At 42.9% G+C, this 117327-nt stretch overlaps 2 protein-coding genes across 3 annotated transcripts; one reads left to right on the top strand and one right to left on the bottom strand.

Annotated features, from left to right (window-relative positions):
* The first annotated feature begins 848 nt into the window (after nucleotides 1–848).
* rassf10a (Ras association domain family member 10a) lies at nucleotides 849–3956 on the top strand. The gene has a single exon (XM_017721052.2). The coding sequence runs from the start codon at nucleotides 1067–1069 to the stop codon at nucleotides 2453–2455; it is 1389 nt and encodes a 462-aa protein (XP_017576541.1). The 5' UTR covers nucleotides 849–1066; the 3' UTR covers nucleotides 2456–3956.
* A 27343-nt stretch (nucleotides 3957–31299) lies between these two features.
* si:ch211-266k8.4 (carabin) lies at nucleotides 31300–111293 on the bottom strand. 2 transcript variants are annotated; one of them, XM_037540392.1, is made up of 16 exons: nucleotides 111012–111293; nucleotides 110051–110138; nucleotides 109772–109879; nucleotides 107144–107330; nucleotides 105521–105646; nucleotides 104518–104641; nucleotides 103015–103084; nucleotides 99785–99899; nucleotides 98060–98177; nucleotides 92431–92543; nucleotides 57866–57988; nucleotides 56440–56537; nucleotides 55881–55967; nucleotides 53489–53592; nucleotides 46676–46894; nucleotides 31300–31864 (listed from the first exon to the last, which is right to left on the bottom strand). In XM_037540392.1, the coding sequence occupies exons 1-16, from the start codon at nucleotides 111155–111157 to the stop codon at nucleotides 31774–31776; spliced, it is 1917 nt and encodes a 638-aa protein (XP_037396289.1). In that variant the 5' UTR covers nucleotides 111158–111293; the 3' UTR covers nucleotides 31300–31773. The 2 variants fall into 2 exon arrangements, with proteins under 2 accessions (XP_037396289.1, XP_037396290.1); XM_037540393.1 differs by having other exon boundaries at nucleotides 57887–57988.
* Nucleotides 111294–117327: the final 6034 nt, after the last annotated feature.

Genomic DNA, 117327 nt, shown 5'->3' with positions numbered 1-117327 from the left:
TGCGCTGACGTTGAACCGCGTGCTGCACTGGGTCGGTATGACCAACAGGTCAAAACCAGCTCTAAACAAAGTGACCGCTGGGCCCTGATTGGTGCTCTGGCTTTGCGCTTCTTTCGTTTTGACATGTGACGTTTTTATACACACAGAAACCAAAAGGAACGACAGATTTCTCAAAATGTAGGAGGAAAAAGTCGGATATTAGACTCTGAAATGTAGTGGAGTGAAAGGAAAAAGCCCAGAACGGAGAAACTTCAGTACAGATACACCAAAAATACTAAAGTACAGAAACTAATTACATTTACTCAGTTACTCAGTTACTCAGTTACTGTGTATCACTGTGTGAAATGGTTCTTTGAAGATAAACAACTGATCAAAAGTGTTGTTTTTATATGTAGTGTTGACGATGGTAAAATAGTGCTAAGTTGTATTTGAGGACCACGTTTTACATTTTAAGCCAAAAACAAAATCCTTTTCAAAAACGTTGTACAGCAATAAGCTGGACATCAGGCAGCTCATTCATGACCATGTGATGTAATAACTTTGAGTGGCAGCTTTGAGAGGTGGACGTCTGGGTCACACGTCTGGGGGAGCATTTGACACCAAACCACTCTGAATGACTGTTTACATCTAAACCATTTAAACGTGCAGGATTTTTGAAAATTCAGTGGACTTCCCCTTTAATCCTGAAACGCTGTGCTTTAATCAGGGCATCATTTTTTTTTACACACCCGTATTCCGACAGATCCCGCCTCTGCTGGCCGATATGATTTAAGCAGCACGGCTTGTCGGAATACGGGTGGGCAGTGCGAAGGGTCACGTGGCGCAGATGTGGAAGGGGCGTGGCTTGCGCTCAGTTGAAAGTCAGAGGAGCAGGAGCCGCGAGCGGAGGAGAGAGACGGAGCCGCCGCTGCTCCGGCGCGAGACCTTCACCGGGAATGAACTTCATGGAATTTCATTTCTTTATTATTGTTTTTGGCCAAAACTGTAACTGAATGTAAACTAAGCGCGCGAGGAACGGATTCAGGATGCGAGCGGGGTCGTCGCGTGCTCGGTGCGCTCGGGGCTGATGGAGCGCGAGGCCAGTCCGATGGAGCACGAGGACTGTAAGGTGTCGGTGTGGGTGTGCCGCGAGGAGAAGCTCGTGTCCGGCCTGTCGAGGCGCACGACATGCGGCGACGTGGTGCGCGCGCTGCTGGAGGACCAGCGCTCCGCAGTCTCCGCGCGCTCCTACTGCATCGTGGAGAAGTGGCGCGGCTACGAGCGCGCGCTGCCCGCGCGCACCCGCCTGCTGCGCCTGTGGAGCGCATGGGGCCGCGAGCGCGAGAACGTACGCTTCGTGCTGGTCAGGAGCGACGCGTCCGTGCCGAGCGGGGGCGCGCGCAGCGCCGAGGCGCGCGTCGTGTCCAGCGCGGAGAGCCGAGAACGTGCGCCGGAACGCGAGAGCGCGCCCGCGGTGACATGCTCGCGGGAGAGGCAGCGGCGCGTGGTGCGCAAAGCCTTCAGGAAGCTGGAGAGGATGAAGCAGAGCAGAGGAGGGGGAGGTGAGGAGGAGGAGGAGGAGGAGGAGGGGAAGCGACATGCGTCCCGGGACAGAACCTCAATGTCGGTGTCTGCGGAGAGGATGGAGACCCTCGTGCATCTGGTGGTGTCCCAGGACCACACCATCCGGCAGCAGCTGGAGCGCCTCAGCGAGCTGGACGGCGAGATCGAGAGATACGAGGCCAAGGTCCACCTGGACCGCATCCGGATACACGGGGTCAACTACGTGCAGGACACGTACTTGGCTGAGAGCAGCCCAGAGCGGGACGAGGAGGAGGCGGCGGCGGCGGAGGAGGAGCGTGTGGAGCGATTTGAGGAGTATGCAGCAAGATGGGACGAGGTCATCAGGCTCCAGGAGGAGCTGGTCGAGCGCGAGGCCCTGCTGGAGCAGCTCACCGGCGAAATCGAGGAAGAGCTCAACCACAGGTGGATGCGGAGGCGGCGAGAGGAGCTGAAAGAGCCGAAGGACAAAGACGCGGGGATTGTAACCGAGGAGGCGCCGGCGTCTCCAGCAAGCGTTCCTCAGGCGGAGACTCTCTCAGACAACGAGCTGCAGCTGGAAGAAGAAAGGATCAAAACTCAGTTGGACACAAGCCTGTACATCGGGCTCCGCTTGAACACGGATTTAGAGGCGGTCAGGAGCGACCTGGACATGAGCCGGGAGCTGTGGGAGGCCAAAGACAAAGAGCTGAGGGACCTGCTGGAGAAAGTGCACTCTCTGAACGAGGGCGCAGAGGAAGAGGTGGACGCTCCTGTCGTCCAGTCTGCTGCTGAGAAGAGCAGCGGCTGGGTCGAGGAAGCGAGGGGACTTTCGAAAAGCTGCGGAGGCGGAAATGACGACGACTCGGACACGGGGCTGAGCTCCATGCACAGCCAGGATTCGGATAACCCGCCTGTGTGCGAGTCACTGGTGTGACCCGTAGGTGAAGGGAGCAGCAGCTGGGACCAGGGCTCAACGATATGGACACAAATATTGTACTGCTACATATCACCGACACACCTTTTAATCCAGTGCTGAACCCTTGATGGGACAGGGTTAAAGATCAGCCTGCAGTACAGTGACCACAGTTACTATAACAACATCTGAGATTGGTCAGGACATTCTGAGATTGGGTAGATCATTCATCTGCATATTGCAGCTATCAGTATCAGTAGAGTAAAAGCTAATAAACGATATATTGTGCAGCCCTAGTAGGAACTCAGGGAATATTATGCCTCAAACGACTCCACGCACTGCGCATCACCACCGTAAGAGAGAATCACTTGTGAAATGTATGTATAGTTAAATCGAACTTGCCTCCACACAAGCCACTGGAATCTGCTTGTAACGTGCTACTCACCAAATAGTTACTGATTATCCGATGTGTGTGAGCGTGGGCTGCATTCCTAGACTTGGAGGGGAAAGCAGATCTCTGCATAAATAAAGAGTTGAGACATAAACAAAGTCATTCTGAGCGGTTTGGTGTGAAACGCTCCGTTCTAGAGAAACGTGCCGAGTCAGATCTGTTCACAGTGGTGGTGATGGGACCCAGACGTCCCCCTCTAAAAGCTCCTCACAGAAAGTTCCTACACACACACACACACACAGTTGTACGATGTAAATGTGTTCATGGTGAAGAGGTACATGCAGGGCACTGGAAGGTAAAATAGTTCCCAGATTTACCGTCATTAACACGATATATTAGACCTCGAGACTCGTGTAGGCTCACTGCTGGTTTTGGAGAGTAAACAAAATAGCTGTATTTGTGTTGTAGACATGGTGACCCCTGGTTCCCATCACCACCACTGTAAACAAATCCGAGTCTAAGTTTTTCTACAATGAACCATTTCACATCAAACTACCCCGAATGACTTTGTTCACATCTCACTGATGTAATTAAGCAGAAATTTGGAGAAAGCTGAGGATTTCCCCTTTAATAGACTGTTTAATGTATAGCCTATGTAAAGAGACTACACTGCAAAAACGATATTTTGGCAAGTAAAACATCTTGAATCTAGCCAATATATCTTACATTTCATAAGATTGTATGAATATTATAGTCAACTCATTTAAGTGTTTAAAACAAACATGATTATCTGTCTGTGAAACTGCACAATAACACACTTAAAGCCAGTAAAAAAGAAGCTGAAATATCTTCTAATACTCTCAAAATGAGAAATATTACATACATCAAGTAGATTTAAGATGATTTCACTTGCCAGGTCATAATTGTTTGCAGTGTATTAAGCCTGTCGGTCTGTGAATCGTGTCTCATGTTGCTGCACCACTGAATTGGGCTTATTTATTGTAGGAAAACAACAACACACAGAAAACATCGGCTGCACCGTTTATCAGAAATTCAACAATCGCAACAACTTTTATGTTAGATGTATCATCTTGCCATGTTGTTGAAATAAATGACATTCATTTAACTGAATTCCTGTGTGGCCCGGAGTGTCCGGAGTTTGTCTGAGGGTGTTTGGGTTCAGTGCTCTTGGCAGCTGCAGAAGAACACAGAACATTTACATCCAAACTGCTGAGAGTTTAAAAGCGGCTCCTGACAGCGTCGTGTTCAGCCATAACTCGGAGGCAGCGGCGCGTGAAGCCGTGCGGAATGAAGAGCCGGGGTAAAAGCGCACCTTCAGAGGACGTTTCGGCGCAGGTTTGAGGAAAGACTAGTCCGGTGAACCGCAGACGCGCAGGAATGTGCCACTCAGTCATTTCTTTTATCCTCGTAATGCCCTCTCATTTTCTTGTCATGGGCTTTGACAAACCACCCCGAGATCAACTCGGTTTGTCGTTCATTGGAAAAAACACAGCTTGAAGGTTTTTCAAGTCACGGAGTTAATCTCACGATGAGGTCTGGAAGGTGAATATTAGTTATGAAGCTACCAGAGCGCACGGCTACTGCTCTGCATGCCAGGAGAACACGAAGAGCTTAAAATAAGGAGGTCATGTTTGTTGCTCCCAAAAGGCGAGAAGACCTGAGAAGGCTGGGTTCTGTAGCCGTACTGACATCCATCATACCGCATCGTGAGAATAGCTGCCCGTCCACTGACACGGAGAATAGCTATAAACCCCTGACTGAGTGTCCAGGAATTTTACAGAGCTGACCTGGCAGCCCTTTCTATTTTATGTCCCAGAAACGGAGAGTCCTCCATGCCCTGTGTTGGATGGCACTGCCAGTAGGGCTGGGTGGTATTACGATATATATCACTATTGTGATAAATGATGTCATGATACAATACAGAGTGCTTTTCTGGGCGAATCGTGGCAAAACTAGTCTCGTTTAACTGAATTTAGTGCAACATAGTGTTTGACAAATGTTGAATAAAAATCGAAGTGTTCACACGCACTGAATAATCCAATAACTGCAGAAAATCGGATTTTGTCAGTAATCCGATCAACGCATTCATGTGCACTTGAGTGATCTGATAATGAGAAGCTCCAGGTCTACGTGAGTCAGACAGTAATCAGATTTCTGCTTTGCTACCGGCCAATAAACTCACAGAGGAACACGTGATGTAAACGTCATGAAACACTCAAACTGTATGCTTTGCTCAGACTGAGAAATCTGAGAGTTTACATGCACTCAGAAATCCGATCACTGAGCTAAAATCTCTTTTTTCTCATTTCCAACTGAAAAGATGTCTGAAAAAATATTGTTTATCCTGAACATTTCTGGGAATATTGCAATATTTTTGCCAAATTGCCCAACTCTAATGGCCAAGTTCACCAATGAAAGCGTTAACAAACGCAAACCTGCGACACGACAGGAACATTTCTGTACTAGAAGAAACATTCTGTCAAAGTGAGGACTCCCTGGTGTGCGTCAAACGGCTGGGATGGCAGGAATTTTCCCCAAGGGAACGCCACCAACGTCACAAAGTAAAGTAAATGAGTGCAGCAGCGCAAAACAATCTGCTGGTTCCACACACGCACACATGCTGGGCTGTGCATGTACAACAGGGAATGAGAAGACCCTAAAGCTGGACCTTTGGGTTGCCGATTATTCCTGCATAATTAAATTGTAGAAGTGTAAACAAAGCCATTCAGAGCAGGTTGGTGTGAAATGCTCCGTTATAACGATTCTCAGGGTCAGAATTGTTCAGTGGTGGTGATGACCAGGCGTCTGAAGGCTTTAATGCCTCGAAAAGCTCCATCACAAAATGTTCGTTACATGAAATACACAAATTGTGGTTCCGAGCTAAGATAACACTTATTTTGTCAGCTTCAAGTCAAATTTTGTGGTTACACAGTCACATTTACAGCAAGCCAGACGCTTTTATTCACCTTGAATCTACAGATAAGGTGAAGTTCAGGTGTTTCCACAGACTGGAAATGTGCGCATGGCCGGCGACCCTGGCCTATTTTCATAAAGCTCTGCGGCTCTGAGGGAGATTATGAAGACGGCACCAGCTGGCGGCAGTGGGTGATAATCCAGTATTAAAATAAACAATATGCAAACCACACCTAATGAGCTGCTCCAGTGCTAAGTACAGTAACACACACCAGCTATCGCAGCTGCTAATGTGACGAAAAGAAAGGATTTAGCCGTTGGTAGCAGCGGTGTAAGTGTGGTGAGGGTCTAAAAGCGAGCGAGGGGGGACTGGATGTCAGATTACTGACACTCCGGCTGACAGTCTGCGGTGGAGGTGTCAGACAGCGGGGCGAAGCAGCAGGGGAAAACTTAGCCATTCGTTTTTAATACAAAGAGCGGGCAGCTACACTACTGTTTATATACACTCACTGACCACTCTATTAGGTACAGTACCTAGTATCTTTACATTCATGGCATTTGGCTGACGCTCTGATCCAGAGAGACTTACAATTTGATCATTTTACACAGGGAGGTGAAGGTGGGAGTCTTGCCCAAGGACTCTTATTAGTATAGTGTAGGGTGTTTTACCCAGGTGGGGACTGAACCCCAGTCTACAGAGTAGAAAGCAAAGGTCTTACCCACTACACTAACCAACCACCTCACTAACCAACCATTTTCTAAGCTTAGTGTGCATTTAGTCATGTCCACTTACCATATAGGTCCACTAAGCAGCTCTTACAGACCTGCAGTTCATCGGTTTCTCTGTATTTGTTCAGCTTTCTTTACCCTGTTTATCAGCGGTCAGGACACCCACAGGACCACCACTAAGCAGGCATTATTTGGGTGATGGGTGTGGCAGTGTGTGTCTGCTGCACAGAGTGGACTGCAGTGTTTCTGGAGTTTTTAAAAAGCTTAGTGTCACTGCTGGACAGTCCACCAGCCAGAAACATCCAACTAAAAGTGTCCTGTGGCCAGAAAGTGACCAGTGATGAAGAACTAGAGGACGACTAACAGAAACTGTCTATCATCAAGAGATGAGCTGCCGTCTCTAACTTCACATCTACAAGGTGGAGCAACAGATTAAAGTACTGTGCAAAAGTCAGAGACCACCTTTCATTGATGTAATTTCAAGTTACTGATTTTTCTGATTCAGGGAAAAAGCAGAAAACACATTTACCAGAAAATCACACCAAACAACTAAAACCACCTTTTCTAGATATTAGTGTGTCCACACTTGGCCTTTATTAAAGCTTCCATTCTTTTCAGGAGACGTCTTCAAACAAAGTTGCAGGAATACTTTTCCACACCTCCAAAGTTCAGTCTATGAAGTTGGTTGCATTTTCTACTTCTCACCATCACAAATTTAGACTTAGCAGTTCATAGAACCTTCCTTCACATCTCAGGTCCAGTTCTGTTGTGTTTTAGTGCATATGTTCATCATTTCTCAGCAAGAGCTTCTTTTGACAGCTACACATCCTTTCAGATCCATAGTGTAGAAATCTGAAGCCAGAGTGGAGCTTGATTTTAGCCTCTAACATCAAGGTGGGCAATATGACGATCTTTCGTTTTTATCATGATACATTTTATTATCATGATGCGCAATAAACTTTTCTGAGCACATCATGGAAACTTCTTCTTTCGGCTGCTCGCCACAGCGGATCATCTGCCTCCATCTTGCCCTATCCACTGCCTCCTCTACTTTCACACCAACCATCTCCATGTCCACCTTCACTACATCCATAAACCTTCTCTGAGGTCTACCTCTTCTCCTTCTACCCGGCAGCTCCATCTCCAACATTCTTTGCCCAATATATCCACTATTCCTCCTCAACACATGTCCAAACCATCTCAACCTGGCCTCTCTGGCTTTATCTCCAAACTGCTCCACCTTCACCGTCCCTCTGATCTGCTCATTTCTAATCTTGTCCATCCTGGTCACTCCCAACGAAAATCTCAGCATCTTCATCTCCACCACCTCCAGCTCAGCCTCCTGTCTTTTAGACAGAGCCACAGTCTCCAAACCGTCCATCACAGCAGGACACACTGCTGTCCTGTAAACCTTCCCTTTCACTCTTGCTGCTATCCTTCTGTCACACATCAGCCCTGACACCCGTCTCCACCCACTCCATCCTGCCTGCACCCACTTCCTCACCTCTTTCATGGAATCTATCATCATGGAAACTAACAATGTTTTATTAAATATAGAATATAATCTGGCTTAATTGGCGTTAGTGCAGTACAATGCGTGAAATGCTGAGTAATAAACACTCTGCCCAGCAATTTTTGATGACTATTTAAAACTAGTGCACTGTGTCTGCGTCAACATATTGAGATACTGGTTGTGTATCATGAAAACGTCTTGATCTATTTTTGCCATTCTGCTCAGTCATAGTCTCAAACAGGAAAGCTTTAAAGTAATGTTTATCTAGCTGTGATAAACTGATAAACTCTGCCTTCCTACAGTTTTGGAAAATTCAGCTTTTTCAACTAGTTTTGCTTTGATTTTCTTCTTCCTTATGCAAATGAATTATCTTCTATCTAATGTCCTCAGAAATATATGAATAAAGACGAAGGGTGGTCTTTGAATTCGGGACAGTATTGTAGATGTGTAACAGAGTGGACAGTGAGTGTTTGAAAATTCCAGGAACACGTCAGTGTCACTGCAGTGCTGAGACCACCACCTAAATAATGCCTTGCCAGTGGTGGTCCTTTGGGGGTCCTGACCACCGATGAGCAGATAAAAAACAAAAAAAAAAGATGTTGATAAACAAATGGACCACAGTCTGTAACCACAGAACTACAAAGTGCTTTTATACAGTAAGTGGTGCTGATAAAATGTGTTGATACAAGTTAGGCGCACCTAATAACGTGGATAATTTATTGGCTAAACTTGCTCACGAGTGATGGTACAAGGGAGCGGGAGATTGACAGGCGGATTGGTGCTGGGTCAGCAGTGATGCGGGCTCTTTACCGGTCTGTTGTGGTAAAGAAAGAGCTGAGCCATAAGGCAAGGCTCTCGATTTACCGGTCGATCTACGTTCCCACCCTCACCTATGGTCATGAGCTTTGGGTAATGACCGAAAGAACGAGATCGCGAATACAAGCGGCTGAAATGAGTTTCCTCCGCAGGGTGGCTGGACTCTCCCTTAGAGATAGGGTGAGAAGTTCGGTCATCCGGGAGGGACTCAGAGTGGAGCCGCTGCCTCTTCACGTCGAGAGGAGCCAGTTGAGGTGGTTCGGGCATCTGGTTAGGATGCCTCCTGGATGCCTCCCTCGGGAGGTGTCACAGGCAAGTCCACCCGGGAGGAGACCCCGGGGAAGACCCAGGACACGCTGGCGTGACTATATCGCCCAGCTGGCCTGGGAGCGCCTCGGAATTCCCCCCGGGGAGCTAGTGGAAGTGGCTGGGGAAAGGGAGGTCTGGGCCCCATTGCTTAGGATGCTGCCCCCGCGACCCGAACCCCGGACAAGCGGAAGATAATGGATGGATGGATGGATGGATGGATGGATGGATGGATGGATGGATGAATGGATGGATGGAACTCGTTCACTATAGATCCAACAACCAAACAGGTGCATTTTGTAAGTTCACACTTCAAATCAATGGAAAGGGACCACCACACATTCTTAATATTAACATAATTAACAGAGTCTCTATGAAATTATACAGTAAAGAGTAAACATGCCGCTCATTTGGCAACAAGACTGTGAATACGTTTGAGGGGTTAAACAGATGGCTCTTATATAAACTGTGAGTCAAGCCTTCAGAGGAAACTGGGTAATTCCTTTTACCATCTTCAATCAGCACAGCTTCATTACACAAGAATAACAGTCTTACTATACGTTTCTGGCAGCTACGATCAAAGACACATCACTCAAAAAGCCTTTTTAAGTGCTTAAATGATGCTGCATAACGAGACGGCGCTAACGGCAGACAAGCTCATTTTGAAGGAGCTCGCTGAATTACACACAGTGATTCATTACAGTAAGTGATGCATGTACAAGTGACTCCCACATGAAAGCTGAGCCATGGGAAACACACAGGCCAAAACAACAGCAGAGCTTTCAACGGACCAGCGCTACTCTGGTTCTAAACTGGCTCTTTCAAAACTTCATTATTATTTTTTTTAAAGTCAGCACTTAAAAACACAGCGATAGCACAGCTTGTTCAAGGTGAGCAGAGATTAGATAAGAGAAAATAAAGAAACAGGCAGGTTTATGGTTTAGTAGACACATGAATAGCCGTGCAGTTTTACAGCACGACCTGACAAATTTATCACCAAACACCAAAATCAGTGCAGTTACAATGTAGATAAACCCTCCATACAAGACTCGGACTGGCTTTAATACAGCTCAGCCATCTCCATTTACTCTACGCTGGACATCACTTTCCTACAGTCCAGATTTCATGGATTCTGTTTTGGGACAAATGATGAACTAACCTAACTTTGTGTAAATAGAGCTCAATATAGAAATATGTCCACATATGCAGTCGAGACTGACGCGGCTTTTTTCTGAATTTCTACAAACACCATTTCATTTTATAGTAAATGAGTTTGGGCTGGTTTATGTTTATGAACAGACGCCTACAGATCAACATAGTAAAGGAGCTCATCTGTGATCCTGAGTTTAAAGCCAGTTTTTATTCAACTTAAACTTGGAACTAAGTTGTAAATAAATCTGAAACTGAAACTTTGCTTGTGTGTAAAAAGTGATTTCAGAGCCACTCGGTTCTCCCTGATGGAAACTGTTTACCTTCAGTGTTTTGTGCTTCTGATCATTTTAATAGACGTCAGCGTCGCTAATTAATGACGTTCTATTAAAAGACTGGTTTACCAAGAGAGACGCTGGAGGACTTTCACCTGAAATGAGTTCATGAAGCCAGTCTGGTTATAAAAATGATAACAGGACATCAGAGCCAGAATTCCTCTTTTAGTACTTTTACTTTATACTTAAGTACATTTGAAGGGAAATACTTTAGTACTTTTACTCCAGTGGAGGTCTAAAGGGAGGAACTTCTACTGTTACTGGAGGAATATTTTACCTTGGGGGTCTCGACTGTAACTCAGGTACAGGGTTTGTGTACTTCGTCCACCTCTGTTGAAGTGTTTGAATCTATAACCCAACCCTTACCACAAATCTACTGCGGCAGCCAAGACATGTTTAGTGGACGTTTGCTTCTTTAGTTTCAGACGGGAGCTACAAGGCTAACAAAGTTAACGGAAGACAATCTGCACTGCGCCGAGTCGATAAGTAAACCCATCGTGTTTCGCCCATGTTAGGATCTCCGAGTCTAAGCAGATTTTCTGTAAGAGAAAAATGAGCGGTGTTTAAAAAACTGCAGCTGTGGTGATGTGACGGGAACAAAAAGGTTTCAAAGCCAATTTGTCCTGCTGTACATACATTTTCCTCCGAATGTCACCGGATCCCTCGAGTCCAGAGGCCATTAAGGAAAACAGCTACGCGTTGAAGTGACGTCTTAACACTGGCAAGCTCACTTTAAAACGCCAGACAAACCAGCAAGGCTTTTTAAATGTGCTAGTTAAGAGGCTCTGGTAGTTTTAGCAGCTGGAGATGATTTAAAATAGAGTTTTAGTTCAACTAGACGGAGTTTGATGTGAAGACATTTCAGCGTCGCAGCAAACCGACTAAAATTCAAATAATCCGGGACACTCGGGGTTCAAATCATCAGATTCTGTTTATCACAAGACAGGGACAGTGGCTGTTTCTGACATTCATAGAGGAAACCGGCTTGGACCCGGAGTTCCTAATGGGTGCGGCTCCAGAACGAGGCAGTGCTATCCCGGCTTTTTAAAGTACAAAATCAGCTTTATGGACCGTTTTGAGATAAAAACACTTCATAATATTACCAAGATTTCTCTCACCAGCACTCGGCTGTGAAAGCTGAGACCGGAGTGTGTAGCAGGACTGAGAAACAATCCGCCACACACTCCATCACTTCTCTCAGAATTCCAAAAACGAAGAGGCGAATGGGGAAAGGGGAACTACGCATTCAGTTAGAGAGTAAAAACAGCAAAGGTGACAAACTTCACATTGTCTTCTTGCCATGAGCAGATGGAACTTTCTCCAAAGGCTGCTTGCTAGGTAGCACCACAGCACCATCAATACACCAATATTTCAGCCTTCAAGCACTTTGATTGATTGTTTGCATTCCTTACTAAGATTAGGTTGCAGCATCTTCTCAAAAAAAAAGGATATTAAAAACAGAAGTTTGCTGATTGTGGGTGAAGCAGCTGCAGTTTGAACAATGACTTTTCCCTGGATTTGGAATTGAGTATCTAGTTTTCCATAATGTACAGTAACATCGTAGTAAGTTTATTTTCAGGGACCCTACAGAATTTTAATTGCGAGACATTCAGGCAGTCCAAGAGATTAATTAGGGGATCCCAGACTCCCCATGACCCCCTGTACTTCATAACTTGGTCTACGCTCCGTAGGTATATGCTCTGCCCACAAACCGCTTGTGTAGACAAGCTTAGAAAGTCATCCAAATGAGAAGCTAGTGCATAACGTCGTCACAACACCTAAAGTTTTCAGGATTCGGAGACTCTTTGGTGGAAATGTGTAACTGAATGCAAAACAGCAGCTTGTACAGTGGGTTGGCTGAATCTGATGACTGCGAGTTTATCGAAAGATTATTCAAAGAGAAGTCAGTCAAAACTGGTGGGTCGTGTCTTCAGAGGATGTGAGGGAATAATCTACTACTGTCTTTTCTTCATCAGTATAACGTCTGTTTGAGCCTGTGCCTGACGTCAACACAAAAAGACGTCCAAAAAACTCCGGCAAAATCCAACGCGATTCAGGCCTGACAGGGAGGCTCGCTGCAGCGTACACACACTGTATTTTAGCATATTTCTTATTAGATTAAGATTAAGTGACCCTTATTAGACCCACAACGGGGAAATTTCAACACACACACACTAGGGGGCAGTGAGCACACTTGCCCGGAGCGGTGGGCAGCCCAATCCACAGCATTGCCCAGGGAGCAGTTGGGGGTTAGGCGTCTTGCTCAAGGGCACCTCAGTCATGTGCTGTCGGCTGTGGGGATCGAACCGGCGACCTTCCGGTCATGAGGCTGGATCCCTAACCTCCAGCCCACGACTGCCCTTTATTCCTCCTGGCTCAGTAATGCTACTTCAATTTTAACAGGAGCTACAAAAGAATGCCTCTGTGGTCGGACTAGGAATTAAGAGGTCAATTCCATTCGTAATCTAACAAACCAGACCTAGACAATCAAGGCTATCAGGAACTCTTGAACACTAGAGGAAGGTGTGTTAGATAAGGGCTGGAATGAAACTGCAGTAGTGGAGATACTTGTTCTTTTTTTGGACACACGTCTGTCACAGCTTCCATCTTCCCCTCCCAGTGTCTCAGAGATTAAAAACTATTAACACAAGGACTGAGCCTGAGCCTCACTCCCTCTCTTTTCAGCGTTCCCTTTAAAGGTGAGCTCTAAGGGCCATTTTCACGGGTACGTATTAAGACCAGTCTAGTAAAAATCTCATTTAGTCAACCATTTAGACTTCTGGGCGTTAAAAACCGGACACAAGCGTCCGGAGTCTCAGAATCACATAACATACATATAAGTCGACGAATAACTGATGGTAGTTACTGATTAGTGAGCCTCAATATTGAAGGGGAATTCCACAGAGTTTACAAAATCTCGGTGCAATTAAACGATTAAGATGCCAAAAATATTCCAGACGTCTGAAGTGTTTAATGACTCAAAAGGTTCCCTCGCAGAAAATTATAAACAACGAGGCTCTGAATATGTGGCCTGATGCCCGAGACACTGTTTTACAATAGATTTAAGAGCCGGTTTTAGCCTAAAACATTTTAAACCCATTCATGGTGAAGATGTATAAGAAGGGCACTGTAAGGCAAAACAGTCCCCACAGAAAAAATAAAACGCAACCCTCAGATTTACCACTTACTGTTTAACAGTTATTAACATTCCATACGAAAGGATGACACACATAGGTTATCTGGTTAATTTGGATTTTAAATAAAAGGCCTGTATTTGTGTTATAGACACTCCTGGTTCCCACCACTGTATCAGAAATCTGAGCAGCTATGATTCTCTACAGTGAACCATTTTACATCAGACCACTCTGAGTGACTGTTTACATCTCAGTCATTGAATTCCATTTTACAGCTACAGGTCAAGCGGGATGTGTCGTGTTATAAGCGTCTTATGTAACTCATATTATAAGCCATATTACGCAGTCATGCGCAGGACCACCCAGGACAACATCCTCAGTTCAGTGCTCATTACTCTCATATCACACTCACAGCTCAGTTAAAGGGTCTGGGTTGGGGGGATTCACACGCTGACCCGCTAATTCAAAAGTGACCCATCTGTGGCTTTCTGCCTATATATATCCTGTTATAACCAGCCTCTGGTAGGGATACATTACTGAGTATCAAAAGTCATGAGACAGCGACTGCCTGAGACACACACATCACATTAACGCATGGACTCTCCCTCACACACCCTCTTAGCAAAGCATTAACGCATGCATTCACACACACACACACACACACACACACACACACACACACACACACACACACACACACACACACTTAACACAAGGCTCAAACACGCTTAATGGATCATGACTGTTGTGAAGGGCCTGAAACAAATTAATACAGACATGCAGCTCAAACAACAGGCAGAGGTTACATAACACTGCACGTGTTAAATGTTGGGCTCTTTATATGCTTTAAAATATATAGTATAAATATTATAGTATCAGCATAAAATATGCAGTGTGCTTTCTGCACAGGTCACATTCCATGTTTTAGCCCCCTGCTGCAGTACGTTCAATTCAGCAAACAGTTACTGTACACATTAACGTGCAGAAGTGATCTCTGTAGAAGGCGCATTACCGTATTTTCAATAAAACATTAATTTATGACTGCATGACTGTGTTTACGTCTTTACGTACAATACACTACACGGTGTAAAGTAGGTAGACACCCTGTCTAATTAGTGGGTTTGGCTATTTTAGCCACACCCATCATTACAGGTGCATAAAAAAAACAAGCAGACAGCAAAACAATCTCCAGACAATGGCAGTGGAATGTAGAGCAGTGCTTCACCTTCCAACTGTCGACTAATCTGTGTTTGGCAGATGACGAGAGAAACGCTACTTGCCCAAATGCCTATAGTGCCTACTGTAAAGTTTGGTGGAGGAGGAATAATGATCTAATAGCCATGATTTGGTGTGACTGGCCTGCACAGAGCCCCGATTTAAGCTTGGGTATATTTCATTACAAATTGTAAGGCGAATTAAAAATAGGCAATAAAAAAATACAGAGTTCATCACTGAAGAGACGCCATCCGAGATCCAGTTTATAGCTCAGGTTCGTGGAAAAACGGGTCGACTTTCAGTAGGAAAAAAAAACTCAGTTCGGCTTCTTTTATTATCAAGTTTTAAAATATTAAACCATTTTAAAACTGTGACTAAAGAAGACAGTTACAGCTCTCATTTGACACCCACCTTTTGAATGAAGCTTACGAAATATGAAAGCTATGAAGTAAAGAATATCACGAAGTGCGTTTTGGAACCACCGGTGGTACCAAGGAGTTAAAAAAGGTTAACGAACACCTTAAGGATGAACTACAACACCACCTGGGAGCCAGGCAATCATCACCTAACATCTGTGCCAACCTCACTAAGGCTCTTGTGGCTGAATGGAAGGGATCCCTGCAGCCAAGTTCCAAAGCCTAGTGGAAAGCTTTCTAAGAACAGCTGGAGGCTGCAACTGCACCAAATAGGGGACCAGCTTCACATTAATGCTTGTGGTTTGGGTGTCCACATGCTTTTGAAGTGCACATGTCCTGGACTGTAAAACAGAGAGAGAGACAAACTTAGTAACAGAGATAAAGTGCAGATCCAGTAAGTGAATCTAATCTCGGCAGAACAAGCGTAAACAGCCCTGGCGTATTTTTGAGAACGAGAGGATAACGGAGTTTACATTTTCAATTATGAGCTCTATTATCCATCAACACCCAGATAAACGCAGCATTACGAGCCAGTAAAGTGTGAAGAACTGGCAAAGAAGGGAATCAAGTTAGAACAGAGTTCTTTTCTTATCCCAAACGTCCTTCACGCCAACATATCAGTGCTTCATCAGTGTGCCGAGTGTTTTATTTTGGGGTGGGAGTGGCCCTGTATGTGACGGGCACCAGATCCACCGCTCCAGTGTTTCAGGCTGGCTGTGCTGGGGTGTTTCTCAGTGCAGTGATTTGTAAGAAGCAGTCGGAGTCTAAAACAGCGCAGGTTACATATTCACCAGAGCAAATACATCCGGCCCGCTGCCTTGACCTTTCCTGCTCGGGCAAAGACAAAGAGGCGCAGTGAGGCGGTGTGTTTTTAGCTGGCCTGGACCCAGCGTTCCTCTACAGCGTTCCCTGCTGATGGTCTTTACTGATACAGGACCTCCAACTCCCTGACAAGGCTAATGCAAACAACAAAGCTGAACTCACTGTGAACAGGCTGTGTTCATTTGCCAATCCACCCCCAACTACAGTCAAACCTTACAGCATACATTGCACTGACATTTTATTAGGCACCTCTAGGTACCTAGAGTCATAGAAAGACCGATCACACAGGGGCACTTCGTAGGTTCAGAAGCGCATCTGATGTAGCAGCCAACCTCTATACCATCCATTAATGCCTAAAGGCCATCACAGGACCTCCTCAGACCAGATAATATTTGGGTGGTGGACCATTCTCAGCACAGCAATGATGCTGAGCTGGTAGTGTGCATGGTGCTGGTACAAGTGTACAATGGTCTACAATACAATACAAACCAGGGCGCCCTCAGCGTGCAGGTGATCAGTCCAGCCCTCCCGCACACTCCAACCTGATTTCATTAGTTCTCATCATAAAGGAATATTAACACTGAATTTGGCTGTTCAGGAACGGCATGGGTGAACCGCGTGAATGCTGGAGAACCGTTTAGAACAATAGGCTACATTAAACTACAGGGTGAGTCAAAAGTCACGGGACACCGTTTTATTTTATTTTTGATGCTGTCACGAGCCTCCAGGACGCGGTGCTGAAGGTGGTGGATTTTCTCAGCATACACAATTTGTTTGAGATGATCTCAGAGATAAAAGTCGATTTTATTTTTTCTTTTCCCACTTTACTATAAAACTTCATACTAATAATGTTTGCTGTCCGGTGTCGACCAGAGGAGGACGGGTTCCCCTTCTGAGTCTTGGTTCCTCTCAAGGTTTCTTCCTCTTTAGGGAGTTTTTCCTTGCCACCGTTGCCGCTGGCGACGCTCATGGGGGCTCGGACCCGGATTTTCTTTCTTCTTTCTCTTCTCTCTGTAATACTGATTGTTCTGTAAAGCTGCTTTGTGACAACACCAATTGACAACAATTTTACTTGCTTGCTAATAAAAAATAAAAAAATAAAACCTGTCCTGTTACTTTTGACTCACCCTGTGCATTACTCGCATTACACCATGTGCGTATTAGTGCATTGTGAAATGGGCGAGTATCACTGCTTAATATTAAATCTAAATAATTCACAGGCCAGACAGGCTTCTGCTGCGGGCCTGATCTGGTCCTCAGGCCTTGCGTTTAACATGTAGGTTCCAGAGCAGCGTGAAGGGGAAAATATTTAGGAATGGTGTTAACTGGGATGAACGTTCTAAAACGGTGTAAATGGAGAGAACATACTAGAACGGCTGAAAACCGTAAGAATGGGGAGAACATGCAAGAACAGCCTGAATCGGAAAACGCAGGACACTGCAAGTGGGGGAAACACTGCAGAACAGTGAAAGGTGACACAGTGTGGAAAAGAATTTCCAGAATGCAGAGAGTGGAGAACATTCAAGTGTCAATGAGGGAGAACACTGCAGAAAACATCTTAGGATTGTGTGAAAGCAGATGAACATTACAGAACAGCGTGAAGGAGGGAGAACGTTGTGGAACAGTACAAACAGAGAACAACATCACAGAGTCTCCCTGCAATCACAAGGTTTCAGCACACCTGCCAAATGACTATGTTGGGTCGGTGTGCTGTGGCCTTTATGACTCAGAATTAGAACCAACTCCTGCAGTTCTGCACAGAGAACTGGAACTGAGGGAAACCTCAAAACTGGCACTGAGCTCCTTACATAATAACAGCATATACCAAAAACAGAATGGGTGTGTGTGTGTGTGTGTGTGTGTGTGTGTGTGTGTGTGTGTGTGTGTGTGTGTGTAATAAACAGGTGAAACAGACAGCCATCCAACAGGTTCTGGTGGAACACCAGTCAGGACACACAGAGAACAGTATGTTCAACCGTATACATTAAACATGCAAGCCTGCAGCACAAGACTACAAACAGCACAGGCTCCACAGGCTCCACACCTCCACCACATACGTTAGCAATGTTCCTCACACTGTTACTTCACTCTCAGCTACTCCAGGGGCAGCCGTGCCATCATTCCTGCCATCTCTGTGACTACAGAAGTGCCCATTCTACCCCCTCCTTAACATTCGTCATTGCCAGTTGCCACCTGCTCGTCTATCTAGGGGTACTTCTCAGCGTGTGCTCCTGGGTGTTCCTGTGGCAAAGATGAGCTACAGTTTCATGTTAAAAACAGGTGTTTCTGATAAAGTGGCCAGTAGTGGTATAACAGCGTGGGTGCACAGGCAAGACGCACACTGCACAACTCGTCTCAATCTCTCTTCTGGCTGCTTGCCTGCATTTCTACACCGTTATGGAAATGAAGTTATGGAAATATCGCTCAGACTGCATCCGTCGCCCAACCGTGCTACAAAGTTAGTTCACTCAACCTCCCTGGCAGGCTAGAAACCTTAGTGAGTAACACGCTAACTTTGCGTCTGCTTTTCGGCTTGAACCTTGTAAACCGTAAAATAAAGCTCTGCTGACCGTTCTACCACAGTTTGAACAATAAGTGGTCTTAAACGCTGGAGTTCACTGCTAATTCACCCTTTAACCCTGAGGGTTGGTGCGCAGATGCGCTGGTCACCATAGCAACACAGACAATCTTGCCTAGTTAGCAGCTAACGAAAAGGAAAAGAGAAAGATTTAAGACAGACGTTGGTCATTTGGAGACAAATGGACTTTTTTTGCATTTATAATCACCCCAGATGGTTTCCTGATGCGTTTAACTGCGCTGCAACAAGAAACTGTCAAACACTAAAAAGTCGCAAAACGTAAGTCAGCTTCTTGCTCACCAGCCTCGTTTGAATTTTCCTGTTCCACCTTAAATGGCGCAGCAGATGCATTCCGACACCTCTGGTGCCAATTAAGGTGGAACGGGATAAATCAAATATGAAGCTGAGGAATGACGAGCTAACAGCGGACAAGTTTCCTGCTAGAGATGTGAGAAAAGCGGCTGTAGCTGAGCCTAAAGTAAGTCTGTGTTTTCGTTTAAATTCTGTAGTCTAAGCTAGAACATCAGCTAGAACATATTAAGACATTTTAAGAGAAGATACTTCAATAAAATAGACATAAAATGTTGTGGCTCCAAACGTGGATTGATTTTCGTTGAAGGGACAAATAGGCGCTTCCTAAACGTGATGTGGGGGTCAAACTTATTCGCACTAACTTGGAATTAGCTCTGTGTTTTAGCAGAGCTCTGCACTGAAATGAACAGGATGACCTGAGGAAGCACAGAGCCCTGTTTGTTTCTGACACTGTCCAGTAATAAGTTAATATAAAATTTATTTATTCCATTTACAATAAAAAAAAAAATGATATAGATAAAACGGGTGCGTTTTGATTGGCTGATTCTTTAGTCATTTCACTCAGCAGTCCAACAGACTCTAGAACCTCCTTGAACTTTGCAGATGTTCTTATCCAGAGCGACTCGCTATTTAGGCGTGTTTTATAGAGACAGGTGAGTAAACAGCTTCACCAAGACTGACATGGTCGGTGTAAAAGGCCACATTAATTAACACAGGAGCAAACCGTGGGCAGCTCGGCACGGTGTGAAACAGGAACGTTGGATAAATCCTGTTTAAAATAATATTCAGGACAATATTGAGGCCTAACTGATATTTTTAATATTTCAGTGGAAACTTCTCGAAAACTCTCTTAATAATACACATTTATCCAGGTGGAACTGCTGATATCACAGCCACTAAACAGCCACGCTGTACTTTTTATCTCAGGAAACATGTGCGCGTGTGTGTGTGTGTGTGTGTGTGTGTGCAGCGGATGTTCATTTTCACAACACTCTGCTGTCACACATCCCAGTGTCTGAATCTCAGGAAGCAGACGGCTCCTCTGCACCTTCCTGAACACCAATCCCACGAAAACTGAACAGGAGAAAGAGAGAGAGGGAAGGAGAGACAGAGACAGAAACCTCTGTTCCTCAACACGGCTCAGTGCTGTCCTAGTGTATCAGAGCAGCCAAGAACGCCCAGCTCGTCTGTCGGCATCAGAAGACGCTTCTTAAATACTCAAACCTTCCGCGCTCTGAGAGAGCTGGAGATCGCGCCGTGCTCAGACGGGAAGCCGGCAAAAAAGGAAGCTGTCAATTATTAAGAGCTCTCTCTCTCTCTCTCTCTCTGTCTGACTCTCTCTCTATCTCTCTCTCCCTCTCCCTCTGTGTGTCTCTCTCTCTCTATCTCTCTCCCTCTGTGTGTCTCTCTCTCTCTCTCTGACTCTCTCTCTCTCTCTGTGTCTCTCTCTCTCTCTCTCTCTCTCTCTCTCTCTCTCTCTGTGTCTCTCTGACTCTCTCTCTCTCTCTCTGACTCTCTCTCTGTGTGTGTGTCTCTCTCTCACTCTCTCTGTGTCTCTCTCTCTCTCTCTCTCTCTGTGTGTCTCTCTCTCACACACTCTCTCTCTCTCTGTGTCTGACTCTCTCTCTCTCTCTCTCTCTCTCTCTCTGTGTCTCTCTGACTCTCTCTCTCTCACACACTCTCTCTCTCTGTGTCTGACTCTCTCTCTCTGTCTCTCTCTCTCTCACTGTGTGTCTCTCTCTCTCTCTCTCTGTGTCTGACTCTCTCTCTCTGTGTGTCTCTCTCTCACACTCTCTCTCTCTGTGTCTGACTCTCTCTCTCTGTCTCTCTCTCTCTCTCTCACACTCTCTCTCTCTCTCTCTCTCTCTCTCTCTCCAGTTCCTGCAGAATCCACAGAGACCAGCAGTTAAGGATGTAAATCCTGACCATTTCCTTCTGATACTTTAGGAAATTATTCAATGTGTCATAAAACTCTTGACCCCTATACACATTTAATAAATTGTTCCACAGCTTTGTGCAAAATTTCATTCAAACCAGGCATTAAATACATGATATTTACTATTCAGTGCCACAAAACATTTAACAAATTATGCTAAATTAAACCACATATAAAATCCCTTTTTTCAGTATTAAGTGTGTCCACTTCTTGCCTTTATTACAGCTTCCATATCTGTGGGACGTGCTTTTAAGAAATCTGCAGGAATATTTTTGCCACACCTCCAAAGTCCTTCCAGTCTTGGAAGTTGGTTTAGCATTTTCTGCTTCTCACAACCCAAAAAAACCCCAAACACATTTGTACTCATCAGTCCATAAAACCTTACTTCACATGACTGATGTCCAGTTTTACTGATCTAACATGAAAGTTCTCGCTTTTGCCTGTTTTCTCAGTAAGTGCATCTCGACAGCTACACATCCTCCTTTCAGACCCAGAGCGCCGAGCTGTCTTCTCACAGTGGAAGGACGGACAGAAACAGCGTGATCTCTCAAAGATGAGCTTTAAATTCTGTTTATCAGATGGGGACAGTTTTGGTCTAGTAAAGTTGTTATGAGCAGTTATTCTCAGGTTTTTATTTTTTTTTTTACTTACTTTCTTTGGACTTTCTCCTTCCCTGTGCAAGTGTTGTACAGAGCGTAGAGACAACGTTAGCCGTTTTATTCAGACTCTAGCACTAATGTAGCTCCAAACTGCTATCCAATCTTAACGGACTTGCTCTTGCATCTAATCTCCTCACAAATACCTCCTGAAAAATGAATAACTTGTACTTAATGGCCATTTTGACTGGAAAGCAAAAAATGAAGGGTGGTTCCCGACTTTTGCACAGTACTACACGAGGTCAGCCCTGTGATTATATACTATACCAATCCTTGGGCAAGACTCCTAATACTGGCCCTGTGACCGGAAGGTCGCCGGTTTGATCCCCAGAGCCGACAGTCCATGACTGAGGTGTCCTTGAGCAAGACACCTAACCCCCAACTGCTCCCCGGGTGCCGTGGATAGGGCTGCCCACCGCTCCAGGCAAGTGTGCTCACTGCCCCCTAGTGTGTGTGTTCACTAGTGTGTATGTGGTGTTTCACTGCACTGATGGGTTAAACGCAGAGGTCTAGTCTTGTCTGTGTGCAGACACAGTGACCAGTGGTTCTCAGTTCAATTCTATTCTGTATAAATGACCTGAACAGGAAATTTCACCATGGTTCACTTTCCTTCAACTGTTTTTGTACAATTCAGATTTATTTTTAAATAGATACTGAACACATAAACATGTCTGAAGAAACTATTTACACACTAGTGTAATGTAGACCATACACATAATGTACAACCTTTAAAAACAACATGTAGAAGCTGCTCCAGCTTAGCCCTCAGTCCAGCATGTGTTACTTAAAGTAAATGACCATTAGGAAACCAGACAAGCTGATCTCAGAACAGTGTGAACGAGCTACTCCCAGCAAGGTACACTGGCCTAAAGCCGTGCACTACAGACACGCACACAAAGGTTAATGTGCCCTGCTACGTTACGCATTCAAGCCAAACATCAACAAAGTGTAACTTGGCATTGCTGGGAAACCATGACACATTTGGGAATTCAGGGACACGGAATAATGCAGGGTGCTAATGTTTTACCACCACTTTCAGTTTGAGGAGGACAAAAGCTTGTGAAACACTGCGCTTCATGCTAGAAGTGAGGTTATGCCTCAACATATTTGCTGAGTGTCATGATAAGAGACGCATGTCGCAATGCTGTTTACTTCTGAGCACGAACAAGTTCCAACCTGCATGACCTGCAGTCCCAGACTACACTACACTACGACACTCAAAACTCCCGACAGCGGCTGGATTACTAGAGACGAGTGAAACGAACCTCCAGCCAATTCACTGACGCTTCCATTCAGATTTCAATTGTGAAAAATGAATGAATAAGTGATTATTTCTGCATCTTAATCTTTTATTTTTACTTTTTATTTCATCTTCAATTAGCTTCAGCTTAGTATAATTTACACGTAGCCGAAACAAAAACGATTCAGCCTTTTTGTTCTTTATGCCACGTTGTATTTAATATTCAGTGGAGAACACGGACTGAGGTGGTCAAGGTGGGACAGAAAAAGTGGGGTGATCACAGCACAGCGAACGCCAGGTGATCAAAAACTTGGAAATGCAACAGTTGGACGGATTTCATTATAAAAGGCCAAATTAATTTATTAGTCCATTTATACTTCTCAGCAAATCAGATCTGGGTTGGCCAATCAAATTTCACAGCAGTCATTCCTCGTATCTGTCCCTGACACTACACCCTGTGGTGGTACACAAATTATACATAAGCCTACTTAACAGTCAGATTGTGATATTTTGTGCATCAACAGAAAATCCTGATCCTGATGAACTTCACAGCCAATTCTTTTAACTTCCCCTAGTAAAAATACACCGTGATGCTGCATAGATGTTAGGATGCTATAACTGACTAACATTCAATGAAATATGGCAATTTTTTTGGCGTATAGTTTAAGTGACACTTTTTAATCCCACAAACGGGGAAATTCCACCTCCGCATTTATCCCATCCGTGAAGTGAAACACCACATACACACTAGTGAATACACACACACTAGGGGGCAGTGAGCACACTTGCCCGCAGCAGTGGGCAGCCCTATCCACGGCGCCCGGGGAGCAGTTGGGGGTTAGGTGTCTTGCTCAAGGGCACCTCAGTCATGGACTGTCGGCACTGGGGACCGAACCGGCGACCTCCCGGTCACAGGGCCAGATCCCTGACCTCCAGCCCACGACTGCCCCGAATAAAAACCCTTAATGGTGTAAACATAAAAACTGTATTGTGTTTATTATCTGTATTACTCAAGAGTGTAAACAATGCCTTCAGTCACATCTGTGCATTTATTATATTTTAAAAAATAGTTTGTACCAAAGTGAATGAGCTGAATCACTGGAATCCCAATATTTCACAACACTTTCACTCACAACTTCAACACGTTAACGATTAGTTGGAGAACAGGAGGAGGAGGAGGGGTGGGGTGGGGGGGCTTCTGAAAACTTTTAAAGCTAAACCAAGACACTGACGTCAGTGACCCTCCGTTTCTGAGCTGATATCCTGCTGTCCTTCATAACCAGGAAGCTTCTGCCACCCACTCAAGTGGCTTTGATCGTGAACTAGAGGCTCTGAACCATTACAAGGTCAGACGGGTTCACTTTAAACATTCCTGAGCTTAACAGGTCACTGCACTAATGGCTGATGCAGAGAGAGGGGGACACTATCCCCACACACACACACACACACACACACACACACACACACACACACACACAGCAGGATCACAGAGACCACTGCTGAAAATAAAAAGACAGTTTTAATATTATTTTGAGTTTTAATTCTTATTTATTTTTGTATTAAGTGTAAGGTCAAAACACCAAGCCCACCAAAAAGATTTTGAACTGCAATTTTGAACTTATTCACTGGAACGATCCAAATAAATGCAGCCGAGTCAGAAATGTATGGCTATTTACTGTATTAATGCCAGTTTTCTTGAAACAGTGGTCAGTTTCTGACCACAGGACCACTGTTGGTTTAGTTTTTCCCTTTACCTTTAACGTGAGAGTTTTTGAAAGCTGCAAAAAAAACTGTGTCCCTTAAGCATTTAACTTGAGATAAATGCTTAAGACAGTTCATGCCAGTGAACTGCTGGTCTTTGTCACATCTAAGAATTTAAAACCAGCCGCCGCAGGAAATGAGAATTAATAAAGCACCATGGGCTGGAGGTCAGGGAACTGGCCCTGTGACCGGAAGGTCACCGGGTTTGAACCCCAGAGCCGACAGTCCATGACTGAGGTGTCCTTGAGCAAGACACTTAACCCCAAACTGCTCCCCGGGCGCCGTGGATAGGGCTGCCCACCGCTCCGGGCAAGTGTGCTCACTGCCCCCTAGTGTGTGTGTGTATTCACTAGTATGTGGTGTTTCACTTCACGGATGGGGTAAATGCGGAGGCGGAATTTCCCCGTTTGTGGGATTTAAAAAGTGTCACTTAACAGTAACAAAAATATCATCATTCCAACCTCTGTCCTAATACAGAGGGCCCACTATGTTTATGTCACCTACGACTCCATGTAAACAAGCTTCATACATTGCGCCAGTGGAGGAATTACTGCCACCACCACACTGAACGCACCATATACAGCAGCGTGTCGACAGACATTCCTGCACCGCCAGGAAGCTGTTTGGAAAACAAAACCAGACAGTTCAGTTATACTACATTACAATACTTACTGTCTCATACTTGTAGCTAAAGTAATTAACCCCTCAAACCCTGTGGGTCTGCATACCTGACTTTAACGCCTCTCTCTCATAACTACAAAACAACGTAGGAGTTAATACTGGGATTAATGACTGAATGAGGACTGGGCTTTAAGGGCTTAAGAGCTGGGTGTGTTTTATACGGTTGCTAAAAGTGCTGCGTGCATAATGAGAAGGGTCTGACTGCAGATTCACAGATTTTCCCCACGGTTTCACTCCAGAGGTTTCAGCTCAGCTGGAGAGACAGCAGGACAGCAAGACTGGGCCACATAAACAAAGCCCTTATAGGAAAGTTGAGCATTACAAGCGCCTCCGCTAATATTTCAACCAGTGGCCGGCCTCCTCATCAGCGACTGTTTGTGCGTGTCGCCATGCAGATTACCATTGAGGAAGGGATGCCGTTCCCAACATATGGACCAACCACTGGTATCCGGTTAATCCATACATTACAAAACCACAAAAAACAAAAAGAAACACAAACGCGTTCTGTGGATGTTTTCAGCAGGGATACATTTAAAAGCTAAAGCTGGTTTTATTGGCTTAATATTAACATTATGCTCAGTTTAAACCTGTTTAAGGTGAAGTTATTCCTGTATGTGTAATGTAAGTGTACACACAAAGCCCCCGTGTTAAGGTTAAGCTAATTTAGCTTAATGTCTACATAACCCATTAGTTCACCCAGGACACATAAGCTGTAGTTTGTGTAATATTTATTTACCCTGCTACCTCAAAAAACTTCGGTCCGAACACATTTTGCTTTGAACTCAGAGTTTCGAGCCTAAAGCTTAAAATATAACATTAGCCCAATGCAAATTAATCACAAATTTATGGACTGAAATACTGAAACGTCGATTATTCTGGCTAAGAAAAACGTTTCGGAGCTCGTGTTGAATCACACCTGCTTAAACTTGGAGGGAAACTGTGGCTCTGCGGCTCGGCAGACCGATATTACTGTACAGAATAACGGCGAACATCAATATACAACTAAAATTTGTTTCAACACACACACAAAAAAAGAGACAGACCAAGTTTTCAACCACAGAATCAATGTTAAATTGCCCAGTCAGGACATGTAGTTATAATTCAAAAAAATATATTGTGGCTGTTGCATCAAAACTCCTTTTCCTGTAAACACTTCATGATGAATGAGCCAATAAAAGTAACACAAAATGACGTGTATTAACATACATTAAAGGGCGTATATTCTACATTTTTCTTGCATTTAATTCTGCTTCCATATGGTCCACTTATAACTTCTGAGTTATCTCTTTATCACTTATATGAAACAGGTTTTTGTTGCTGTGCCTTTAAGACTGATATATGCAGATGTAACTCTGTTCTGCTGGTCAGATCTGTGTGTTGTGTCTAAGTTTAGAAGCAGTCCAGTCTGAAACATTCCTTCTTCACTGTGAATCTGCTGGATTTTATGACAAACGGGCTGTTTTTGCAGCTTTTTGACTGCGGAGTGAACAATTCATTTGAACATTTTAAGTGTTTAATTAATACTCAAATCAAACCACCTTCACAACATTTGTCCATTTTACCATCTTGGCTGTAAATATGTCTCACTATGCGCTAATGCACTAGTATAGACTCACAAACATAAACGAAAACGCAGACTTGCTTTGCTCTGCTTTAAGCTTTAGCTCAGCTATGGCAGCATTTCTCGCATCTCCAGCAGGAAACTTTTCTGCAAATGTAGAAGTTTCTTGTAAAATGTCACTTAACATTCAAGTTTTTAAGAGGTTCGAAAGTGAAAGTCGATTCTCAATTGCCAGCGTCTTACTCGAATTTTCTCAGCCCAGGTTAAATGGTCCCTGAGGTGCCAGAATGTAACTGCTGGACTATTCGAATGGAAGGATTTGGTGGAATGGGAAAATTTGTCAGAGAAGTCGACTACAAATCTGACTTTTTAGTGTCGGACAGTTTCTCGTTGCAGATTAAACGCATCAGGAAACCAGCTGGAGTGATTATAAATGCAAATAAGTCAATTTGTCTCTAAATGATCGATGTCCGTCTTAAATCTCTCTCTTTGCCCTTTTTGTTATAGGGACCAGCCGTCTGCGCTGACCTTCAGGGTTAAAGGGTGAATCAGCAGGTCTACATTAACTCCAGCGTTTAAGACCATTTATTGATAAAACTGCCACAACAGGACAGTCAAAGAGATGCATGCAGGTTACCGATCCCTGCACAAACATCTATCACAAACTCTTATTTGAGTGAGGAAAAGTCCGTTTTCCAGGAGATTCAGAGATACAAGATTTGCTGGTGAGGGTGAGAGGGAGTTTGAGGAATTCTCGGAGCGTCAGTCAGGGCAGAGGGACTCCTGGGGTGGTTTGGCTCCTCAGCGAGCAAACAGGTTGGGGGAGGTACTAATTACCAACTCAACCATCACTGTCACGCTATCACTGTCAGAGAGGAAGCAACGACACGAGACAACGAGTAGGTGGATGAAAGATCAGGGGGGGAAAAAAAAAGAGACAACAGGCTAAAACAGATAAGTGTCTCCAGCAGGGGAAAAGTTGCTGGAAGACAAACAGAAACCGGCTCCTCCACACATGCAAACTAACAAAAAAAAAAAAACACACACTCGTGTGTGTGTGTGTGTGTGGTGCTGTTTGTGTGAAACCTACACCTCAGATAATTACAGGGCCTCCACTCTCACAACACTCGATCACACGCCCGCCCTCTCCTACACTCAGAGCACATGTCTCGGCTTTGTTTGAGCTGCTGTCCTCCTCTTCACTCTAAAAGTGACCTACTGTGTACACAGACACGTTACTCAGAAACATCCTCATATCTGCCTCCAGCAGAATCCAGTTAAACTGCTGTGTGACGCCGGTTTGGAAAAGAACTGCTGCTCAGAACAAAATCATGTTTCCACCCCTTTTGCTCAAATTAACAACAAAATCTCTATTTATTTGCTTAAATAAACATATTGAAAAAATGCAAAATACCATAACCTTCGCACAGGCCACATCTAATCAGCAAATAACCAGTGACCGTGCAGCAAGACGTGCAGGGGTGCTCTCTGTTCGCTTATTTTTACTCAGAAAACCAACAGAACTTGGAATTTGACTGAAACTTCTGCTCCTCACTGTCGTCTAAAGTCACGCCTGGTGTCTGAGGTTCGCTGCACTAGCTGTGCACTGCAGCTACAGAGCGAAGGCGGTTAAATAGCTTATGGAAGCTGAAACACACCAACGAGCATCACATAATTCATGTTTTGTTATTTTATGCTCATAAAACGTACAGAACGCATATTTAAATACTCAGCAGTGGCTGATGGGAAAAGCAGGCCTTTGATTTAATTTGGCCCACAGAACGTCATCGTAGCCTCACCCCCTCACCAAATGAGAACAAACATATGTCGACTTTATGCATAAATTATTAGATTCTTATTTTCCTTTTAAAGTGGATTTTGAAGTATTTTGGTAACACAGTGTCTGAAACACATCGCTGAAAACTCTGATCTGAATCCAGCCGTCTTCATTTGTACATCGTTTTATCTTTTTGGGCACCGTTACTCTAACTAGACCATAAGACTGTCAGACGTTTCGTTAAATATTTCCAGTATTTTGGCAACAACAATAAAACAATATAGATGTTTTGTGAAGTTATCGGCCTCGAGACGGTCACTTTTGAAATATAAGACATTTCAGAATCATTCACTGCTTTCAACTTTCCCTTATTTGTTTTAAAGCTTCCTACTAATGATCTATAACTCTTTATACAACAGTTAGTTCCAGCCGAGCGAGCTGATTGGTTGAGAGGCGTTCTGTGCTGATAATTCGCCACAACATCACAGGTTTCTCACAAGACTATCACGTTGCTAAGCAACGACTTTGATGGGAGACGTTCAAGCTATATTTCTGTTTACGCACAGACAGAAAACGGTCCGGCTCTGAAGGTGACACTACACTAAATTCCCAAACGGTCAGTCGGTCTGTGTGGAGCTGGAGAACGAACTGCCGGCTGAGCGGCGAGTGGGCGGAGCTCGTTACTCTGACGTAGCAACGAGCTGCTCGTTAAGGAGCTCTAATTATGAGGAAGGAGCTGAACATTAAAACATATTAAAGCCGCGTTCACGGCCAGTTTATTCATTTCTTACTGTATTTATTTAACTGCTGTATTAAAGCAGTAGAGACACTCGAGGAGGGAGTTACCACCAATAACATCACGGCTGGGATGATCTACGGACACCAGATCACAGCCGGGATGGTATTTCATCCAAACACCCTCCCTCTGTGTTCTTCTGCTTAAATAAACCTGAAGCTGCACAGGGCCACTATATAAACCTCGGTTTATACAGCTGCATGCCCACGTTTGAACATCTTTTGGAAAACTGTATATTTTATTGATGTTCTAAATGAGAATAACATCCTCCACAATATTAAATACGGCATTTTCTTCTGCAAATTATGAACACAATTTCTATTTATTACATAAAAATAAAACAAACTAAAATGTGCCACATGTAGACAGGCCACATTTTATGTTTTACTTACTATTTAGAAAATAAACAGCAAATGTGCAATAAAATATTTACAACAAAGTGTGTTCTCCGTATTAATTTCACTCAGAAAATCAACAAAACGTGTGTAATTTGATCAGGGGTGCCAAAACTTTTGCTACACTGTTTAACTGCTTGTTACCACATGAAGTATTTTCTTAGGTTGTAGTGACAAACACTTCATAGTGAACTGCTGTACATTTATCCACCACCTGCCTGCATTAAAAGGCTGACTTAAAATAAATAAATAAATAAAATAATAATCCTAACTTCTGTACAATAACTCCAAACTTTTCAAACGTGAACATGGATTAAAAATGGACAGAATTCATGTTTCCATATGGCTTCTAGAACCGTTTTCACCCTGAAACACGCTTGTCCATATTTATAGATAACTGTGTTATATAGCGTCAGAAATCAAATTGGTAATCAAGTCAAATAATCAAAGTTATTAGAGATCACTTAACTAGTTTAAAGCATGTGATCAGTCAGGCTTGTGATTGGCAGGACGCTAATTGACGGGATAGGAGCTGGTGCGGTTTAAGCCCCTGATAAATTTTAGCCTGCAGTCCGACAAGACATAAAAGCCCAGAGTAAGAATGGAGCCAATACACCAGCTTGAATTAATGATTAGAGTCCACTGACTGACTCGTTCATCTTTTATTATCCTAAACGATTACAAAATTCGCATAAAAACAGGGATACAATTCCAAAAATAACAGATACTAGAAATAGGAAGTCCATCAAAGGATCCTTCAATAAGTAGCAAAGTGGTAAACATATGTAGTGCATATAATTGTGTAGTGTTTATAATCAGTGGGAGTAAATGTCATATATAAAGAATAACATGAGACACTGTAACTGATCATCTGCTTTTTAAGGGGTCCCAGATAAAGATTATGTTTCATATTCATTTCACAACATCATAAACTGCTTCTCTCACTGCAGCCATTACCACCCTGGACAGAAAGGCTTGGTATTTATTGATTTATTGACCCTGGTTGTTGTTATTGTTAAGACCAGTTGAGAACAACAGAACATGGTTCTGAAAAACACTGCAAAAAAAAACTATTTTGGCAAGTGAAGCCATGTTAAATATATGCAATATTAATCATATGAGGTGAAATTAAGTTATTATATTATAAATACAAGCTAAATTATCTGCTAGTGCACCCTAAAATAATTTTAGCTCATAAAAAGGCTACACAGCATTATTTGTGGAAGAGATAATCTGCACAATTCACTGGTTGAGAAAAACTTACCAGCTCAGATTTGTTTACAGTGGCGGTGATCAGAACCAGGGACGTTAACAAAGTCCAAAACCATCAGTGAACCCACAGGATTTTTTAATGAATAAAGAAATACACACACACACACACACACACACACACACACACACACACACACACACATATATATGTGTGTGTGTGTGTGTGTGTGTGTGTAATGTTCTGCAAGGGATGTTCGGTTCCTATCAGCACCACTGAACCACTCTGATTTGGCAAGCTTCTCTAGTATTGCACATTTCACATCAAACCACTGTGAATCCCTTTGTTCACAATTAGAAGATTTAATTGTGACGAAATTTGAACTAAATGTTGAAATATTAGATATATTGGCTATATTTAGAATGCTTTCACTTGCCTGATCCCCTCTAATACAACTATGCAGCTACAAGCCTTTTTCTGAACTGAATCAGGGCTGGAAATCACTAAGATAACCCAGTCCACTAAGCCTACACTCTGACCAGTGGTCAGTACATTATGTAGTAGTCAGCACTTGAGTGGTGAGTAAGGATGGGAAGGTGCACGTGTAGCTGGCCTTGTTCAGGCTGGAGTTGATCTGTGAGGACTGAAGCTCGGGGTCAGGCCTCCTCCACCTGTGTCAGATAAGCTGGGATTCCCGTACCTCACTGCCTGAATAGGGACTGAGGACACTCCTCTCAGCCAAAGGTGGGCGGCCTGGAGACGGGTTCCTTGGAAAACAGAGAAAGTGAACGTGAATAAGAAAACAGAAAGGAAATCAGCTGATTTTCATTTAAAATGACTATGACCAGGCTATAATTTGTCAGGTCTTAAAAGTAGCAAAATATATAAGCTCCATTTCTGACATTTACCCTCTATATGTACACTCACTATTCAATTGCTCGTTAACACAAATAGCCAATCAGCCAATCACACGGCCGCAGCTCACTGCATTCAGGCCTGTAGAGGTGGTCAAGACAACTTGCTGAAGTGCAGACCGAGCATCAGAACGGGGAAGAAAGGGGATTTAAGGGACTTTGAACGTGGCGTGGTTGTTGGTGCCAGACGGGCTGGTCTGAGTATTTCAGAAACTGCTGATCTGCTGGGATTTTCACACACAACCATCTCTAGGGTTTACAGAGAACGGTCCGAAAAAGAGGAAACATCCAGTGAGCGGTCAGTTGTGTGGACGAAAATGCCTTGTTGATGTGAGAGGTCAGAGGAGAATGGGCAGACTGGTTCCAGATGATAGAAAGACAACAGGAACTCAAATAACCACTTGTTACAACCAAGGAATGCAGAATACCACCTCACATCGAACCTTGAAGAAGATGAGCTACAGCAGCAGAAGACCTCACCGGGTGCCACTCCTGTCACGGGCTCACTGAAATTGGACAATAGAAGGCTGGAAAAACGCTGCCTGGTCTGACGAGTCTTCACGAGTCGATTTCAGCTGCGACATTCAGATGGTCGGGTCAGAATTTGGCATAAACAGCACGAAAGCATCCATCCTGCGTTGCATCAGCAGTTCAGGCTGGTGGTGGTGGTGGTGGTGGTGGGGGGGGGGGGATACTTTCTTGGCACACTTTGGGCCCCTTAGTACCAATTGAGCATCGTTTAAATGCTGCAGCCTCCCTGAGTATTGCTGCTGACCATGTCCATCCCTGTATGACCACAGTGTACCCATCTTCTGATGGCTACTTCCAGCAGGATAATGCACCATGTCACAAAGCTCATATCATCTCAAACTGGTTTCTTGAACATGACAATGAGTTCACTGCACTCCAGTGGCCTCCACAGGAACGGGAGATTCGCATCATAGATGTGCAGCAGACAAATCTGCAGCAACTGCGTGATGCTGTCATGTCAATATGGACCAGAATCTCTGAGGAACGTTTCCAACACCTTGTTAAAAGTGTGCCATAAAGAATTAAGGCAGTTCTGAAGGCAAAAGGATTTCAACCTTTCACTGTGTCCGGTGAGTGTATATTACCGGTATATCTATATGCTGTATCTCCTGGGACAAATGATCAGGCAGATTTTCAATAATTTGCAATATCAGGGTCATGAAGGACTTTGGTCAGCTTGAACAGTCTGATCTGCCCACCTCCTGATTCAGCACACCAAGGGCTATCTCAGCTGACTGAGCTGAAAATAAAACCCTGATGGCACAAAGTACACTTTGGCTGTATTTCTGCATTTTTAACACTTCCATTAGCAAATCAGCACAAATCAGAGAAAAATAAAGAAAGAGATGTCAAACTTATAAGTTTATACCTTTATATGCTTTTAAAACAGACAACATTAAAGGCCCTCAAGCAAGCAAGCACACAAGATTGTAGGCCAACATGATTTTATAACAGTAAGAACTAAAAGCAAGAGCTGCTCTTAGAGGCTTCAGTTACCTCAGTCAACAAGAAAGCTCTCCTTTCCTCTCTCACTTCCTCACCCCCCCTCTCACACACACACACACACACACACACACACACACACACACACACACACACACACACACACACACACACACACAATCCCTCCCACTCTTCTTCAGAATAATCACAGACTCCTTGAATAGGAAATGGGCCCAAAGCTGTAAATATTATGTCCAGAGCACCACAGGGCATGTGGTTATTCAAGCAGGTAAAGGACCAAGAGAAACACTCATGCATGTAAGAAATACCCTTCAGTGGTCTGTTCACAGAAAATAGCAGTATAATGTGTCAAACCCACTGACACTGCAGCTTTGTGTTAAGCTGAGGTCATTCGTTCATATAAAGCAAATACTGGTCCAAGATGTTTTGGGGTCATCTAAGGAGAACTGGTGGAGACAGAACAGGTTCAGTAGCTCAAAAGCAACTGAATTTACTATCAATATATGGTTAAATAAAAAGAATTTTTTGGGGGAAAAATCAATTTCCACATTGTCCACTTACCCCAGGTGTCAAGACTTTGGCTGAGCTTGGTGTCCACATTTTGCTCCTTTAGCACGGGAGTTACCAGAGCTACAAGTCACCCAAACCTTTTCTGTAAATGCATGCCTTCTCCTTTAGTCTAGAACTGCATTCAGCTACAATGTGAGGCTTTTTATTTACTTACAGTTCACAGAAAGTCCTACTGCGTCCTAAACCACATCAGTTTAGACGACTGACGCCTAGTGTCACTCCTGGTCAGTTCTCATTTATTTAAAATTGATATAAAATTCAGACTTTAGGATGGCAACTACAACTGTTTTTACCTGTGCAACATCTCTGTCTGTTTTTATAGATTACAGGTACTATTCACACCGGGTACCGACATTTGATCTGATTACAAGTGACCAGTAAGATGTACACCGGTCACAGCACAACATTCTGACCACCTCCTCGTTTCTACGCTCACTGTCCACTTTATCATCTCCACTGACCGTATAGCTGCACTCTGTAGTTCTACAGTTACAGACTGTAGTCCATCTGTTTCTCTGATACTCTGTTACCCTGTTCTTCAGTGGTCAGGACCCCCATGGACCCTCACAGAGCCAGTACTGTTTGGGTGGTGGGTCATTCTCAGCACTGCAGTAACACTGATGTGGTGGTGGTGTGTTAGTGTGTGTTGTGCTGGTCTGAGTGGATCAGACACAGCAGTGCTGCTGGAGTTTTTAAACACCTCAGTGTCACTGCTGGACTGAGAATAGTCCACCACCCAAAAATATCCGGCAGCGTCCTGTGGGCAGTGTCCTGTGGGCAGCGTCCTGTGGGCAGCGTCCTGTGGGCAGCGTCCTGTGGGCAGCATCCTGTGGGCAGCATCCTGTGATGACCAACACAAACTGTGCAGCAGCAGATGAGCTGTCGTCTCTGACTTTACATCTACAAGGTGGACCGACAAGGTAGGAGTGTGTAATAGAGTGGACAGTGAGTGGACGCCGTGTTTAAAAACTCCAGCAGCACTGCTGCGTCTGATCCACTCAGACCAGCACAACACACTAACACACCACCACCATATCAGTGTTACTGCAGTGCTGAGAATGACCCACCACCCAAATAGGACCTGCTCTGAAGCTGAAAAATACAGAACCTACTGGCAGTTTTGACTGAATATGAAACACATGAAGAGTGGTCTCTGACGTCTGCACACGACTGTACAATGGACACCAAACACGTCTTGGCTGACTGACTACATTTGGGAGAAATATGAATAAAATCATCATAGTGATGATCATCATAGCGAACTCACTAACAAGCAAAATGTCAGTGGATAATAAAAGTAAAATGTATTTATACAGCACTTTTCACAGACGGAGGTCACAAAGTGCTTTACAAAAACAAAAACGCAACGTTAAACAAAACACAGACAAAACAAATACACACAGGATGGAAACCCAATACAGACCGATTACCCGAATGCCTGTTTAAGAAGAGAAGCCTTCAGCTGTTTTTAAAAGGGTCAGCAGAATCGACAGACCTTAAAAGAGCGGGCAGAGCATTCCGTAATCTAGGTGCTATAACCTCAAATGCTCGATCACCACGGGCCTTTAAGCGAGTAGACAATAATCTTAGGTTATTAGACCCGAGAGAGCGAGCTGGTAAACAGCCGCGTATGCAGGATCTTGCCCACGCAGTGCTCTAAGTGAGAGTAAGAATTTAAACTGGACCCTAAATGCAACAGGAAGCCAATTTTAGTGAGATTTTAGTACGGGGGTTATGTGGGACCCTCTTGCATGAACAGAAGATTGATGTTATTCAGAAGTTGAACTGAAGTTATTCTCATTGCACAATAATTATTTACAAACAAACGTTCCTCAAAAGGCTTTTAGGGTTGGTCAGGCTAAAGAGCGTCAAAATTCCATGTGTGGATCTGCGTACGGGGGGGGGGTCTTACTTCCACACGGCTGCATGCAGACAGTGACGGCTAAATACTGCCTGCAGTCTGTACCAAAGCTCTCAGATTAAACCTTGACAGAACGTGCCTTTAGCAAGCGTAGAGGCTCCCTCAGAGACACGGCTTTCTCCAGACTGCCGTAAACGCACGCTCTGTGTGTGTGTGTGTGTGTGTGTGTGTGTGTGTGTGTGTCTAACAGCTGCTCGCCGCCGCACTCTCACTCAGGGCCGCTGTAATTGTGTGCAGGGAGATTAGCCTGAAGAGTTTAGGCATGGCGGATTTGGGCCGTATGTCTGTGCTGTGGGGAGCTCCGTTGCAGCATGCTGGACAATTGATGTCCAGTAAAGCTGGAGCCAGGAGAAGAAAGCAGCTCCGGACAGGCCGAGGGAGCCGGAGGCTCGGCATGCAGGCCCGGACTGAGGGCTAATCCTGACTGACAGAAGCCTGGCCTAGCACTCTGAGGGTGCAAATAAACATGGGGGGGGGATTATTGAGCAGAGTTGATAGAAATGAGATCAGAGGAAGGTTAATGTTGTTTGACAGAAGGCAAACCTGCCACTGAGGCCAGCGCGAAGTAGGGAAAACAGAAGTGACATTAAATTCACTTCACTCCCTTTTCTCACACGTTGCCCCCCTTTCACACGCTCTCCAGTTCGTCTGGTGCTGTCTAGTACCTTTCTCTCGCACCATCTGTCGGCAGTCTGGTTAAAGACGACTGTAACATGCTGTTCTTGGGTGAACCGTGGGTGAAACACCTCGGGCCATTAAAAGCAGGCCATGTCATTTCAATTGTTGATAGAGAACTAAGGAAACAGAGTTTTAGGCATTGTCTCTTAAGAGCGGAAGGGGGGGGGGGGGGGGGGGGGGGTGACACCAAACTTATGCTAAAACAAGCATAAATAAATAACACAATGACAATATCGTAGTTTACAGCACACTAAGCTACTGCAAATATACAGCCTTCATTTACAAGACTATGTAAGATACGTTCAAACATTAAAAACACTTATTTTCAGGCTTAATGTGCGTCTTCTTTGAGGACCAGTGACATTTTTCCCCATATAAAATTATATACTACCATGGAAATGTATATAAAAATGGAAGAACTGAGCTGTTGCCTGCTTCTGTTTTAAGGTGCCATCTTAATTGGTGCTGTTTAAAAAAAAAAAGAAAAAAAAGAAAAAAGTTTAGATCAGTTTCCGAGTCTTTTTGCTCTGGCAGCTCACACTACAGTCTACTAGTTGTTTTTTTTATACACTCTGGCAGGAGAATAACAGTTTTATGACTGACCGATAAAACCATAATCACTGGACAGAAGGAGAAAAACGAAAGGTATGCTGTAGGTCCACATATCTTACTCAAATCTCATCCATGGACACGGAAAACGGGAAAAATTCCTTCTGACTGTACTTCAGTAACGTTCAACTTGGCTTGGATGCCCGCAAAGCATTTCTCTGTGAATATACACATTAGGGTACCTGAGCTATGACTTTCTCCTCCTCCTCCTCCTCGCGAGGCTTCTTGTTAAAATATCTCGTGGGGAGGAGATTGAATTTTGTCATTTAGTCATCAAAGTTTAAAAAACTTGAACAGCAAATTAGAACTGCTGGTAAGTTGGTTAGCTCCTCTCTACCGTTACACATTCCCCAAGAACCACGAGATGTCTAAACTCTACATTCAACCTGAGGGCAGTGCAGAGCCGCGTGTTTTGGTCAGGGGTTCTAATCTTTTTAGGCCAATAAAGCAAACACAAAGACTCTTAAGTGCTACCAAGAAGCCGTGCACTGCAGATTTCACACAAAGCACAGCTATAACACCGTGTTACAGAAAAGCACTCAGACATCAGGCTTAAGCTCATTTTACAGCCTATTCATACAATTATATTACATTACTATGCAAACTTAAATTCAGCAGTGCCCTTCTGTTGGTCCTTTCCACAGCATCCGTTTAGGCGGAGGTGCCCAGACCGGCTCCTGAAGATCTAACACACTGCAGAATTTGGCTCCATCTCAAGTCTAACACACTTGATCCAGGCAATTAACGCCTTTAAAAGCCTCTAAATACTGGAAATCTGAATCTTCCAGGTTGGTAAATCTCCAGGGCAAGGACTGGGCACTCCTGCATTTAGAGCTCTTTGAAACTATTTTAAGACAACACTACAAAATGGTTATTGTGAGCGCTCTCCCTCCCTTCGATACCAGCACAACAATGCCCCAATAACTTTGACAACAGTCGTTACAAGCCATCAATATTAAACACTTAAACTGGCCTTAAGATAATTATGTCCATTGAAAATTCACATGGTTAGAATAACGGCTTCTTCTCTACAGCTAACTGTAAACCTGAGAAGTCATTCGTTAGACAAAGCCACCAATTAGTGTCTTTCCACTAGGAGAGAGATGTACATAATTCAAACCTAATTACACAAGAGGAGACGAGGAAGACCGGAACGTTGACTCCAAGAAGAAACAGGAGAAACATTAATTCACAAGACAAAACTGCAGAATCAAATAAAGCCAGGTGTTTCTTGGTCTCTGGACCAAGATTAAGCTTTTAAGACTACAGTTCTGTGTGCTGTGTCCCTCCCCTGAAAAGGCTTTTGGTCCAGGTGTTGATCTGCACACTGGTAAGCATCTCAACGATCTCGAACCGAGATAGCAGCACATAAGCCAGTTGGGGCAGTTTAAGTGCTGCATGCTGCTCTAGATGGCTCCTCACCGAGACATGAAGGGGCGCAGCTGCACATTTCTTTAAAGAAACAGGGGTCAGTGGACTGACTGTGTGGTAGAAACTCCTCACTCCTCGTGTGAGTGGTGAGAACGTCCCAGGAACAGGACAAAGTCCATGAGACCACCAATCTTCATTCAGCACCCACCAACTCACCAAAAGCACAATGGAGCATATTTACCATACCTCTGTATGGCATATTTGCTCTACTGTACATTCAAACTGTGACTGCCCAGTAAAACATCAGGTGTCAGGCCCAGTTCAACACTGGGCTCAGATTCGTTTATGAATTGAATGAGCGGTTTTTAATTAGCAGATTTGGTTTTATTTAAAATAATATGCCTATGTAATTTTGCATATAATTACACATTTTCTCGCTTGTATAATATATGTTCAAGAAAACCAGCCTATTTATCTGATCACCAAATACAGCAGATACAGATAGGTGCACCTAGAGTGTGGAGTGTGGTCATGATACCATCATTTTGGTAGTGGATACAAATGCCGATAAAAATTCTTCTTAGTACTGGTTGGTACTGGTTAGTACTGGTTCGATAACTGGAATCTGTAACCTTAAGTCGAGGGCACATTAATCATCTGAAATAATGACCAATATAGTGATGCTGTCTATTGTCTTTACAGTGTTCAAGAACAGACATGCTCAATGAGTCTGACTGTATAGGGGAGAAAAATCACACGTTTGGGTTGGTTTGGGTTGGTTTGGGTTGGTTTGAGACTCAGCATGATCTACATTCTCAAAAATAAAGGCAATACGTGTTTCTAACAAACCACCACTGAACAGACTAAACTTATTTAAACTTTAAGAGGAACAACAGGACTTCAAACCTTTAATCGTTTGTTTAAATCAGTACCTCATCTAACAGAATGTCCTTACTCCTAATAGATGACATCGGGTCAATCGCAGTCAAAAAGAGGTCTCAGAAAACCCTGCTGGTTAGTTTTATTTAAGAGCCAGGGCGAGCGGATCAGTCCAAGTACTGTCACTTTCGCTTTGACTGCATCTTTGTTTTAATAACTGCGCTGGCGGTGCCGTGGCTGTTTATCTGGTGTGCATATAGAGTTCTTTACTTACCGTCAGTCAGACAGGGCTGTGGTACCAATTGGGAACTCTGCACCACCACTGCTAAAGAAAGAAACCAAACGGTCAATTCAAATTGCCACTGAAGTACTAATACTTTTAACATCTTCCTAATAAACTGGCAACTTCATCTATCTCCCCCTACGACAGCTGATGCCCACTCATAAGGTGAGTGAGGTAAAGAGGTGAAGCGCTTGGTCTTACTTCTCTATGACCTTTCATATGCATTATAAAAAGCGAATGCTACAGCAGAGAATTCTCTCCTTCCCGCAAGTTCCGATTACGGTCCAAAGCATTTTGAAAACTTCACGCTGAATTAGGTTTCAAAGCATCTGAGGTGAAACCATATCCCTGAAGGTTTATCCCAGCTGGGGCGGCAAAACCCCACAAACCTCAAACAGCAGGGTAACGTTGGAAAATTACGAGCAGCGTCACGAATAAGTAAAAACAACTCCAGGACAGCGCTGTGGGACAACAGATCCGCCACCTTTCCCTGGAGTTGAGGGCCTGGCTGCTTCTTTTCTAAATGCTTATGGCACATTTATTCTTTCAGCCTTGCTGTGGCAGCTTAGCTCTAGATGGGGGAGGATGACCGGCATGCTGTAGGTTCACTTTCCCTCAGCTCCCCTATGCTCTTACATCAGGTATCCGCCTGAACGAGCAACAAAAGCTACCCCGCTCCAGCTTGAGAGCCACTGAGGGTCCAGGCACGCAGGTGTTTACTACAAAGCAGCTCGCGTTCTACACATCCTCTCTTTTCTAGGGCTGCCAGATATGCTGTAATCTTCCCTGCTCTCTAAGGAGGTTCACAGACCCATCAAACGCTGGGAGAAGATCGGGTGACTGCTGTGCTGCCCACAGCACACTCTCCACATGGCAAGCAGGGATAAAGCTTTTTCCCAGGCCTCTCCCAAGATCAGGTACTTCCTGTAGCCAGTGCTTCTGATTAATGTTGGCGAGCTCTACAGAGACAGCAAGAAAGGCTGGTGGAGAGACTTGAGGCCACTTGCATAAAACTGTATGAAAGTATGGATGTGTGTGTACACACACACACACACACACACACACACACACACACACACACACACACACACACACACACACACACACACACACACCTAGATGCTTTTTACTGTCCCTCATTCCAAAAGCAGTCTAGGCCAAAACTCTCCCTATCGCTTCAGTGTGAATGGGCAGGGCTAGACTGCTGTAGACTAAATAGATGGACACACATAAATGTGTTTGTTACGTCATAAAAACAAGAAATTCAAAACAGGCTGGTTTAGTAATTTAGTTTCCATAAACAGTCTGGCGGGACGTTTTGAAGCTTTAAGAATGTTCACAGACCAAATCAAACTCTTTTAAATGGGGACGTTTTTTACATAAAATTGTCCTTTAAGGTTTTTCTATCAACTGAAATGCTTAAGATCATTTTAGACAAACAAACTGTGCCACTGTCAAAACCATAAGAGCCGAAATTTAATTTGCAATTATAAATTTTCTTCAATCTCCACTTCCGCATTTGTATTTTCAAAAGCTATAGAAAAACTAAACATTAACATTACAATAAACATGAATAATAATAATGCGATAAGTACTGATTTTATGTATGTCAGTGTGTTCGTTTACCTATTTCTAAAGCTCTAATCATGGCAGCACTGTTTTTATTGTAATTATCACCCAACACCAAATCAATACTTCAGTAAATTAAATGGTGCTGGTGGTAAAATTGGATAAATCTGTGTGATGTTCAAAAAGTATCAACTATTTAAATAAACAAATAAATACAATTTAAATACAATTAAAAAATGTTTAAAAATCTACTTTAAATTTACTGTTTTATGGTTTCTTTACCGGCAGGAGCACATTTACTGTCCAGATAAATGGTTTTAAACCGTTTGCTTAAGTGCCTTAATCTTTTGCACGGGTTTGTGCATTTATACTCGCCGATTTCACAATTAAGGAAATTGCAACACTCATGCCATTAAAGTAAGTGCGGAGAAGTTCACCTGCCTGAGGACCAAGAGGTACGAGCAAGTAAAACCACAAAGACGCAGAGAAGTCAATGATTAGTCATTCTACAGGAGGAAGCTTTCTAAACTCTCCGCATGGACCATTTACTCTTCCAGGGCCTTAAACTGTACACCAGTTTAACATGAGCTACTTTCATGTGAGCTGTTCTGAAAAAGACAGCGCTCAGTCATCAAACAGCCTATATGTGTGAGATTTTACAGCAGGCACTTGTGATGATCCCACCCACACGCATTCTGATAAATCCCACATTTCCAATGGGAACTGATGACGGGAGAACAACATCTCTAACTTCTTTAGTTTCCCTTTGCTGCACCACTTGGTCCACAACAAAGTTACATTTGTTTTACATAAAAAATCTGATCATAACCTGTCGCAGCACGTATGATGACTGTCACACAGAGGAAGTTGTGTAATGGAATGTGTGGGAACTGACTGGTGAACTGTGTAATTTCCACAAATTCCCACAAAGAGGCTGGACTGAAAAATCACAGCCTGGATTTTTATGTTGGTATTATGCCACAGGACACGCTCAATAACAATAACATGCTGCATGGCCACGCAATAAGCAGGTTGTGCTGTTCCATCAGGTGTATTGAAACAGGGCTGTTATTACTGAGGGACCCGTAGCTTCACCTGATTACAGAAGACCATTCACTCCATATTTACTACTGTCAGACTGTAAAACTACACACTGCAGATTCATACTGGATTAAAATCACTCCACAATTATTACAGTCAGACTGTAAAACTACACACTGCAGATTCATACTGGATTAAAATCACTCCACAATTATTACAGTCAGACTGTAAAACTACACACTGCAGATTCATACTGGATTAAAATCACTCCACAATTATTACAGTCAGACTGTAAAACTACACACACTGCAGATTCATACTGGATTAAACTCTCTCCACAATTATTACAGTCAGACTGTAAAACTACACACTGCAGATTCATACTGGATTAAAATCACTCCACAATTATTACAGTCAGACTGTAAAACTACACACTGCAGATTCACACTGGATTAAAATCACTCCACAATTATTACCGTCAGACTGTAAAACTACACACACTGCAGATTCATACTGGATTAAAATCACTCCACAATTATTACAGTCAGACTGTAAAACTACACGCTGCAGATTCATACTGGATTAAAATCACTCCACAATTATTACAGTCAGACTGTAAAACTACACACACTGCAGATTCATACTGGATTAAAATCACTCCACAATTATTACAGTCAGACTGTAAAACTACACACACTGCAGATTCATACTGGATTAAAATCACTCCACAATTATTACAGTCAGACTGTAAAACTACACACACTGCAGATTCATACTGGATTAAAATCTCTCCACAATTATTACAGTCAGACTGTAAAACTACACACACTGCAGATTCATACTGGATTAAAATCACTCCACAATTATTACAGTCAGACTGTAAAACTACACACACTGCAGATTCATACTGGATTAAAATCACTCCACAATTATTACAGTCAGACTGTAAAACTACACACTGCAGATTCATACCGGATTAAAATCACTCCACAATTATTACCACCAGACTGTAAAACTACACACTGCAGATTCATACTGGATTAAAATCTCTCCACAATTATTACAGTCAGACTGTAAAACTACACACTGCAGATTCATACTGGATTAAAATCACTCCACAATTATTACAGTCAGACTGTAAAACTACACACTGCAGATTCATACTGGATTAAAATCACTCCACAATTATTACCACCAGACTGTAAAACTACACACTGCAGATTCATACTGGATTAAAATCACTCCACAATTATTACAGTCAGACTGTAAAACTACACACTGCAGATTCATACTGGATTAAAATCTCTCCACAATTATTACCACCAGACTGTAAAACTACACACTGCAGATTCATACCGGATTAAAATCACTCCACAATTATTACCATCAGACTGTAAAACTACACACTGCAGATTCATACTGGATTAAAATCACTCACAGATGTGAACCTACACATCGGAGATTTTGTAGGTAGCATTAATAATTTGAATAATTTGATCTTTGAACCCTTAAAAAAGGTTCTCTTTGCCGTGCATTGCCCTGTATGTACCTCTCTGCCATGAATGAGCTTTTTAAAATAATCTATCACACATCAGGCGACGGATTCTTCACCATTTTATGTATTAACTTTCTGTGAGAGAACTATTAGAGGCACTGTAGAGAACTCTTCAGATGTCCGGGTCCCATCACCACCACTGTAAACCCCGTAAGTTTCTCTAATGTAATGTGATTAACATGAAACCACGTCTTAATCATTTAAAAAAGCAACGAAAACAACCCTTTAAACTCAATATCTTCCGAGGTAAAACTAATGTGGGTCCTGCAGGGCTTCAGTCAAGTCGTGTTGCTTTCAATCAGGGATTTGCTGCTTCTCTACATTAAATGCAGTGACCACACACATTTTGGAATGTTGGAATACCAAGTTGGACCACTTACATATCAAACCAGCAATTATGAAGTGCTTGGCACGCAGGCTGAGTTTTTATTGGGAATCTTTCTCTAAACCCAGCTATTACCACAGAACTGGACTGAAGGGATACAGTAACCATCTCAGGAGGTAAGCCAGGATGTCCAGAGCAAGCTATTGACATAACCTTAAGGAGGACGCCTCTTCAGAGTCCAGGGCAATGTTTCACGCTCACCCCACACATCGGTATATTAGCTAGGAAGAAGGCAGAAAGTGAGCAGGCCAGGTGCTGCTTGTTTTCCAGGCTGGTGGTGAGTCATCTGCCCCATGGCGGGGCCGGAGCTGCCTCTTTCCACGAGGGTGGGGGTGCTGTGATTGAAATGTCAGAGAGCAGGCCTCGCAGGGCCACCGAGGATACGGCTGCTTTAAAAAGGCCTTTTTTTACGATGCTGCTGACATAACTACGCAGAGAGCAGGGCTTCTGTCATCTTTCCTCCACACAGAGTTTTTCCAGTTATCCGTGTGTGTATGTACACGCACCACAGATGGAATATAAAAGGGCACCATTTGGTTTTTCCTTTGAAGACAGGAAGAAGGGACTGAAGCATACAGGAGAACAAGGAGGAAATTCATTACAATGGAAATGACAGGAGCACTTCAGTAGGAAAAAAACTCCACAATGAGAAAATCATCTCTTTCATATTATATATATATAGTAACTTTACAGGAGAAGGAAAAAACATACTTCACTTTCAATGTACACACACTAGGGGGCAGTGAGCACACTTGCCCGGAGCGGTGGGCAGCCCAATCCGCAGCGCCCGGGGAGCAGTTGGGGGTTAGGTGTCTTGCTCAAGGGCACCTCAGTCACGTGCTGTCGGCTCTGGGGATCAAACCGCCGACCTTTCCGGTCACGAGGCTGGATCCCTAACCTCCAGCCCACGACTGCCCCAATGTGACTATGTTTGTACTGACCACCTTTTTGCTCCAAATATTTATGAGGTTTTTTTCTTTTTAGCGTAGAATTTAGCGTAGAATTTTAATCGCTAGAACCCGTCTGGATATTCAGTGTAGTTTCATTAGATTCATGTTGTAGCACTCGCCATCATTTTCAGAGCTGTGCTCTGCTTTCAGCCTTCATATTCCAACGAAGGATGACGAGAGTGACGTGATTCACTCCTCAGATCTCTCACCATCCAGAGTGATTTCATCCACCTGTGACCACCCATCAGCCTGAAATCCAGCTCCAAATTCACCCACTTATACATCTCTGCTTATACATCTTATATCACATCTCTGCACTTCATGCCTTCATGTTGTAAACAAAAGGTTAAAAATAATGACGTGATTCACACACCAGAGCACTCAGAGGAACCTGCCATCATTAGCCAGAGTGAGAGAAACCAGCTCTAACATCCCACAACCAAGAAATAATCCTTTAAACAGGCCTCAACTATTTTGTAAAATCAAAGAGATGAGTTGAAATCAAAGCTCAAGCTGGCGAAATTTTCAAACATCATACTCCTTTAAAATGTCTGGCCAACAGCCTGAGTTGAGCCTGAAGCTTGAACACAGCCGGACTCTCATTTTCTACTGCTTACAGATTTTGACCCCATACTTTCTTCTTATTGTTTGGGCCACGCACTGGTTGGACCAGCAGAAGCACCAATTTACCACTCCTTTATTCAAACAGGACGACATTATATCTAACCGTCTGATGTCTGAAGACCATCTGCACCCCAGCAAGTCCAGAGTCACATCAGCCGTGCTGAAGCCCTGACACTTTCAACAAAAATCCACGCCTGGCAGTCCTCAAGGAGATCAAAGCCGGCTTTGACCAAACAAAGTGAAATCGGGAGGAAAAAAGGACGGCCTCCTGCTTGTCATTACAGTATTATGTTGCAGTGGTCTTGTGTGGGATAGGAAATGTCTCCACGAAAGAGACATTAACGCGATTCATCACGGTGAGTGGGTGGAGTAAGCCTCTAATTAAAACATTATTATGACAACATAGTTTTCACCAAGCCAAGACTACAGTCATCTCGATTTAACTGAATTACAAACCCAACACTGAAGCACTGAGGAAATATTTAAAACCTTCTACAAAGCGCAACAAGTGTAGCCTGTTTATAACAGGCAGATGAAAGAGACCACCCTCCACGCTTTAGCCTTCAGTAATGACCAAGTAAAGCCTTCATGACCCACTTCAGCATGACTGGAGCTTCAACAATAAAGCATACATCACTGCAGGCTGAAAGGGACTTTACTCTAAACACTGGCAAATAAAGCTTCCGTAAGCTATTACCTCAGTTAATTCCTTAAGCCCTCCACTTCTCTTCTTACCTCTGTGGGGATTCCCGAGGCTCCACACTGGCCTGGTTTGGGTCCCGGGACAAAGCTGAGGCTGGGGCAGGGGCTTGTGCTGCGCTGGAGGGTTTCTGGGACTGTGCGCTGCTCCGCCGGAGCAGGAGGGACCTACCCTGACTGGACTGGACACCGCTGCGTCTGCGGGCCACTCTGCCCACCGGCCCTGACCTCAGCCTCCTCAAAGGCGCCAGGGAGCTGTTGAGGAGAACCCATGTCCAGTTAGTTTTGCATGTCATATGTAAAGCTGTGCGATTCTACCGTTTATCCGGCAATACCGATACGATCCTGCCATCATTCTGCACCCCTTTAATCATTCGTCACTTTTTCAAACTCTGTTTGTCATTTGTGATTTTTGTAGATGCTCAGTGGTCAAAATTAATTCACCAACTCTTTTAAGGCACCTTTTGTACACGGTGTTAAAATGTGGTCCACACATTTCTGAAATTGTACAGTTTTTGGTACATTTGTATAAACCTACATAAACAAGTTATTACCTTTTTATTACAAAAACAACAAAAGATAAATAGCAGATTTTCAGCTGTACGCAAAGTTTTGTTGACACCCCAGATTGTCTAAGTAAAAATATCTTAACACGCCCGTGACAGAGAAGAAGCTTAAAAACGCCATTTGTTATGCACGGTGTACTGCGTTTAATATATGGAGAAAAAATTAAATACAAAGCGTTCCACAACGTTTTTCCACAGGCCACATTTTGTGCTTTTATTTTTCCCAAAGACTGAATTTAGCGCACATTGATTGTGCATGAAAATGTGCAGAGGTGTTTTTTTCTAGATGGTGTTTTAATGTATTTAAAACCAGAAAAATAACCAGTAACACTATTTTGAGTGGTCATTTCTATTTATATAATAAACTTAACAGATATCAGGAACATAACAACATATCAGTGAAGTAGCAGTAGTGCAGCATCTGAATACATTGAAGTAAATAACTTTCAGATGTTCTGTTGATACATTACTTACATTAAACATTAAGTAGATGTGTTGTTAATGCTTTATTACTACCTTAATAACCTTCCCCAACACCTAAACCTAACCCTCATATGTTGTTGACATGTTAGTGAGAGTCTGTTGAGTGCTTGCTTCATCTAAAAGGACCACTCAAAATAGTCTGACCAAAAAAAAAAAAAAAAAAAAAAAAAAAAAAGAAAGAAAATCAACAAAACATTGACCGGGGTGCCAAAACTTTTACATATGACTGTATCATGCATTTCAAAGAAAGCCACTGCCATGGAATGTGCTAGAACAGAACAGAAAAGGAGCTAGTAGTAGTTTAAATTCCACAGAAACCATATTAGCCCTTATTGTCACAGCCCTGCAGGTCAAACAGAGTCAGATTCCTCTCAGCTCCACTCAGAAGTTTAGACTCGGCTACACAGAGGATGGAAATACCGGATTACCAAACACGGGAGACGGAAATAGCACAGAAACACACAGAGTATTAACACTGATGAAGTGTCGAACGTCAGAGAGGCCTGATTTATCAGCACATCAGTGAGCTGTGGGGAGGAAGCACCTGCAGACCTGATGAGATGAGAGATATGACCACACACAGCTCTCCGCTCCAGGGAGTATCACGTTTCCATAGAATTTACCAGCAGAATGTAGCGAACTGAGGATCAGCGCACAAAACCTGTCGTGCAACAAATACAACAGACGAAAATAAAACAAATAAACAGTCGCCATCGGCGACACAGAAACCAGTTAACCATTGATGCTCGTTCCACTGAACCTCCAGCTTGCCTTTCAACTACTTCGGAAATATTTCGGAAATTTGGCTACAGACAGACGTTTTCCAACAAATCACAGGCGTGAAAGCATACGGTCAAACCTCTGGACGAGGCTGATCTCGTGAAAGCATTTCCATCATATATAAGGTACACAAATGTTTTTGGAGATGCACCGACACGTGAACCGACGTTGGTCACTTTGTTTTGCTTTTTTTGTTGAAGTTTCATCAGTCGATGCTCAGATATTTACATACTTTCTGAACTGATAAAGTGGGAAAACTGGGACAAGATCTATCTACACTGACAAATATATAATTTATTTGCATAGAGTTACAAATGCAGCAAAATAATAATGCAGATATTTTAGCGCAGCAGCCCAGCATCAGAATGTAAACATTCACCTTCATGGTAGTTGTTGGTTGGAGGTCAGGGAACTGGCCCTGTGACCGGAAGGTCGCCAGTTCGACCCTCTGAGACAACAGTCCATGACTGAGGTGTCCTTGGGCAAGACGCCTAACCCCCAACTGCTCCCCGGGCCCTGTGGATAGGGCTGCCCACCGCTCCGGGCAAGTGTGCTCACTGCCCCCTAGTGTGTGTTCACTAGTGTGTATGTGGTGTTTCACTTCACGGACGGGTTAAATGTGGAGGTGGGATTTCCCCGTTTGTGGGACTAATAAGGGTCACTTAAACTTTTCCAGAGTAAACTGAATATCAACAAACAACAACAGTCAAATATAAACGTCTGTCAAGTTAGATTTTCAATTATCTTCTGATATTAATATGATTCTGACATCGCTGTGCATCCTTTTAGTTTTCAAACAGTAAAACTTCCTGCATTAAACTGGTGTAATGCTTTATGGCAAAAACTGTCCACAACGTGACTCTATAAAACGGCTGATTCTGGTCCTAAAACCTGAGAGCAGGAGCCAGGATTAATTCCTACACAGGGAGCAGTGAGCCATTCAAAACTCAGCCCCACCGGGAGAAGTGGGATGTACAACACCGCCTTGCTTTGGGTTAAATAAGACTGGGCGTCTCATGGAGGCGCTAATAGAAATTAGTATTGCCATCACTGTGATAATTTGGTGAGTAAATGTATGTATAATGCAGAGGTTTATTCATTAAACAGTGCTACATAATCACGTGTTTATTATAAGTTAATAAAACCACTGCAACATGTAATGAGGGCCAATTGAACAGCTGGCAACAATCACACACGCTAAAGAAACTACATTTCTTGATGGAATCATTGTGTATGTCGATTATTATTAATAAGAAATTATTCTGCTGTTATATAATAGCTATAAGCTATATGGTAAGCTATATATATATATCATTACAGTGATGTTACCACAGCTAAAGGGGATTTAGGGTTTAATAACACACTCGAGATAAAATTACTGTACATATTACTTTGTTTCATCATCCCACATCAACTGCAGCTTCCTCCTATCAAACGTATCCACTACACAGATACAGCGTTAAAATGTTTCATTATAGTATAACAGGTTTAATATCACTATTTTTCCTGTTTTCATTTTAGAAAATTTAAGAAAAGTACCGCATTAACATTTTATACTCTATAACTCTTAAAATAAAATACCTGAAATTTGCTACCAATTCCTGAACAATACTTGCTTTGTAACCTAATAATACAAAAAATACTGAATCAAGTCACATCGCGCACCAGACTGCACTGCAATCAATGGGGCACAGAATTTAGGATTCAGACTTTAAAAACTGTAATAACTAATAACTGTAATTTGTAAACTGTAGATTTAATTTAATCCAGACTTAAAATTTTATTTCATTTAAACTGAGATTTTGCACTGAACAAATTTTCTGAAACTCTGTATTATTAAATTCAGCTGATACCATAAAAGTACTGAATTTAATACCCAGTCATAATTTTTCATTATGTCCATTTTTATTTTTGTGCCTTTTTAAAATACTGATTACTCAATCCCCAAAGTAATTAGTAGTTAAATTGATTACTAATATAGTCGGATAGTGATCACCCTAATTCTGAAAAATCCCCAAATTCCTCCAGAGAAAAACACCACACACTAACTTTCCTCAACAGTGGCTGTGTTCCAGCCTTAATGCCACTTGATCCCTGCTGAAAACTTTTGTTAGCACCAGACAGACCCTCATCAGTGTTTGCTCAGTGGGTAAAATCCGCGGACCCTCGGGCAGCTCAGGACTGACCCTCAGCGATGAAAACCCAAACACGCTGCTCTCGCACACGGCCAAGTCATTTCCTCATCTTGTCTAATGAGGATAATCCACATGCTGACCGCCGGTGACCCCCGGCCTGCTGGGATGATTTCAGCCACTCGGCACTAATACGGCAGTGGTGGAAAATGACCGGTATGCGGCCAGTCCCCTTTACTGATACCTGCTACCTCTGAGAGGCGGACAGAAGCAGCCCGATCCAAATTCAAGTATTCACTGAGCATTTTAAAGACTCACGGCATCGTCCTCACAAAGGACTTAGCTGGAAACAGCAGAACTACCTGGAATGATTTTAAAGACAAAAAACCCTTTTCATGGTCACCAGAGCAGAACTGCAGAGCAAATAACAGACAGGTGCCTTCACGCCCTTTTATTTTATTACATTTCTGCGGAAATCTGGAACTGAAATTTGTTCCTACTTGTTTATTTTAATATTTGTTTTTTTTTATGAATTAATGCATTAACTTCTTTAACAATTCATTCAATACAAAGCAATACAGCAAATGTGGGACTCAAGTACTTTTAACCCAATCTGTTAAAATTAAACAATTTTATATAATCTTTTCTGCAGTTTTATGAACTAGGAGTTGTTTATTTTTACATTTTGCAAGTAAAAAAAAAACAAAAAACAAAAAACAAAAAAAAAACAGGACCTTCGCTTGATGTCTCCTCATACACGTTAAAGCCTGTCACAATCATGAAGTTTTAGCTTGCGGTATAAATAACTGTGATTAACAATTTAATTTGTTGTTTTTGTTGTTGGTTGCAACTAATAAAGCACAAGGCCAAAGAAGCTAAATGAGCTGAACGGCTACAGTATATGGCCAAAAGTATGTGGACACATGACCATTGCACCTATATGACTGACATCCCATCCCAAGACCAAGGTCATTAACATGGAGTTGCCCTTCCTTTGTTCTAACAGCATCTACTTCTTTGGGAAGGCTTTCGACAAGATTTTGGCCCATTCAGTCAAAAGAACATTTGTGAGGTTAGACACGGATGCTGGTGAAGAAGGCCTGGCTCATTATCAACATTCCAATTCATCCCAAAGGAGTTGAGTGGGGTTGAGGTCAGGGCTCTGCGCAGGCCACTGGAATTCCTCCACACCAAACTGGCCAGGCCAAGTCTTTAACCACGCTTTGTGCAGAATGGCACAGTTATGCTGGTGCAGGACAGGGCCTTGCCCAAACTGTTGCAACAAAGCTGGAAGCATTTCTTTGTATGCTGTATAATTAACATTACCCTTCAGTTCACCGTGAAAAGAGCCCCAGACCATTATGCCTCCTCCACCAAACTTTACTCTTGGCTTTATGTATTCCGGTAGGTTGTGTTCTCCTGACATCCACCAAACCCAGATTTGTCCATCAGACAGTAAATGTGATTCATCACTCCAGAGAACATGTCAACTTCTGGAGAGTCCAATAGCAGCATACCTTACACCACTCCAGCTGATATTTGCATTTGCGCATAGGATATTAGGCTTGTGTTCAGCTGCTCCACCATGGAAATCCATTTGATGAAGCTCCCGATACTTAGAGCGGGAACTTTGCAGGGAGTGATGTTTACCTGCTTTTTTAACCATCATTTTTACATGGTACGCACTTCAGCACTTGGCAGGCACATTCTGTGAGTTTTGTGGCTGAGCTTTTTTTGCTCTTAGACGCTTCCATTTCACAACAACAGCACTTACAGTTGACCGGGACAGATCTAGCAGGGCAAAAATTTCATAAACTGACTTCTGGCAAAGGTGACATCCTAAGCTACTGATCTGTTCAGTATAACACCATTCTTCTGTCAGGGTCTGTCTATGGAGACTGCACGGCTGGATTTAATACACCTGTTAGCAATGAGTGTAGCTGAAATATCTAATCAATAATTGGGTGTCCACATACTTTTGGCCAGATAGTGTATCTTGCATTCCAGCTGTTGGTACTAATAAAAGGCACATCTCAAGCTGAGAAAAACAAACTTATTACTCACCATTTCCCTCTGAAGGTGCACCAATTAACAAAACGCTGAATAATATGCACCCTCGTGGTAATTATTTGTGATACATTTGCTCCATTTGATTGGCCACGGTCACTGAAAGAGCAGTTTTATCCCACTTCACCTGTTGTCCACCCAAAGTGTGACCGTTTCCAAATCCATGCTATGCTACACACGTAATGTTTACTTCGTTACACCTCTTCGATATTCCACATCACGCTTCAGTTCAGCCTCTGTTCAGCTGTACACTCTATTTTCATACGACACATAGAGTTCAGACATAAATCCATATCAAAGCATGAGAACACTGACACCACCCAGCACAGCTATGAATCAAAACACATTCAGGAGATGCATCATCAACCTCTGCTTGAGCCTCTTTCCGAAGATGTGTTCTGTTACGAAACCTTTCGAGTGCTGCGGGACAAACACTTAAAACAGGTGGCGTTCGCAAACTCGATTTTCCAGCACAAAGCCACTGTTCAGCATGGGGGACGGGTATTCCGCTTCGAGATCTGAAGCAGGTTCCCAGAGTCTGACTCGAATGTGCGGCTGCTGCAGGCACTACGAATTCCACAAATCATAGTGACTCCCGCTGAATCAGCATCAAAAACAAACTTGATTAATGGCCAACAGAGGTAAAGTGCACTAAAGCCCAATTAGTGTGGAGGAGTTCTGTTGTGATGCTTGCGGCAATGTACAGATATTAATGATTATGACGTGGCTGCACCAAAAATACCTTCATTAACAGAAGTGGTCCTTTAAAACGCAATTTGTTCCAACGTTCTGGTTCATCTCTGCAGCTTTCACTCTCTCACCTGTCCTCAGCTGTGCCTCCATCAGTATCCTGATGCGGGAATGGTCCGTTTCCGTCAGTGCCCACCGCTGCATTCTGAGATTGCCTCTTTTGGCTCCTCCTCCTCTGAAAAAACAAAAAACAAACACATCATTCAGGGTCAGTCCCACTTACAGGCTACAGATGTCACACACTACATGTCCAATATCATGGAAAACATGATATTCCTTGTATCCTTTGAAAGCTCAACACTGTTAAGGTTTCAAAACATGCCGCCTACTCCAAAACCATCTACAGCCTATTTATGGATATTAAGCTTCAAACAGCCCACTTTGGATTTAACGTGGTTGTGATGTCATCCGAGTTTAGTCTTGTTTTTAGCTGTAGGTGCTGCATCGTACAACAGTGAACCCCTCGTAAACGCCTGTCGAGTTCAACATGGCTTTAAATAACAAGCCTGCAGCTCTACACAGCAAATGTAGTTATTTTTTCTTCAGTATATTTATTCAGCAGCTTAAATAAAACTTTCATTTTTTTTTTTTTGGTTTCTGTTTTTAGCCAGGAGTTTTCAATAAACAAATAAATAAATAAAACAAACAAATGCACGCACGCACGCACGCGCACACACACACACGCACGCACACACACACGCACACACACACACACACACGCACGCACACACGCACGCACACGCACACGCACACATTCATACATACATACGTCATTGACCCCCAAGGAAATATAGCAGCCAGTAGCCTAACTAGCTGACCGCAGCAAAACTGACCGGTAAAGTCGCACACAAGGCTGGAAACGTGATTTTATTCATTTACTGCATTAAGGCTAACATTTCTAAGCTCTGCTAATGTTTTCAATTTCAAAATTTCGAAGTTGCAAGTCAGTCGACATGCGACGTGAGCTTCTGTATCGGCTACACACACAAAAAAATAACCCACAAAACACTGCAAGTAACCTCCAGGGGAATTAAAATATTGTGTACGTTATATATAATATTTCATATGAATTAAAATATTATATATACCAATATATGCACATATTTACTCAGTATGGTCATTCTGTGCTGTTACTGACTTGCCTTTTTCGTCTCAGGTTATAGCGGCTACTGGCTGCTACATTTCCTTGGGGGGTCAATGACGTATGTATGTATGAGTGTGTGTGTGTGTGTGTGTGTGTGTGTGTGTGTGTGTGTGTGTGTGTGCGCGTGCATTTATTTGTTTATTTATTTGTTTGTTGAAAACTCCTGGCTAAAAACAGAAACAAACAAAAAAAAAATTAAGCTGCTGAATAAATATACTGAACAAAAAATCTATCAAGGCAATAAAGAAAATATTTTATTATGGACAAATTTGCTTCCAACAGGACAAAACTGAGCTGATTATTAAAAAACCTCTTTTTAAATGTAATGAAATCATTACAGTATGTAGGCTACAAAATGTGCCACGAAATTCAAAAAGTCCCGACTGCCCAGTTTGACAAGACATGAATTCTGGCAAGTTTTACACTTTTCTTTTTGCTACTGTTGTTTTCTGTTACTCTGTGTGTGAATCAGGATGACGTGCGACAGGTTCTTGAGCGTCGTACTGACTACTGACAGCATATACAGAGAAAAAGAGATTACACTTTGCTTGTCCAGCGCCTTCACAGAAGCACCCAAACCAGTGAAAGGTTTTTCCACTGTTTATCTGCTGCAGCTCAAACTGTTTGAATGCATCTGTTCGGACTGGCACAGGAGACGGAAACAGCGCTTTTAATCCCTCGTTTCCATTGTCATTCAAATGATCTGATGATGAAGTGTTTTGTTTTGTCAACGTCTCTTTTGGCTGAACACAAAGCGCCACTATTTCTATGCATCCCTAAGGCCTACAAAAGACATGCAGAATCTGGGCCCTTCTACTATTAATAACGTCTCCAGTTGGGACATAGATACGCGGGACCGCTGCTACACTCTGAAAGGCTGTGTGAACACACTGTGTGCTCTCAATCCCAGTACAGCACTGCCAAAACAGCCCCCTGGAGTTACAATGTGACCCATTTCGGTTGAAAGAAAACCAACTATAGCCTAGACGGTAATAATATCCACAGTCATGTAGCTCAAAAGGTCTTAGTTTTTCATTAGTTTGACAACTGCATACTGACAGATTGCAGATACACCCTCTCCATGAACACGAGCTGGAAAACATCTTATCCGAAAGCTTCAGTGATTCCTCTCAGGTTCAGGTTCAAATTACTGAAGGTAGTAAATTTAACATACATTTATTGTACTGAACACACTGCCACCCATTCTAACATACGACACCACCATTTTTGTGATGCTCCATAATATAAATTCCTGGTCTAGCATTTTTGTAATGAAGCAATACGTCTGCTTCAGTTACACAACATAACTGGGGCAGTACCTGCGCCTGCGTAAAGGAGGCCGAGGTCCTCTTCTTAGGCTGGCGGGACACAGCCGGGCTGCTTTTGGCAGGAGGAGAAGTCTTGGCCTATAAGACAGCCGTCTAATTTCAGTCACATGAAAATGTTAACAACCCGGTCAAATTACATGTTGTGTTGATTGTTTCCGAGAACAAGTACAAACACATCCTCTGCAGCAGAGGTCTTTAATCAAACTTCCGGTCAAAGGAAATTTCCTCAGGAAAAGGTCCAGAACATCATAATGTCTAACTTGTATTATGATTCTAAATCCCCCCCCCCCCCCCCCCCCCCCCCTGTTTACACTGTAAATTTACGTTTGGCCAGACACCTTTTGACTGTGACTGTATTTTACACTGTAAAAATAGTTTGTAACTTAGAAACTGATTTAATTCAAATCAGCAAGACGGCCCTGTCCCACTACATTCTTTACTACTTTGTGAGCAGGGTTGGGACGAAAGAATGGTAAATAAACAACAATTCCAAAAACCCTGCATAATGAATTCCTGAAATCACGTTATAAGAGTAAACTCAGGGTCTTACCGTGGCCGCTGTGCTCTGCTTAGCTGCGTCTGTTAGGTAGCGCTGTGCTGCTCTCAGAATCCGCGCAAACACATTCTTACCTCCTGACCCTTCAACCTCTGGAAAGACAGCAGATATTTCAGAATCATGAACTTTTAGCTGATCTGCCCAAAAAACTAAATAACTTACAGAATTTGATCTTGGCCAATTTCAACAGTGTACCCCTGATATCTTCTTGGCCATCAGGACTCCAAACTGATACCAAATAAATGGACATCACTCACCGCTGCCCTCTAAAGGCACAATAGGTGCTAACCATACTGTGGAGGGGTGTAAAATAAAACTGCATACACCTCAAAAAATTATGATTAAGCAATTATACAAAAACTGCTACAGGCCTAGAAGGGAAACATGCAAAGAAGACTCTCGCCTCTACTGGTTAACAAACACAAATTAGGCTTTGAAATGTCCGCACCAAAGTTTCAGACAAGAACATGCAACCTTCAGATATGCTCTTAACGCTCTAGGTCAGGTTTTCCAAGCCAAATGTTAGGAAGAGTTATTTTGTCCTTTCAACAAAAATCAAAGCACCTCAGGAGCCTCAATATCTTATGCCCATTTTACCACTTTGGCTGTAAATTAGGCTCAGTGTGTGATAAAGTCCTAGTATCTTTCTCTTCGCCTGTTCATGAGCTTGAATTAGCAGTTGTGCATTCCTTCCAGGGTTTAAGACCATTCATCCATTCTGCTGTGGAGCCACAACAGAGCAGGAGGTGTTACAGCAGCACTAGTGAACTGCAGATACACTGTAGTGTGTTGTTCCACACACACACACACACACACACACACACACACACACACACACACACACACACACACACACACACACACCTCTGTAAACAGTCTATGTTATCGCTGCTTCACATTTACACAGATGGTGCCAGCATGCTCTCCACAGAGAGTGGAGTGCACTACGTGCAGGAGGACACAGCTCTACGCCAACTACATGAAGGGACTTCAAAGCTGGCCATATCTTACACCAGCAATCTGCTAAACTGAACAAGAAAATGTGGGCTGTGTTCCATTTCAAAGCTCTTGTGTTTAGTTTGCACAGCTGAAAAGAGGGTAAGGGGATTTTACAGACAGTCTAGAGGCCAGAGGACCAATTCCAGAGATGACCAGACAAAAGATATAACTGTATAAGCATCAACAATGACCTGACACACATATGTCAATAGGTTTTGGGCTTCTCCTGGGCTGGCTGCCAGTGGTATTAATATGGGCCTCTTCATTGGGTTCAAATGGTTTCCCTAATCTTCTATTCTAGGAAAACAAGCGGCTGACCTGCGGTCTTGGAATATTCAGCCATGCCGATGAAATAGGTTAATTCTGGCTTTACCGTGCCACAGCACTTATTTCCTCCTTTCATGACTACAGCTGTACTCACCACCTCTTTGAACCCGCTGACCTTTCTTTGAGGGTCGGTCCTGCTCAAGTGGCTCCACAGCCGGTCTCTTTTCTTTCTGCTCATCACTTCTCTGAGGAAGCGGACTGTCCTTCTTAGCTTTCTCTGAAAAAGAATGAATGAGGGAAAGAGGCATGATGAGACAGGAAGCCCTTAAACAGACCAACAAGTGAAATAAATATATAAAAGAGAGAGAAAAAGAAATCTTAAAAACGTCCCCGGCGTCTTAGAATAACGTGGCAGTGATTTATTCTATTAAACAAAAAATAAACTACAGTGCACCGACAGATAGCATCTGACATTTCAGAATGATTTATTTCAACACTCAGAATTAACACGACATGTTTGGCAACCCTAAAGTCAACAGGAAAGGCCTGCAGTGCCTAGCTGGCCCATTCAAACAGTAAAGCCATGCTTAGAGGAAAGTCATAATTTTGCAATCTGTCTCCATCAATGAGAGCAGCAGTTTATAGGCTTTGCTTCAAGGTCGACCTCAAACAGAGCACAGGCACAGACACGCTGCATCTGAGAACGCTGCAGGGCGCAATGCTTCAGCCTGTCATGTTTAAACGTCCCACGGAGGCCCAAAATGATGCTTAAAAAGACCTTCCTCTTTGTTTTCCTTCTCAGCCTTTCCCCTCCTGTGAAAGACAGATTTCTATCTGCATGCAGGCAGCCTTTATTTTTCTTTTTTGGTCCTATGATAGTGGTGGTGATGACCAGCATGGACTTTCTTTTCAAATGCAGTTGGTCTTTGTGAAAGAAAAAGGTGCTATTTCGTTTCTACAAAGGCAACGCAGACCGAAGAAATGTCTGACTGAACTTGTTTAACGTGTGATTCAACGTCCGGATCATATCTGGATTTACTTTTCACCAAAACTGCAATTTTGGGTGTAATTGACAGAAGTTGAGGCGTTAAGATTACAGTCGCAAGCATTGAAGTCTGCACATGTAACGACTCAGAGAAGCACAGCCAAAAGGCTCCAGTGAGGCCGGAGAGGAAGACGTTACCATTTGGAAAGTATTTAGCTTCCAGAAAGACCACTGGATTCGTTTCTCCACATACCGTTTATGTTCTGAATGATGATCACTAAAAAATTTTTTTTTTCATATCTAAATATCTAAATAATGGATCAACAGCGCAGTACGCTTATTTTCACAAACCAGACTCGGGGATCTTTATAAACGTGTGGGATAAATCAGTACACTCTACAAAAGATGCTTCTTCAGTAAAGAAACGGTTTGAATGATTAAAGGGTTCTATGCCTCGTGAAAGGGTTCTTCAGAATGAGAGACATTCATACAATGTAAATTACTGTCTAGCCTGTAGATGATGTGGAACATGCTGGCCTACTGAGGCAACACTGAGAAAAGAGGAATGTCCTTTCTTACTTCAGCCATTACAGTTGGCCTAGCTACGTTCTCTCAGACTCGTCATAATTAAGGCGTGTTAAGGCTCGTGTTTCGTAGTAAAATCATACGCAATAAAACATTACCCTGAGAGAGAAGGGTGCGTCTGCAGACAGACATTATTGTAGCACATAGATGCCAACTTATTAGGTACTAATGTGGACTAGTAGCAGGCCGTCCCTGCGAGAATCTCAGATTTTGATGATCTTTACTGTGGTAACCAATGGTAAACATGGTTTCTCTGTTAAGCTGGGTCTACACTAAATGTGACTTTTAGCCCAAATGTAGCTGATTTGCCCCTTGATCTGATAATCTGAAACGATTAGTCAGGTTGGAAGCAGTTGACGGAGCAGGTGGTCTGGTATTGTCTTTAGCATTAAATTGTCTCTCTAAATTAATTGAATTGAAGGCGCTTTAATATTTTAAAACCTCTGATTTTTATGATTTAAAGCACTCCATTTCACGATTTTCAGAACGGTACGTTTTAAAAGAGGTTGTAGTAAAATGTTTGGTGGGCTCTCGCTGTGACATCTCCGTTGTATTTATTTATTTTGTTTATTTTTAGGATCCCCATTAGCTGCTATTGTGGTAGCCACTATTTTTCCTGGGGTCCAGTAGACAAAATCATACATAAACAAAAATAGTGCGGAAACAGTTAACAATACAAGTCATACAAACACGGGTAAAAAAAAATGAAGACAGACAACAAAAGACTACGCTGAGTAGAAGATCCTGGCAGTAAAATTGTTCACCGCATAACTTTTAAAACGCTAAGAGATTTCAAAAATGGAAGAGATGATTAACCACAATCATCTCAGTTTAGGTCCAGTTGAGCTTTGTTTGTATCTCAGTGATATTTGAGGTTTTAAGTGAGCTTCAAAGCCAAAACCCATCACTACACGCTCTTTTTGCCTTCCTATCTAATGTGCGCACCCTCAGGGCAAAGAGACAGAAAATTCTGTAAAAGACTGATCTTAAAAATTTGAGTCTCCCCATTTCTGAAACCTCTTAGCATTTTTAAAGGTTGCCATGAACATATTTACTGCCAGGGTCAAGTATCAAAAACAAGCGTTTAAAACGGCAGCGGCAGCAGAGGACAGGGCTCTGTCTCGCAGATGCTGTGATGTCTGCAGTGGCCAGCGCAACTACTGTCCAAGGGAAGAGGCTTATGGTAAACTGAGATGTTGGTGCTGTTGACCCACCACTTCACACGACCACAGAGGTTTGTTGATGGTGGGAGTGGGGGGATCCTCAGGGTTCTCTCATATCTATGTTCCCTTCTGGTTCTCTCCCTTTAGTTTACGCTGTTATAGTTAGATCTGCCGGAGTCACCGGCCACACTCTGGGGAGATCATATTCATAACAGTCAAACTCCTGAGCAGAACTCATTTAGTCTCTTTACTCTTCCTGAGATAATCACTGCCCTCCCATCCTGCTGAAGACTGACCATCAGGGCCTCCTCACCATCATCAACCTGCTCTCCTGTTCATTTGAGCTGCAACACCCTCAGTTACATCACTGTGCCATCCAGAGGCCGACTCAGTCAGAGGCCGACTCAGTCAGAGGCCGACTCAGTCAGAGGCCGACTCAGTCAGAGGCCGACTCAGTCAGAGGCCGACTCAGTCAGAGGCCGACTCAGTCAGAGGCCGACTCTACCAGCGCAGTTTCTAAAGCTTCACCATCCAGTCTTCAAACAGAGATCCTCTCAGCTTCTATTTGGTCTTCAGCTTATTGAACTGTAAACACTGTCTGACCAGAGGAGGACGGGTCTCCCCTTCTGAGTCTTGGTTCCTCCCAAGGTTTCTTCCTCCAGTCTGAGGGAGTTTTTCCTCGCCCCCTGCCGCCTCAGGCTTCCTCACTGGGGGATCTATGCTGTAACTGTTTGTTTTCAGACTTCTGTAAAGATGCTTTGTAACATCGTTGTAAAAAGCGCTAAACAAATAAACTTGAATTGAACTTTTAAGAGAATTTAAGACTTATGTAACCGTACGCCGACACAGAAAACGCATTCCATTTATACTCGTCTCGAACGTGGCCAAGATCTGCATCACCTCCGAAAGTGGACTGAGTGAGGTGATCATAATCAGACCACAATGTGTAAATCGAAGTCATCTCATCACCGAAAAGGCATGTTGATGCAAAGTGTGAACGGCCCTCTGTGCCCGGAAATCACATCCTCACTATACTATTCTCAGAAGATTATAAATATCCCTCCTGTGCAATAAGAGAGTTAAGAGAAGACTTAAAGCGATGGTTCAGCCAAAAACCCTTTCAGCAATTTAGCCAAGATGTGTTGTGTGTCTGGAGTTTGCTTTAGTTTTGAACTGGAGTTTCAAGGCTACTGCAGCCAAGAATTAACAGAGACTTAGGCCCAATCTCATTTCACCCCTCGCCCCTTCCACTGAGCCCTTAGCCCTCCGTTTTGCATGCTTGTGTCTTGGGGTAGCGTGTCCTGATTCTTGTTGAGATGGAGGGGTAGGGCGAAGTGTTAGGGCTACATGAGCCTCCGAACAGAGGTTCACACTCCAGAGTGTTATGAGGAATAAAAAGAAAAAGTAGCAAGGTGGCTTCACAAGCGACCAAAAAAACTCAACTGTGAGGATTTTCTCAGTTTTAAAATGATGATAACCATAGCACTATCGTAATTTGATGTTTTAATGTATTATGGCCTTTTCTCCATAACAAAATCTAAAAATCGCTAGTAATTTTCCCGTTCCACCTTAAACGTGCAGCAGTTACATTCTGGAGCTTCAGCTGTCAGAATGGCATCATTTAAGGTGGAACTGGAAAATTGGAACAAGAATCTGGAGAATCTCTGACTTCAGCTTAATTCTCTGAAGAATTAGGGGGGGTGATAATAAATAACTGCCCCCCTCTTTGAAGGCGTCTGCTCCCTAAATGTAACTAAAGCCCAGCAGTGAGGAGCTGAACTTTCCCCTCCTCTGCTGTCCCTGCAGACGGGCAGGGTCGCCTACAGAGCGGCGCTGGTAGCTGATAATGAAGTGATGCTCTTTTATTTGACGGTTGTCCTTTTTTGTAGTGGATGTTTTCTGACACTACTCTTTTTAACTCGGGTCTAAGGGGCAAGGTGACCCTTGAAAACAGCCACCCCATTAACAATGACACTATGACACACTCATCAACAAGCATGGACCAAAAGACTTTATACACCAGAGCTTTTCTCTTTTCCCTTCTTCCCTCAGCCTGAGCCTGCACTTCTATGGCTTATTTAACCAAAGTTTACTTATGATTATTTTCTCCAAGGTTCAATCTGACAGGGTGGAGCCCTTTAATATGCGGTGGGGGCGGGTCTTCATCCTGACATTCCACTATTTCCAGTAGTGCAACGAGAAAGGTGCTTTTATCTGATGACGGCCACACAAGCCGGAACGTCATGAACGTTATTTTAAAGGCCCATTCAATCTTCCTTGCCTTTTTCCCCCCTTTTTTTAAAAAATAAAACATGATGTAAAACTCAAAACAGTTAAAGATTGTCAGAAAGTACAGATTCACCCTATATATTAAAATTTAAGCTTTAAAAACCTCCCGTTTTGAATTCATTGCTTTAGTGATGCCATGAAAACCAACTAATTTACATATATCCATCTTTGAAGTTATAAGGAGTGTTTCAACCTAGACTGCACTGCTTTTTGGATGAGGAATAACAGGGCAGCCAATCAGAACAGAACAGATCTCATTTACATATATCAGTTTTAAAGGCACAGAGTTTTGTTTATTTCTAAAGGATGGGGGAGAGGTGGAAAAATGGTCATGTCACAATTAACTCTGATTATTTTCGGCACATAAAACCACACAAATGTCTTAAGTGGACCGTAGTGATAAAGAAAAACACGAAATTATAAGATATGGGAACACAACTGATCTCAGACCACATCCATCATTCCTCTAATAACAGTTCTCTAGAAGAGACTGGTCTTGGATCAGCCTGAAGATCAGGGTCCAGGCAGAGCGGGACAGACTCTGGTGTGTAATTTGTTAGTGGAGATGGACGTTAATGGAGCGAAGCACGGTCCTCCTCCCACCGGCATCCGTTTCAAAGAGCACAAGCCAAAACAGATTAGCAGCTGATGCAAAGCTAAAAGTTCCCCTGCAGCTGCGCTGCTGTAATGACAGGGGCCCGACGCCCAGGGCCTAGCGGCTAATCCCGCCACGACACTGAAGATTTTCTGTATGGTTTCAAATGAGGACAGGTTGGTGCATCTTTCGTCTATCTGGCAGCCCCCACAAGAGAATAGCAGACAGAGAACGCCTGTTAAGCCCATACAAAGGGACAACAAACAAACAAAAAGACATTGCGCAGCAGAAACACAAGGTTGAAGTCAGGACGGCGCAGCACATTGCAGAAAGAAAACAAAAGTAGAGGCAGAGCAGACTCCGACTCGTCTAAAATTCTTAAATCCAGAGTCAACCATTTCACATGCTACTGCAGTGCTGAGGCAGGAACAGTCGAGACCCCCAAGGTAAAATATTCCTCCAGTAAAAGTCGAAGTTCCTCCCTTTAGACCTCCACTTGAGTAAAAGTACTAAAGTATTTCCCTTCAAATGTACTTAAGTATAAAGTAAAAGTACTAAAAGAGGAATTCTGGCTCTGATGCCCTGTTATCATTTTTATAACAAGACTGGCTTCATGAGCTCATTTCAGGTGAAAGTCCTCCAGCGTCTCTCTTGGTAAACCAGTCTTTTAATAGAACGTCATTAATTAGTGACGCTGACGTCTATTAAAATGATCAGAAGCACAAAACACTGAAGGTAAACAGTTTCCATCAGGGAGAACCGAGTGGCTCTGAAATCACTTTTTACACACAAGCAAAGTTTCAGTTTCAGATTTATTTACAACTTAGTTCCAAGTTTAAGTTGAATAAAAACTGGCTTTAAACTCAGGATCACAGATGAGCTCCTTTACTATGTTGATCTGTAGGCGTCTGTTCATAAACATAAACCAGCCCAAACTCATTTACTATAAAATGAAATGGTGTTTGTAGAAATTCAGAAAAAAGCCGCGTCAGTCTCGACTGCATATGTGGACATATTTCTATATTGAGCTCTATTTACACAAAGTTAGGTTAGTTCATCATTTATGTTGAACAGACTCTCCCAAAGTTTTACGCTGCTGCGCTGACGTTGAACCGCGTGCTGCACTGGGTCGGTATGACCAACAGGTCAAAACCAGCTCTAAACAAAGTGACCGCTGGGCCCTGATTGGTGCTCTGGCTTTGCGCTTCTTTCGTTTTGACATGTTACGTTTTTATACACACAGAAACCAAAAGGAACGACAGATTTCTCAAAAGGAAAGGAAAGTCACCCAAAATGGAAAAACTTAGCAGCGTCTCGTGCTCCAAACAAGAGCAGCGAACGAGAGCCTACCAGTTCACTTGCCACATTGCTTCTGTTTGGTTTATTAATAAAAGATATTGAAAGTGAATTCATTATTTACTATTATAAATATTTTGCTTTAGAAGTACCAAGTCCTCACGCAGTGTGGAAAAAAAGAAATCCTTTATAGGAAAAAAAGCATCAATAATCGTTTTATAATTGCATTGCAGCCGGAATCGAATCGGGAGGCGTCTAATGATTCCCACCCCTGACATACATAAATCTATACATGTATACTTATATACGGTGCATATACCCACTCATTCAGCAGTCCACCGCGGAGAAGGGAGTGACTGCAAAGTTTTTAAACCTTAAACTTTGTTTATCTGCTACAAAAATGAGGAAAATTTCAAAACCATTTTGACACGGGCTCTTCAAGAACGGGTGTTTTCTCCGTTGAAAACCAGAAGCTGAACTAAATACTGAACCAGCACCAATTCAATGACACCATTTTCTCCAGTTATGTAAACTTGAAAGCCGATCCTCAAACCCGTCCCTAGATATGATAACAGCCTTTGGGCATCTCATCTTTTGTGTGTGCGTGAGTGGATGCCAAGGCTACACTACCCAAATATGCTGCCTCATGCACACTAAGTCGCTGTTTACCTAACATACAATCAAACAGAGGAGAAAACAAAACAGAGGGAGAGAGGAAGAGAGACAAAGTGAAAGTGGAAAAAAAATAGAAAGAGAAAAAAGACAGGAAGAGGAAGTATACACTGTACACAGAGCCAGTTTAAAGCAACATTATGTAATGATTCACCTTATAATAACAGCTTTAAAATCATTTTGATGATGCGCTCACTCAGAGTCAGGAGAATGGCGTCTCCAGGCCTGGAACACCTGCTACAGCGCCATGTAACTTTGGAGGAGCGGACTCTCAAGAACTGCATAATGCTTTACTGCACCACGTCACACACACTATATTTCTAAAAGTATTCGGTCGTCTGGCTTCACACGCATATGAACTTGAGTGGCATCCCATTCTATAGCGTTTAATATGATGTCGGCCCGCCCTCAGCAGCTACAACAGCTTTAGCTCTTCTGGGAAGGCTTTCCACAAGGGTTAGGAGTGCTTATGGGAATTTTTGACCAGAAGCGCATTTGTGAGGTCAGACACTGATGTTGGACGAGAAGGCCTGGCTCACAGTCTCCACTCTAATTCATCCCAAAGGTGTTCTATGGGGTTGAGGTCAGGACTCTGTGCAGGCCAGTCAAGTTCTTCCACACCAAACTGGCTCATTCAGGTCACATGAAGTTTGGAGGACTCCACAGAAACTTGGCGACCTGAGAGCGACCCATTCTTTCACTAATGTCTGTAGAAGCAGTCTGCAGGCCTTGGGGCTCGGCTTTATACACCTGTGGCCATGGAAGTGACGAACGACTGAATTCAATGATTTGGATGGGTGACTGAATACTTTTGGCAGCATAGTGTACCAACAACTATTGTCCTTCAGCTAGTTTGGGAAGTAGTAGCAACCCTGTATTCCCAGCATGGACATCATGACTGAGGCTGCAAAGAGACTGAAGACATTTTCAGACTGGGTTTTATGCGCTAGTGAGAGCCAACAGACTTAAAAGGATGCAAGACAGACTCAGAGCTAGCAGGAAAACAATGAAGATGAATTCCTGCCAGTGTTACTCATGAAGGACTGCGGCATAGACAGTAACCTTATCTGGGTCATCCCTGTCTCACAGCATCATGTAGTTTTTATGAACCTCCATCCTGTTTCAGGCTGGATCAGTATCATTTCAAGTTTGATCAGTATCATTTCAATCTCACGCCAATTAAGCCTCGAAAGTTTGCAACTTCAGTAATAAAATCCCGCAATATTGTTCTAGCTTGTCAGCACTTGATTTAAATATCACACAAATATTTTTAACACTTTACTCTGTGCTCCCTGAAACTTTAACTGAACAGACTGAAACGTTTCATTTTTGACTATATTAAATTATGGTGGCATATTATTAAATCAGCATCTGCCGTAAGTTTCAGGCCTCACTACAAGGCAACAAAAGTGTCCACAGAAGCACTGAACAGGTTCTACTTTCTAGCCGAAGGAAACTAACACCCAGTTGGCAGAGCATTAAAGAAAGCTTCCTTGACCTCTAACTGATCTCAGATGAACAAAGCAAGAACTTTCACAGTGCTGCCTCACTCTGGAGGAGGCACACCTGTTTCCAGCTGAGCTCCAGAGCCAGTTTCTCACCTTTGTTCCATTCAAAGAGAACACAAGGTTGTAAACCCCCCCAGATTAAGAGGAAAGAGACTTTGTGTACTGGTCAGGTAGACGACACAACACTTTGAAGCTGAACTCTGTAAATAAAGTAATTCACTGCTCTAATTTGATATAAATTTACCGACTTAAGGACACACCTGTTAGAGTTCACTACTCTAGTAGTGTCCAGAGTTCACTTTGTTTTCCAAGACTATTCAGTGAACTATTCAGTGGTGTTTAAATGGGGTAAAAAGACCCAACAGATCACAATACAATGGCATACAATGTAAAAACACGCATCTACGAAACAGCAACTTTACAGTAGGAGCGTAAAATGTGCTTAACTTTCAGTGCAAAATGAGGGAGCCGGATTTCTTTACATGTATGTTTGAAGCAGTTCTATTGGCCCAATCACCACGAAATCTTAACCTAAATGGCGTTCAGGATGGACATAGAAGGTTCTGTCCTGAGAGCAATGACCAGAATAATACATTGATTTGAGATCAATATATTAGATTCAGTGTTTTTTTAATAGAGATGTAAATCCAGACCAATTTCAATATTCAAGCATCCGTGAGAGTAAATAAACAGATACTCGGGAAGAGAAAACTTCGGCTGAAATTAATGGAGTTTTGTAGTGTGGGTCGTGTGGACAAGAGGTACCTCGGCAAACGGTGAGCGGTGGTAAATAAGCTTCCTCAAGCCAGATTTGGGGTTCCAAAAGGTGAATGATTTATTGTGCGCCCAAAAAAAACAAAAAACAAAAGAAAACTAAACAAACACAAAACAAACGACGACAATGCCCAATATACACTATATGCACTTTGGCTCGGAGGTAAGCTCGGCTTAGCGGCTTGATGCTACCACTGGTTAGATTAGGAGGTTCACTGAACCCCAATCCGTAACCGCCTCTCGAGTATATTCACTCTGTCCTCCAGAGACAAACTCAGCCTCTCAGTCCCTCCAAGCTCCTCTCGCCATTAGCCATTCTACCCCTTATATACTCATTAGCCGGCCCCGGACTAAACCAACGAGACTATACATTCTCAAGGGGGTAGATCAAAAAGAGTTTAAAAAGGTAGATCATCACATATATTCATATAACCGGTTTGAGTGATGGACATGCATGCATTCAGATGTTACAGGTAAGTATACTCTGTCTGTTCACATTAAAATGTCATAATAAATGTTTTACTTTAATTGGTTTAATTGGCTTTAATTGGTATACTGGACCCCCCCCTGCACCAGCCTTGTCCTCAAGTCCACTTGGGGGCTTTAAAGGCTGGGTGACCCGCACGCTGCCACGCCTACAAAGGACACAGGTAAGTACCAGGTTCCAGTTCATTGTTTAAATGTCTTTTTAGAAAAAGTGTCTTTGGGCAAATGTTTCAGTGGGCTAGTGGTGTGTAAGGTGACCTTACATCATCACATGCAGGCCGTAGGTTTACGTTTTAGTGGACAGTACTGGTGTCAGGAGGTTAAAGGATTCAATAACAACAGGTTAGCAGGACGCCAAGAATTAGATTTGAACATGTTTCATTATTCAAAGTTAGCCAAGGGAAATCCGCACGTTTGTGTGTATGATGAGTAACAAAGGCTGCCTCTTCAGATGAGCTAGTGAGACGACGCCTTACGTCTTATACATCAGGTTTCTCTCTACACTGGATCATGTGCCAACATGTTAAGTTGCTGCTGAGAACAGAGATTAATCTTTTAATTGTTTCAGGACTTCCCAGCATCAGCTACAGTAGGTGGCCTAGTTAGTGACAGAGCTATGCTCCCCCTGGCCTTAGTGTACTTGGCAATCTGCTCGTGTTAAAGCACTTATGTTTTGTAGTGAAGTGCAAAACAAACTTAAAACCTAAAAAAAAAAAAAAAAAAAAAAAAAAATCTATACAAATATTCCAAAATAAACTTCATTGCCATGAAGTTCTCTCATTTTCGGGGCTGCCAGACTGCTCTTCCGGCGCAAGATGTTTTATGTGAGCCAATCAATGCTGGATCCTGTCCAGGTGAGCACAGAGAGGCAGTGAAAGTGCACACACACACACACACACACACACACACACACACACACACACACACACACACACACACAGTTCTGCTCTGAAACTGATAGCTGTCGCTTCCTCTGACGCACATACAGCAACAATGTTCACCTGGCAACCTGTCACCATGGCATCTGTGCACAGGAACTCTGGGAAAGCATGATTAAACCTGACGTTTCCTTCTGGACGCCAGACCACAGCGGCAGCACAAAGCCTAAGATTGCATATCAGTTTGGCTTTAATTGCAGATCTCATTATTATTATTCTTTCGAGGAAGAACTAGTCTGAGATCTGCACAGTTTCTCACAAACGTACTGCAACCAAAGAATCGGGTACTTAAAAAATCTCAGCTATGACAGTTAAAAGTCACACCCTACCAGATTTATTGCATGTAAAGTCACGGATGTCACTAGGAAACTCCAACACCATCAAGATCAATCAGAATGAACTCAACGCACAACATGTCAGCATGAGCAATTATTTTCACAGTTTTATCAAACAAAGGCTCTGCTTTGAAGTGAAAGTTTAGCAAAAAAATCCCATTTTCACAATTTTCACCTTACTCCAAAAGCAGTCCATCAGCCAAGACATGGTCAGTGTCTGAAACGTGTATTTTTTGTTTTACAAGATCATAAAAAATCACTTTATACCCCAAAAATAAAAAATCTCAAAAAATGTATCCGCTTATGTTGTTTCTAACACTGAAGTACATCACGTTGCTAAAATATAACAGCAAGAAATTACTGTAATATCTTTTTGCCAAACTAATGCTTCAGCGACCAGGGAAGACAAGGTGGCAGCTCTATATTACTCTAGAATAGACTAACCAACAGCAGGGATTCCGACATTAGACCCAGCTCAGTTTAACATGCAGAATGATAAGACTAGATTACAGTATCACATCCACTCACACTCCACAGACACAATTACCCTGCTGAAATAGAAGAATGAAAGAAGAAGATCTCAATTACATGCACTGAAAAAAAAAATAGAGGATAAAACTTTTGTTCAGGTTTAACACAGTCATTGTACTCTTAGTAACCAGTCGGGGCAAAAGTATGTGAACCTTCGCTTTCAGTACCTGGTGAGACCTGCTTGAGCTTGAAGGTCTGCACTTTGGTTGAAGCAGAGAAATGGTTTATCATTCTTTGTAGACTAACTGGCATTTTTAAGGTTGTTGGTTTCCTGTAGTTCAGTTCGTGGAGAGATGTCCTAACGTTCTGCCGTAGAATTTCTCTTTATGGTCCAGAATTCAGCGCTCCATCAAATGATGGCAAGCCGTCTTGGTTCAATAGCAGCAAAACAGCCACAAACCATGATGCTGCCACCACTGTGTTTCACAGGCAGCGGCTCTTATGCTGGAATGCAGAGTTCAGTTTTATCACACATAACGTTTCTCATTTAAACTATAAAGATCTTTTTTTTTATCCGTACACATAACATTATTTCAGTTGTCTGGTTTTTCCAGTTTGTCTTTAGGGAACTTTAAACAGGCAGCAATTTTCTTCCTGGAGAGTACAGGCTCTCTCCATGCCGTCATTCCATATCCAGTTGGATGACCACTCCTGGGGAGGGTAGCAATGTTGTTGTATCAGCCTGACAGTGGATCAGTGGCATCAAACTCTTCAGAAATCGTTCTGAAACTTCTTACAGGCAATTTAGCAGTGGGCCATGGATATCTTCTCTGACTGAGACACGACATGAACTAACAAGACCAGGTTTTAACGGTGAAGACTCAGGGTAACTCGTGGGCTGGAGGTCAGGGAGCTGGCCCCTGTGACCGGAAGGTTGCCGGTTCGATCCCCAGAGCTGACAGTCCATGACTGAGGTGCCCTTGAGCAAGACACCTAACCTCCAACTGCCCACCGCTCCGGGCAAGTGTGCTCACTGCCCTCTAGTGTGTGTGTTCACTAGAGTGTGTGTGGTGTTTCACTTCACGGATGGGATAAATGCGGAGGTGGAATTTAAAAAATAAATTAAAAAATAAAATAATAATTTAAAAATGTATCACTTAAATTCACACAATGCTAAAGGGCTCACAAACCTTCAAGCAGCACTGTATACATTCATATATACTGTGAAATTTAGTGATACCACAACACGCATTTCTGTACGACCCACTACTATCCATAGACCTTTTTCCAAAAAGCCCATCACGGTGGGCAGCTGCTAGGAAAGGACTGCTTCCTCTCAGACTGAGAAATCCCACTGCACAGAAGTGCAGAGAGTCAATAAGAAAAGAATGACCAACAGTTGTGGCCTGTTTCCCAAGCGAAACGTACTAGATGGTCCCTGTGCACCTGTAGGCAGAGCATCTGAAGCTACGACTTAATTAACTCCAGCACTACCTCAAAAAGAGAAATGAGACCTCACAGAGTTGCTAATTCATTAGGGGAAGATCTTTTTTTAAAATGTCCAGTAATTACAGTCCAGGTTAACACACACACAGAGGAAGCTGCATGAACCTGTAAAATCTCTTATCTTCAGTCCATCCCCAACATCAAAGCTTATGCTTCTGCAGCTCTGTCCACTTTCCGATGTTCCCTGTGGAGGTGGTACAGATGCTGCCTTCAAATCAGCTCTGTAAAAACCAGTTTGCATGACTTCCTGACAAGTTCCTGACAACAGGTATAAAACACAAAGCCCATAAATGAAAGTTCAGCTAACTTCAGCGTTATAATTAAAGACGATACTTACATTAGTCTCCAGTGTAAACACCCATTTACAGCTTAAACCACCTCAACGTTTAAAGTAGGTGCGCTCATCATTCATCACTTGCTACACGGCCTGTTTGTGGTACACAAGAGGGGTGTGCTATTACCTGCTGATGACAATATTATTAATAATACTACTAATAATTATTATTATTATTATTATGGCGATAGCATGTGAGTCGACTCTTAGCCTTGGTCAAATAAAAGGATGTAAATGCACAGTTGTAGTTTGTGGTCATATTTCATTTTGCCATGAAACTTTTATCTAGTAAAAGGAATGAAACTGCGAATATCACACAAACTTTGCTGTCTGAGGCAAAGTTAGCCTGATGCTTTCTTCTCTCGAAGTCATTTTGTGAAGCTAGGCCGTTCGAAAAGGCACGTTTCTCCTGATGAACGAGAGCCGAGACATGATTTTATTCGTGTGTATTTCCTGAGAACCGTCAGAAACCCGATGCTGTGGCCTGAGCGTGTCCTAAAACATTCAGAGAGGCAGCTTTCTGTACACGTACGATGTGCCTGCCACACTTTGCGCATTCAATCCAGAGCTGCATGAAAAGCATTTCGACTGCACTGGGCGGCTGAAACTGACATTAACGCCACAATTCAGAGCTCTAAGGCAGGCAGTTAGAGCCTCCACAGCCCAAACTCTAACCTGTATTCACAGCGGCAGCAATGTGAGGCGGCAAAGTGGCTGGAGCTGCTGATTTCAGACGACAGGAGGCAGCACGAACGTTGCCGATGCAAAGTGGGTGAAGTCAGTGAAAGTTGAGGAGAGTTTAACTTTATGCAAATAAGGATTGAGGTGATGTGGCGATCACCAACTGGACCTGAGCACTGAGCAGCGCTTTACCTCTGCCACTGTGGAATGGTACGCTCCTTTTTCGGTTCCTAGATAACTGTTCCTACTAGAGCTGGAATAATGGAGGCACTGAGTTCGCCACAAATAGACAGTAATCACGCAGACCAAATACGTCCACGAAACCATGGCAACCGATGAGCGACCAGTGATTTGGATGACGAGAGGCGAAAAGTTGCTGCCGGTACGAATGCAGAGTTACTACTGCCGAGATATCACTATGGCTTATTCAATCAAGGAGCAATTTCCTGACATGAAACAGGCCCATCGTAAATCTGCGTGACGTGCAGGCAGATTATCTAGCCCTCTCTAGACGACTGGTGTCCTAATGTTTACCATCGGACTGACTGCTTTCTTTTTTAAATGATGCACGGATGCATGCATGCTTTCATGTAACTGAGTAAAAGTACAAGGTATTCAAATTGAAATCATTTTTAAAATATTTTAATTCTCAAATGTATCAAATTTGATCAAATATCCGTTGCAGCCTTATTTGTCATGACTTCATGATGCACACTAACAGTTCTATACTGCGATATCACAACCTCACAATGCACCGTCACACCTCTAGGATAAACAATTTGGTCCAATATGGAAAACGGGAATGCAAAGTCTAGCCGTACAACCAAAGCAGCAAATACACAGCAATGCAAAAAGAACATGTCCAGCACAAGAGAAGTCTCAAAAACAGTTACTGCACTGATCCTTACAACACAAACAACACGAGACTATCTGTATAATCTCAAAAGTCAATGGCCACATGTTCACAAGATAAATGTCATTTTTACATGTAAAATGCAATACAGGCCTTCAAAACGAGAGGCACTTAAACAGCAGATCAATGTCCTAATCCTATCAAATGTCTTGCAATTGTTTGGCAGCTTTATTCCTACAGTAGGAGCCCTTGAGATTAAAAAGAGCAGATTAAGGCAGAAAGATTGAGAAGTTCATGGTGGATAAATCTCCACTTATGGCACAAACTAAACAAACAGCTGAAACATTAAAGCCACACACCATTTTAGACAGCAAATTTCAATGATACAAATCAAAAAACAAGGAGATAAAAGAGCTCCTCAGAATAAAAGGGTCCAGGATTCAAAAGGATGCACAGCCTGACCGAAGCCGCACTGCGTGTGATGTAATGCAATGTGGTCAGATGTTTAGGGACGTGAGAGGGATCTTACAAGAACAAGTATCACCGTTTTTCTCATACAGATTAAATCTAACCTGAAATAAATTACAGAGTCAACTGACATTTCCCAATAAAAACCATTTGTGGTTTGGGTTAAAATGTGGGACAACTTCACGCCACTTTAAATGCATGACTCAGAGTAACTCTGATTAACAGTAGAGTAGAAACGGCAAGCATGCAATTTTACTCCGTTAAAGCTCATTCAACGTTGTTATCTTACTGTGCACAGTCATGCCAGCCTGATAAAGAATACGTCATTCCATAAACAAATATAAGTACCGTATCATTGGAGTTATTATCTTACACAGCTGAAGTATCGGAGTGACTTCTATCGCAGCACTAAGAGCTAAATGCACATTAAGAGGGAACACATCAACAGCACTACTGGTGAACTCAATGAACTCAGGCAAGAGTGGTAGGCAAATGCATTTATTACATTATAGCAGAGAATCTAAAATGAAAGATAATATATGAACTATATTGCCAAAAGTTTTCACTCCCCCATCCAAATCACTGAATCCAGGTGTTCCAATCACTTCCACGGCCACAGGTGTATAAAGCCGAGCCCCTAGGCCTGCAGACTGCTTCTACAGACATTAGTGAAAGAATGGGTCGCTCTCAGGAGCTCAGTGAATTCCAGCGTGGTGCCGTGATCGGACGCCACCTGTGCAGCAAGTCCAGTCGTGAAATTTCCTCACTACTAAATATTCCACAGTCCACTGTCAGTGGGATTATAACAAAGTGGAAGCGATTGGGAACGACAGCAACTCAGCCACGAAGTGGTCGGCCACGTAAAATGACAGAGCGGTCAGCGGATGCTGAGGGGCATAGTGCGCAGAGGTCACCGACTTTCTGCAGAGTCCATCACTACAGACCTCCAAACTTCATGTGGCCTTCAGATCAGCTCAAGAACAGCGTAGAGAGCTTCATGGAATGGGTTTCCATGGCCGAGCAGCTGCATCCAAGCCTTACATCACCAAGCGCAATGCAAAGCGTGGAATGCAGTGGTGTAAAGCGCCGCCACTGGACTCTAGAGCAGTGGAGACGAGTTCTCTGGAGTGACCAATCACGCTTCTCCATCTGGAAATCTGATGGACAAGTCTGGGTTTGGCGGTTGCCAGGAGACGGTACTTGTCTGACTGCATTGTGCCGAGTGTAAAGTTTGGTGGAGGGGGGATCATGGTGTGGGGTTGTTTTTCAGGAGTTGGGCTCGGCTCCTTAGTTCCAGTGAAAGGAACTCAAAGCTTCAGCACCAAGAGATTCTGGACAATTTCACGCTCCCAACTTTGTGGGAACAGTTTGGGGACGGCCCCTTCCTGCTCCAACATGACTGCCCACCAGTGCACAAAGCAGGTCCATAAAGACGTGGATGAGCCAGTTTGGTGCGGAAGAACTTGACTGGCCTGCACAGAGTCCTGACCTCAACCCCATAGAACACCTTTGGGATGAATTAGAGCGGAGACTGTGAGCCAGGCCTTCTCGTCCTACATCAGTGTCTGACCTCACAAATGTGCTTCTGGAAGAACGGTCAGAAATTCCCATAAACACTCCTAACCCTTGTGGAAATCCTTCCCAGAAGAGCTGAAGCTGTTATAGCTGCAAAGGGTGGGCCGACATCATATTAAACCCTATGGAGCAAGAATGGGATTCACTCAAGTTCATATGCATTTGAAGGCAGACGACCAAGTACTTTTGGAAATATAATGTATGTAAACATCCTACAGACACATTTATGCTCATTTTAATGAACAATTATTTATTTGCTGAATTTAACTTATTGGGCACAAAAATTACGGCACATTTTATACTGTATGTTTATTTCTATTCTCAATATGTTCAACTCCTGGGGTGCAAACTTTGGCATAAGTGCATATAGTGCTATGCAAATTAAGCAGAAGTTTGTTTAAAAAAAAACCTAAATAAATTAAAATCACTAGCCATTTTCAGAGCTCTCCTGGAGGAAGTCCAGGATTTACAGTTACCACCCGATACCTAATTTATGTTGTTAATCTATGGTTAAGTTAAATCACGTGCTGCTGACGGAAATGAACAAATCCATGTTTGAGGGCAGCCTGAATTTAGGAACCAAACCTTTTTATTTTAAACAACATACTAATGTTAAATAGAAATGTTACAACATCTATTTTGTGTTATCTTTTATATATATATATATATATATATATATATATATATATATATATATATATATATATATATATATATATAAAAAGACAAGCACCCTACACTAAACCAATAAGAGTCCTTGGGCAAGACTCCCAACACCACCTTCACCTCCCTGTGTAAAATGATTACATTGTAAGTCGCTCTGGATAATGGCATAAATGTAAATATACACATGGACTGGACCGCCAGGGGGGGTTAATCTTCAGTAGGGGCAGTCGTGGGCTGGAGTTCAGGGAACCAGCCCTGTGACTGGAAGGTTGCTGGTTCGATCCCCTCCCCGGTGCCGTGGATAGGGCTGCTCACTGCTCCGGGCAAGTGTGCTCACTGCCCCCTAGTGTCTGCGCTCACTAGCGTGCATGTATGTGGGTGTTTCACTGCACGGATGAGTTAAATGCAGAGCTCTAATTTCACAGTGACAATTGGTTCGAATTTCTAATTCTTCTAATGTTCAGAATAAGATCCACAGTGCAATGCCTTTCTTTATTGATGCTGTAAACTGTGAAGCCTTAGAATGTGTTACTAAACCAGCCGGCAGACTTAGCTAGAGAGTTACATCAGTAGTCATGTATAAATCAGACGTAGTTAAACCGTAGTACATCGAATGACATTCTTCTCAAAGTTACGATAAAGTCCAGATTCATGTCGGCTCGAAAATGCACGCTTTACATCCAACAAACTTCATTTCGGGATGTTAGAGACAGTCCCTGAAATGACGAGTCAGTTTTGTTGCAACAGTCAGGCCTTGCACCATCCTGCTGGACACTCACTCATCAGCAGTCTTCTGAGCAATCGAGGGCAAGGTCACATTACAAAGGCTTTAAATGGACCTCTTGATGCAGCTCCTTGGGGTCTGGCCAGATAGCTCAGAATGATGAATCGTTACTCAGGAAGACAGTGCACACTCCAGACTGCGGCAGAGCGAGCTGTACAGGAGCTCTACCCCAGCAGGGAATCCTGAGGGATACTCTGAGTCCCAACACAAAAAAGAGGAACAGCATGCAAAACACAAGCATGCCAAGCTGAACAGAACAGAAACACAGAAATGTTGACGCTACATCGAAATACCCATCACAAGCTCAACACTGAATTAAAGACAAACAACAGAGGAACTGAGCCATAGTACATCTTTATAAACAAACATACTGGAAGAAGAACGGTCAGTTTTCCAGAATGACTTAAAAAGTGATCTCACTTTCACTCTGCAGTTCAAGTCAATAACTTATTAATGTCCAAAGCCAAAGAAGACAGACAGACAGACAAACACATAGGTAGACAGACAGGTAAACTGACAGATAAAAGCAAACAGACTAGTAGAAACACAGACAGACAGACTGATAAACAGATAGATATACAGGTAGACAGATGGCTAGCTGGATAGACAGACAGTTATACAGACAGACATGAAAGCACAAAGACAGATAGAAGGTGAGATAGGTTGATAAATATTTAGCTAGACAAATAGAAAAACAAAGGCAAACACATAAGTAGACAGGTAAACAGAGAGATGGCTACACAGACACATAAGCAAACAGACTGATAGACAGGTAGATAGATAGATATACATAAAAGCACAAAGACAGACAGACAGATGTGAGATAGGTTGATACATCGGTAGAGAGACAGACAAGAGAAGTTAGACAGGCAGATGAAAGTGCCAAGATAAACAGACAGAAAGATTGATAAATAGGTAGACAGACAGTCAAACAGACAAATGGAAAGACAGACAGATAAAAGCAAACAGACTGATAGAAATATAGCCAGACATACAAATGATGAACAGACTGATGAACAGATAGACATACAGGTAGACAGACGGCTTGGCTGATAGACAAATGGATAAATGGCTAAATTGATAGACAGTTATATAGACAGACATGAAAGCACAAGGACAGAGAGATACTTGGTGAGGCAGGTTGATAAATAGGTAGCTAGACAGACAGACAGACAGAGGTCAGACAGAGGTCAGACAGGCAGATAAAAGTACAAAGATGGTTAGAAAGGCTGATATATAGGTAGACAGACAGATAAAAGAACAAAGATAGAAAGATGATTAGACACACCATGTCTAAAAGTTTTCCCTCACCCATCCAAATCACTGAATCCAGGTGTTCCAGTCTCTTCCGTGGCCACAGGTGTATAAAGCCGAGCCCCTAGGCCTGCAGACTGCTTCTACAGACATTAGTGAAAGAATGGGTCGCTCTCAGGAGCTCAGTGAATTCCAGCGTGGTACCGTGATCGGACGCCACCTGTGCAGCAAGTCCAGTCGTGAGATTTCCTCACTACTAAATATTTCAGAAATACAGTGTAAATGTATAAACAGGTAGATAAACAGACAGTCAGAACCTACACGTTTATGTTAGTGTCTCTTCTCTTCACAGGATCTTAAGGAATTCAGAACTTGCTGAGGCCTCAGTGGAAGCTGACCTTTTGACCCCGAGTTTGCCCTCTGCCACATTCTTTGATTCACGCCTGCTGCTTTAATGGGCCTTTAAGCCTGACGTCAGGACAAAGGTCAACTTGGGGACCAAACTCCAAAAAAGTCATTGAGGATTAGGAGAAAAGGTCAGCGGAGGACAGGAGATTAGCTCATATTTCACTGTGGCCAGGTCTGGAGTCGGTCGTGTGCTTCGGCTCTTCTCTCATCCTGCTGTAATTACTGTCAACAGCTCTACACTGACGACGGTGGGCACGGCCTGTAATTTAGCCTCTTTAGCTTTAACTTGTTTTGCTTTTCTCTTTTTGCCCTTTATGATTTAGGAGGACTACAATGAACGGTTTCAGCAGCTTTCATCCAAACACACCTTCTTGTGGGGAACGGAGAGATTTTAGATTTAGCGTGTCACTGCAGAGACAACAATGTTTAGGACAAAGTTCAAGGGCTGAAACCGCACATGCAAGATTAAAGGATGGAAAGAGAGCAAATTCAGTGCTGTGCAAAAGTAAGAGACCACCATTAAATATAGCATTCATTTTTAAGCATCAGAAAAAGCAGAAGAAATATATTTCACAGAAATCTACACCCTGACAAGTATTTTCAGGATGCCTGCCATCAGCTTTTCAAAGAAATGTGCAGGGATATTTTTCTTCACCTCCTAAGTTCAGTCTTAGAAGTTTGGTGCATTTTCTGCTTCTCACGATCCAAATAATCCCAAAACAAAATTCAGTGGTGCTGAGGTCTGGACTCGGCGGTAGTCAGTCCATCGTTCAGCTTCTTTGTTTGATGTGTCCGTCTCCTTTTCTCAGTGAGGTTCTTCTTGATCAGCTACACGTCTTTTCAGACCCACAGCGCTGAGTGGTCTTCTCACAGTGGAAGGATGGACAGAAACGCCTGTGGATGTTTTCAGATCTGAAGCAGCTTGATCTTCTCCCCTCTCTCAGAGATCAAAGCTTTCAGGGCTGTTTATCTCATGGGGGTGATTTTGATGGTCTACCAGGTTGCTTGGAGCGTTATTTTACTATTTTAATACATTTCTGAACAAGTTTTGGAAACTTTTTCTTTGACTTGCTCCTTTCTAATGCAGGTAGATCATCTTATATATAATCTCCTCACAAATATCGCCTGAAAAATTAACAACCTTTTCATTCTGGCTGTTTAGACTGGAAATTAAACGGTGGTCTTCAACTTTCGCACAGTACCGTTTATGAAAGTGTAGGTGGGAAGAAACTAAAGAGTGAGTGTGTGTGTGTGTGGCTTGATTCTCTTGACTGCGTGATGTGTGTGTTTTTGTGAGTGTTTCTATGTGTGAGTGGACATGCTTGAATCTGTTTTTATAACTGAAAGCCAAGCATGTGCTGCACAGGCAGCTGAACTGGCCTCAGTAAGAGGATCAGGCTGAACACACACACACACACACACACACACACACACACACACACACACACACACACACACACACACACACACACACTCCCTCCCTCTCTCCAGATGCCATAGACAGCTGCCAATGGCTGCCGCTCAACATTTGGAAAAGACCTTGTCTTTTTTTATGAAGGGATATAAAAATATCCAGCCGCTTATGACGCAGGACCAACGCAGTCCAGCACAAGGCCACAGCAGCCGACTGCAGAGGAGGGAGGCAAAGCATCTGTGTTAATTCCTACAAGCTCCTGCCATCATTTTTCATCTTTATTTCTTCTTTTTCACGTAAGGTATTTTGGTTTTTCAGCTCTACACAGTACAGCAGGGCCAAGGAGCAAGACTTTATGAAGGACCTCCACGATTTTTCTTTATCAAACTTGGTTTTCGCTGCAAAGCGGCCACTGAAAGCTTGAACAGGTAAAGATTGGTGGAAAACTACAGCTACTTCAAAGTCTGACGACAGACACCCTGAAATCCAGAGAGCGTGATGAAGGAGAAGAAGAGGAACGTGAGAAAGGCAAAGAAGTAGAAGGTGAACAAAACAAAGAAGAAGCCATAGAAGGTAAAGAAGAATGTGAAGGTGAAGGAGAAGAACAGAAGGCAAAGAAGGTAAAGATTAAAGGTGAGGGTGAAGAAGAGGAGGTGGAGCTTTTAAAAGCCGGCCTTAGAGAAAAGGTTCTGGCCTAAAACTGGAGTTTAATGTGCGATTTGTTGGTATGCAGCATTTTGCAGCTCGGCGTTTTATCCCTCAGCCTCATCAGTTTGTCAGAAGTCATGATTTCTTTTTGTTCATCTTTGGTCTCTCTCTACAATACCCAGCATGCATTATGCAAATACATCTTTCAATCATCACGAATGGCAACCAATCATGGCTGCTAGCCCTGAGACTGAGATATAGGCTGGTACACACAGCCAAGCCAGCTTTAGTGCAGCTCTTACCTCAGTCACTGGTAAGTGTTTTTTTTGCTTGTCCTCCTCATCTGATGAGCCATTTCTGTCGTTAAGCAATTAATTCCCTCCTTTAGAACAATGTTTGGAAAACTAGTTATATGGCTGCAATTAGATGTTCCGCATCCTACTTTGTGTTTACCAGCTAACACAAACACACAAAAATCAAATAAAACAGTCAGAAATCCACCACGTAGTTTTCTGAAGGCGTATCTTCCTCAATACCTTGTTTTCCAGGTCTTTACAGCGGATAATTTCACCCGAGAGACCACATTCTCAGAAAAAAGGTCCATCTCAGTCCCTTTAGTCAGGGAACGTAACACCCATAACCCACTGAAATGATATTTTCTAAGCTGTACTGACTCCACACACCCGGCCTCGCCTCCAGGCTTTTATTCTACTGTTCCGTTTTAAAATATCAGGTTATTAACAATGACAAATACACATTTCACCAGGAAAAATGTATTTATGGTTCACAAATTGGACCTTAAAACCACTGCTGTACCTCTGAGGGAACATTTACACTGCTTGTACCTTGATGAATGAAAAACGTACCTGCACAGATCCTTTATTTCTAACAGTGTACTTTGGCACTACTGAAGCACGTAAGCACATTTACAGATGGTAAAATGGTTTAATATTCTATTTTGACCACAGTGTCGCTTGACATACACATCAAATTAAACAAGGAAATCCATCTGGAGTTTGGACATTCAAAAACAAGCCTGAATCCATCCACAACACTAATCTAGTTAAAGGATATTCAACAAACCAAGATTTCTCACATATCCAGATACTCTAAGCCAAATGTGTGAGGAGAAGAGAAATTCTTAGTGGAAAAAGTCTCAGAAACTCTTGACTTTTGGATTAAGGTCCTGAACACCTAACTGCATTAAAGTATCAACGGAAAGTAAAGTCCAAAACGTATCAAATGTCCTAAACTGGCCGATGGGGTCGACAACACAAACCTTCAGTCGTAAAAGGTAAAGCTGCAGTGGAAGAGAGGAATTTCGCCATTGTAACCCAGCTGGGCCCAGGCCTAAGCTCCTTTACACCTGTCCTCACTCTCACCTCACTAACACCGATAAAGCCTGGACTTTGCAGTCTGTGACCACAAAACAGCAAGCAGACAAACCGCCAATCTGCATAGTCACAGATATGGAGGCATCATTGCAGACCATGAGCCGAGGGCTATTACATTAAGCTTGTCCAGCGGGAGTATTCGGGTTACTGAAAACATCCAGCATTCAGCAGAGCGCTGCCCGGGGACAGAACAGCCAAACTCAAAGGTTCAATCTGCTCATTCTGCAAGATCAGAAGCCAAACGACTGGCACTGTGACTGCACACACAGGAGGTTTCAAGGTGGCGTTAAAATTATGCAAAGGGCATTTAGGCCATTTAATCTTTTCAGGTTTGTATAGATGCCAGTCTGCATCCCAAAACGACACGTGTACTGACCAAATTCGATCATGAAACTCGAGGTAAAACAGGACCTTCAAATAATGCCCATCCCTACCCGAGCTAACGTGCTGTACAGTGCTGCTGTTGTTGACCAAGACTGGAACTCATCAGCGATACAACGCAGGAAATACTGCATTAACACCACCTCATTACATATCTGTAATCCTCCGGTCAGTTTATACAATCTCAAACTCTGTACTTTTGTAAGGTTGTTAGTTGAGTGCAAATTAAGCGTTTTGCGCTCAACTAACAACAACGACATGCACAGCCTGACAGTGAGGACGGCTCAGCCAGGTGCTGGAGCTGCACGATCAGAGGAACCAGCCAGGAAGAGCGCGAGAACAGCTTATTAAGCTCTGAGAGAAAGAAGCTGAGTCACTACAACAGTAGAACAGAGGCAGAGAGAGATGAACAGAGTGAAAAGGGGGGGCGGCAGAGAAGGATGGTGAGAAAGATAGAAAAATACAGATAGAAAGTGAAGGACAGTGAAAGAGAGACCCCACAGAGAGGGTGTGAGACATAGGGAGAGGGAGAGGGAGAGAGAGAGAGAGAGAGAGAGAGAGAGAGAGAGAGAGAGAGAGAGAGAGAGAGAGAGGCACCTGCTGTGCTGTGCTGATGATGCTGTGCTGTGAACAGAGTGAAGAGAGATGGAAAGAAAGAGAAAGCAAGAAAGACACATACCGACAGAAAGAGTGTGTGAGACAGAGAGAAAGACATACATACAGATTTTCTATCTGTATAGAGACCAAAAGACAGAGGGAACAAGAGAGACAGAAAAGTGAGATCCAGACAGAGAGAGAGCGAGCGAGAGAGAGCGCGAGAGAGAGAGAGAGCGAGAGAGAGAGAGAGCGAGAGCGAGAGAGAGAGCAAGAGAACGAGAGAGAAAGAGCGAGAGAAAGAGAGAGCGAGAGAGTGAGCGAGAGAAAGAGAGAGCCAGAGAGAGCCAGAGAGAGAGAGAGAGAGAGAAAAAGAGTGAGAGAGTGAGCGAGAGAGAGTGAGCGAGAGAAAGAGTGAGAGAGTGAGAGAGAGAGCGAGAGAGTGAGCGAGAGAAAGAGAGAGCGAGCGAGAGAGAGCGAGAGAAAGAGAGAGCGAGCGAGAGAGAGCGAGAGTGAGCGAGAGAAAGAGTGAGAGTGAGTGAGAGAGTGAGCGAGAGAGAGAGCGAGAGAGAGAGCGAGAGAAAGAGTGAGAGAGTGAGCGAGAGAGAGTGAGCGAGAGAGAGAGAGAGAAAGCGAGCGAGAGAGCAAGAGCGAGCGAGAGAGCGAGAGCGAGAGAGAGCGAGCGAGAGAGAGCAAGAGCGAGCGAGAGAGAGAGAGAGAGAGCGAGAGAGAGAGATGCACCTGCTGATGTTGCTGTGCTGAGTGATCTCACCAACACGCTCACACAAGCAGAATACAATCCGAACACAGACATCTATTCTTACCTCCCAAAAACTGCACACCAGAGCAAGTGATATTTATAAACACAGCCTTTTCTATTAACTCCTCTTAAACTGCTTATTGTTCAGTTATAACAAATAAGTAATATGCAGTTATGTAAACGGTGAAGTTAAGAATTTCCAAAAATCTGTAGAGTTTGGGGGCTTTAGAGCAAACAAACAGTCTGGATCAAAACTAATGATATTTTCTGAAGATTTACCCCAAAGGTTTGTCTCTTATGTCTGTTACTGTGAAGGTGACATACCAAATACTGTAAGTAATGGAAGCTCAGGATTGTTTCACACATGCTACCTTGTAATGCGGAACATCTTCCTTTTTGTTTAAAGCAGCGCGGCACAGCGTCCCAGAAGTGGCGCTCCGTTTGGGAAATAAGAATGGAGAATTTTTCCCCATGTGCCGCACGAGCCATGCATCAATCTATATAACAAGTTATGGAAATCAATGAAAAACAAATAAATGAGAATTCTATGATTTATGCCGGTCGTGAAACAAAATATTGGCTATGCTGTAGGGCTGGGAAATATGACAGTGTCATTATCCTGACAAATTACATCCTATGTCACAAGATGCTTTGCTGACCATATCATGGACATCAACTGCACCTTTGAGCACAAAGAGAGCATAATTAGCTCTGTTTATGATTCAGTGCAGTGCAGTGTGTGTAATGTTTAATACAAATCATTGTACTTATAGTTTTAATGTGTTTTTTTTTTAATGTTGTACATCTTTATTTTTTTCCTAACTCCTAACAGATGCCAGAAAAAACATGACATCATGTATAATGAAAACTTCATGATGTTAAATAAACCAGCTCTGCCTCGTTATGTTACCTACTAAGGATGAGCATCTTATTTTCAAAAATTCAGATTTTTAAGCCACCACACTGGATGTACCTGGAGAAGCCAGAGACAGTGATGCCACTCTGTCTCCAACCTTTACTACACTGTAGTACACTCAGGCCCAGACCAAAGCCCATAGAAAGTGACCTGAGGTCTGAAATGTACTGAGAAAGGTGTTGATCTAAAGTGTTTAAGACAAGCAGACAAATACTAACTACTAAATACTTTTCACTTTAGCTGACGTTATTAACCTGGCCACATCATATTTCACCTCATAGCTTCAGGTCTCAAAAACAGAATTTGTGAAGAACAAGTTCACAGTTAGCAAACTTTGAAATGAGCGTGAAACGAGCTTGAGCTTCATGACGATCTGTGCTTTTCTATGACACACGCTAGTGTTTCAGCTGCACTCTGTACTAGAGGTCTGTGCAGGACTGGTTTTCAGTGCCTCTCCCGCAAGATTTCATCCCATTCCTGCAGAAAATCGGAATCATTTGTTGCGCTCCCACCCACAACTGAAGCGTTTTGGCCTGCTCCCACCCAAGCAGGTCCGCCAAGGCGACCCGACATCCAATATCTGAAACCGTTTATTGACAAACGCGTTACACGTCATTCTCTGTTGAAGTAACAAGGCAGTTATGCTCAATAGGCTCACTGTAAAGTAACTTCATCAAACGCCATTTATTCTCAGTAAACATAAGGAAGGAATTAAACCACAGAACGGTTATTTTTGGCGTTTTATTGGGCAGCTGTGGCCGTCGGACTGAAGGATCCACCATCTGTTAGCTATGAGAACTTGCGTGTTCATATGATCGGTTGCTTTGCACCTCTTTAGAATGACTTAATTAATTTGAAGTGTTTTACTATTATCATTTTATACTGTTTATAAATATGATTTAATGATCATTCGACATTATTTAGGTTATACATTCATTTGTGGGACTTCTCTTCATGCAGCTATATCCCGCTCCCGCCTATATTGGGCTGGCTTCCCGCCCGCTCCTGCATGCAACACTCAGAAATTAGTCAATTGCAAGATACAGACCTCTACTCTGCACTCTCTTCCACCTGGCCCTACAGACCCTGAGCTGGTATGGTGCAGTGCTTCTAGACTGGTGTGCAGTAGCCTTTAGAAGGCGGCAGTAGTCATTCCGTGCTTCCTTCTATGGACTAAACACATAAAAACATTGATCCAGACACACATATTCCAGACATCTTTTCAATCACTGGCAGCAATGACAATCTAGCAGCGCTTCCTCTGCATGTAAAAGGCACTGCTCACTACAGCCTGCGCACTATGGATAAATAGCTTTGTTTAGCTCTTCAGTGTCTCTTGCTTCATTCTTCTTCATCATCATCTCTGTAATATACTAGCTAAATGAAAACTGAGCGACTGGCGTAGTGAAAGCAGAGCATTTTATCTAAATACAGAGCATGATTAATCACTGGCTTGTCAAAGTCTGATATAAATTAAACTAAACATGTTTTCCACTGTTGGCCTTTAAGCCCTGTAGGGCTTTCAAGTTTGCCAGTGGGCTCCTTTCATCTCCTGGCAGCCTCTCTGACCAAGTGGCTTCTCTCCTGGTCGTCAAGTTTTTAGCGACGTCTAGATGTCGGCAGACTGTGGGTGGTGTCATGCACTTCCCACTTCTTAATGGTGGACTTAACGGGGCTCTGGGGTATCTTCAAAGCCTTGGAAATCTCTTTATATCCCTGATGAGTACTTTACCACAACTTTGTAGCGGAGCCAATGCTGCTGTCTTTGTGTGGATCTGCACTGGCAAACTGAAGAGCCATAACAGCTGTTTCTCATTCAAGCCATCAAGTTAGACATTTACGCTCAGACATCAGAAGCTTCTGAAAAGCATTTCATGTTCTACTTGAAGCTTGTGGCAGACATTTCAGCATATGTTATGCCTTTCAGCAGTGAGCTCTGGCATAGAGCTGTCGCCGCTGTTATCCCCATCACAAACAACACGCTGACTAGGCAGCCGCTTGTACCTGCAGTCAGTCACAGCCGTTATCTAGAACTTCCAGAATGCCTTGAGTGACCTTTTTTCTCGTGAAACTGCTCCCACTTATCAGAACCAAAACCTGACTGGTTGATTCATCCGTCCCTTCGTAATTATGTTGATGGTTATATAACACATCAGGCCTTCTCTTCAGCTCCTGAAGTCCTAACCAATAGAAAAGCTTGCTTCGGTCCATCTACCTAGACGCCACAGAGAAAAATACTTCCTGACCGAACTGTCTTCCACTGTGTGTTTTAAGAATTTAACCCTTTTGTTTATATCCAAAACGTAAGAAAATAAGAGTAGTCAGAGTCCTGTAACCCTTAGTTTAAACACAACCATGATTTTACCGAATAAACGTACAATAAAATAAATAAATATATACAGAAATTTATTTTTACTCCCCAGAAATGGTTTTACCTTATGTCAAGGGCTCCAGCTGTTCCCCACTAGCAGCTGCTCATTTTTTAATCATATTAGAAATGTTTTATTCAAAAAGTCAGCTTTTCACTTCCACAAGTGTTGTCTGTAGATTAACCTATTGCAGTTCCAGCTTAAGTGAAGTACATAAAAATATTTGAAATTGTTAGAGGTGTACTCATTTTCAGCCATTGTATTTGCTTAAGCAAGTTAATTTTTTAATCAGTAGTGATGAGACTGATTTGTAGCAGTTAAAAAATAGATTTCTACCAAAGTATATAATCAGGAATAATTATAAGCTGTTGTCAGAAGAAAACCTTGTAACTCCAAAACTGTAAATTTAGAGGAGAAGGAAAAAACCCACTTTACTTTTAATGGAACCAGAATTCTTTCCAAGTCATTTTGGGGCTTTGGGTTTCTTTTGGTCCATTCGTCATGAAATTTACACAACATAAAGGGCAACAGGTACTTTCACGTCATGTCAAACTGAAAAACGTCAAAAATGAAGATACAAGGTTTTCTTCTGAGAGCAGCGATAAGCGATGCATCAACAAAGTGAATGAACCGTTACACCAGTACTATTTCTCTCTCTCCCCATCTATACCTATCTATCTATACCTACCTATCTATATCTATATCTATCTATCTATACCTACCTATCTATATATATCTATACCTACCTATCTATATCTATCTATCTATCTATACCTACCTATCTATATCTATCTATCTATCTATCTATCTATCTATCTATACCTACCTATCTATATCTATCTATACCCATCTATCTATACCCATCTATCTATCTATACCTATCTATCTATATGTACACACTACATACATGGTAGATAGAAACAACTGATCGATTGTCCAATTCACAGCTACCAAAATCTCATGCCACCCAACTTGAGTGTGTGCCATGTTAGGAAATTATTTATTAGATTTATTGCAATTAGATTTATTGATTGGACTTTTATCACCAATACCAATTTTCTACTGAGATCAGCTCGATGTAGAGACCCATCTATACCAATGGGCCATCTCTACTAAAACTTAGCACAAATGTAAGTGTAAACATATAAATTGCTTCTTTCACCGATTACACGCAAGAGGAAATTCCATTAACAACACACTGTATTACATGGCTAGCCTTAAAGTTAATCTACTTACTGTAAGTACTCTATGTGGATGCTATTTCAGTGACCTCTGTGCAAATTCTGCCACGTGGATCTTTGTAAAGTAGAAGAAAAGGCTGATAAAGTAGTGCAAAAAGTGTCTCACTGCTGTGATCACAGCAGCATCTCAACATCACACAGCCTCAGGCAACTGTGAGATCACCAAAGCGGCAAAACCAAGACAGGATCAAAGGCGGTCAACCTGAGCGCTGCTTCATTTAGCACTATTAAATCACTGATAGAAGTCTGTGAGCTGTGGTCATGCAGTGGTTTCCCACTGAACAGGTGTTCCAGACAGAATGAGAGGCTGCAAAGTGGTGGGCGTGGATGTGTGAGCGAGAGAGGCCTATTGAGTTCATTCTCATTACGCTACTAGCAGAGTGATGGCGAAGTCCGGCGGCTCAGCAGATGGCTCACCATGACTCACACTGTCTCCGCTTAGGAGACATGCATAAGAAGTGCCCTTCAATTAACTTCACACCAGGTAACTCCCCAAAAATAAAAACGCCTCTGCTATGCATATACATCACTCTCACCGACAGAGCCTCTGGGAGTTTCTCACGCATTAAAAGGCACCGAGTCACAGGAGGCAGACGGAGCAGCTCGTGTCAGCTAGCCTTCCGTCACGTCTGCTCCACCACTAACACTGCTGTAAATCACAGGAGAGCAAACCAGCCAAATAAACCACACACGAGAGAACCAAACAGACACAGACAAGAGGATCACAGCCAGACCTGAGAGGAGGTGCTAAACACTGTGCAGAGAGAAGTAATGGGGATAAAAGGAGGGGAGGAGAGCTACTGACCTTCAGTAATCCCACCACCTGCCCAGTGGACGCCATAGCATGCTTAAAGCTCCAGACTTCAGCTAGGGCACAATGATTCATCATTTTTAGATCAATATTGTAATTGGATAGAGTGCAATTTCAATTATATCCCACATTATTCAACACCATCTTAAAATTTGACCTCATCAACTCCTTGAGATCACCGGCGGTACCAAACCACACTTGGTCATGTTCTTCATAACGTTCATACTCCATAAGCTCCATTCAGAAGCTGGGCGTCGTGTGAGGCTGTAGCTCTTCTCTCCTAATAGTCTAATAGACGGTGACGTCATTTTAAACCCTTATAATAAAAGAAGCTGAACTTTGTTTTTCTACTGAAAGTCGACCCGTTTTTCCCCAAATCTGGGCTCTAAACTATAAACAGACGGCGTCTCTTCAGTGATCTGCTCTGGAAACATCACTTTTAGAGAACAACACAAAGAGCGGCGGAGATTTTTGGCCTTCAGCAGTGAATTGTGAGCATGTAGTGAAATGTGGAGATCATAGAACACATGTTCTGTTAATTTGAGGGGAAGTTTTACAAAAAAATAAAGAAATGAAGAAAAGTGTATATTTATTTCATGCAGTTACTGAATGATTTGCCTTAAGATTTGGTGAAATCAGATGGAAAAACCAAAATATACCCTGGTCATTAAGCTACCTAATAACACAAAGCTCACAGACTGGCACATTACACTCAGCATTCAATTCTCAGGTCTATAAAATGGCAAATCAAGGCAATCAACAAGAAATGGACCTGGAGCTGGACTGGATCTGGTACAAATGCTACATTATAATAATGTCATGGTACAAGCCATTCTGGGTGCGACTGGAGATCAGACTGGGGTCTCCAGTAAAGGAGAAAAGGTTACTGAGGGCAGCAGCGTGCCGCTGAGCGCCGGGAGACAGAAATCCCCAGAGACGCGTCAGAGATGTGCTCAGACAGCATGGAGCTCACTCAGTGGAAGGAGCTTACGTAAGAGCGAAAATCAGGACAGAACGAAATGAGGGAATTCTTCAACAGAGTGACAGTGAGACGGGCTTCATCTCAGCGCCCGACTAAAAAAGGAGCACCTGATCTTCCCTGAACCAACGCTTTTTAAATGGGATATTAGTGACCATCCATATGTCCTGCACTGTGATGTAGCTTCTTGGCATCACCAAAAGAAAGGTGAAAAACTATTAGGGCCTGGCCAAAACAAAAATATTTGGACTAATATAGATGTTATGGGGCTAAAAATTCCAATAACCAAAAAATCAGATTTTATTTTTATATTTTAATTTTGGTAACACTTTATTTGGATGGTCCACTGTAGATGCTTTGTAAATGCTTAGTCTAAAAATAATCAGTGTGAAATATTTTATTAAATCTATACCTAATCTTAACTCTAACCTCAAGGCAAAACCTGAACCTACTCTTAATCCCAATTCTAGCCATAATGTTGCTGATAATCAACTGAACATCACCAGGATGTTTGTTAATGATTTAAGTATCTGTAGAGGAGCTATAGGGGACCATGCAGATAAAGTGTGATCTTATTTTTTATTATTGTACTCTAGTAGATTTATATAAAGACTGCTGACTCAATATATAAATATACACTCACCGGCCACTTTATTAATGCATTCAGGCGTGTAGAGGTGGTCAAGACGACTGGCTGAAGTGCAGACCGAGCATCAGAACGGGGAAGAAAGGGGATTTAAGGGGCTTTGAACGTGGCGTGGTTGTTGGTGCCAGACGGGCTGGTCTGAGTATTTCAGAAACTGCTGATCTACTGGGATTTTCACACACAACCATCTCTAGGGTTTACAGAGAACGGTCAGAAAAAGAGGAAACATCCAGTGAGCGGTCAGTTGCGTGGACGAAAACGCCTTGTTGATGTGAGAGGTCAGAGGAGAACGGGCAGACTGGTTCCAGATGATAGAAAGGCAGCAGGAACTCAAATAACCAACCAGAATCTCTGAGGAACGTTTCCAACACCTTGTTGAAAGTCTGATGCGAAGAATTAAGGCAGTTCTGAAGGAAAAAGGGGGTCCAGCCTTTTACTAGCAAGGTGTACCTAATAAAGTGGCTGGCGAGAGTGTGTGTAATATATATTTTTTTTAATAGAAATCCTGCACTTACTATATTATACATATTCCATATTCTACATTTTATTTTCCTCAAGTCCACTTGTGTGAATTTATGTATTAAAAAGCATGGCCATTTTAAAACCTCCATTTCTCCGGCTGTTTTTGTTACTGTTACTTTAAGACTGATTTATGCAAATGAGCTCCGTTCTGACTGGCTGCCCCATATTGTGCTTCATTCAAAAAACAGTTTGGGCTGAAACAATATATAAAGCTTCAGTGTGAATGGGTGGTGCTAAACTACTACAGGCTGAATAGACGAATATGTGAAGGAGTTGGTTTTCATAACATCACAAAAACAATTCATTCAAGATGGGCTGTTTCTGCAGCTCAGTTCCCACGTGATGAGTGAACCGTGTGTTCTTAACAGTTTAACAGTGTTTATACACTACATTAAATCTAAGCTATATATGTAAAAAAGAAGCACTTGAGATTGGGACTACATCCAAGTGTATTATTATTATTATTATTATTATTATGGAGAATGAATCTACTTCTTAGCCCTTGGTCATCTGAATTCTCTTACTACACATCCCGAGTGCACACAGAGTGAGCTTTGTGCTCGACAAGTGGGGCGGTCCCCTCGGCCGTCCCCTGGGCCAAACACGAGATGCAGTTGACATTTTGTTCCTAAAAGAATCCACTTAAGCGCTCATCAAACCATCCACTCCAAAAGCACTGCTGTCACCGTTCCACTGATAGGGGGTACTCACTGGGAACAGGGAGTCACCACTAAAGCCCTTTACCGTGCCTCACCCAGTCCATTACACCTGACCTACATGTGTAACGGCACTGCAGTGCAGAAAAGCCTCTTAAGTGTAGCGTAAAGTAGAGTTGGGACCTAATAATGGAATTCAGGCTTGCGTCCAAGCGCTGTAATGTGACTAGTCCACTGTACTACACACGGGCAATGATTACACTAACCCTCAAATGTTAAGGGACAACCAGCTTACAATACAAAATGTGAATGTTTTCTATGTTTGAAATAACTTTACACAGCTTTATTTAGAGGAAAACTATATCAATTAAATATTTGGAACACTTTTAGTAGCAATAATAATAATGCATCCCCTTGTTGTGATGTCAGCACTCATCAGTGCTAAAACCTTTCAGGTGTTTAAAGCAGAACCGAGACAAACGATGTTTAATATGAGCTTTTAACAATAGTTGGGGGGAAAAAACTGTCAAATCATTACGTAGGCAAAGCCTGCTCTTCATACCAAGGAATGCACTTTGATAAACGTAGAGTTAATTATTCCTTAAAAGTAACTGAGAAAATGTACATTTCAAAAGAAAGCGTGTATGTATAGCGGGCATGTATAGCTGGAGACAAATGGACAGAAAAAAACGTTACTATTCAGTAGGTTTAGCAGAAAAGTGAACACAGCTCTGCTGCATGCTGTGTGTGCACTGTGTGTACCTGAGCTCGGTTCCGCAGCCGTCTCCTCCAGGATGACGCTGTTCATGCAGCTGATCTCCCACTCCTGCACCTCAGTGCTCCACAGGGCTGGAATCAGTACAGAGTACTGGGCCCTGGAACACACATGCACAGGTTCTCAATCAGGATGTGGAGTTATTCACAACATGTCTCATACAAATGTGTGTGTGTGTGTGTGTGTGTGTGTGTATATATATATATATATATATATATATATATATATATATATATATATATATATATATATATATATGTATGTATGTATATAAAAATAAAATCATATGTACATACACACACACACACACACACACACACAAATAGAATGAGAAAGTTAAAGAAAAGTAAGTTTAAAAAAAAATAATAAATGAATAAAAATAATATATATATATATATATATATATATATATATATATATATATATATATATATATATATATATATATATATATACTTTTTTTTTTTTTTTTAATTATTAAAAGCTACAGAGAAAACATGACTCTTAATAAATGTGCAAGACCTGGAAGACGACCAAAATTGTAGGAGAAAAATCAAGCTGCTTTAGATCTACACCCACAGGCATGCACACTACTGAACACACACACTAGGGGGCAGTGAGCAAACTCGCCCAGAGCGGTGGGCAGCCCTATCCATGGCGCCCGGCAATTGGGGGTAAGGTGCCTTACTCAAGGACACTTCAGTCATGGACTGTCAGCCAAGGGGATCGAACCGGCAACGGTTCACAGGGCTGGTTCCCCGACCTCCAGCCCACGACTGCCCCCCTATCTGAAAACATCCACAGGAGTTTCTGTCCATCCTTCCACTGTGAGAAGACCACTCAGTGCTGTGGGTCTGAAGGGACGTGTAGCTGATCAAGAAGAGCCTCACTGAGAAGCTGCTGGTGTTCTCAGAACAACAATAATAATAATTCTTTATTTTTATATAGCGCTTCATCAAGGACCCAAAGACGCTTACAATTCAAAGTACATGGATAACACTTAAACCAACAAGAGCACAGTAATACAAACAAAAAGACAAGGCAGTATATGGGAGAACAACGAAGTGACCACCCCAGAGTCCAGACTGTTCACGTGTGTTTGGGTTTACTTGGTTTGTGAAAAGACTGAACTCTGGCGTTCTGGATGAAAATCCATTTCATTATAAAAAAGAAAGCAAGGCTAAAAGCAAAGGATTGACACCCAAAACACTGAAAAATGAACTGCTGAGGCTTCCGAGTAGTTTTCCCTTTTATATGTATAATTTCTAACCTCAGTAAACAAAGAGAAACGGTCCATTCAGTTTATTAAAAGCACTTAATCTTGTGGGGTTTTTTTGTGGGTTCTACAGCGATACCCTGTCCGTCTCTAGTTTCCTACGGTCAGCACAGATTTATGTACAAACCGGTCATACAATTAGAGGCTGTATCTCACACACTAAGACACACTGCTGACCCTCATCCTAGCTCTTCAGCCAGAAGCTGTATAACCTCGTCAGCTTCACCCTGTATCTGGGGAAACAGCTTGCAAGACAGAGAGAGCTGTATTCTAGACTGCAGCATACTAGGGTGAAGAAAATACAGCTAAACAGCACAGGAGTGACCATTCGTAGCAGATCTTCTGGGAAGTGTTGACCATTTGGCCAGGGCTGAGTCAGCCATGTCAAAACGTTTAAAGCGGCAGCATTAATCACGCAACCAATCAGCGGCACAATAAACACAAAACAAAGGCCTCCCACCCTCCCTCTGCTGCTGAAGGCGAAGGTTAACAGCTCCAAAATGCTCCTTAAGGATGGAGGAAAGCCGGCTGCCAGCACTGAAAACCCCCAGTGAGCATTATGTAAGGAGCCGGAGGAGGGAAAAAAAAAGTGGCAGTGGCCTGAAGTGGCCCTGTCACTGAAAAGTAGCAAACAAATGAGCTGTCAAGTCAGGACAGGGGGCAGCAGGTCAGCGAGTGAATGGAACAGGGCGTATTCAGGGAGAGAGAAAGAAGGAAAGCAAGGGCACCTCAGCGGCTCTGTGACCGAGGGACTATACCGTTCACACAGGCCGTTCTGACAGGTGATAGACAGCTACTCCGCTGTAGACAGCACCAGCCCAGCTGGCCGAGACATCGGCTGCGTCTCTGGAGAAAAATAATCACAAATGACACTCAACCTCTCCTCTAACTTGGAGTTCCATGGGGATTAAAGCGATAGTTCAAATTAACACTACACAGTTTTCACCTGTTGCCCCTACACCTTTGTCTCCGAGTGCCTCTTTGCCCCTTTGAACAGAGTTACAAGGGGTAGTGGTTGAGATCTTCCCTCTGAAATGGGACCCTCAAATAAAAAGAACATTACTTCATTAACAGGCTGCCGGCGCTGCTCTGAAGGCGACCCTGCCCGTCTGCAGTGACAGAGAGGAGGGTAACGTTCAGCTCCTCACTGCTGGGCTTTAGTTAATTTTGGGCATCATGTACTTTTAAAGTATATTATCATCACCCGTTCCTGATTCTTCTGCAGTACGAAGCTTCTTGTTGGAATTTTCCCGCTCCAGCTTAAATGGAGCAGCAGTTAAACTCTGGCACTTCCGGCATCAGATTTGCTGGACTACTCAAGGTGCAACGGGAAGCTTTGCTACCTAAATGCTTTTTTTATGAAGAAAACAACGTTCAGTGTTTCGTTGGTCTCTTGTGCCGCCATCATGCTGGTTTTTCTTTTTTCCTCGTAACTCTGTTACGTGCGCGTCTGTGGAAAACCTCAGATTGCAGGTCTTTCTTTCCTTCTTTCTCTCTCCCCCCCGTCTCTCACTCTCACTCTTCCACTCTCGCTCGCTCGCTCTCAGGACACCCTAACCCAAAACGGAAGGCTAAGGGCCAAGTGAAATGGGATTAGGCCCAATGTCAGTTCATTAAAGTGCCCATATTTGCCCTTTTTAATTTTAACTAACTTGCCTTTTTTATTTTAACTAAAAGTGTTTGATTTAATGTAAACACAGTTAAAAGTTTTTAAAACAAACCAGTCCATATATGTAAACTAAGCTCAAAAATGGCTCAGTGTTTTTGTGATGTCACAAAAACCCATACCTTTACATACATCCACCTGTTCAATCTGATCATTTTAGTCAGTTCATTCACGCCAAAGTTAGAAGGAACATTTCAGCCCAGGCTACTAGTCGAATGAGGCACAATACAGGGCAGCCAATCAGAACAGAGGTAATTTACATACAGTTGTACAATATAAAAGTTAGGGCACCCCTTATTTTAAAAATAAGGCAACACATCCTCTACAGAAAACACACTGCTGCACATTTTAATGCACAATTACTGTTTATTTGTTGAATTTAATATATTAGGGGAAAAAACGATATAAACTGTGGCCTTTGCGAAAGTTATGGCACACCTTACGTATATTGTTTTTTCCTCCCAATATGTCAAACAAAAATAAATAGAAACTGTGCACTAAAATGTGCAGAATAACGGCATATTTACGTTTGCTCCTTGTAGAGGTCGTTCAATTATTTCAATGAAGAAACTTTTAAAAATGTCACTTGACCAGCTCAAACGTAAATCTGAGTTTATTTTGATTGGATGCTGCTCTCGGCAAGTGTCCGATTTAATCAGGCAGTATCCACAGCGCTTACTGGTGGTGTATACGTGTTAGATACATTAGCTCTAGCACTAATTCAGGGTAGAGGAGAAGCCAAAACTACACCTTAATAAAAAAATTAATTAATTAATAAAATCTAGGAGCGCATGATGTTCCAAAATCAGAACAGCTTCTTTCTTTGTGTCTTTTCTATTCTTTCTTCCTCTCCCTCGTTGTTTTCCAGAGAACGAAGACATTCGGTCTCAGACGGCTCAATTCTCTGGCTCCCAAAAGCCTCAGAGACCGAGGAACAGAGGGGAGCACTTAGGCATGACCTGCCTGGCACGGAGGCACTGCCAGCAGAGCAACGTGAAGCCTTTTCCTGATGTGTAGAGCCTTTGTGGAGGCTGGCATCTGCATGTCAATGCCACAACCACCCACCCCCACCCCCACCTCCACCCCCACCCCACCCCCAACTCGAAACTAGCAAATGACTTTATTTGTCCTTACAAACGACTAAAGAGCCAAACAAAGCACATAGCATGCTACATGGACACAGCCATGCTCTCCCCGCATAGTATTCAACCCCATCTGATTACGAGATGATCGGAAACGTGCACATGTGGCAGAGAAGCAGACCAAGTAAACAGAGAAAATGAAGTTTTTACATGGACCATACCATAACAAGGGGTATAATGGGGAAAGGCCTGGCACCGTCGTCACGGCGATGCACCCCCAGTGAATCAAAGTTTCGCACTGAAAGGACTTTCACATGAGGGTAGGAATTCTGATGACTCTGAAGTAAACTGGAGTCTCCGGCGCTAGTTCAGCGATTTCTCCAGGTCACGTGTCGATGAAATCCTGGCTAGGTTGCCATAGCGAGCGTTATACCAACAAAACATTTTCATGCTGACCCTGAAGTGAACGACTCCCTTTTGTGCTTGATGTTTGAGTTGAACAGATGCCAAGAGAGAAATCTGATAGGCTTTCCTACCAACCCCTTCAAAGAAATGCCCCCTCCTCACATGCACTCTTAACTACCGGCCATAACCAACCTTCGCTGGTTCAAACAACAGGGATGCACGACAGAAGAACTGAGGACTGACGCTGATATATTAACACACCAGGTCACATCATCTATTTTGTTGATTGTGAAAATAGGTTCACACACTTTCTACAGGACACAGCTAATGTACCATAACCTTTGCACAGGCTGAATATGTTAAACAGCAAATATACAGCAATACTACATTACAATGTACGGAGATGTGTCCTCCATAGAGGATGTGTTCAAATCAACAATATCACAGAACTTTACTGTATCTGTTGATGCAAATATATAAATATTTACAAAAAGTAGGAAGTGGGAATGCATCTACCTGGATTAGCACTATGGAGATGTGCATTATTTATTTCTATACAATTACAAATGTAGTAAAATGAATTAAATGCAGTTATTTTAGCACAGTAGCCCAGCATCGCCTAAACCGTCCGCTCTTTCAAAATACAAATCTTCAAATATCGGTTTGAAATATCGATCAAATTTAATCATCTGTCTGATGCTGATCTTTTTGGCCACATTTCTGCTGATACCAATACGATTCTAGTGTCACTGTACTCTACTCAAAACCACACATACCCATCTGATAGGTACAAAAGTAGTGTCTGGACTGTTGGTAATTTGTTAAGATGTTACTTGATGCTACTCAGTGGCTTAACTAGGATCTTAAGAGCTCCAGTACAAAGGAAAAAGATAAATAGTCCCCACACGAAAATTACTTGCAATTACTAAAAATAATCTGAATGTAATTTGTTAGTCCCTAAAAATGTGAAAATCTCTTAACCAAGTTTGCGCTCTAACACAGTGGTTGAAGTTGTCAGATACTCGTGGGTCATAGCACTGGACAAAAGGGACCAAATAAAGACTCCGGGCTCAACTGTGATAAATGACAGTCGTGTTACTGAGGACTAAATTTAAATGCTGCTTACTGTACTTTGAAGATAGCATCAGTGATGAGGGAGTATAGATGGTTCAGACTGAGACACTCACACATCCACAGGCACACGTAGCAGCACCGGCAGCACCGCCGCCTCCTCCGTCATATTCATCAGACGAGGCTCCAACAGCTGCAGGATGGTCAGTCCAGCACGAAACACTGCCAACAGACCTACAGACAGAGCGAGAACGAGAGATACAGAGAGAGAGAACGAGAGATACAGAGAGAGAGAGAGAGAGAGAGAGAGAGAGAGAGAGAGAGAGAGAGAGAGAGAGAGAGAGAGAGAGTGTGTGTGTGTGAGTGTGTGTGTGAGTGAGAGAGAGAGAGAGAGAGAGAGAGAGAGAGAGAGAGAGAGAGAGAGAAAAAGCACGAGAGAGAGAGAGAGAGAGAGAGAGAGAGAGAGAGAGAGAGAGAGAGAGAGAGTGTGAGTGTGTGTGTGAGTGAGAGAGAGAGAGAGAGAGAGAGAGAGAGAGAGAGAGAGAAAGAGAGAGAGAGAGAGAGAGAGAGAGACAGAGAGAGAGAGAGAGAGAGAGACAGAGAGAGAGAGAGAGAGAGAAAGAAAGCATGAGAGATGAGGCAGAGTGTGAAAGAATAAGAGGTGGAGGGGGGAGAAAGACAGACAAGAGAGAGAAAGTAAGACAGATTGGGAAGGGGACAGAGGGAGAGACAGTAAGAAAGAGGGTAGAGGGAAAGAGGGAGAATGGGGAAAAAGGGCAAGAAAGAAAGAGGAAGACAGACAGACAGATGGGGAGAGAGACAGGGGAGAAGGAGAGAGAGAGAAAAACAGAGTTACTCTCACAAACTGAAAATATAATTCAGAACTTTGACATGAACTGAACTGTAAGGACTAAAGCAGAACAGCTTATTTCTTTGCTTCTTCTTCCTTTTCAATTTATTCTCTACAGTATGGAAATATTTGGTCTCTGATGGCTTAAAAACTGCAGCTACCAAAAGCCTCAAACACCAAGGAGAGTAGAGTAAGATCACAAGCAGAACCAAAACACAAAACAGGGCTCCTGCTTGACTTATTCTCCACATTTATTTTATGAAATATCTCTCAGATTTCTTGTAATTCTAATCCTCTCTAATTCACTTTGTGTGGTAACTCCGTGTTTTAAATCTTGATCTCCTTTTTTAGTTTCTACTGTTGAATCTCCAGTACATTACCTGCTTGGAGTGCTGAGATCTAAGCATGTAAACACATCATCTAGAGAGAACACATCTGCACACTTTAGTGCATAATTACTAAATTTACGCTGAATTTAATAGATTGAGGGAAAGAAACATAAAATGTGATTCATCTTAAATTGAAATTGCATTTACAGAAAAATTCATGCACTCATTTTATAGTTATCTGAACAAAGCTTTTTGACCAGGGCTGTTCAGACTTCTGTGTACCCCTGTATTTGCCAGGCTACATTTTGGCTGGTCAAGTCATAAAAACCAGTGTGTGGGTCAGCATGACATTTGGCAAGCAGAGTGACAACTCAGCCTTCATACCAAAAATAACTTGCGCCTTAATGAACAAAAGCTATTTAGTATTTTTTCTACTCAAAAATGAAGCACTCAAGTTATCCAGATTCTGCTATTCAGCTGACACCTGCCACTAAAGTGCCTTCAACTTCAACAACATGCTCAAAAGCACCGAGGCAGTAAAGCTTTGATGGGATTGAGCCTTGAATTTCTTGAGTTCCCAGACTGTTGAGCAGTAACTTGCAGTGAGTAGAGCACAGAAAGGCTACGGATTCTGCACCAGGCTGTAGAAGTACTATTTATACCGTGTAGCAAGAAGAGATCCCAGACAACCAGCACGGAGTCCCAGCAGGGCAGAGAGGTGAAGATAGTCAGGAACCACTGCATGACGAAATGGAGAGATGATACACCCAGTTTCTCCTGGAGACAGACAGAGGGAAGAGTGGACGTGGGAAAGAAAGACAATTAACAATTGATAATTGTTAATAAGACAATTAACAGGAAATTAACATCCAGTTTTAAGAAGAATGTAAAAAGATGTAGTGTTGAGTTAAAAAAAACATCTGAGAATAAGAGAGTAATACTAACAACACAATAAACACAAATAATTAAGCAATAGAACACGAGAGGGAGTGTCTTATGGCGAGAGAACACCACGGCTGTGATTTGGTCGCAGGATCATCACAGCCGTCCTACCGCTTTTATACAAGAGCTAAATAAATAAAGGAATAAATTAATAAACTAGCCATGAACGCGGCGTTTAATGTTTTATTAGTTCCTTAACGAGCAGCTTGTTGCCACTTCAGAGTAACGAGCTCCGTCCTCTCGCTGCACAGCCAGCAGTTCGTCCTCCAGCTCCACACAGACCGACTGACCGTTTGGGAATTTAGCGTAGTCTCATCTTCAGAGTCTGACCAAAACAGCTGTCGGTCAAATCTGATCCTAAAAGTGTTAATTTTCTGTTTTTGTACAAAGCAAGAAGTAAAAATGTTCAAATGGCTTGAGCGTCTCCTATAGCTGGCAAAGTTGTTGCTTAGCAACAGCATTGATGTTTGTGAAAAACCTGTGACGTTATGGAGAAACATCAGCGAGGTTAGAAAGCTTCTCAACCAATCAGCTTGCGTGGTTGGAACCAACTTTTGTACAAATAACCAATACGTTCTGATTTGATATGTGGAACCATTTCCAAAGCTCTCCTCAATGAAGTTCAGTATTTACAGTTCATCCAATACCTGTTACACAGGTGGCCAACCCTGGTCCTGGAGATCTACTGCCTTGCTGAGTTTAGCCTAAAGCCTAGTTTAACACACCTGATCCATGCAATGAAAGCCTTCAGGGGCATCTGAACATGAGATATTAGATCAGATCTCCAGAGTAGAGCTCCAGGACCAGGATTAAGTACCCCTGAGATAGTTTATCAAACCAATCCTTCATTCAAATCCATGCAGTGGCTGGAGTGCAGGGAGAAAGTCAGGGACCAAACCTGCATTCTTCTAACGACATCTCAACGCAGCACTATTTCTGTGTTTTTAACAGTGAAAGAAACAGCATTACTGAGCCAGGAGGGTCTGTGTGCACGGCTATGAGTCACCCTATAAAGCCTGAAGTGGTAAAATAAAAGTCAGCGGCATGAGGTCAGATTTCATGGGCGTTTTTCAGACCACGTCATAGGTCTTTACATACTAACGTCACATAAAAGCTCATAAAGAAGGCTGGGCGCGATGTTTAGGTCTCAAATGCAAAGTATTATACTGATGAAGATGAGATGACAATAGTAGATACTTGACTCATATATCAAGTCTGACGTTGCAGAATGTTCTTCTACACATTGCATGCAGTTACACGTTTCCACCACAGAGGGCTCCAAACTCCCAATTCTTTCATAGTGCAGCTTAAAATCTTTTTAGAGGAGTCAAGATTTTCGAGGACGGACAGCCGACAGCTGATGATTTTCTCCGCACGCCGCACTGTTTGCTGCACCTTATGGCTGCTGTGCGCAGGTGCAGAGCCGAACCATATGGAGATGCAGGATGTGAGGCTGATAACGGATTCTATTATGTCGGTGTAGAACTGGACCAGCAGTGCTTGAAGCAGCCCAAATTTCTTGAGCTGTCGCAGAAAGCACAAACACTGCTGGGCCTTCTCCATAACCTCAGTGCTGCGCCTGTCCTGTTTGAGATGCTGCTGAATGGCGGTGCCCAGAAATTTGTAAGACTCTGTTCTGCTGAGTGTGGAGCCATTTACTTCCCCTGGATGCAGTGGGGTGGGTTTCTTTCTGTAATCAATGGCCCGGTAAGTGGATGCATCGTTGTCTGAGATGAGTCCAACCAGGGAAATGTAATCTGTAAACTTTATAAATTTAGCAGTGTAACTGTTAGGCCCAATCCCATTTCACCCCTGGCCTCTACCATTTCGCCCTTACGTCTCCGGTTTGCGTGCTCACATCTAGACGGGCCCAGTTTGAGATAGAGAGGTGCAGCATTTCTGACACCTGAGCCACCAGAATGTAATTCCAGCTCCATTTAATGTGGCATGAGAAAACCTGAATAAGAAGCTGACTTAAAAGTAACTAAAGCCCCGCAGTGAGGTGCTGAACCTTACCATCCTCTTCTACCACTGCAGACTGGCAGGGATGCCCACAGAGCAGCGCTGGTAGACTGTTAAGCAATGCTCTTCTTTATCTGAGGTCTGATCAAATCAGGGAAGATTTCCACCACCACACCTCGTAACTCAGTTCAAAGAGTCATGGTGACGCATGGAAACAACGGGTAGGGGTAAAAATAGGAAAATGGGACTGGGAAGTGCAGTCATTGGTGTAGAGAGGGAAGAGCAGAGGAGAGAGCACACAGCCATGTGGAGCACCAGGGCTGAGACAGAGAGGGCCTGAAACGTGGTCACCCACTCTGATATACTACCAGGTCGTACTGTTATATAGGCAATGTCCATTGTTATAGATAAGCGTGTCGTACGGTGCCAAAAACCACATATGTATGCAGTTTGCATGGCGCTACCTGGTGGCTATACGTTCTTATTTGTTAGCAACATCAGCCTCATAGCTCCCATGGAAAACTAATGAATGCAGATTTTGTACATCAAGTACATCTTTTCTGATAAATCTGGGGTAAGAGGAGAAAATCGCTTTAATGTCTGTGTCTGTTGGTACAGTGTGTGCTGTGTTTATCTGAATGAGATGCTGACCAAGCCTAGTTTTAGGTGTCCCAAGGGCACCAAGGCGAGCCAGTGAGGGGTCAGATAGTGCACACAAGGTGCTACAGTAATAGAGCTGTTCCTCTCAGTTCTCATCATGAGTGCTGATCTAGAGCCATCCCCCACCCCCTTAGGGATATTCTATATTAGGAATAGGATATCAATTTCTTCAGGTTATTCAACCTTCAGATTTAAAGCTAGGCCAAGAGTCCTCGTAGCAAAACTGAGCAATTTAACATGATTTTGCATCTTAAGCCCTGGCTTAACCTCGTGATTGCCAAGCAGTCAGGATGACAAACATTCAGAGTCATTATGTTCCCATAATTACCAGGTGTTGGAAAAGCTGTGGTTTCCGGTGCTTTAGTAACTGCTGAAACACCAGCGCCTGATGCTGGATCCTGGGGAATAAACACATCAAGCAGTATTAACACATAACAGTTGCTCATGAAACAAAGCAGGCAGTTTAAGCACCCCGGTCCAACTACAGAGAACACATGGAGAGGAACTCTTGCCAAGCTAATGAAAACAATCACTACAGTGGACAAATCTGAAATAAATGCACAGATGACATTACTTTTCCACAGTGAGCAAGCAAGCAAAATTTATTTATATAGCGCTTTTTACAGCAGGTGTTGTCACAAAGCAGCTTTACAGGACAATCAGTATTACAGAGAAAAAAGAAAAGAAAAGAGAAGAAAAGAAAATCCGGGTCCGAGCCCCCATGAGTGTCGCCAGCGGCGACGGTGGCAAGGAAAAACTCCCTAAAAGAGGAAGAAACCTTGAGAGGAACCAAGACTCAGAAGGGGAACCCGTCCTGCTACGGTCGACACCGGAATATGTGCCAAAATAAAAATACAGGGCGAGTCAAAAGTAACAGGACAGGTTTTATTTTATTTTTTATTTTATTGTCGATTTTCATCTCTGGGATCATCTCAAACAAACTGTACGCTGAGAAAATCCGCAACAAACACCGCCTTCAGCACCACGTCGTGGAGGCTTGTGACAGCATAAAAAGTTCAATAAAATAAGATAAAACGGTGTCCTGTGACTCTTGACTCACCCTGTACATCCTCTACTGCACTGTTTTTACATTGCTTTACCTCTTCACTGAAAAACGATACGAGGACTTGCATCGTAAAGATAAACGCTGATGTCAGAATTCAATACAATCTACTTTAAAATGTAATGAAGGCACAGCTATATTGCTTTTCACCACCATGCAGTACATTAAAGAGATTTTCCTCACTAAAATTCAGTCATGACAGCTGAAATAAGTGAAATACAACACACACATGGCATTACTTTTTCCATAGGTGACGTGGAACACACGGCAAAATAAAGAGCAAACCTCTACTGCTCTTTTCATGTTGCCTGGCCTCCATTTCACACTTCTAATGTATCTACCATCTCATTGAAATTCAACCAAAACAGTGAAGCGCAACACACACATGTGGGAAATGCGCACACACACACACACACACACACACACGAAAATGCACCAAAATGAAATGTAAAAGATCCCTAAGGAACTGCAGTGCGCAGTGGAAAGTTATATAGTCACGCCTTTCAAAGCAGCCTGTATTCAACTCAGACAGGAATCCAGCATTTTCTTTTTAAAATGCAAACCATCCCACCGCTTTTCAGTAAAGAGGTTAAGCAGAGCGAAAAACAACGTAAGAGAGATTTTGTGCTTCCATTTCGGCTCAAGATCTGCATGTCACTATGGAAAAGTCATTTCATGTGTGCACTTCATTTCACGCGTTCCCACTGCAGCGACTGCTTTTCAATCTGGCACAAATTCCTCTCCACAGCACAAACGCTAACGACTTACTTCTTGAGCGAGGAGTCGAACAGTTCAGACAGGTATTTGGGTTTCTCAAGTAAAACCACTAAAGCCCAAAAAGCTTCCTCCTCGCCCAGGAGCATGAGAAACACCGCAGCAATGTAGGACATTCCTAATGAGAGAAAAACAAGCAGCATGAAGCACCACGGCTCTCGGAGCCCACAAAGAAAACTTTACACTGGAAATAAGATAATTACGACTAAACGTTTACGTTTGGCTTAATAAACGGTTCTCTACTGCCATCTTGTGGGTAAATGAAAGACTAGAAGAGATTATATAGCAGCGAGTTGTGATGTTTCCACAGCTGTAGAAGCTTTTAAAAGACCTCAATCACAAGTATCACTGCAACTAGTCGGTAAAACACTGTCCAGACGTTTTAAGGCCACCTGCTCAGCCAGCTCTCTATTAATACCTTTGAATTTAAAAGAAGAGTTTGTCCCTCTTTGCTGTGGTAACAGCCTCTACTTATTGGTGTAGGCTTTACACTAGAAGTTAGAACATTGCTGTGAGGATTTGATTGCATTAAGCCACAAGAGCATTAGTGAGGTCAGGTACTGATGTTGGATTATTAGTTCTGGATCACAAAGGTCACTCCAACTCATCCCAGAAATGTTGGACGAAGCTCCATCACTCCAGAGAATGCAGTTCCACTGCTCCACAGCCCGGTACTGGGGGCTTCATCCCCCTCTAGCTGACGCTGGGCATTGTACATGGTCACCATGAGCTCATGTGCAGCATCCCATTCTACGGGCCAACGCTATGGACTTTGTACAAAGCTGTGTGTGCGCATCTGAACACTCATGTCAGCAATGAGTGCATCTTCGAATTCACTCTTTATCAAAATGATCAATTCATCATCATCAAAAATCACTCATTCATTAGAAGGGGAATCTGGACACTTCTGGACATACAGCGCATCTGTTTACAGCGTCTAAGAATAATTCATACTGCAACATAAAAACAATTGTGAAAATAAAAGCTCGAGTCTCACCTTGGCTGTACCCAATCTGAGGATTATATTTAGCATATGCGGTGAGCACTCGGAAAAGCTTGGCCTGACCCTCAATAGCTTCAGGACTGTCTCCCATCAGCGAGCGGTGTGTTGGAAAAGACCTCTCTGTAAAGACGCACAAGATCATAAAGATAAGAAAACTGTATAAGATGCAAACACAGAACCCAAAAACACAGCACACACAGCCACACCCGTCTCCTCTCATCTCATCAGCCCTCTGCTGCTCTACGGCTTACCATTACTGAGATTACTGTAACATTAAGGATCCAAATGATGGAAAAAGCTTATGTTGGTGAAACTTTACAAGTGAACTGGGCAGAAGTAAAATGCCTGTATCCCATCTTGGTGCTTTGGTAAGGGGACCCTGCCCCCTGGTGGTTTAAGAGGGATTTTCATCCACACTGAAAATTTCAAACCAAAACACCACAATCTCTGCCAGACCGCACTCTTCCTCTTCCCGTGATGACCAAAGCTGAGTGGAAACAATTTTCATTCCAGAGACTATCCCATGACTTGGAACACTTACAGCCTTCACTATAATAATGACAAAGTCATGACAACTATTAAGGCCAGGTTAAAGTTGTTATACTACACTGATCCACTGTTCAGTCCAAGTTATGAATGTGTTTTTTTTTTAACCCCAACAATGCTCAGTCTGAGAGCAGCACAGCATCACTAAGGAGAGCAGCTCCAAAAGCGGCAAAATGGGCCAAGTGCCCTGCCCAAGGCCACAGCGAGAGGTAGACAATTTCCAACCTCGCAAATGTTGGAAAAGTAAGTCTTGAGAAATAAAGCAGATCTCACTACTGTATCAATACTGTATTAATGAGAAAAGCAGATCACCTTCTGCACTGTACCGACTGATGAAAGATGCGTGTGATGTAGAGGAGAGCTATGAAAGAAAATGACGAGATCACCGAACTAAGAGTGGTGTGAGACGAGTCAGACGGAACAGAGTTAAGCCACCTTCCTCTTCTTCTTCTTCATCTTTCGGCTGCTCCCTTTAGGGGTCGCCACAGCGGATCATCTGCCTCCGTCTTGCCCTATCCACTGCCTCCTCTACTTTCACACCAACCATCTCCATGTCCACCTTCACTACATCCATAAACCTTCTCTGAGGTCTACCTCTTCTCCTTCTACCCGGCAGCTCCATCTCCAACATTCTTTGCCCAATATCTCCACTATTCCTCCTCAACACATGTCCAAACCATCTCAACCTGGCCTCTCTGGCTTTATCTCCAAACTGCTCCACCTTCACCGTCCCTCTGATCTGCTCATTTCTAATCTTGTCCATCCTTGTCAGAGTTAAGCCACCTGTGAGACAATATTTGAATCCAGGTGAGAAAATCATGGGCTGTTTCTCAACAGCTGAGTTTCATAAACAGAAGAAAATTGCAAACAGGACTTCCTTTCAGGACTTAATCATGCCTATGAGCAGCACATGTGATTAAGAACAGACCTGATTTAGAATATTCTGTTCTTTTGTGTAGTCGATTCGAGGACCGGAACCAATGACGACCTTGTTGGCTCCCCTCTTTATCCATTAGACTTGTGGTGGCCAGAATCACTTTACTGTGAACAGTCAGCAGCATTGTAACTTACGCAGGTCCAGGGCGATCTGTCTGAAAAGAGCCACGTCCGCACTGGAGAAGGCTGCAGAGTGCGTGTCCGATGTCTGGCCCAAGCCCAGGTCATTTTCTTTGTCGCTGAGTGTAGTGATGGCTGAGATGATGCTGTACTCGCTAACTCCGAGATCCACCAGAGGCTTCCGGATCTCACTCAGACACGTCTGAGATTAGAAACACGGCACTCACATTACAGAAAACACAAACAATCTAAGGCAAAAATGTTAACTCATTTACAAATTAGGGATGGGCGATGAAGCAAAACTGTGATACCAGAAAACATCGTCACTACATGCATTACAACACAGCATCACAAGCTTTTATCCTTCAGAATACAATCGATAACACAAGCCAAACAAGATCACTAGTAAAAGGCCATCATTAGCCAACAGCCCAAAAGCTGGGCCAGTAGTGCCACATTAAAAACTACTAAATTCACACACAGAGCTGCATTTAAGCCTTTTACAGACAAACGATTATGTTCATTTTGTAATAAAACATGCTGTTAGTCAGTGAACTGTGAAATAAACTGATCATAATAATGATAAATATCAATACATTGCCCATCTCTAATAGAAATAGAAAGGCCTTATTATAACAGGGAAAGTATATTATTAAAAAAGGTTTTTTGAAAATGTCCTGAACAATTCTGGTGTTTTGTGTGAGACGCCTCTAAAGTAGCTAACGCACCTGATCAAGCTCATTAAGGGCATAATCAGCTGATGATCTGGATCATGTGTTCTGAATGAAGCAGGACTATCTGGTCTATCACACTAAAAGGGGGTCCTGAGTCAGGGGTGCACATCTCCGGTCCTGGAGGGCCGGTGTCCAGCACAGTTTGGTGATTTACCTGCTCAAACACACCTGATTACACTTATCTTTCAATTGGCAGGTTAAGTGGGTGTGTTTGAGCCAGGAAACCTCAAATCTGTGCTGGACACCAGCCCTCCAGGACTGGAGCTGTGCACTTCTGATTTAAGCCATTTTAGAAATCCGTAACTACCACTGGAAAGCTGCTTCCCGTCAAAATCCTGTGAGCAGCATGTTTAAATGGGAATTCCACTTGGTCCTGCATTATTCAGTCATTAAGATTTAAAGAAACTCCGAGTGGTTTGATGTGAAATGGTTCACTGTAGAGGAACCTACTTACCCATTTGAATTTCTTTACGGTGGTGTTGATAGGAACCAGGGTTCCACGATACACAGATGCAGCCATCTGACGTACTAGCCAAAACAACCAGTGAACCAACAAGTGTCTTCTGAGCTTTTACATGCAATAGTGATGCTGATAAAACAGCAGCAAACTGAGAGACTATTTTTCCTTAAAACACCCTACATGTGCACTATATTGCCAAAAGTATTCGGTCGTCTGGATATGTACATGAGTGACATATGAACTTGATGTGACGTCTCATTCTTAATCCATAGGGTTTAATATGATGTCGGCCCACCCTCTGCAGCTACAACAGCTTCAGCTCTTCTGGGAAGGATTTCCACAAGGGTTAGGAGTGTTTATGGGAATTTCTGTCCGTTCTTCCAGAAGCACATTTGTGAGGTCAGACACTGATGTTGGACGAGAAGGCCTGGCTCACAGTCTCCACTCTAATTCATCCCAAAGGTGTTCTATAGGGTTGAGGTCAGGACTCTGTGCAGGCCAGTCAAGCTGCTCAGATGCAGCTGCTCGGCCATGGAAACCCATTCCATGAAGCTCTCTACGCTGTTCTTGAGCTGATCTGAAGGCCACATGAAGTTTGGAGGTCTGTAGTGATTGACTCTGCAGAAAGTCGGTGACCTCTGCGCACTATGCCCCTCAGCATCCGCTGACCGCTCTGTCATTTTACGTGGCCGACCACTTCGTGGCTGAGTTGCTGTCGTTCCCAATCGCTTCCACTTTGTTATAATCCCACTGACAGTGGACTGTGGAATATTTAGTAGTGAGGAAATTTCACGACTGGACTTGCTGCACAGGTGGCGTCCGATCACGGTACCACGCTGGAATTCACTGAGCTCCTGAGAGCGACCCATTCTTTCACTAATGTCTGTAGAAGCAGTCTGCAGGCCGAGGGGCTCGGCTTTATACACCTGTGGCCATGGAAGTGACTGGAACACCTGGATTCAGTGATTTGGATGGGTGAGGGAAAACTTTTGGCAATATAGTGCATTTCTCTGCCACTGATTCATTTTGAAAATACATTTTAAGCCAAACTCTATTGCAAAATAATACCTCAGACATCAGAAAGCATAATTCATAACCATTTTGTGTAATAACCTGTAAGGGGGCTTTTGAAGGCACTAAGCTCTTCACGTCTGGTTTTTATCACCACCACTGCGAGCAATTCTGATTGTTCTTTAGAATTGAGCACTCAGAATGACTTTGTTTACATCTTAACGAGTAACTTATGCAGACACTGAGAAAAACCAGTGGATTCTCCTTTTTAATTTCTTACATGTGAGCAGTACAACAGAACTTGTGCCCTGTGGATTTATGGTGAATGTACAAATTCACCTACTAGGCTGTAAAAGCAAGCAAGCAAACCATCAGACCATAATGTTTCCAACTAGAACTTTAAGAGACTTAGGACCTAGTCTGTCCACTGGGATGCACCTGATAACTGAAGTCACTGGACACTCTGACGGTGTCAATGTCCAGAAGGCACTTCCACACCCGTCCTCGCAGTGCTGGAGGGATGCCAATTCGGATAAACCGCTCAATCTGAGCTCCAAGAAAAAACACATCACTGATCAGCAGTGCAGGAAAAGGCTGTTTATTTAATCATAAGACACGCCACATTCAAAAATCAAATCAATGCACAGAACGATCAAAAACATATGAGCATCATAAGTGCTATGGCATTAGAATGACGTGTATAAACAGGGTCTATACCTGATTTCTGCAGATGAAACTGGATCCATTCCAGTAGCTCAGTAACTCACACAGCTCTTTGACTTTGAGGGCGTTTGGCTGCGGATAACTGGAGGAAGGAGTTGGGAACAGTCAGCATTTTTCCACAAAAGACAAACTTTTTTCCAGTTTTGTAGAGCCACGTTGTGTTCTTAGGTGAATTATACACCGATCAGGCATAACATTATGACCACCTCCTTGCTTTGATGCTCATTGTCCATTGGCACAGCGTCCTGTGACCACTGATGAAGGACTAGAGGATGACCAACACAAACTGTGCAGCAGCAGATGAGCTGTCGTCTCTGACTTTACACCTACAAGGTGGACCGACAAGGTAGGAGAGTCTAATAGAGTGGACAGTGAGTGGACGCCGTGTTTAAAAACTACAGCAGCACTGCTGTGTCTGATCCACTCAGACCAGCGCAACACACACCAACATCACCACGTCGGTGTTACTGCAGTGCTGAGAATGACCCACCACCCAAACAGCACCTGCTCTGTGAGGGTCCATGGGGGTCCTGACCACTGAAGAACAGAGTAACAGAGTATCAGAGAAACAGATGGACTACAGTCTGTAACTGTAGAACTACAGAGTGCAGCTATACGGTCAGTGGAGCTGATAAAAGTGGACAGTGAGCGTAGAAACAGGGAGGTGGTCAGAAGGTTCTGCCTGACCGGTGTACACCTCTAAGTAACACACAGGGCCAAAACCTGTGTCTTGTATTGTACTTGGTAATAATTTCAGTGAGTGCACTGCACAAGCAAAAGGTGGTTCTTTAGTAAAGGCAATGGTTCCATTCAGAACTTGGTTCTTCAGGTCGCTAGAGGGCGTTATATACGCTTTAACAGCGTCTGTGGCGCCACAGCCGCCTGGCCGATATGTAAGCCGCGTTACTGCGCTGTTAAAGCCGGTGGACGTTAATGAGCCCCCCGCTTCGCCCACCTGTAGTCGTGGCATCTGTGCTGCAGCTTCTTCTGTCTTTTCTTACTGAACGCGAAGCCGAACTCGTCGAAGCTCGCGGCGCTGCTGCTCCTCCGCTTGGTCGAGCCTTTCGCGCTGCTGCTGCTGCTCCGTCTCCTCAACATCATCTACCTGCAGGAGCTTCCTCAGCGCTGCTGCTTCATGTCTCTCTGTCGCTCTGTCTGTCTGTCTGTCTGTCTGTCTCTCCCTCTCTCTCTCTCACTCTCTGCACTAACGGCCGGTTGGCGACTTGAATTCGCCGCCAGCTTCTGTCCAGTATGGCCGCGAACATGGCAAAACTTCAAAATAAAAGTCTTAAAATAAAAATAAAAGTGTTAGTTGGTTGGATGAATAGATAGATAGATAGATAGATAGATAGATAGATAGATAGATAGATAGATAGATGGATAGATGGATAGATGGATGGATGGACGGACTAGTTTAATTACTTGGGAACACAACAAGGTTTTTAATTCAGTTGGATCTCTCTCTGAATCTTCCTTTTAAAGTAACTAAGCCCACCTCAGCAATGAAAAACACACAAACAGGCTCATTTTACTGATGAAGTCAGAGGCGTCAGCAGTTCTATATTAACGAGTATTAACGAGGTGTATAATTTTACTGCAAAAGTTTGATTGTAAGTGAAAATTACCAACATTTTAGAGGACAGTATAAAGAATAAACATTTTTATGTTGATCTGGCCGTGACATCGTTGGTCCATCAAAACTGTCCATCACAGTGTCTCCTGTACAAGCTGTGGAAATCTGGTGCAGCTCGGCTCCTCCGACTCCTATGGAAGCAGAATCAAACAGTTAACTTCCTTTCTACTGGTTTTAAGCATTCCTTAGGCATGTCCCCAGCAAAAAACGTTGGCAAGTACTTAAAAGTACAGCACGGTATTATGACGTAAAGGTTTGGGCACATTTGGGTGAAAATATATATTTTGTTCATTTTCTAAGCGAAAAAGAAAATAATACCACCTCAGCAGGGAACAGACATTTTTATCTAAGGTTTAATGCACGATTATTACTTATTTATGTAATTTAACATTAAAAACATAAAATGTGGAATGCACACAAGTTGGGAAATACTCGGTTTTCTGGCATGTTTGAGATTTCATTGAGTAATACTGAAGTCTGGGAATGCTGAAGGCCACTCCGAAAATCCAAATTCTTTGTTTCTGGAAATAATTAAATGCTGACATTTTAATAAATGTTTTGGAAAATTTATTGTTGCAATATTTTTGTAGACTTCTTTCTTCCCTCTATCCAAACTACATTTCCTGTGCGACTGGCTGCAACACGACCCCACAGCATAACAAACCCACCCCGGCGCTTAAGAGTTGGCAAGGTGTTCTTCAAAGGCTGCTCCTTTCTTCTTCAAACATACCTTTTGTGATTATAGCCAAAGAGCTCTATTTTTTCGCGTTGAGATCACAGCTAACGTTTCCGTCTGATGACCCTTCCATGTAGATCACGTTTGTCCAACAACACCTCACAGTATATCACTTTTTCCGTGCCAGCCAAATCTTCCCATCGGCCACTGGCAGTGATGTGGGGGTTTTGCTCTGCATATCACTGCTGTCAGAACAAAACCTTGAAAAAAGTAACTTTACAGGACAAGTAAAAACTTTTAAATGGAGAAATTTTTTTTTTCTAATTTATTTTGAACCATTTTTATTGGTTCATTCATCAGTTTGACACAGGACAGCTGCCTTTTTCAAATTATGTAAAAAAATTAAAAACAACAGAATTGGACATACAAGGTTTTGTCCTGACATCCGCGATATTTAACCAGTTTTTGCAGTTCATTTCAAAAATTTTTCTCCACGTTCCAGATATTGTCTTGACCCTTAACTCCATTTTTAATGACATTTTGAAAATTACAATCAGAATATGTGCAGATATGTTTCTTGTTTTGGAAGATTCAGCAGTCTTTAGTCTTACAGTCTCAAAAATACTCAATAAATGAAACTCAAAACAATGGCAATCGTGCACTAAAACACAGATTTGTCATATAAATGCTTGGTCAATGCAGATGTTAATGTCACGCATCCCTCTGGCTCTGATACTCACTTGGACTCCGTTCCCCAGACTCCTCTGGGTTTTCACATCTCCTGCCACCTCTGACCTGCCTGCACACTCCAGTCACCGGTCTCACTCTCCTGAATACTAATTTGGTTCACCTGTGTTGTGCTGTATCGTTCATCAACATGAGCGGTTCCGTTGGTATTTACGCCTGATCGTTTCTGACCCGTTTCCCTGTTTACCAATTACCTCTTTTGCTATTCCCTTCGGATTATCTGTCTGTGGTAATATCTCCGCGTTCTGTAAATGTTAATGTAAATAAATGTAAATGTAAATGTTCTGACAGTCCTTTTGGGCTGTTCTCTGGACTCTGATCTTGTGTCTCGCCCTTCGGATTGTTTGGTTTGGACCCGCGCCCTTTCTGACTACGAGCTCGATTACGTCTTCTTTAATAAAGTCTATCTTGTTCATTTTACTGCAAGCATCTGATTTCATCCGCGCCGCTACATTTAACATCTCTTCGCTTTCATTAACATGAATCTGAGCAGGGCTGGACAAATTTATGGCAGACAACTGTAGAAGTGTGTTGCATATTTATATACACTCAGAAAAAAAGGCACAACACTGCCACTGGGGCAGTTCCCCTCTTGTCACTGGGGTGGTCCCCTCAGGGGTCCATCTCAGTACCTTAATCAGGGAACATAATGGAACCATAATCCACTGAAATGATCTGTTCTGAGCTGTACTGACTCCACACACCCCGCAGTCTTACTTGAGGGCTGTCTGTGCCGGAAAGAGGCGATCACACGTCGCACTGCGCAGTGTCTTGTCTTGTTGAGTCCAAGGAGCTGCGGGGCTTTGGCCCTAAAACAGCAGAACAATCATATACATCACACATGGAGACAAACAACGTATTAATCTTTTTATTTTAAAATAGCCTAAATATTATAGGTTGACAAAACCAAAAAATTAACGCATATTTTACTGAATGTTATAAAAATCAATTTGATGAATTACACATGGAGGGAAGAGCAGCTTAAAAATAATGACAAAAAACAAAAGCAGCAGCTAAAAAATTGACTTAAAGTGAAGTGTGTCAGGCTCTGTTCTTCTGTTTTTGATTGCTTTGTTGCTCTAAAACGGGTCGGCAACCCAAATGTTAAGAAGAGCTCTTTCGTCCTTTCAGTAAAGCTCAGACCACCTGGGGAGCCACAACATTTACCATTTTGACTGTAAATATGTCTCTGAGCTAATGTGTTAGTACAGGTTAGCAAATTTAATATAAATAAATTCAGACTTACTTTGCTCTACTTTAAGCTTTAACTCAGCTATAGCCACTTCTCTCACATCTCTGGCAGGAAACTTTTCTAAATGTATTTTCTCGTAAAACGTCTCTCAACGTTGGAGTTTCACAAGGCCGAAGTCGCTTCTCATTCAACCGGTTCTTGTTTGAATTTTCCCATTCCACCTTAAATGGTACAGCAGGCATCATTTAAGGTGGAACGAGAAAATTATCATTCATTCTTATTGGCCAGCTTCTTGTTCGAACTAACCTGTTGCTGGAAGAGGAAAATTTGAATGAGAAGCGACTCACACTGCACATTAAATGTATCTGGAAACCAGCTGCAGTGCTAATAAATGCAAATAAGTCCATTCATCTCCAAACTATCGCTGCTCTTAAATCTCTCGCTTTGCCTTATTGTTAGCTACTCTACACTGTCTGCAATACTATGGGGACCAGCAGTCTGCGTGCCAACCTTAAGAGTAAAAGGGTGAAGCAGTTCTACTTAAACTGTTATCTATCAGTAGAGCGTTATTTTACCACAAAGGAGGATTATTTCATTTTTCATCTAAAATGTCTTTCTGCTGTGGTGCCGCAACAGAGCATTAAAAGCCTCGTGCTCAAGAGTCAGAATTATAGCCAATCACTAAGCAATAGAATGAAATTAGGCTTTAAAAAAGGAAGTAGGAATGAATTGTTTAGAACTAAATTGTAAAAATTTTCCATGCTTAAGTATATGTGAAAGATTTAGTATAAGTATAAATCCATTACAATTTTGTGCGCAAATGTAACTATTTACTACTCACCTGTCAATCACCACCTTTAGAGCAATGAAACATTGAAGCACTAATGCATTTTAACACTGTATACATCCCTACCGACCCACGGTTGCTTGTTTTCCTCCAGTCTGCAGCACAGCCAGGCCCGGGCCTGCTCCAGAGCCTGCAGCCCCATCCACAGAGAGTCCCTCTCCCTCTCCAGCTCCTGCAGTTTCTTCACCTGCCAGCAGAAGAAGAAATGAGAAACTATGTTTTGGATCTGATTCTAAGATTAATATCCTGATACCAATCCGGATCTTTCAAAAGCCTTTTTTGTGCACGTGAAGGGGTGGATTTAGTGATTCTAAGGCTCAGAATAGAGGTCCTCTCTGTGTGGAGTCTGCATGTTCTCCCTCCTCCAGGTTCTCCGGGTTCCTCCCACAGTCCAAAGACATGCAGCAGCCAATTGGACGTGCTAAATTGCCCCTAGGTGTGAGTGACTGTCTGTGTCTGTCTGCCCTGAGATGGACTGGCGACCCGTCCAGGGTGTATCCTGCATCCGCCTGATGACCACTGCGATAGGTTCCAGCACCGCCCCCTATGACCCTGAAGGAGAAGCGGCTTAGAAAGTGTGTGTGTGTGGATCGAAACAGCCCAAAATGACTTGCAAAAAATTCTGGTTCCTTTGACTTACATTAAAAGGAAAGTATGTTTTTTCCTTCTCTTGTAGCTACTATTTTGGAAATACGAGGTTTTGTTCCGACAACAGCGATACGTAAATCAACTGGCTTTTTCATAGCTTCGTTTCCATTAATGAACTGTATGGACTGAGGACTGAACGCTACGTTCTGAAGCTTTACCATATTACGTACATATTACTTTACATTTGATTTGCTGCTGATACTGGCCCTTTAACTGTACCTGAATAATTCGACTGCTTCCCACAAATGAGTACAAGTAGTAAATTCCAAATGCATTAATAGTAATTCATTAGCAACAGTAACAGAAGAGTAAATGTAGGTACTTACTACTCACTCTTGATGGCTCCTGTAATGTTCTCTAAGCCAATATATTACACTGAGCGTAATAAGATTTCTTTTCTTTAGGCCACTTCCGTAATTCCCATTTCAAATAATGAAAACCCTGAACATCTCAAACACAAACTAGAAATGTATATTTCTCAGTACCCAGATCAGACCTTTTATGAGTTCAAAATAAAAGTTTTAAGCTTTTTATTTATTTATTTATTTATTTATGGTAATGACTGACGAGTCAGCTCAATGACAATGGATTGTGTAGAACTTTCTTATGGACTTGTGAAGCACAGACACCCTCTAGAAGCCTGGTAGGAATTTTGCAGTGGGCTGTGATAATTGACATGAGGGGAGTACGATGAATTGAAAACTCCTTTATGGACTACAAGCTAGACTTGTAATCAGTAAACGTAGAGTCAATAATGTCATTTTAATAGCAGACCAGCTTAATGTCTCAACGTGACCACCTTCCCAAACGTTTCTCACTTACAAAAAGTGCCAGTTTAACTTTACAACCAGATAATAAGCAATAATTTGCAGATAAACAGAGACACAACATTTTGTACTACGGACAGCAAATACTGGTAAACGACCGTCTTTGTACAGGAGTAAATGAAGTTTCCAGCACTGTGCTCAGGCAACATGATGGGAAGATCAGGTTAGATTCATGTCAGAGAACACACAACAGGCTTTTAGAAGTCTCTATAGTATCTTAATGGCTTAAAACGTAAGTCACAGTAAACAGAACTAACCCAGAGGAAGAACCGCAAGGCGTCCAGGCTGTTGATGCTGCTTCGTAAAGGGACCACGACCACTGTGTAGGATGCCATGAAGAGTCCGCAAGAGATGGAGATTTGGAAAAGGTTAAAGGAGAGAAATGATCCCCATTTCTCCACCTAACCCACACCCAAGCAAGGCATGTGATAGAGGAAAGGGATGAGAGAGGAGAGAAAGATCTCAAGAGGGTGAGAATAAGAGGTCAGACCGTTGAGACAGTGATACTAATGAGGTTTCAGGACATCACAGCCAGTCTGAGCTGACGTATTGTGGCATATTTAGTAATAATTTTAAATATATATGTGTGTGTGTGTGTGTGTATATATATATATATATATATATATATATATATATATATACATATATATACACACCCCGCTGTGGTCGAAAGAAAACCATTTGAAAACCCTTTACATTGT

Source organism: Pygocentrus nattereri, chromosome 8 (genome assembly GCF_015220715.1).
Source record: "Pygocentrus nattereri isolate fPygNat1 chromosome 8, fPygNat1.pri, whole genome shotgun sequence".
Lineage (NCBI taxonomy): Eukaryota > Metazoa > Chordata > Actinopteri > Characiformes > Serrasalmidae > Pygocentrus > Pygocentrus nattereri.
This window is presented reverse-complemented; position numbering and strand designations above follow the sequence as displayed.

Coding starts and splice junctions, on each gene's coding strand:
- si:ch211-266k8.4 (XM_037540392.1), bottom strand. CDS start 111,157: ATGATGTTGAGGAGACGGAGCAGCAGCAGCAGCGCGAAAGGCTCGACC. Junction 92,544..98,059: donor CTACGTGTGCCTGTGGATGT/GTGAGTGTCTCA, acceptor TGTGTGTTCCAG/GGCCCAGTACTCTGTACTGA. Junction 56,538..57,865: donor TCAGCGGGTTCAAAGAGGTG/GTGAGTACAGCT, acceptor CTGTCTTTCCAG/AGGTTGAAGGGTCAGGAGGT.
- rassf10a (XM_017721052.2), top strand. CDS start 1,067: ATGGAGCGCGAGGCCAGTCCGATGGAGCACGAGGACTGTAAGGTGTCG.